At 41.9% G+C, this 144,179-nt stretch overlaps 6 protein-coding genes across 8 annotated transcripts; 3 read left to right on the top strand and 3 right to left on the bottom strand.

The window, feature by feature from the left end:
* The first annotated feature begins 60,969 nt into the window (after positions 1–60,969).
* Positions 60,970–88,049, top strand: jag1b (jagged canonical Notch ligand 1b). Its single transcript, XM_027278045.1, has 26 exons — positions 60,970–61,353; positions 61,515–61,820; positions 68,430–68,481; positions 71,002–71,259; positions 71,769–71,829; positions 74,040–74,170; positions 74,272–74,391; positions 75,992–76,105; positions 76,185–76,298; positions 76,391–76,504; positions 76,968–77,014; positions 77,520–77,693; positions 78,130–78,280; positions 79,209–79,373; positions 79,483–79,596; positions 79,732–79,845; positions 79,999–80,112; positions 80,542–80,658; positions 81,407–81,434; positions 81,866–81,951; positions 82,570–82,683; positions 82,775–82,884; positions 84,145–84,384; positions 84,990–85,121; positions 85,381–85,522; positions 86,116–88,049. The coding sequence occupies exons 1-26, from the start codon at positions 61,297–61,299 to the stop codon at positions 86,589–86,591; spliced, it is 3,651 nt and encodes a 1,216-aa protein (XP_027133846.1). The 5' UTR covers positions 60,970–61,296; the 3' UTR covers positions 86,592–88,049.
* Positions 88,050–88,799: 750 nt separating this feature from the next.
* slx4ip (SLX4 interacting protein) lies at positions 88,800–120,021 on the bottom strand. Its single transcript, XM_010729882.3, has 8 exons — positions 119,695–120,021; positions 118,413–118,470; positions 111,613–111,702; positions 111,158–111,284; positions 100,533–100,610; positions 98,560–98,648; positions 90,597–90,703; positions 88,800–90,501 (listed from the first exon to the last, which is right to left on the bottom strand). Exons 2-8 carry the CDS (start codon positions 118,437–118,439, stop codon positions 89,709–89,711), a joined length of 1,311 nt encoding a protein of 436 aa, XP_010728184.3. The 5' UTR covers positions 118,440–118,470; positions 119,695–120,021; the 3' UTR covers positions 88,800–89,708.
* A 189-nt stretch (positions 120,022–120,210) lies between these two features.
* Positions 120,211–123,736, top strand: mkks (MKKS centrosomal shuttling protein). 2 transcript variants are annotated; one of them, XM_027278046.1, is made up of 5 exons: positions 120,211–120,961; positions 121,082–121,372; positions 121,460–121,641; positions 121,886–121,996; positions 122,100–123,736. In XM_027278046.1, the coding sequence occupies exons 1-5, from the start codon at positions 120,388–120,390 to the stop codon at positions 122,526–122,528; spliced, it is 1,587 nt and encodes a 528-aa protein (XP_027133847.1). In that variant the 5' UTR covers positions 120,211–120,387; the 3' UTR covers positions 122,529–123,736. The 2 variants fall into 2 exon arrangements, with proteins under 2 accessions (XP_027133847.1, XP_010728182.3); XM_010729880.3 differs by having other exon boundaries at positions 120,211–121,372.
* Positions 123,737–123,757: 21 nt separating this feature from the next.
* srd5a2b (steroid-5-alpha-reductase, alpha polypeptide 2b) lies at positions 123,758–126,864 on the bottom strand. Its single transcript, XM_010729877.3, has 5 exons — positions 125,973–126,864; positions 124,511–124,674; positions 124,317–124,418; positions 124,084–124,234; positions 123,758–123,976 (listed from the first exon to the last, which is right to left on the bottom strand). Exons 1-5 carry the CDS (start codon positions 126,245–126,247, stop codon positions 123,910–123,912), a joined length of 759 nt encoding a protein of 252 aa, XP_010728179.3. The 5' UTR covers positions 126,248–126,864; the 3' UTR covers positions 123,758–123,909.
* A 1,098-nt stretch (positions 126,865–127,962) lies between these two features.
* On the bottom strand, positions 127,963–136,619 carry memo1 (mediator of cell motility 1). 2 transcript variants are annotated; one of them, XM_027278048.1, is made up of 10 exons: positions 136,308–136,619; positions 136,059–136,156; positions 134,600–134,681; positions 134,424–134,492; positions 134,143–134,255; positions 133,489–133,600; positions 131,773–131,915; positions 131,613–131,689; positions 131,125–131,229; positions 127,963–130,567 (listed from the first exon to the last, which is right to left on the bottom strand). In XM_027278048.1, exons 2-10 carry the CDS (start codon positions 136,117–136,119, stop codon positions 130,436–130,438), a joined length of 894 nt encoding a protein of 297 aa, XP_027133849.1. In that variant the 5' UTR covers positions 136,120–136,156; positions 136,308–136,619; the 3' UTR covers positions 127,963–130,435. The 2 variants fall into 2 exon arrangements, with proteins under 2 accessions (XP_027133849.1, XP_027133848.1); XM_027278047.1 differs by lacking the exon at positions 136,308–136,619 and having other exon boundaries at positions 136,059–136,212.
* Positions 136,620–138,012: 1,393 nt separating this feature from the next.
* On the top strand, positions 138,013–143,122 carry spast (spastin). The gene is made up of 16 exons (XM_010729876.3): positions 138,013–138,363; positions 138,447–138,530; positions 138,613–138,696; positions 138,779–138,948; positions 139,046–139,173; positions 139,264–139,357; positions 139,447–139,521; positions 140,489–140,560; positions 140,665–140,740; positions 140,826–140,917; positions 141,053–141,132; positions 141,226–141,268; positions 141,392–141,471; positions 141,560–141,630; positions 141,939–141,979; positions 142,301–143,122. Exons 1-16 carry the CDS (start codon positions 138,258–138,260, stop codon positions 142,424–142,426), a joined length of 1,422 nt encoding a protein of 473 aa, XP_010728178.1. The 5' UTR covers positions 138,013–138,257; the 3' UTR covers positions 142,427–143,122.
* Positions 143,123–144,179: the final 1,057 nt, after the last annotated feature.

The following is a 144,179-nucleotide window of genomic DNA, read 5'->3' as shown; positions in this document are numbered from 1 at the left end:
GGCTGGTAGGGTAGGGGGAAAGGAGAGGAAAGAGGTTCTGCAAATGGCTTTGATCAAATGCTGCCTCGATAAAAGCGTAATGCAACAGGACCCCCCTGGTTTAAATGACCCTTGAACAGTTTTATTTATCCACGAGAATGAAAGACGGTATCCTTTTGTATTTTGCCTCTCTGACTGTTGCACGTTAGCGGACAGCTGTAGATCCCGAACATTGTTTACACTCGCACATGCACAGTAGAAACCAGCCGAGACCAACAGGCTCAAAGACAACAACACAGAAACACCGCACATAAACACAAACCTTTTTTGTTGTTCAGTACTTTGAAGCAGGAGGGAAATAATTTACAGGCTCTTTTTCTATGAGAGTCTGTGCTGTTCCCACGCCCAGTGTGGCAGGAAAGCTCAACAAAATCATTTGTCTTAGATTGGCTGATTGGCTTTCTGGAATCTGAGTTTGTCTTTGACAGGGATTGAAGTTTAATTTGATGAGATGAACTCTCCCACCACACCCACCCACAGCTACCCTCCTCTCACTTTTATTCTTTTGCTCTCTCTTTTTTTCTGCATCTCCGATTCTTCCGTCTCTCTTCTTTAAGTTTATAGGTTTATCTTTTTTTTTTTATAGAGTGAGAGTGAGACTGACACAGCAAAGGGGCCCACACTCTTGCAGACGTCAGAAATGTTTGTGTCATCAATGATACCCTCTTGTTTTATGGTCAGGGGTAAGACAGCGAGAGACTGTTTATGTGTAAGGGGGGGGAGAGAGTAAAAGAGATAAACAGAGAGAAGATTAAATAAAGAAAGATAAAAGAGGAAGGAAGAATAAAAGACAGAAGATGTGAGCCAGAGAAGCAGGGATACACCAGCCCTGACTTCATACAGCACAGCAGACTACAGCAAGCTTACACAAACCTGCTTAACAAGATGTGGCTTCCTCCCGGGCTCTCCGTGGCTAGCCCTTTCTCCAACTCTCCCTGCATACAATTAATGCCATTATGAGCACCACTGGAAAGCTTTAACTAAACAGTTGTGTCTACAATTTTCCCATGGGAACACCATTTTGTGTTGATGCCAAGGTCTCTGAAGTGATACAGTTATCTCTTTTCACTGATGTTCTCCATCGGGACTTGCACAGTTGAGATAGCTTTGAGGAAATAAAGCAAAATCAAATTAAGTTTTATCTTAAATTCCAGAGCCAACAAGGATTATCATGATACATCACTGAGCAATGCAGACTGGACTCTGACTCGGGCAGTTTTGGAATCCAGTCTGTGGTATTGTTTAATGCTTTAGGTTTGTCTTTGTCATGAGATGTTTTTCACAGCCAGACAAGTAATGTCCACAGCTAGAGCATCTGAGCCTCATCAGGCAGGCATTTCAAAGCTGCTGTCATGGGTATTTAGAAAGGGGCAGACCAAGGACAAAGGCCGACTATTGGCAACTTGTCCATTTTGTAGCCCCTTTGAGGTTTCCTAACGATGCCTGTGCCCTCATAGAAATCACTGCAAATTAATTTTAACACTCAGTGAAAAGACAGATTAGTGCCGATAGGATGGCACAAAGGGTGTTAAATATGGCGAGCAGCATGCTGGACCACAGGCCAGGCCTGGGACACATTACCCACAGCTGCCAACCATGACCTATTTTCACCAAACCAGCTTAAAGAATTTTTAGCAACCTCTATTGTGCAAAGGCCCTGCAAAGCACACCACTGAAGTCTTATCTGCATGACCCCCTTTGGGTACGGTGCCCTTTGATGCTCTCATAAAGGCAGTGATGGGGTTTTAATTAAGTGTGGCAGGTGATTAGATGGTCCATATTGATCTGGAGGGTTAGGGGCAGATGCTGCAAGAGACAGCTAGGGGGGAAATAGCTCTATAAAGAATACAAACAAGAGCCCAAACCATTGTGGTGGAGACTTCAGTGACAGACACGACCCTCACTCTAAAACCACGAGAGAAAAGTGATTTCAGATTCAATTATCTTCTGTGCAGGAGGAAATAGTGAGCAGATGGCAACAATAGTCACGGGCCTCACCACGATCAGCACTCTTTATAGACATCTTTTCTTTGGGACAAATTTACCGTGGCCTCATGAGGTTTTCATTGAAGTGTTAGCACTCAGAGGTGAAGTTTGCCAACAGGTCAATGGCATTATAGACATGACAGAGGTCCAAAGCATCAGAATATTTTATGTAAACGTCTTCTGACACCGTATCCCTTTCATAAAAGATTTGCTTTGTCGGTTTGATTCTTGAGAAAGTGGATTTTTTTTTTTTTTTTTGCACAGGAAATGTGCTTAATGTCCTTTAACTTCCTTTACTGAAATTTCATGTCATTTCATGTTAAGCAAGTACTGACATGGTTGACCAGCATTTATATGTCAGCATGTAGGTCAATCATGAGAAATTATCCTGTCATGCTATGAATTATGATCTAAAAGAAATACCACTAACCAGTTATAAGTTGACTAATTTGTAGTTTATACAGTTCATGAGAGAATTTTTGGAGACAAAACTTGGAGGCAAGTCTGAGTTTGTCTGCTGGCTGCCACTATGGGAGCAGAATTAGAACCATATTTGACTGACAACCAAGTTTTTAACACAAATAAATTACCTCCATTTAAGGGTACATAAATCTGATCTTTTGGAAAAGCAGTGACCCCTTTTGAGAGAGAACAAGCTAAACTTCTAGTTAGATCCACGCCATGTCTGAATGAGAAGGGAATGTGTTTACTTTGTGCAAATAGCCATAAATAAAACAAAATGGAACCAGGGAGAAATCCTAAAAAGGTTATCGACAAAGAAGTAAAGTAAAGTAAATAAAGTGACCTACAATTGTTTTTAAAGCGGCTGTTATACTGTGTTTAGGCCAAAACGTTTTTTTCCCGGGGCTGACATGCAGTTTAAACAGTAGCCTGTATATATCTGTGCCCTTAATTGGAACAAAACAGTGGTGAAAATGATTAAAATAACACTATTAACATATGTGTGTGTGCAATAGTATGACAAAAAATGAAATGAAGAGTGAACTACAGGCAGAGTTTTCTCTGCCTCTGTTTTGTTCACATGAGAGAAATCAGACCACATCTAAAAATAAATGTGCAACGTCACAGAGGATGTTTGAGCCTGTTTATCCACTTCACTCCACCAACCTGTCCATGCTTCATGCTACAGTGTAAACATTGAAGCATGTTCTCATATGTCTGATGTGTTATTGTGCTTTTTCTCTCTGTGTGTGTTTGTTATATTACATCCAACATGTGCGCATTTTGCATGCTTATCTGAAAATACCTCAGGATGAGGCAAGCCCATTCAAGAGAGGGAAACAAAGACAAGGCCGGAAAAAATCTGTATTAGATAATACATGCACTCCTTTTCTCTGTCCTCCCTCCATTGCTCGCTGAACTCTATTTATGAAGGTCTGGTAGTGCTGACGCAGGATGGCACAAAGGCCACATTTGAGAGTATAATATCACACATAATATCACTCAGCACTGAGAATGGCTTTAACAAAAACCTGGGAACACAATGGGATCAAATGTACTGTGTACTGTACTTATTAGTCACCTGTGACAACCGTCAATGGTTATGCACATTGCCAACATTTGAGGAAGTAGGGCAGTGATCCTTTCATTTCACAGAATGAAGTGTGGACAGAAACCTGAACCTTCTTGGTAGCTAAATTAGAAAAAAGGCAACACAATAGTTGCTCATTTCCTGCTCTGAATAGACTTCTGAAATGCACCTCAAGCGTATTCATCCTCTTACCATTATCAGAATTTGCATGACACAAAGTGCGGTTCCTTATAATGCTCCTATTTATAGAAATTACATTCCTGTCATTTCGCACAGGAAATTACTATCTGTCTAAGTGCATTGTCTGATAGTTTATTCATTTAGAAATACCATTAACTCACCACATTCAGGTTTATCTTTTGTATCAACAACAATGTACAATATATCATGAGATACAGTAAACGTAATGCCCCATTGCCTTTAACTTATTGAAAATATTGTCTGCTAAAGTGTCTGACCCAGCAAACTACTGGGGATAACAGATATACGAAGGAGCTGACCAGTAGACCATTTCCATAAAACCTTTTTGTAATCCTTTAAACACGTGCTTCTATATTGCTGTCACAGATGTATAATCTCCTCTGTCCGCCATGCTGCTGGGGTGTGAGAAGGGAGTATTTGTGTTCCTTTCCTCCTGTGCCGACGATCCTCTCAGGAGGCCATTAATGCCGCATGTCTAGTCACACTAGACAGCAACAGGCTGTTTTAGTACTCAGGTTGCTGAAGGTTGCTCTCTCACCTTGACCCCATTGAAACAGGAGAGCTTGAATACTGTCTTCCCCCATTTCTTCAAATAGCAACATCTGGGTTTTTTTTTACACGAGGATGGTATGGGTCAAAGCAACTGGAAAGCAACTGTTTCTGTGTATCCAATAGAGCTCATAATCACAACATATCTGCCTACTGTATGTATAATTTTCCATTATTTGCTGTTCTTTCCTTTTTTCATCATTGCTTCTTCTCTCCGTTTTCTCTGGTTGTTATTGAGAGCAATATGGGGTTAAGCCTTAGTGCTGCCGTCCTATATTCCACTGTTTGTTGTATCAACGATATACATGTGGATGATAAGGAGCTACTAAAAGCTCATGTGCTCCCTTCCTGTCAGACATTTCTTGCATGGCACAAAAATACCCACGTAGTCACATAGTGTCCTAAAATACCATGATAACATACAGTAATAACATTTTTATATTTGATTTATCAATTAAAGTAACAAGAGTGTAATGCATTACCTATAAATTGAATGTTTAAAAAAAACAAAAAATCTAAAAATATATCACCATTTTTGTGATGCTATTGTGTCACACTAAATTCATAGATGTAATACAGAAATATTAATCCTAAAAATGTTTGTCGGTTGGGTGTTTATGCGCATAAAGAAATCATTTTTTAATTATTGTCAAATACATACATTTACATTACGTACATTACTTTTATTAATCTCTACCATAATGCTGTACTTCAGGATTATTAGTCATACAGTAAGTACCTGTCTTTTTAAAAAATATATGGTGCCATCACTGTGAAACAGCTCCAGGCACCTGTATAAGCACAGGAAAGCAAAACCGCACTACAGCTTCAGCAAATCATAGCTTCTTAGACAGCAGCTCACGCTGATGGTCAGCTTAGGGGTCAAAAGAAGGGAACAGGTCCATATTGTCAGTTTGATTAGGACTCATACCCTTTCACAAAACCCTGTCCTCAGCAGCCCCCTCGCCTCATCCCGGGCCTGGGTGGAATGCAGGGGAATCTGATGGCAGACAGGAAGTCCTTATTGTACTAGTACAGAGATCCCGGAGCCAGACAGCATACGGGAGCGATGTCATCCCTGGCCGGGCCAGGCATATCTTTGTGCTTGCTCATCGTGTAACAAAGACGTAAATAAACACTGTTACCCCCACCGGTCTTCAACTGTCATTTCAATTAGGCAGCGTAGTGATCGAAAGCCATGGTCTGTGTTTTTCCCAGCCATGCCGTTACCTCTGACCCCTGCGGCTCGTGCCTGAGGTGATTTTCTTTATTAGTCCATGGGGTCAGTATTTAGCCCCGTAGCCATCAGTAGCTGGCTTAAATCTGCAGAGTCAACACTCTGCCTTCCTGGCTGTTAGCTGCATTAGCACACTGAAGCCCCGCAGCCCTCCCACTCCCACTCCCCAAACATCCTCCCTAAGGCCAGATAACATCTCTGTCGTCTGCATTCATGAGCCGGCCAAAGGCCCGTGTTCTGAAGCCGGGGTTCTGCACATGTTGCTGCAGAGAGGCTTTCTAGGAAGTCTATTCACTTTAAATCTGTAACGCTGGACAAAGGTTTCACCAATAGTAACATATCTAGATTTGTAAGAGATTAGAAATCTTTCTTGACAGCTTCATTGGAAGCTTAAACTGGTCTGACTTTCTGTGGTTGCTGATTAATTTTCTTACCTTGAATTGTTTTTCGACATCCAAACACAGCCTAAGGATAAAAGCTATTAATAGAGAAAGGGCTAAAGCATACCTAGAGACTATAATCTATCATAGTTTTTGTTTAAATAAATATATAGCGGTCCCCTGACAGGCATATAATATTGGAGGTCTTGACTTTCTAAACCCTCGGTTACAACTAGAATTGAGGCGAAAAAGTTAACAGAGCTGTGACCAAATGATACATTTTCCAGGAAACCCAGCCTTTGGGATCGAAACAGTAAATGTTTTGTTACAGGCAATAAATCATGACATTGTTTAATTAGCATCCTCCAAATTCTCATTCATTGCGGTGTGCCTCTGAGATGTTTCCTTCTTTGGCTTTTACTCACATATTTCTCAAGATATTCCACCCATCAATTTTGCCACTGTGAGAGAGATAGAGGAAAATGGTAATTACACAGGAGGGAAATCTGGTGAGGAGTAAAATGGGCCATTGTGATAATCCTCTAGGCGGGATTTACAATCCCTATCAGGTGAAGAAGCAGTTATTTGCTTATATGGATTTTTTCTCATTACATTACATGTTTGTTTTTTTTTACCATCTAAGAAAACAATGTAAGTAATTGCAGATAAAACACAAAATCTATAATTTAAACAAGTGCAGTCTCACCAGTCTGTCTTCTGCTCTCACAAGAACAGCTTTAACATTGATGAAATACCATTCCTCCCACTCTCGTCTAACTCTGGGGTTCACCTGAACATAATCTCACAGGCCATCTCAGCTATACAAAACCCTGTCAACCTGAGTAAGACGATGCCTTGTTGGTGGTGGTCTCTAAAGACCAGCGAGGACAATGGATCAAATACAAACCGAGAGGCTTTGAACTATTGTTGTAACTCTCTTTCCCTCTATTGCTCATGCCCACCATGACCCTCTGCTCCTCCTCTACTCCTCCTCTGTCCCTGATATCTCACTTACTATCTGACTGAGTGAAAGTGTCTTATTCTAGAGGAAATTTCTGATTTGCCTATCTCATCTACCTGTGACCTAGATAACGGTGTCTACTCAATGAATGCATGTCAATTTAACTGCCTTCATGCTGGCTCGCTGGTGTTTTTAAGCTGATAAAAATCTACTTGGAATTCCCCTACATCCATCTGACCGCAGGGTCATAAAACAAATGCAGTTTGGAAACCCTGGGTGTGTAGGTAGATCACGTTCGCTTCAGAGAATGAAGAAGGATTTGGGAATACGAGACGACATGAAATAGGATTACGTGTAATCTAAATGATTATAAATTACAATGTAAAGAAAATCCTCTAATTTTCTCATTCTTTGCACATGTGCCTTTAGTATTTCTATTGTCTCTTTCCTCCTCGTCTTTACTGTACTCACCCATCATATATGAGCCATGAAACATTAGTCATCCACGAAGCGCTTTGATACAAGTGCACTCAGGAGAAAAAGCTTGGCAAAAACGATAACGATGCAATATTTAACAATAAAAGCCTCATAACTGCTTGGTCACAAAAGACATTATAAAAATTTCATTTTGCATTTTCAGAAAATAAGCCATGCACTGACAACTGTCGTAAAGGAAAAGCAACTTGGAAACGAGGGAGCTTATTTGTGTGCAGATCTTGCAGAGCGCTGCCAGCTTTCATGAATAACACAATAAAACAGTCAAACAGTGCTACAGAAATCTTCCAGGTTTCCAAATGTTTGAAAAATGGGACTTTCTTTCGCAAGAGGAATCCCGAGGAATCTGATCCTTGGATATCAATCTCTGTCTGCATGATAAAGACACTGATGACAGAGCCTAGGGTGGGGTCCATGCATATTTGTCTGCAGTTCTACAGTAAATGCTGCTGTCTCCACCCAAACTCAAACCACTCCACAGACTTGTCTCTATTCCCGAGCTGTCTGCAGACATCAAGTCTAACATATTGTACACACTGCATTTACCTTCATTCCATCAACCATTTCCACAGGACAGGACCATGAGGAGCCTCTGCTAATGAGAAAACAACATGTATGTAATCAGCTTGAGAGAACGGGGGTAATTCTCCAAACCTCAGTAAAGCTATCGCTGGCAGAGGCTGCTTATGATACAGGCTTGTCAGTTTCTGCCAGCTGGCACAGGCATCCTGGCAAAACCATGCCTGGTGGTTAATGGATCATAAAGGTTTGCTGGGAGCCGCTTCACAGCTCGAGTTGATTTAGCAATGTAACACAAACCCATTAGTGCAGCGTTTTTGTGTAAGCAAGCATGGCATTAAGACTCCATGCACCATGCAGGCTCCATGCAGCAACACACAGGCTTATAGTCCTCGTAAATCATCAGGTCTGGGCAACATGCGCAAAAACGCAGCTACTTATTTCATCAAAAGAAATGATACAGCTTATCACATAATCACTGTAAAATTATTGGCATGCCCAAGGCAATTATTCTCAACTACTTTATGTTAAACCGAGGAGCAATTTCCTAACCATTTTGTCCACAAGAGCAATCTAATAAATGCAAAATGATGCCAGTGTTTGTAACTTATTACAAGGAAATGTGCACTGGCTTCACCCCTTCTTTAGAAAACTGGCTGCATTGTTTTGCCTTTATTTTTATAACGTTGACAATTCTGCATGTCAAGACTGGATTTAATAAGAAGAATCACTTACCTTAATACACCTAGATCATCATTATTCCAGGAGTGCACAGTTTATAAAAGACATTATTCATCCCTCACTTTCTGTGTTTCAATATAAGTGGCACACTGTAGATAGTCCGTTGGCATGCGGACAAGACTGGCTGGCTGACAGAAAGGGATTAAACAGTATTAAGAGTGTCCAGATGTAGGGCCACATGCACACTGGCTCACACTAATACTTGGACATACTGACACACTGTGCTGGAAGATACACAATGATCAAAACCGTTATCATTATCTCATCACCCACCCCTCCACTGTCTCATAAAAGTATTTCATCACTGGATTGTCACAAATCAACACATAAAAAATAAATAAAAATAGTTAGATGTTAACTACTGTAGCTAACAGTTTAATCTTTTTACACATGCGCTTTAAATCATTTCGCTGTCTGTAGGTCTGTTGTTTAAAGCTGATTATAGTTGGCCAGATGGACCCCTGAGCCCATGCCCAGTCTGTGTCACCGGCCCACCCCTCAGTGAAGCATACACATCTGGGTCATGCATGTGTTTGAATAGATGAGATTTTGTGGGTATAGTGCTCCCTTTTTTTTAAGATTTTCACATTGATTTGTAATTATTAGAGTGCGATAACAAGTTAATCAACTCCAAACCTCACACAAGAACACCCACAAGATGATTTAATTTTCCTTTATGGACCATTTAAATATCATTTTTCTATATAATCTACTTTTCCTCTGAGGTCATTGTAGGAAGGTAGACTTTATGAACCTGTAGTGTTGTTACAAAGGCCAGAAATTCCCCAGCCACAGCTTTGAGGCCAACCCTGCTCCCTGGACGGCCTCCCCTGGAAGTCTCCTGTGACCCTTCAGATTTTCCATAAATCTGCTGAGTGATTGCGGTGGTCAATTAACACTCTGTGAATTGCTCCCGGTGGAGAGAACGGTCACATCCGTAACAGCAAGAAACCAAAGCCGTGGGTTCACTCCGAGTTCTGCAATAATAACACAGTGGACCTGGTACAATGAAAAATGGGTTGAGGGCCCAAAACTATAATAGCAGCTATTGTGCTGGTGGTCACACAGTCACTCAAGTGCAATATTCAGGAAGGCCATTTCATTACATCCAATAGAGCCTCAATCATGTGTAAAATTTGCAGTTTGAATGGGCTTGCTATCATATCAATCATCAGCGGTTACAGTGTAGGCTAATGGAGGTCCTTTCTTCCTGCTGACTCTTTTGGATTAATTTAGTCTTGTTTTTCTTTTTCTTTTTTAATCAAGGCTGGTCTTTCAGTGATTATTGTCGTGCTGAACCAGCATGCTCGCACCAATATGTTTCCTCAAGATTAGAAGAAAACAGATTGTAGGAAAGAAATCAGTCAAAGTGCAGAGTGTGTTTGATGTTGAGTACAGCAGTAGATCTGCAACGATTTAGTTTAATTTTCAGGTCCAGAGTTTGGACAATAAGTATGTTAAGCCTCGCTAAAGGCAGAAACAACAAAATCTAATAAACCTCAACAACCTTGTGAATTTACAATATGAAACAATTTTTAACCACATTAGCACCTACTTTCTATCTTGATGTATCCTGACTATTTTGTGATGCCCTGAATTTTTATCTAGAACCATCATGAGGTTCATATTTGTGGTTTTGAGTAAAATGTCTTGATGGATTGCCATGAACTTTGAACTGTAACAACCTTCACGACCCCTAAATCTTTAGGGCCATCAACAAGTCAAAATTTCAAACAAAACTTCTCATTACTCTCTGGTGTACTTTGTGTTTAGTGCCAATTAGCCTAAAGAGTCTAAACTGTGATGGTGACCATGGTAAACATTACCTGCTTAATATCAGCACGTTAGCAATGTCACAATGAGCAAGCATCATTGGCAGCATTGCCATGTAACTAAAAGCATCACCCAATGTCAGCTGTAATCAGCTCCAGTCCCCTGTGGCAGTTATGGAAAATGGATGGATCTTTTTTCTGCTAAGCAGTCCTCTTAAGCATGAGCATATCAAAATGTAAGCACTCAAAATGCTTAAAACAAAGTTGTTTTGATGCAAGGAATGGTACAAACTGCTCACACAGTTTATTTGAAGCATAATGAGTTCCTCCTCTATCATGGCCCACATCGGGCATGAATGGTGGCACTATGAATGCACATATAGGGAAGTGTACAGGAGATGAGAGGATGCTGACGTTTGAGATTGACTAAGCAGCTGCAGGAAGCAGAGGAAGCCCCAAAAGGGAAGTGATGCACAAAGGCTGCTGAATAAGACACCCAGACTATTTCATCATCACTGAGAGATTAGCTTTGATTAGTGTAAATCGTTTTTTTCCTGTAATAGAAAGAATCTCTCACAACTGGAGCTTGTTTGTGTATCATATCAAGCGTGAATTGTATTTATATCATATCATCATAAAGTACAATTTGAAGCTAAATTACTATAATTTAGTTATCTGTGGAAGTCCTTGCATATTTTTAGTTTATTGTGCCAATAATAAATTTGAAGCGGACAAAAGTTTTAAATGAAAATTATAGGCAACCCCATTTTTAATTAAGTGCACAGATTTTGTTCCAAATGTTCATTACCCAAGAATGACCTCATCTGCGGTCACACTCATGGGTGTGTGTTGATGGTTGAGCACATTTACTTTGTTTACAGATGTTGTGACTTGGAGTGTGGAAAATAGGTGGTCAGTACCCCCACAAACCTCTTAATTTGCACTTTGTCGGCCTTGTTTTTTATAGTGCTGCGAACAATTATGTATACAAGGAACATCCCATAAAAGACCCTAATATAAACATTTTATGACGGCAGACAATCTTATCCCCAGCATTAGCACAGACATTATAGGAAGTAAACACATGACTTCATCTATATTTTATCTCTGTAGTTAGAATATACACCCTGCAAGGTGCTTGGCAGGAAATCAACAGCAGACACTTGCTTTATCCCAGCATGTAGTTCAGTGTTTTCTGGCCGGTCCAAGTCTAGTCCAGCTTTGGAGAACCCAGCTGTGGCTTTTGGTCCCTAGTAAAATGTTTTTACGTCTAGACGTCCCACCAAAATAGAAACACTGAATGGATTTAGCTCAGCGTCCTACCCACAGGATCAGTGTACTTTCTCATGAGTAAAAAAGCACTCCTCTGTTCTGTTATTTGACTTCACAGTTCAATAGAGCTGTCAGCTGAAATATTAATGTTTATTCAGCAATAAGGACGGGTGAGATAACAACGATATCTGATTTAGATTTGAAGGCATGCATGGAACACTGAACTGAGATATTTATTGAGGGTAATAGAGTAATGTTGGTCGAAAATCAAATATTTAAGCAAAGAAAAGGCTCCTGGAAACGCAAAACTAAAGGCTTCATTTCATTGTCTAACAATAAAAATAACAGTTGTGAGGAAAGCCCTGCATTTATTATCAAAAAACTGGGGCAAGCATAATGTCGCCACCATATTTTTTTGTGTTGACATAGTCAAAAAATGAAAATTGATTTAGTCAGAGAACAATAGTTGGAAGAAAACTGATCTCAGAAACAAGAGAAAGGAGCAGACTTGGGTGAGCATTCTTCTTTGCTACTCCCAGTGATGAAAAGCAGGGAGTGTGAGCATTTGATAAATTGCCCAAAATCTATCACTTTATTGGTCCTAGAGTAGTCTATTTCTTTTAACTGCTGACACATTGTTTGCCCAAAATGCCTCTGGCTTTGTTTTTCACTCAAACCTCTGGAAAAAAAAATCAACATTCTAAATCGGTCTGCAATTTACATTTCCAGTCAACTGTTTGCTAAATTTCATTTGAAAGGTGCTTGCCCAGTGAGCTTATGAGTCAGGGTTCAGGAATCCCCTCATTCACTGCTAATGCACAGTGACAAACAGCGAGGATGGATCGGGATCTCCAAACATTCTCCACAGGCTTCATAGAGCAATCAATTTATCACAGGCCTGGCAGAGTGGTGCCAAGGCTTTTAACTGCAACACAAGAAGCGGTCCGCACTGCTAACAGGGGGAGAGCATGAAGATTGATGGCCAGATGAAGCTCTATTATGACTAACCCCACTTGGTGGTTTTCAGACGGTGCCGCCGGGCTGCTTTAACAGTGCCAGTGGTGCTGGTGAAGCAGCGGGACCCTGCCAGTAAGAGTGACAGGGAAGACTTGTGAGTGGCACAGCTACATACTGAGGATGTTTTGTGGAGCCTAAACGATCTGATCTGCATTGTGTTGATGTGCAGTCAACAGACAGTGGCCCAGCGCTGGCAGCGATCCACGCTAACAAATACCAGCTTTAACTGTGGAGAACAGATAGTCTCCACTTTTATTCTGAGTAATGTCTGCCTCTCATTCATTTGGGCGGCGCATGAAAAGTTTTCAGACACCGGGGCCATGCCAGAGGTGACATCACACCATATTTTCTCCTCCTATGAGGCAGACTGCTGCAGTATGTTAAGGAGGGTGACATGACAAAACCACCTCTGCTTACAAACGTATACGTGTCAACGCCCTTTTTATATGTGCAGTGTGAGAGTGTGTGTGTGCCAACGTGTGCGTGCCGTTACTTGTGCCAGATTGTACGCGTTTATGATCATGTGTGTTCAGCGTTTGATGATGGTGCAGGTCTGTAAAGCCATTTTCCTCTGTAGTGAAGTTAAATAGGGTAGGGGTGAACTGCTTGAATAAAACTGAGATTTACTGGACCACTGAGGCATTATTCTATTTTCTCTGAACTTTTTTAAAAGAGGTAGAATAACTCATATTTCTGAGATCTACATCCAAGAAACAGCCGTTGATGACTGGGGTTATGCCTGATGTGCTTGCAAACTAAATACATTGTACATTAAAGCATAAAATCTCCTTTATTTAGTGAAAATAACTTTGTGATTGCCTAACATTAATCCTCAAAGCCTTGATACGATTAAAAGATAAATGTGTACCTTTTTCAGCTTGTCACATCTTTCAGCAGCTTAGTTAAGCTCATTAGAAATGGAGAATGCATTGGTTTAGTTCTTTATAGGATAGTATTATATCGTTATCATTTTAAGGCCTTCGCAGACCACATGTTTTCTCAACTTTCTGTTGGCAGTGATTGTGATTATACACTTTTATGTTCCATCCATTGTAAGCGTACTTTTGCCTGAGCCACTCCGCGGTGTAATTTATATTTCAGCACTGACTGCAGATAAAGACAAGGGCCTTTGTGTCTGTGACAGATGGAATGTAACCAGGAATTAACCGAGCTTCAAATGGCCTAATACAGCAAAATAATTACCCACAATGATTGCAGTTTGTTTACGTACTAGATAGAAAGGGATGCAGAGGTCTCATGTTACAAAACAATGTTTTGCATCACGTGTTCTTGTTCAGATCATCACTTAGGCTAGACTTGTGGTAGTCTTTGTGGCTGATATATGGAAACATAAAACAGTCATCACACCTACAACTTCCCCCATGCAATCAGGGCTTGTCTCTGTGGTCGTTACGGTGGTTGACTTTCAAGTTCATTATTTTAAATTCCCCTCCTTACTGCACATCATTTAGTTATTAGACTGGGAGGGAGAGAGTGATGTAGGAAGAGAGAAGATGTGGAAGGAGGAGTGTAGGCAAGATTTTTTCCCCCTCAACTTAGCCTCTCTCTTCCTTGCCTTCCTGCTGCATTCCCTTGTCCTCAGTCTGCAGTCTCTAACAGAAGAGGGCTTCAAGGAGAGGCTGGTCGAAGTCAGACAGGGATGGGCCTGAAAGAGGCGTATTGTGAGGTCACATTCTTCCCAAATGCAGGCAGGAGCCAAGTCAGTAGCTGGCGGAATTACCCCCATGAATCATGCCCATTGTGATGCCTACCCAGGATGAGAACATGGAAAGGAATTAGGTATGGCAGGGCCTTATCAGCTTCCCATTCGGAACCGGTCGGCTGCTCGGTGCAAGTAACCGGACAGCCTTTCCCATCCTTGCTCATGTAGAGTGTCCACAAATGTGGAATTCCTCCACTGCCATGTGTTGTTACTTAAGGGTGTGCTGCAGCCAAGTTACTGCGCACTTTTCCATCCACGCCCGTCCTCCTGTCTGTGCACTTCCTTCCCTCCCATTTACCCAGAGATCTTTGTGGTAGGTCCTGGAGTTCAGGCAATATTAGGTTGCACCTCTTAAAACATGTCAGGCTTTGTGGTGAAAATTAAAGAATGGAAAAATGATGAAATGTAACATTTTGCTTAGGGCTTTTTCACATTTAAGCAAAAAGGAGAGAAGATGAGACAGATGGAAACACATTTGACAACTTTTATCATACTGGGCTTATTTTTCATGTACAGTCCCATTTCTTTCCTCTTGAACAGATCTCTGCAGAGTCCATGTTAATTGGTATGTCTTGGGTGGCATCTTTGGTTTTCGGATCGACCAGTCTCAACAGTAAAGTGAGGAAGACGGGAGATACAAAATATTTTTACAGCATATTTTGGGGGGATTAAATATATCATTATTTCACCTCAACTTTCCATTTAAAGACATTCATGAGTTGCTCTTTGCAAAGACCAGAAATCCCCCTTGACTCTGCTCTTTGTCTTGGGGTGAGAGATTCTTACATGATATGACAAATGAAGTGAATTTCATGCTGAACAAAGAAATGTGTTTGTCATTTTTGTCAAGGAGGATGAAAGAGACAGACATCGAGAGTGAAATGCTGTAATAGAAAACACTCCACAGCAAAGGCATGCGTTCTCACTCAAAAGCAACCCTCTGGTGATTTGAATGAAAAGAGCCAGCGAGAGGATAAATGAGTCTGCTACATGATAAACTGTGCTATGCAGCTATCAAGCCGTACATGACTTCAGCTAAAGGTTTTAGCCCTCCAGGACTTTGTGATGGATGGTAAACAATCCTGAACCATTCTGAATCTTGTATGAATGAGGTAATAGCAGTGAGACAGGAAAAAGGACTGTGCCAGGAAGTCTCATGTCAGCATTTTCAACTGTCTATAAGAACAAAAGACAGAAAAAAAAAAGGAATTATGCCGGGTGAATCTAGCTATCCTCTATCTGTTTGTGTGGTTGTGTGTGTGACGTTCTCATCAACGCCAGGCAGGAGAGAACAGGGTGTGGGTAGGAGTCACTCTCCTCCACCCACCTCCGGCCCCTCCTCCTCCCAGCCCTCTCTGCCTGGGAAGGGCAGTCCGGGTGGGGCTGGCAAAGCTATGAGGGCCCCCATACCTCATAAGGGCATGACACAAGCACTGACTGCATACATCCGGGGAGTGAAGTCTTTGTCATAACACAGCTCTCCGCAAAATAAAATAAACACTCGAGAGGGAGAAAGGAGAGGGTGGAGAGAGATAAGGACAGGGGAGGGAGCCGGTGGGAGCAGGTAGGAGGGAGTGGAGAAAAAAAAAAGTTGTGTAAGACAAAGAAAGAGAGTGCGGGAGAAAGGTGGCGCATGAAACAAAGCGACAAGCCCCCCCAAGTTGATTACTATTGAGTAAGCCCCGAGTCCATTAGCCCAAATAACATCCAGGTGCTGCTGTGGCTATGGTGGCTTTTTTCACTGGGGTGTAAACGACCTGCTCCTTTTCATGCTCCAACACGGGAGGCCGGGAAACAGGCCAGACAAGAGCCGTGTCTCCTTGGGCTATTCCTCTTTCTTTCTCTCCTCCATCACCTGAGTCCCATCAGGAGTCCTCGCAGCCTCTCCAGACATGTTCATCTGCTGCCTTTGACATCAAACGAAAACATTGTTACTCTCTCATCTGTGTGTTTGTGTGTGTGTTTGTGTGTGTGTATGTGTGTGTGTATTGAATGTGGGTGTCTTCTCTCCCTGGGTGAGACCTCCCTCCATTAACCGTTACAGTTCCCTTGCCACAACTGAGCCGGGGGGCCCCCGAGCTCGCACTAAACACGCTTTCTTTTTCACAAGTTTAATGAGGACTAGGAAAAAGAGAGAAGGAGAAAGAATGTTTGGCAGAAAAGAAAAGGTGGAGGGATTTTTCAAAACAGCCACAGAGGATTTATTTGACAGAAGGAGAAAGGAGCAAGAAGGGAGAGTTTAGAGACATTCTGGATGGGGAGACAAATATGTGCGCATGGAACCACATTACACCCATGTTACCTCTCATTACCTCCAGATAAGCAGCAATACACCACAGCTGGCTGCTGTCTCTCAGTAATGACCACTACAGTACAAATTAGAGGCTGTAGCCAAGCCCAGTCTCATTGGCTATTAGGCCTGGACTCTGCATCCTCTGGGTCTGTGTTTCACAACTGAGAAACAAGCTGTCATTACGTCCCATTTGAGTCTGCTAGTCGTTCAGGCCATAAAGTCCCCTTTATTCTTATTCTCAGTGTTGTGCGTAACTGGATTACAGTAATCTGGTTACAAAACATAATAAGTGCACTGCATTAGTAAGAGAATCAAAATGACTCTCATTTGCCAAGTACACGTTGACAAGCAATGTGACATTAGTGCTAAAACACACACTTACACACATATATATAATAGCAAATGCACATGGCAGAGGGCACAATTAGTGTCCCATCAGACAGTGCAGTATATGCAGGAATGTATATGTACAGTATGTATAGATATTTGGTTATACATAAACTGCATTTTGTGTTATCTACAGTGTAATGGTGTTGCAGTGATTGTTATGTCACATATTGTACAGCTTGTACAGTCCTGTTTTTGTGAGGTAGCACAAAAGGAACATCAAAACAACTAAATTACACTCTATTATACAGTATGTTACAGTAATGCATACATGCTGTAACCACAGCATTTATCAGGCAAATTAGGGGATAAACAGACACAAAATGCCTCAGGACATAATGTAAGTAAGGCAAATGTCAACTTAAATGCTCCTCTAAAGTCTCTGAGCCCTACTGGAGGGATGGGCACCATTCTTCCAAAAGGTATACCCTCATTGGTGCTTTCAATGTCGTTTAATGTGTTTCCCCAACGCTCCCATAGGTGTTCTGTTGGGTTTAGATCTGGTGACTGTTACAGTCATTATGTTTCTGTGCTCATTTATTCAGGTTGCATCATGAAGTCATCAACCTGCATGTATGTACATCTGTATGTACTGTAGCCGTTGAAAAAGCTACGACACTGTTGCATATTTAAGCAGCACTACATTATTTCTGTATGATTATGCATGACTGTTAAAGCAAACAGCAAAGAGAAAAAGGTGGATGGGTGGCGGCAAACAAACATGTTCATTATTCCATTTAATATATTATCTATTTTATCAGTCAATGTATAAATCATTTCTCAGTCTTGATAGAAATGTCAGTCTTTCCATTTCATGGAATGTCTTGATAATTTCATGCAAAATTATTTACTGTAGTTGGATTATTTTATACATTAGATAATCGGTGCAGTATTCTATACACATTGTTTTAATAGGTCACACTGATGATTTGTGTGTAATGTGGAACATGGATCACACATCTTGATATCATTTTAAGTAGTTTAGGAATAAAGTGTCCCACTCATCACTGCTCTTCCACTACACTATAAATTATTTTGACAAAACAGTTTCATCTCAAGGTCCATTTTGAAATTTCTCTGGAACTTTCACGTGATCTTCATCTGCACGGCCGTCGTGGAATTGCAGATGCTGTACTCACCTTTTTGTCTGATAATTTTAAGGACTAAAGTTAATTACTTATTAATTAGTTAACTTAAATGATCATTTTTGCTCCATGAAACAGCTGAAGAACCTATGTTCATTTGATAGCTGCTATTGAGCTTTGCATTGTACTGCATGATCATCATCAGCAGATGTTTTTTCATGGTTTGTGAACGTAGTCAGAAGAAATATATATGTCCCAATTTGTGCCATAGCACAGAACCTACATGAACTTGTTACCATAATAGACAGACAAAAGGCAGTAAATAGATGACTACTGCACACTCTCTAAAAGGATTTACATGTATACTCAGGTGACTGTACAAAGTATGAAGGTGCTCAATCACTCCAGGCTTCACCATTGCCCTCCTCAGTATTCCTTTCTGGGGTATTGTGCATGTCAAAACAAGAAGTTCAATCCTTGCAGGTAATGATCCTGTGAGCCTCCTCTCCTCACTGCAGTATTTACATTGCTAGCTGTTGCTTTGTGTTTCCTATTTACCCCTATTTCTCTCAGAAGCGCTTCACCTCTGGTTTTCCTGTAAAACAGTTTGGGTTGCAGTGCAAGCTCTGTGTCGTCCCATGTCAACTCCTTATGAGGATGTCTGTGAAACATTCACTCAGCAGGGATGCAAGCAGTTACAGGAGGCTGCATTGGGGACAAACCAGGCAGAAAATCCACTCATCCCTGTGGTGACCATTAGATGCGGTATGTTGATGTTGTTGTGATATGAGACATGGGTGATGTTTGAGGGAGCCTCCTCAGATAAGTACAACAGCTCAAAGTCTTTAGGATGTCAGCCTTAAAACACCATGACATGGGAACAAAGCCAAAGCTGTGATCCTTAAGCTCCATAATCACTGTGTGTATGTCATCCATAGGGACTGATCTCTTATGTATTTGCAGTATTTAGGTCTATGCTCTCCCCCGCACTCTATAGTAATGTTGAGTACAATATCAAGCATTGTCGAAGGAGTGTCTGGAATCTGTCCAACTTCATTATTGCCACAATACAGATATGTGAAATAGGGTGTATCTAGATTTGTGAGCAGAGTGAGTGAAATGTGTGAGCACAGTGCTGGGTGGAGATCACACAGCTGAAAGTAAAGGTTTGTGTGTACGTGTGTGCACATACCATGAGTGTTTGTTCGTATTTGTGTTTGTACATGCCGCTGCTCCAGAGTTTGTGTAAGGCATTTATCTCCTACTTGAGGCTTCCAGGAGAAAAAGCTGTTTCAGCACTGAATAAATGTTATTTATGACCACTTTGACAGATGCTCATACAGGAACTTTGCACACGGAAGCCAACTCCAAGCACTTGGCATAAACATACCAAGAGGATAAATCCTTGTTCAAAAAGCTGCTTAACATTACAGTGAGAGGATTTTTCTTTTGTAGAGAATGAGAAACATTGTTTGAAATGTGTCAAAGAGCTCTGAATGTTCACTTTAAACAGAAAGTTTGTGAATGAGCAGTTTGTTGAAAACATACAGTAATGGAAAGAGCAGACATAAGAATGTCACAGTGTAAAAAAAAAAATACAGTTGTCAGCACAGAAATAAATAATAGAGGTGGCAAGTTTTAGTCAACATAAATTCAGCAGTGCAAGTGTTCGCCACCTTGGTTTGAACCTAAACTCTCCCACCACCGATGCTTATTCTGCCATCCTGCTGCCTCTGAAGCAATGAGACAGTAAATCCACCGATTCAATGAAAAGCAAGCATGCAGTGACAAGTCAAAAATTATTACATATCAGCAAAACCAGTAGTCACTGTTGGCATGGCGAGATCACCCAAGGGATGGGACTGCATCACAGATGATCATCAAGTGACGTTATTAATTTCCTTTTAAGCTCTTTTGATTATAGTGTCTGTGTCATATTTTCAGCATTAGTTGGCAGGTTTTCTGGAAGGAGTGGGTGTTTTCACAACAGTCATAGAGGACACTGCATAGCAAGCTGGACATGGACAAAAAGTAGCACCTACACAAATGGATCTTTGCTGTATAGACACTTTTTCGCCACTTGACTGTGTCAATGCTAAGAGCGCACAGCTTGGGTGAATTTACAGTGTCTTTGTGCTGCAACCCAAACTCTTTTGGGTCTCCTTGCCCCTTCTCTGCCCTACTCTGATGCACTCTGGTCTACTGCAGTCCTGCTTGCTTGTATTAACCCACTTTATTATACTTTATTATGTTTGATTTGCCCACTAAAACACACAGTTCCCATGGCAATGGCGAGGCTCCACAGTGACAGCCTTATTTGTTTGCCGGATGGTTTCCTCACCCTCATTGGTTCACTGCCTTTGGTTGGACTCACATGTTTGGTGAATTTCATGAGCGAACAGCAAATGTTCACTGCGTTTTGGAAACGGTCCATTTCTGACCCAATTCTCTGCTCGACAGTATAAGCTAAAATACCATACTAAAAACAACATACGGTAGCTGATGTGGCAGGGTCATTGGGGACATCATGAAAAAAGCAGTATGTGACATTTTTGCGTTCATTGAGTGCACTGCATTTACTTTCCAAAATGCAAAATTCCCCAGTCTTGAGCACATGGCAGTGATAGGTACTGTAGTGTATTGATGCTTGCTCTAAGTACCACATAACCCATAATTAAAGCCATGTGTGCCATGATGCACTGTATTTTTCAAAGAAAATGTAAGACAACAAGGTATCGTTTCTGACACCCAAAATTACGTCGCATTCCATACCCCGCCATTAAAAATTTGAAATCCAACACAGGTGACCAGCAGATTCCCCGTGGGATTTTTTTTTTCCATTACACTGAAAGAAAATGCATCATCCTGTTTAACTGCTCTGGAGGAATACAACATCATTAGCTGGAGGTTCTCAAGCAAACTACATGGCATTTTTACAGTGGAACTGGCTGAATAAATCAGCTCTCTTGGAGTTCTCAAACTAAGTAGGTTTTACTTGGCCTCTTTGATCTCCGCAGAGCACCTGCATCCGATGTCTCAGAGAAAATCCTTTAAAAGTCAGAGGCATGTTTATGTGGCTGCAACAGAGACCTGCTTTCTCATCACTTTATTATCAAGTCTTTAACTTCGTCTGTAAGAAACCAGACTGAAGCTCCTGAGTGGCACCAAAGCATGAGCATGAGGAAATACCTAAAGACATAATAATCATTAAATGATTAAACCAGGAAAGCGGGCACTGAGTCATCTCATGTGTATTCAGTGTAAGTGCTGCAACTCTCAGGAGGCACCTGTGTTCCATCAGGATGCCATTAGAGTCTAAAAAGATCACATCCAGGATCCTGCTAACATCCTGTTTCTTCTGACCGTGTGTGTGCGTGTGTATGTGTGTTTTGTGTGTGTGTGTGTGTGTGTGGTGTGGTGTTGTGTGGTGGGTGGTGTGTGTCGGGGGGGGGGTTAAGTTGTTTTGTTTTAATCAGTTTCGCCTGTAATCACACTACTCGGAGTTGGCAGGCGATGAGACTGGAGATGGGCCCTATGCGAGTAAAATGACTTCCTGTCTCTCGCTCTCGCTCTCTCACTCTCCGCAGGCTGACTCATAGCTGGGGAGCGGCCGTGCATGTGAGTGTGAAGACGAGGGGAAGTGAGCTCACTGGTGGGCCGAACTGGCCCTCTTGGGGCCAAATCATTGCCCGCTAATTAACCACAGAGTGGCCCCTTCCCAACAGCACCCAGCAGGGAGCCCGCTCACCACAGCCACTGAGCTAAAAGAGTCAGTGCAACTGACTATGTACATTTGCAGTACTGTTGTTCATTCACTGTGAGTGTGTGCACAAGTGTTGATCCTCTCACTAATCTAAAACGTACCTGGCAAAGTGTGGCAGGCATCTCTGTTCGACACTCTCAGAGTGACATCAGTTGCTTTCTTTGAGCGTCGACCTTGATGATCTGGCTGTGGTCCTGGGACCATGTTGCCCATGTTGCCATGACAGTGTGTACCTTATGTGGTGTAATGTGTTCCAGATGGATAGGTAAAGCCAAACATACTACATTACACTAGCGTCTGGTAGAATAATCTCCTACCACCTCCAAAATGCTTTCCTTGGATGCAGAAAGGAAGTGATGATCACGATTTACAACAATCTGCTTTGATTTCTGGAAATCTAGACCACCACCTTGTCTTGGCTGGCTGTGACTTATAAACTGGCAAGATGGGAGTCTGTGGCTTGAAGCTAATAGGGTGAAGAACAGCCAAGCCCACCCACACCTGACAATCCAGGGTAATATCCAATAAAAAAAGGCAGGCATTAAGCGAACAGGGATTTGCTTTTTTGATTTTTACTCACTCTTGAAAAGTCAGGATAACTATTTAACAACTCACCCCAGAGTTTGAGGAATATTTTTGCTCTAACAATAGTAAACAACATATGGCAGTCTGGCTCAGGAGGATAGCAACATGCAGATTGACAGATAGTTTCCAGGAGAATAGATCCAAGAAGGGCGCAGGGATGATTAATGTGGTCAAGTAAATAGAATAATCTTCTTTTTGCATAGTTCATCTGGGGCGGAACAAGACCTCAAATAAACTCTCTTCAGATCGGATTCTGTTTACCAGAATTACAGCAGTGCAGTTACAGTACACAAAGAAAACACAGGCTTCTTCTGCTTAGGTTTTATCTAGCAAGGACTTTGTAGTGTTGTTACAGGGAGTAATCACAGTGCCTTAAGCATGAGCTTCTTGTGCTGGTGCCAGTTGTTTGTGTATCACTTGCATTCAAAATTGAGCAACACTTCACCTTATGATAAATCACAAATCAGAGCTATGAAAGAATTTTATTTGATCCTAAATTACATCTTAGTTCCTGGTGTGGACACTCTGAAGTGATCAAAACTCGGAAGCAAAAGCAAAATCTCCGTCTGCTTGGATAAATGTCTTTTGGGTATATCATTGCTGATGTTTTTTTTTTTCCTTTTGGACCACACATGAGGTAACTTGATGCAGACAGTGTCATAGGAGATTTATAAGGCTGACATATTAATATTGATACATGTTTTAATAAAGACAAATTAAATAGACATGGAATATATGATAATACCTCTATAATCCCTTTGGAGCTCCCTTTGTGCACTTTAAAATAGAATCATTGTGTAACTATCTGTTACAGCGCAGCTTGAGAAATAACTAATATTGAGAGCCGTATGACAACCATTGACGGGAAGCGCATTAAAGCTTTGCATCATGGGATGTGTCATCAGTTGAACAGTTGGCATGGCACTATGTTGATGTAATATGGCTGTCATTATCTTCCACAGTCCCAGCCAAAGGAGGAATACCCTCTCAAATGTCAAGTCAGATCATCTCTGTGGAAACCGCACAGACTACAAGAGCCAATTTGTCACATTTGCAACATGTGGCACCACACCAGCTCCACTAACATTCATTATTGCCCTGATTGGAGCCTCATTAGGAGAGCAATAAAATGAACTGACTCCCTACAATCTTACTAATCATACAGATATTGTGTTTTCTTTTCATTGTCAAATTCAATTATTGGCCAGAGGATTAATTCCATTTTTGGCCTGCGCTGCAAGTAACTACCACTTTCTGAATAAAGGAGCAAAGACATTTTAATTGCCAAGAAAAATAAATGTACAGAAATTTGTCTTGGCATTATTAGTGCAAAGGCAGATGGACAATATACAAAGTTTAATAGAACATACTGACAGACATACAGTAGAACAAGGACAGCAGGACCTCACATACTGTGTGCAGCGTTATGGAAGACATACTATAGGAACCGCACACTACACATACATTATATACAAAAAAAATATGTTTCAGTCCAAACTGCCTGTACTAAAGTGTGTTTTTAACTTGTAGGCTCCTTTGAATTTAGCTGGCATGACCTCCTTCCATGTGTGCACCTCCCCTCCCTGCAAAGCAAAATATTCTGTACATTGTTTTCTTTAACATAAAAAAAACTATTCCTCTGCCTTAAACTGTTTTATATTGCAATGATCTGTTTTGCCCATGTGTATAGGATATGTGTGTGTTCTAGCACGGGGTGCTGATGATTATGCTGTACTGCATTGTGCAATACTATTATTGCATAGGCATGTGAGAATATAACTAGTTCTCTTTATCCAGAGGGCAGGGATGGGATGGTTCTTAGAAGCATCCGGAAAATACCTTTCTGTTGTGATTGGGCTGAGATTAAACTACTGAGGCTACAAACACAAATGTGGACCACATATGAATTAATGCAAACTACAACCATATGAAGCTGATGGCAGACAAATGAAAGCAAGAGAAAATAGACAATGACTGCAAGGTCTATTGTAATTAGAAGCAGTGGGCTCGCTGGAAATACCCCACTGAATTGATGAGATTGATTTTGTCTCCGTCTGCACACACACATCATAAGTACACACTTATGCACGTGCAAATGTGCATGCACGCTTGTATGTGCATGCACAGAGCTCTGGAGGATTTACTTTTCCTGGCATGCCTACCTTACTAATACTTTTATACACTGAAGTGAAAAAAGAGCTTGTAGTCAGACTCTTTTGCCAATAGCTGTTGCAATACTTCTCTCATGCAGAGTGAAAATTTGGGGTTGGGAATATGATTCCACAGTGTTACAGATATACACTAAGTATGCAAGCCAGAAACTTTTCTGCAAAACCACCTCTGAATTTCTGGTCCTATTTAACTCAATGAACAGCTTTAAGTGTTAATACATGTTCTGTGGAAAAGTATAACACAGTTGGAACATTTATTAAAATAAGGGGCCAAACTGCTTGGATTAATTGAAATTTATTCAGTTATGTCTCTCCTGTGAATACTTTGAAAGCAGCCTGCGCTCAGTTTTGGGCAGTTAGACCAACTGTAATTCCTTTCGTAACATACATATCTACATCATCCTAATTGCGGAAAAATTTCCCTTCCTGAGATAAGGAAAAGTAGGAGTATAGAGTGCAGAGCAGGGGTTCTTCAGAAAATAATAAACCAAGCCATTTTTGTAAAGAACATGCTCTTCTCGCTCAGGTTTGTACATACAGCTTAGCTTTCAGTCTGCTTTCAATATTGTTCCACAGCAGCTGGCAAGCTACAACACACACCTGGGTAAACACACTATGCTCTAGCTCTTGTCCTGTTCGCTCTCTGTCTCTCTGTGTAACTGATGAAGATCATTGGCTGTTGCAGGGGCCTTCATTTGTCTTCATTCTTCATTCTGCTCACTGTCAGGCTCAGAGGGCTTGGCTCTGACCGCAGCTCAATCTCCCTTCACCAGCACTGTCCATCTAGACACCAGAGGAAACCGGAGGGACGCCACGGCAAACGAAAGGCCCACCCAAAATCCCTCCAAATCCTCCCCATGCCGAGCAAGCAGGACTCACAGCAGAGTGCATTAGCTCAGGAGGCTGACATAGCCCAGCCCCTCCGCTCTGAACTGGAGGGCTCATTTACAACCAGAACTTTGATTGTATCAGCTCTGGGTGATGTCAGCCTGCTCTGCTGCTAACAGCTTTCTGCCACTCTCTTCCAATTCCCCCTCTCGCTCTGTGTGTCAATCCTGCCAGCGGATTAATCCATGCCTCCCCACCACACACTCATCACTTTCCCAACAACAGGCACAAATTTATACTGCCAAGAGCAGGATATAGGCTATTAATGTCACACCTGACTGAAATTTACATTGTGTAGGCTGCCCTCACCCACTCCAACATTACTGTTCAGTTGAGCAATTTATTTCACTGTATTGAAAAAGCATGCTCCTGCGCTGACCTCCCCTCAATTTCAGCATGGGCCTCCAGATGCTGGTGACTTAACCCCTCGCCTGTAAAACAAGAGTAAGAAAAACACCCTGGTTATGATGACTATATTGGTGGCTTCGTTCTCCCAGGGAGCAGAGGCTTGGCTGAGACTCTGTGCGACTACACAGGGCCAGTGGGTATTAGTGGTTACTGTAAAGTTTTTTTGGGAGTCATTTAGTTTGGTATCAGACCAGTACGCCTGACCCTTCCCTCTTTGTCGTTCCCCTTGCGTCCCCCCTGCTGTTTCCTCTCAGAGTGGGGAACTCCATGTTAAGGGTTTGTAGATCTCACCGTTATTTATTTATGAGTGTTTAAATGCCACAGCACCCTGGCAAGGACTTTAATGGAGGTGAGACACTCCCATGTCGCACTACTCCCCTCAGTAAAGTTTTACAGCGTCCCACCACACTCTCCAGAGAGGCCAGGGGAAAGTGACGCCATAGCCTAGGAAAATACTCTGTACTCATGCCTGGCCTGACACTCTGGTGCAGCAGAGTCGGTGGGCTGTGAGGTATCTTGAAACTGTGAAAGTGTGGTTTTCTGATATTGCTTTTCTTTCAAACAAACTCAAATGTTACCGTCATCCAATATCACACCTTGAGGACTGCTCCACATTTGATAGCAATTATCACAACATAATGTCCCTCATGTAATGTTGCCCTCTCAGCTTGTGATAATCAGCCCACAAGGTAGTTGTATCTGTCAGGCTTCACCACCACTGTGGCTAATGGATCCGTACTTTATCACATTGATTCCCCCTGTAAAGCCAGCCCCCCTGTCAACCCACCCACCTTTCCCCCTTCCCTCATATGGCCTTGATGAGATCCAGACTCTGTGTGGAAGCATATTAAAGTGGCCCAACAGTGTCAGCAGGAGAGCTAAATGGAAGGTAGTGAAATCTTTTGAACCTCTGTTACATTATAACAGTTCTAAACACATCCAGCTGGGTCCAAAGTTCAGGGAAGACATAAAAGCACCATTGCATGTTACCTTGGAGGATGATAATAGCCGAGCACCACTAAAACTACTAAGACAGTCCACAATCAAAGGGCCCAGAGGAAGGACTCCCCGCACTTCTTACTGGCTGCTAATGGCCTGTGTGTGTCAGAGACAACCTATCTGACAGTCGTTATATCTCCTATAACATACACTCCATGCGTTGTAAAGACAGGGAACTTTTTCGGTGTTAGTGATTAAACTCCATTAACTTTGGGTTAATTAAAATACAAAAGACTTAGAAGAGCAGTAATTACTGTGTGCCAGCCAGGTAGGTCACCCTTTAAGCAAGTTACAGCACACTGATCCTGATGGGAGGCTGCTCATGTCGTGACTTCATGCCTGCCAGACTTGTTTTACAGGAGCTGGACTGCTGACATTGACAATACTGCTGATTCTGTCTATATTACAGAGGAGATGAGCTGGACAGACACAGCAGAGCAAGGCAGACAGTATACAGCGTGTGTGTGTGTGTGCGTGTTTGCATGCGTGCGTATGTGTGTGTGTTCCTTGAGCTATGTGTTGGCTGTGGGCTCCTCTGTGGCGTTTCAACCACACACGATAAATATGAGCTTGTGGCGAAGCCGTGGTGCCCCAGGAATGCTCACATGTGGTAGAGCGGCTCTCACCACCATTGACAAGAGAGTTAGATGGCTTTTGGTCATCAAGATTCCTGGTGGGGAGAGCTACATAGGAGGCCATTTGACTTCAAGACTTGAGGCCGTGGTTGCCAGTTTCCTTTCTGGCTCAAGTCTCTTACTAAAGCGTGTTATTTGTTTACTCCGAACTCTGACGAAGCAACCAATCACACTATTGTTTACTGCCTGACTGATCTCGGTCAGAGCCAAAAATGCACTTAATCACTAGTTACCAGCATCTGAAACAAACATGGAATGACATGGTGGACAGCAATATTTCCCAGATCAAGTGTAACTCTATGAATGTCTCTCCATATTTATTTATACAACTCAGAAATGCTCTCACAGCCTCCATGAGGCTGAAGTTAACTACAGGCTGCTAGCTTGTCCTGAAATGTAGAATTTGGCTGAAAAAGTGAACAAGTAAGAAGTTTAGGAATTTATGCATGATGCCAAACAAAACATAAGCCATGATAAGATCGGTCTTAGCTGTTAGGGTATTTATCAATAAGACATTTATACCCAGAACCAGCTAGACTAACCCCACCCTAAGACAAATATGCCCAGCTATCTGCACAAACTCGCCAGTAGTTTGCTGTCTTCTTGTACTTTGATGTAACTGGACAGGACATGACCTGACAGGACATGACCACGACTACGTGTAAATTGATGCACTGCAGAAACAGGACAAAGAAAAACATTCATCCTGATTGTTGTTGCAGCGATTGGGCTGTCTGTTATTTTAATATCAAAAGTCTATAGAGATAGAGCCAAAGTCATCTGTTGCTCTCAGCAGTTGTGCCAAAATATTTACATGGATCCATCATTCACTGTAACCCGACATTCTCGAAATGATGCTTGTTCCTTACAGAGCTCATTAAACGCTGACATAAATAATACACCAGCTGGAATTTGGAAACTGTTTCACAAGCAACAACAAGAAAACAATTACCAAAGCAATTTAATTGGGTCAATTATGCAGTGGACATGCTATTAAATCCCTATTCTATCATACATCAATGGTTTTAGGAAGAAGTCAGTGTAAATCATGGGACTATGAAATGCCCTCTCCTTCCACACATCCGTCATCGGAGACCAATCTGTTGTCTCCCATAACTTCATGGCTGACAAGGGTCATTCGCCTGAGGCCCTGGTGGAGACTATATCCCCTCTCTGGACAGATGCAGTGGCATAAGGGGGGCCCGGATGCCCCCCTCTTCTCCTGCTGACCTCTTCTTCTCTTCCAGACTCTGAGAAAGGGTCCTGAGGTTGAGAAGGTCCTGGGGACTGGACACATTGCGGCATTAATTACACACTCAGTTACCATTGAGCCTAATGTTTGGCCTCCCCCCCTGGGGTTAACTCCTTCCTGACAAGCAGGGAAAGTAATGGGGCCTCTGTGGCTCGTTTGCCAGCAGTCAGCCAAGACAGCTCCTCTACGTCCTCTTTCCGTTCTCGCTGACTGACAGCAGCTAAATGCTTCAGTCCCGCGTCGCTTTGCGCAAGGATCACACACAGGGAGGAGGAGACATAGATAATGGGAGGTGTGAGGCGGCGGGTGACAGGCGGGACACTTCATCTCTTCAAAGGCTTTTTTTACTGGTCGTCTTGCGCAAACAAAGAGGCTTTTTTGGGGCATTATCTGTCAGAGGCTTCTCCTGCCGACATCCTCACTGCACTCATGACTGTGATTGGCTGAGACGACAGAGAAAGAAGAAAGAGAGTGTGCATTGACAGGATATCCCCTCTGGTTCACAGCAAAGTAAACACAGCAGAAAGAGAGAGAGAGAGGGAGAGGGAGAAGGAAGTCTACCTCTGTCACACAGACTCGAGGTGAGATGCTTGCAGATGTCCTTCGTTGCATAAAAGATTAGCTCCTAAACTTTGGCAGGGCTGGCGTTCTTCTCCAAAGTGCTGCTGGCTACAACTGTAATCACAAGTGTCTCAGCCTATTGCTGAAGTAATCCGATTTCTGTTGACAGGGGCTGTAGTCGGTAATCTGATAGGAGAGTACTTACAATATCAAGGCTTGTGTTTCGTTTGATTAATTCATAGCCTACAGGGTCTGTGAGATAGAGGGTGAGCGCAGCATGAGATCATGACCCTGGAATTCTAAACAATAACCATCTGTGGTGAACCGTGTTCAGCTCGATCCGACTCTTGCTTTTCCTCTCTCACTTCCTTTTTCTCTTCCTCCCCTCTCTTCTATCTTTTTCTATTGCAAGATAACACGTTAAAACACAACCGCACTTAAAACACACCCGCACTTAAAACACTTGCACGCCAAGTACCAAAAAATATGTCGCTACATGCACAGTGTCAAAAATAGCATACCTCTGGGCCTGCAGCACATTTAACCATAACACCTGAGCTGAAACAGAGCCCCTGTGAAACTTCTGTGTACACAGCCCTCTGCTTGAATCATCTTACAAGCAAAGTTGAGGACACGCTCTCTTTTGGAGTATCATGTAATTTAACAATTACTTAAATATAATCAGTTTGGCAGCAGTGCTTTATCCTACAAGCTGTTAGTATTAACAGCAAAGAAAAATAATCCCTGTGCCAGGTTGAGTTAAATGAATTAGTCCACTTCACTGCTGGAAAAAAAAAGCTTTTACATTTCTACATGCATGATTCTGACATTTTAAAAGAGGGGATGGTCTGAATTAACAGTTTTTGTTGTTCTATAAAAAAAAAGAAAAAGAAAACAACATCTCTGTAAATGTCAGATCTCTTCCAGCATCTCCTTCATTGTTAAGAAAAAGTGACGTGGTTTGTTCTCTTTCAGCTGGTTGCCATGGATCTGAGAATGATAGATGAAGTGTTACTTTGTGGACTATTTTTAACTTTTCCAAACCGACGTTCAGACGTCCCATCTGGACAGGGTTAGGGGCAATGCAGCACAAGTTCTTTGCCATTAGTTACAGAAACAGTGTGAGCTCTCCTCAGAGGTCAGAAAACAAACATTATACTTGTTTATGTGGCATGATGAGTACAGTTCGTTTAACAGTTTGCAAGAGGTGATGTGTGACTGTTTAATACGCTTGGACAAAGTTGCGTTAAATGCTGAAGAGATGGTTAAAAAAGTTTCAAAAAGCCTTTTCTGTTCATAAAAATAGAGCTGAGCTCCCACAAAGCTAGACTGTCTATTAGATTATCAATGAGAACATACCATATCTTTGTTTATATTAGTATGTCAGGCTATGCGGCAGGTCTGTCAATAAGTTTCACACTTGCAGCATTGATGCTCATACCTAAGGGACTGTGTCCACATTTACATATTTAAATTAATTCATCATGATATTGTAATATACTGTACACACAGAAACTTAAGCAAGATACAAAAAAAAACCATTATAATAAACCAATAGAATTTACTGCAGAAGAAGGATTATGGTCAAAGTCACTATTTATGACATAAGGGACAAGAGTACACAAGTGATCACCCCACATGTTGCCAAAATAATTCTCTTTGCCAACATAGTAGGTGTGTTATCACAGGATAGATAACAAACAGCTGAGCTGAGCTTGACTTTATTTGAAAAGGCGGGTCTACATGGAGGAGGAATCTCCTGATGTTTTTCACACAGTTGGATAATGCAGATTTTGGATTATGCCACTCTGTTTGAAAGACCTTTTTTACATAGTGAGAATGATTTATTAGCATCAAAAAATGGTTTCCTTTCTCTTTAAATACTTCCTTTCTACTTTAAATACAAGTAGGGCCAGTTCCTTTTCCATGCTTCTTTATATCTCTGGATTTGGCTACAATAAATGCAATCCCAGTGAAATCATGGGGGTCTTGAAATGTGTGTTACAGCCTACAATTGAAAAACACATGTTTAGACAGTTTTTCAGGGGAGCGGGGGTAGCAACTATCAGCTATTGTGGTTTGTGGGTTTTACAAATACAGTCGGTCAGGATGTGAAATGTCGTTTTTGCTAACAATCCATGTATCAGGGAAATATTCTTTTGGCCTAAAACAATAAAATCTTTGGTGTAGTAACTCTTAACACATAAAATAGTATAGCTGTTGTACATCACTCTGGTGCAGTATAATTGACAAAAAACATTTAAATTAGTTGCTAAGTATGTTTTTTCTCTCCCAGCCACCTCATGTACAGATTTCTAAAATTACATGAGCTACAACAGGCCTCCAAAGGCTTTGCTTTGACCTTTGATTAAACAGGATGAATGACCTGTGAAGGATGGCCTTCCCAGAGAAGGACTGTCTAGCTATCAGCCTGGAATCTTGTAATGTTTATGCTTTAAGGGGTGCGTCAGGATGAGAGTGTTCGGCTGAGATTCTTTGAGAGAAAGGGAGGTACACCCTGCCTCACGGCTAGAGTTGAATGTCAAGTGTAGATACACTGCAGAACAATGCAGCAGCAACACGTCTCTAATGAAAAATGTCCTCCTGTCTGCAGCTGGAGGACGAGTGGCCCCACAGAGCTGCTATAATGCACAAAATTTCCATTCTGTTAGTTTTTTCCAGACTTACCACAAGGTCCACAAATAACACTATATTGCACATAATGCATGTTATCAGCAGAAGACACATTTCATACCACTATTTTTGACTTTATAGTGAGAAAGGGTGTTCCCTTGATTATGGTTATACAACGAACAATAACTGGAGTTAAGTTTCCTTGTGTGCCCTGTGAGCCTCAAATAGCGTGTCCACCACAGAGCGAGCTTTAGGTTTTCAATTACACTCTCAAAGTGGTCCCCGGTCGCTCCCCCTGTCACAGGTGGTGGTATGCATGTGGAGGGGCAAAACCTGGTGTTCCATTTAAGAAATATGTGGGAAAAAGTCACTCTGAGCCCTATTTGTTTGGAATGTTTTATGGTTACAGATGTAAGTCCTACTGCACTAATGTCACTCCAATCTAACAATGTCTCTCCTCTGCTTCTAACCACTAATTACAGCAGTTAAGCCCGTCATCAGAAGTGAGACTAATTAACACATAGCATAACCAAAGAATACAGTTGGTTGTCATTATATTGTACTACACATTATGCTCATCTCGTCATGTTTTAAAGCTGTAACTGAATCTTGAATGTTGACACAGCTATTTGTGAACAATCTCACCTAAACTGGAGCATAAACACTTTCCCTGACAGTTTCTTTCACCTTGTGGTTGGCATTTACCCGGGTGGCCCCATATTGCTTTGGGGGGGGTCTTGGGGAACACAGTTTTATGAAGTCCCACCCACCCTTGTCGCTCTCTCCCCACACTCATCTGTACTACATGTGTTATTTGGAAGGGGGGGCAGAGAGCCACCAAAGTAGAACATAAACTTCCCTCTCAAGGGGCTTTGAGTTCAATAGAACGAGAGACATAGAGTAAGAGACAAAGAGAGAGAGCATTGTGTCTGGACTCCTAAACCAGAGAACCACGGTGCTCCACCAGAGGACTCTGAAGGGGAAGCCCACACAGCAGGAACAACAGCCCAGTACAGCGTTATGGGAAAACATCCATGGATTGATTTTCATCCGTTATAACAGAAATCCAGAAAAAAGAAAAACACTCACACATGCATATCATGCTTAAATCTGGCCAGCTTCCTTTGTGATATGTCATGTGTAAAGCTATATCCTGTGGTTCTGCCTGGTGGTCAGGCAGAGTGTCTGCGGGGGCCCCAAATCCCTCACGAGTAGTTGGAAGCAGGCTGCAAGCTTTACCTTGAACAAGCAAAGGTCAGCGTAGAGAGAAGAGATCGTCCCTTATTCACTGATATATCATGTCCACACTGCAAAGCCTTGATCTCTTCTGAACAGCAAGGGGAAAATGTCTGAAGACTTGTGCCATGAAGGCTCATACAGGTCTTCTTGCAAGAAAACAAAAATTACGCAATACTGCGTATTGGATGGACCCATTTACAAAGGCTCAGTCCTGCTGCGGCGGCCCAGAGTTCGAATCCGACCTGTGGCTCTTTCCCGCATGTCATTCCCCGTCTCTCTCTCCCCACATTCCTGTCACTCTTCAAGCTGTCTCTGTCAAATAAAGCTCAAAAAGGCCAAAAAAAATATCTTAAAAAAAAAAAAGGTATTTTTGTGACTTAATGGTCCAAAGTTTAGAGTGCAATACCACTTTTAAAATGTGTGTAAATATGTACAACTGTACATGTATGTATACATTTGTTATATTACATATTATCAAAACCAGTCCAGCGGTTTTGTCTGGCAGTCTCTTGGTCAGTCACTCTCTTTTTCTTTCTTTCTCTGTCAGCGTCCTCTTCATTGTCTTTGCCTCTGCCTTTATGTCCATAGAGGCTGCTGAGTTACATTGCCTGTTTGCACAGGTCCTTTGACATGACACCGGCTCCGCTCCCCATCTGCATTCCTCCACGCACTAGGCCTGAAAACCTCCTTTTCCTGGTGGTCCAAAATGCCTGTGGTATAAACACTAACACTCCCACAGTGCTCTGGGCATTAGCTAACAGCAGCTACAGTTTGCAGCCATTTACTTTCTAACCATTTACTTACTATCAGGAAACTCTTTTTTTCCATAAAATCTGATCCAGTTGCATCAAAATAAATGAAATAGTTGGTGGTCTGTGACAGTGTTGTGACGCACTTACATAGTGCAAGGACAGACGTACAGGGCACAGAGTGGGAATGACAAAGACACCATTCACCTGATTACAAGTCAGTGTAGCATTATTTACTTTTTTCCAAGAGTTAGATCGATGTATGTATGATAAGTCAGTGTCAGCAGCTGGTTAGGCTGGCTTAGCATAAAGCCTGTAAAAAGGGGGAAACAGCTTGCTTGGCTCTGTCCAAAGGAGTAACAGCCTACCAGCACCGCTCATCGTAATAATTATCATATTATAACTCAATCTCAATGTGTCATCTTTATTTTTCTTCCTAATACAAACAAGATAAAACATGTTAATTAGTTAGTCTTAGAGGTGCTGGCAGGCTGTTTATCCCTGTTTGCAGCCTTTATGTTAAGCTAAGCTTACCATGCTCTTGGCACAAATTTTTTTTATCGAACTCAGAAAGCAAATACACTATATTTACCAAAATGTTAAATTATTCCTTTAAGTAAGTAGCTTAGTGTGCAAGGATTTAAAGCTCAGTACCAAAGTTCTTCTTGCCAAGTGCTTCTTTTTTACTCATCATTTAAATCAACTCCCCCACATGTAGTTATGATTTTAATCCAAAAACGTATGCGTCCAGGAATAACCCTACAAATCAAACCTCCTCTGCTTTTGTCCAGATGAGCAGCAGTCAGTATAGAATCTGAGAACAGTCTCTGAAACTGACCCCTTGAAAAACAGCAGTGCCCTGTGACCCCATGCATCCTTCCTCATAGGAACACATTTCAGGACACACACAGAAACACACACTCCCTACACTCATTAGCAATTAGGATTCATTAGAAATTGGAAATTTAATTAGTGGTTTCAGTTTGTCATCGGGTAGCATTTCCTCTGTCTGAAAGCCAACCACACAGACATTAGACACCACTAACGCCTGTTAGCAAAAAGGAGTTTGAAATGGAAATGCTGTTGTGGCCGACCTCCACACCCTTCTATCATTTGTCTTAAGCAAACCCGCCCAGAAATAAAATTGCTCAAATGCAAGGGGATTTTCAATTATTTTTTTCCTCCTTTCTCTCGTACACTCTTGTACTTCTTTTTTGCAAGTGGAAAAGCAGCACACTTTGCGGAATTCAGTCGCCCACGCACACTGTCAGGACACTTGATTCCAATTAGATATTTTTCTTTGCTTTCTTGTTCTAGCCTGTGTGTGCCTCCTGCTTTTATCCCTCCCTCTGCCCTCCCCACTGACTCCCTCACTGTTGAACTCTCCCCTCCTCCTTCCCATTTCCTCGCTTGTGTCCTCATTCTCTCAACCTCTATCACAATATGTAGTTTTGTGAACCACAGTACCCTGCTTTGCTTTCATGTACTCGCTCATACGCAGATTTCTCACAGCCCGACTTCCTGTGACCGATTTTAAACTTTGACACCGCCACATACAACACATTGGGGCTGTAAAACATCATGGCACAACTGTTACAGCAGGAAAAAAAACAAATAGTTTCCATAATGATAAAGCAAGGATTTAGACGTGGCTCTAGAAGTTTGCAAACCGCCTTTGTTTTGCTCCAAGGCAGTGAATATTTATTAACCTATAGATCCACTTGATTACAGTGTGAGGTCAGCTCCGTGCTGTGAAGGTCCTCCCACACATTCACTAATGACAGCCTAGCCATGGAGTGCATACAATACATTTCACCCAGAGTGCAGTAGCCACATATAATTCCTCATCCAAATTACTGTAATTAAAACATTCCACCATCCTTTATGTGTTATTTATTCCTTCATGTGCTGTTGTTTCTTGTCCCAGCTCTCTTTTAATTCAGCAAATCAAATGGAGGCTATTAGTCTCACAGTCAATGAGATCTGCATTCTGTATTTGGAAATCCTTGTACCGTCTAGTGACATTAATAGTTCTGCTGACTCATTGAGACATGGCACAGCCCAAATACAGGAAAGAAAATTCTCTCCGTGTTATTATTAGCTTCAGAAAGACAATCAGTCTCTGCAGAGACGAGATGGTCAGTACACCGCAAGGCTGAGTCCATTTCACTTTTGTCGCAGGCCACAGACAGATGATTTAGAGTGCATCTCTTCAGCTTTAATTGCTACCAAGCAGGGGGTTCCTCTGCAGCCTCCAGCCCATCGCTTCAACCAAGGCCTCAAGTTTCTGCTCCATGTTGCATGGTTTCCAAGAACCAAACTATTGTATGTGTCAGCTACATTTATCATGTAGTTGTACAACCATGGAACATTCTGTGTTACAATTTAAAATTTCATGGCTAACCACAAGAATAGAATAATAAGAATATCTCGTATATTTGATATCTTCAGAGTTATATCATTAGAGTTTGGCAATGGGAAGCTTGCAATTGAATTTGTTATTGAGCTGGCAAGATTGTGTTTCTTATTACACAATTTCTTGATGGTTGGTTAAATGAATTTCTATTGAAAAAGATGAGTTCCAGAGTCACTTCTGGTCACCCACCATCAATTAGATGATTAGTGATTTTGAATGGGATTATGTTCCTGATGGGCCAGCTGCGGTACAAAACTCTATTTGGGACTGATACTCAGGGGACAGATTAGTACTGAAAATGCATGAGGGGGGAGGTATATGCATGCTTGTTTATCCTTCACCTTCAGTTGACCATACAGACTGCTGAATAGCTGTTGTTGAGCAATAACACTGGGCTGTAGATACCGTGCACCTCCTTCGGCTATGAAAACCTCTTACTGCTCACTCGGGGCTGAACCCTTCATCGCACGGAAAAGAGGGATGGATGAAAACATACCCCCTGGTCAAGGGGAGAATACATTCAATAAGTCAAAAAATCATCAGATTGCCTCCAAACCCAAAACACATCCACCTCATCCGGAAGATCATATCTGATGTCGTGCATGGGCTGGATGTAGATAGCAGATGGACCTGCAGATGGACCTCTATTATGTACTTTCCAGATGACAAGCTTTACCCACAGATTCAAAACTCTCAAGCGACCTATGCTCAGTGAAATTATATTTGGAAGATGGCAGGCAAAATGATATCAAGCAAATTGATTTCAGCCAGGATGAATAGGAAAAAAAAGGACGTGGCCAGATTTTAGTTGAAAACCTAACATGCGTGACAAAAATAGATGTAATTATAGCAATCGGGGCGATATTCAAGGCATTTTGCTTTCCTTACAGCTTGGAAAAAGAAATGAAATTTATAAACTAAAAGTAGGAATGATGAAATAACTGTGTTTACTAATAAATATAAATATTCTCCTGCAGCTCTTTATGCAAATAACTGAAGCTTAAAAGGAAGTAAGAATGTTTCCAAGGGCCTCAAAGAAGTCTTTCAGGTTTTCGGAAGTGCCAGCAGGTGGGATTTTGACTATCACTGAATATCGCTCAATCTAAATGAGGAACACATGCTTTTAGAAGAGCATTAGTTTAAAACAGTTTTAAAATTTCTGCCCCAGGAATCTCATCTTGATGCACTTCAAGGAAGGAGAGGAAATGTTGCATTGACAGACATGTCATCAAGAAACTTTGGACCACACAGAATAATCCTTCATGGCTCTTCAAGGACAGAGCCAGGCAGGAATGAAAGATCTACAACTGAGGCAGGAGCCTAGCCTTCCACTCTGCCTTTCAAAATGAACTCGCTCTCCTTGGGTGTCTCCAGAGTGAGACAGATGCAACAAGGCAAGACGACCTCTTGGAGGGGTCAAGGATAAACACAGGGACACTAGGAAGGAGGGGGGAGGGTGCTGACCTTACTGGCGGTATCTATCATTCACTGTAGATGTTGGCACCTCAGCACTCACACATACACACACCCAAAACATGCACTAAAAAATCACACACTTGTCTATCCTCTTTTCATGACAGGAGGTCTCTAATGAATGTGGCACTCCGAAGACCCTTGAGAGGAAGCAAGGCCGCTCTCCCTCCTACTGCTGACTCTGGAGGGCACAGAGAGGCCCTCGCACGTCTGCATTTCACAAGATAACCAGATTGAAAAGCCGTCTTCAGACAAGTGTGCTCTGTCAAGGGCTGAGGGCCATTTTTATGTCTCCCTGTCGCTGTCTGACGAAGACATGGAAGGTCGGCTCTGAAGGAGGGCTTGTTCACGGCTATTACAGTCTCTGGTACAGTGATGGGCCCCTTCAACTTCACAATACCCGCATTATCCGTCTCTCTCTTTCTCTGCCTCTACTGATGTGCACCAGGCACTCTGTCTTGATACCCAACACACACTGTCAGTGTGTTATGGCCCCACTCAAGTGACTGTATAAATTCAGATTATGGAAGAATTATTCTGGTCTGTCTGGCAATTAAATACGCTCATGTGTGGCTTTCTGGGGCAGCCAGCCAACCTCTCATCGGCACCAGTCCCAGTCCGATCTAAGTCTACCGAGCGCCTCCCTTTGTCTGTGGTAGTACATTTTTATCAGAGGAGAATGTGTCTCATAGGATTGAAATATCTCTTTCTACTCATTCTTCCTGAAGCCTTCAGTACAACAGCAAAGGCATCAAGGATCTCTTTTGGTCTGTGATTGTAAATCCAAACAAGATGAGGGTGTCTTACAGTCATCTGGAGTTTGTGCGACAAAAAGGGATGTCCAATTCATTTCACTGTTATTTAATACTCATAGTGGCTTATTCCCCTGAGAGATAAAACATTCCCCATCTTGACTCCTCTGCTGCAGAACTGGAGAGTGTAATGAGCGGCTGGCGGTGGATAAAACACAGTAAAAATCTATTAAAGGGCCAAGTGGATATTCTGAGACATGGTGCAGGTTACCCGCGGTCTCTGGGTGTGTAGAAGATACATGTTTATTTTGGACACGAGTGATAGTGAACACTAGCGTAGAGGCTTAGACTTCAGAGACAGGAGACATCACGTCAGAGCTCTCCTCACCGCAGTGAGAGTCACTAACGAAGGCTTGCACCCACCAACATGCTCAGAACGCACACACATTCTCACACCATCACCTTCAGAAGGGACCCACCACTCTGCAGCAGAGCCTGGCCCCTCGCCAGTGGAGAGGGAAGAGGGGGTTTAAGTACGGAGCCTGGCCTCGCCTCATCCAAAACGCAGAGACCACTTAAAACACATTCCTGCAGCTATTTAACACAGCGGCTCAACACAGCTCAACAGCTGAGGTCTTCTAAACTCCGAGAGCAGTTGGACTAGTTGGGGTCGTGGTGCAGAAGGCTGATACTGCGTGGGGGGCTGTGGGATTAAGCTATTACCTTAACCACAGGAAGTAGATGAAATATGAAACCTTGTAGTTTCACCAAACCTCCTGTTGAGCTGTGCGTTCCTGCACCAGCCTTTTTGTAAAACAGTTAAATCCTACTAGACAACATTACTTGTTACTGTTATCTCATTACTAAGGCTTGCAAAGAATCATCACACAGGAGACAACTGTGCGACAGAGAGAGAGACTTATAATCAGTAGAAACTATGATCAAAAACCAAGAAGCCGTCCCTCTGGCTCACAATGTCTTTAAAGTTGCAGAGGTAAGCAATTTGAATGGTGACATAAAACTTTTATGTCTGCGGCAAGTAGAAGCTTGTCACATTTGGACCTTGAAGCCATATACATTGACATACCTATAGAAAAGCATCATAATACTGCACACTATATTTAGTTTTACTTTGTAATAATGTAAGGTTTACACATTATTCATTCCACAATGACCATGTAAAGGGTTATAAAAAACAAACAAAAAAACAGGTGCCTTGAGTAAAGTCTTATTTAATAAGAATTGTTTCCTATTCAAAAAGTAAAAAAATAAGAAATAAAGACACAATTATGAGTCTACAGCCATTTTATTCAAGTGTGAGTGTTAGCATGCTAATAAGGACTAAACAAAATTTTGAGCTGATTATGTTGCTAGAGGAAAATAAACAGAACACCCAAATATTACAATTAAATGTGAAGAGTGGAATCCATCCAAGAGCTGTCAAGACCAAAAAATGTAAAATGTCAACCTCATAATGCGGCTAAAAGAATATCACTAAAGTCATAAGTATTTATCCACTGGTGAGCATGAAAGTCTGAGATTTACAGAACAACACACATAAAATACTCTGAAGTTGGATGATTTGAGTTTTTAAATTCATCACCTTCTCTGTGAAGGTGATGATGATAATGCATGTCTGGAGACAGGACAATTTTAAGTTTAACATCTAAAGAGCTATTACTCTTGGCCAAATAGTTTCCTCAAAGAATAAATCATTCCTCTCAACTGTTTACGGTGCAATAAAGACGTAAAATACCAATCCTACAATTCTCTAAGGCACACTTTGAATAAAACTCTGAATTATTTGCGGCTTGATGGGCACAAGAAATGTTTTGATTCCCCCATGTAACTTCAGAGTCTAGTATTCCAATGTACGCACAGTAACAAGTTAAACTAAAAGCGAACACAACACCCGACACTCTGAAAACCCCCCTGTTAAGGCTTCATATAGAACATTCCAGTGAAACACCTCTATAAGCACTATTATTATTATTTCACTTCCTTATAAAACATCTGGTCTCAATTTGCAGTTGATTATTATAGAATCTTACTAGTAGTGTCATGTTGAACGAATAATCACGTGAGGTCAAGACACACAGAGAGGACAGTACATGAGCTCTATCTTGTTAGAGAACCAATCTACTGATCTGAGGTGAGTATTAATAGCCTCTGCGACTGCTCACATGAACTCAGTACATTAAGTGTACGAAGGAAAACATAAGAAGTATTTGACCTTGATGTTGGGGAAAAAAGGAGCAACTGAGGTCACTAGAAGAATAAGCAAAAGTCCCTCTGGTTAATCTGACAGAGGTGGTAGTTATTATGAGGACGGCAGATAACACATGGAGGCATGTGGAAAGAATCACAATCACAGACTCGAACACACGCAAGCACACGCACACAAACTTCCTGTCACAAACACTTCATCCAAACACTTAAACACTTGCAATATAAAATTCAACCCATCCAAACACGTCCAGATACACCAGCATTTTTATGCCCTGGTTTACCGCAAAACTAGCCTCTTACATAAACAATCTCTTAACTCGTTCTGTAAGATGACTTGTTACATACTGTATGGTCATTTGCACACACACACACACACACACACACGCACACACACATGCACTCACACATGCACACACACAAACAGAGGCTTTTTTTTTTTTTTTTTTACCTTTTCGTCCTGCACTGGAGCATGGACAGGCCAAAGCTCACTTTTCAAGAGGGGATGCTTTGAGTTCCAGAGGGGTGCACATGAAAGAGCAGCAGAATATAAAGGAGTGCCCAAGGATACACTGCAGCACTCAATGTGAGGACAATTTAGCCCTGATGGAAAACCTGGATCAAAGGCCTGGCCTCCATAATTGCACATTCCCCAACAAACACTGTGCCATTTGAAGAGTGGGCCAGACCTCCGGACTCCTGAGACCTGTTCCTGTGCAGAGACACAGGCAGCCCCATTCCTTTCACCTTGCTATGTTCTCTATCTCAATGTCTTGCTAAAAGATTAGAGAAATGCTTTCATTCCAAAAGTGCTCACGATTTCTCTTTGAATGTCAAGATACTGACCGAGGCTGAGCCAAACAGCCCTCAAAGTTTATTCTCCTTTTTGTTAAAGGTCGCCAAGTCATGGTTATCGCCATGGTGAGTCATGGTGCAAAATGACAAGACTCATATTCAGATCCACTTTACTTGTAGTATAATCTCTTTGCTCTTTTGTAAGGTGAACTTTAGGTTGCAATGTGCTAACATCACCAATAAGGACACCTAAGTGAGATTGCATAAGCAGCTCACAAATTGATGACTGCATCTCTCTGCTGAAACACCAAAATTCGTTTCTGCTTTCCTGACTAATTCTAATGATATTAGGATGATCTTTTTAAACTCATGGGTTTATCTTTATGAGAGAATCCCTTGTGTGGAGGATGCAGCTCTCCATGTACTTACCTGAAGGACATGGACAGGAAATAGTTATAAAAAGTTTCTTACTCCCTTGAGCCCTGCTCGTAGATTTGTTTTTTCTTGAACATGAAGGTTCAGTCACCAGAATACAGTTTCAGAGCTTGTAAATCTAGCTTGGATATCTTCACTGTGCTGCAGGTGGGAGACTTCTGGATATTGTGGAATGTCTTGGCTCAGCTGTGAAGGAAACCATCAATAAAAAAAATCTCTCAGAGCTGTAAATATTACAAGTCAACATGAGTAATCTTCAGGGGAAAAAAATGACTTATACTTTTGTGTTTGCATTCCTCAGATTTTCTTTAGCAGAATTTGTTTTGTGTCTTAAATCCCCACAAATCACATTATAAAATGGTGGATAAGAAAAAATGACCCATGTTTTGTCTGTGTTCTTGTTGTCGTGCAACTGTATGCCTTCCTTTTGCTCTGTCACACATACATTACAATCAACATACTGATGTTCGTACAAAACCTCTCTTAACACTGCACAGACAGCGGGAGAAAACCAGCATGGTTGAGCAGACACTGACAGTTCTGTCCATGAGAGCCTGTGAGTGCTTACTCTAGGACTTCTGATGGTTTTATGTTGCGTCTAGACTTTAATAAGTGGTTGTGTTTTCCTGAAAGCACACCCCAAATCCCCCCTGAAAGTCCTATGGCGATGCTTTAGTAATAAAATACTATATGCATGTGTTGTTGAGCTGGACTCAAATAAACATGCTCCTAATAGACCTAAATGTGGCAAACCAACAGAAAGTGCCCTGTCATCAGAAATATCACTCACTTTGTGTGTGTTTTTTCTGCATGTTCTTGCACATACTTTGAAGAGGTTTTTATGAAGTAGACATCACATATGGAAATACTACGATCTAGACAGCATCAAGGACTTGATTTCTTTCTTCAAAACTTTCTGTTTTTAACGTTTGAAGTGGGAGCATGGAGCTGTATAAACAAACCTGCAATTAATATTGAGCAACTGAAGTTTGACTGTAGTAGCTCGGATCTGTTGTTTCTGAGCTTTAAATCGAGACAATGTAACTTTTGAAAGAAAGAAGAAATAACACATTCTTCTTCTTCCTCTTACAGATGAAAAAGCTGACTTCATATGTAATAAAACACACCCTTGCTCAATATAATATACTCAGGGGTGCTGCTGCAGCCTTACATGGTTTAAAATGAAAGTGAATATCCTACCTCAGACAATCAGACAAAAAGTTTTGGTTCAAGTAAACCTTTTGTGTAGTATTTCAGTCAGATTATGTGTTTAACTTGCTCCTCCTGTACAATTTAGGACTATAAATAAAATTAGCTGCAACTCTGGGACAATTTTAAATAATGTATGATCCATGTGAAAATAAAGAAAAGCAAAATACTGTAAGCTTCCTGTTTCATTGAAATATTACCCTGCAGCTCTCCAACAGTAGTTTATGAATCACTGGGGCCATTAAGATCTAGACACACTGAGACACATACATCCACCATCTGTGGCTTACCTGTGACCCAGTCCTATTATACTTGCTAACCAGATGGACCATCAGATCGCTCCTCTCTCGGGACTCGGTAAATGTATATGCCTAAGTCCCTGTTCAGCGCTGACCTATCATTAACCTGGTAGGATTTTCTTCAGTTGTCAGTGAAAAGCATTTGAGTGGGTCAGATTGAATTTCTCCTTTTCTGACATTCAAGTTCAAAGCAATCACGTCGAGAAGGCAGAAAAGTCCAAGAAAAGAACCGAATTTAAGAGCTGGTTTGAACATTTTTCAAAAGAACTATGATGGGGTTATTATGAAGCATAACGATCATTTCCTTGCCGCTCTAAGCTTTGAATAGAAAAGAGAGAAGGAAAAAAAAAAAACGTCGACTGAGCATGTCCAAGTTTTATTCCTTCTTGGCTTCGGTAAAACCTGTTGAGGTGCTAATAACAAGACGCAGACTGTCCACAGACTGGCTTTTGACAAGTCCGCAGTCTCCATTTCATTCAGAGGGTAGATCACTGTAGAGATGAAAGCAGGGAGGGGAAAGGGGAGGCCTTTGGTGTTAATCAGGTGCTGATTGGCATCTTGGGAGCCTTTTAAAACCTGGAAAAGCTGTAGAGAAAAGGGTCATTATCCCTGAACACCAGTGCATTTCCTCCTTACTGTTGTCAGTGGCAGCACAGAGATCAGGTTATCCTATTTAGTTCAACAACATAAGTAGAGTCAAACTGAAATTAAAATTAATTTGAGTTTTGTTTATTATTGTTTACGATTTGTTAATGCCCCCTATATTCATGCATGGTTGCATAAATCTTAACTGTTAACCACTTGGTTGCTTAAATCCTAGCTAGCTTTGCTTAAAGCACTCAACACATTTTAGTGCTTTGATATACAGGGTGCTGAGGTTGCAAGGAACATTCTAGGCATTTCTTTATACTGTACTTTTGACAGTCTGGTCAGACCACATCTGGACCCATGAAAGAGAGAAATAACGCAGGTTAGATCAAATTCTTCTGTAATGTAGGGCAAAAAATGACTCAGCAGATGTCGAAATAACATGAATGAAAAGTAACATCAGAATCAATGTAAGCCAGGCTAATAGCTGTCATTTTTGCTGTTAGAACACAAATTAAACAAATCTTGGCTGTTGTAAAGGGACAGATGTCTTAAATCGTTGACAGTTGATAGCCAACTGTGTTTTACTTTTTACAGGGGAAAGCATGCCTGCTAGCAATCCTGGCCCCTAGATGTCAATCAACCACTGCCATGGGAAATAATAGCCGTACTACGATTATTTCTTACTATAGTCTTTTTTCTCTTCAGCAATATCCACAGCAAACCTAAGTCTGACTCTTCTTTACTAACCCAACCCAAGGATTAAAACCTGCTGAACAAAATCATGCACTAACTAAACACTGTGACTCAATCTTAGCAGGGACAGGAAGATCTCACTCTCTCATGCCCAAATAAAGCCCCTCTCCAATAAATATGTTCTCAAGATCTTTTAGGAAATGGGACACAAGTTGGCTAATTGGAGGGGTGGCTGGGGTTAAACACTTCCCTCAACGTTTCAATCTATCACTCTACACCGCTGCATGCTGGGCCTAAAGCCTGGAACCTGAATGTGGGAGTCCATCTGAGTCTTTCCAAGGACGCTAAACTGTAGACACCCCAGAGAGATTGCCACTGCCTCAGAGGGAGCACACAAACCAACTGTGTGCCACACACACCCAACCCATCACCTCAATCTTCACACTTCATTACAGCCATTACTAAAATCTCAAATCAAAAAAGGGATTTCTTAATCAAAAATGCCTCTCAAACCTAAATCTCCACAAAGTGTAACTAACATATTGCCTTAATAAACGCTGTTTCATTTCCATCTAGACAAATGTCAGCCATGATAGACTGCTGGCAGCACCGAATGTCCCCCTTTATGTTGTCGGGGCCTCACAGTGATTGAAGTCTCATTCATGTAGCTTAAATCTGCCTGTTTAACCCCAGACCTTCACAGGATACGGCATGAATTACACACACCACACTGCTTAGATTGTAATCTTTTGATAATATACAGCCAATTTCCAGCATGTTACATGCTGATTGGTGCAGAGTTAGCGGAGCAGTTCACGCCTCCTTCAGTATCACACTAAAATATGTGACAAGTCCCAGTGGTACAGTATAAACAATCAAGTAATGAAGAACGCTTTTCATCATGATGCTTGCATAGTTTTCTCCCCCTCTACTTTGTCTCACAGACTAATCATTGTTTCTTTTTTAATTAGGCAAACACAGTTCTTTGTATACACAATTATACTTTTGTAAATCACAGTTTGATTACTTTTCCATTGAGATGTTGCAAGATAGCAATGCAGATGGCTAAGGAGGGAGGGGGCTGTCACATATTTGCTGCTGTCTTTCAACACTAAATGAGGGGTGTTTTCTGTCTTTGGCAGTTTGTATAACCACTTATATGATTGGATTGCTCATTAATTCTCTTTCTGTCACATCCCAGCATTAATCATTTTTTAACTGCCACCCTCAACATCTGCTTAATGATTTAATGTTGACATATTACACAGTGAGTTGTTTTTTTGCCACTGATATATTCTGGTGCTTTGATGCAATGAAGCGTTGTAATTCATTTTAACCAAATTAGTGCTGTGCGTCATATTAGATTTGATATGGTGAGGCTCGGGCACATTTTTATGAGGAGCGAGTTTGAAAAGTCAGTCCACAAAAATGTGCATGGCACTTAACACAGTTAGAATAGAGGGGTAGCTGTTTTTTTTTATTACCAAAGCATGCCATTCATAGCAAAGCACTTTTTCTTGATAATACAATAATAAAAGGGACTGCTTGGGAAGACATGGGAATATTCAAGATCCTCATCATTATCATTAGCTCTTCCCCTCCCACCTCAACACACCACTTATCTTGATAAGCTGTCAACTCTGAATTCACACGGTGAAGAAACGTCGTTCTTTGCTCTTTTTTTTTATTTTATTCATACTGCTCTCTGCATGTGTTATTGTGCTATGATTTCCCAACTCTGCGGCCACTAGCCTCAATAGCCACAACCCAGCTGACTGCTGGTCACCACACCTATAGGAAACACACCCACAGGACATGGTTTGTGCCTCAAAATATTGAAAATATTATCCACATCCATGTGTTGGGTAAACAAATATTTCACTGGCCAAAAAAATCCATCAACTTATATTAAACATTCAGAGGCTTTTGCAACCAAATTGCCAAAGAGCATCACATGCTGTGCTGTAACTCTGGTAAAACAAAACAGGAGAGTGAAGCTCTTAGATCTTTTTTTGTTTTTGCAAGTTGATGACATGCACATTTTTTCTATCATGTAATATACAAACAGAAACAAATATAGCATATTCTGGACTTATCTATGCAAATCTTTGTTTGTGTACATTTATTTTTTTTAACCTTCGTCTTTTTCTCTGCAAATCTTTTTCAACTTTTTGTCCTCGTGACCTAATTTCCAGTCAGATTTTCTTGCACAGAATTTAAAATGCTCGTAAAACAGGTGGAAACCTGTTCCGTTTTATGACCGACAGGGGAGTTAGAAATGTACATACAAAGTCGCAGAGGCACAGCGTGTTAAATGTTAACTCTGTCCCCTAAAAATTATGTTCATGATCAACTAATTTGCATTGGCGCTTCTTGTGGAAAACATTACACCGTGATTACATGTTTTATTGTCAAGATTAATTCTCAATGGTATAGGAATGCTACACTTCTTAAATCAGAACAAAACATCGCCAATGAACATAAATTAAATGAAAAATATCTGTCTTCTCATATTCTCATATTTGGCCAGGGGTAATAATGTAATGTAGAAAAAAATACATACATGTTCTAGTATATGAGTATATGATTGGTTTGACACGGTGGAAGGATGTAGGCCAGCTGTGGTTCTGATCCAGCCGTTCACTTGTGTGGGTCCAGACAGATCAGTGTGAGGGAGGGTTTGCTGCTGTGAAGCTGCTCCACCTAATCCCAGGGCTACATTACACAACCAGTCCAGTCAAACAGCACACAGACACGGGGACTTCCCCTTCCCTCTAAAGACGTAGAGGAATACTGTATTGCCTCATGCACCACTGAGGTAATATCATTACTTCAACCAAATGCTGCAAAGTCTAACCTGAATGTAGTCTTAAGTGTCCAAAGCTCATTGTGTGACAGTATATGAAAGTCAATTTGTTTCCCAAGAAATTCTAGAACAATAGCATTTCCATAATTCTTGGATCACTATTGCATTAAAATACATCTCACGGTGCTATTTAACAAAGTTTTTTCTGGTTGTAACACTAGTCTGCTGAGAGTTTTCCAACAAAGAGCATTACCTTGACTCCTGCCAAGAGTATCCAACAATGCTCTTAGTCATTTTCATGTTTTCCTCCGATAGATACCAATCAAACCTTCTTTAGGGGAAATCCATCACATGGGTGTGCAGCAGCTCCACGATGTATTGTCTTTTGCACGCAACTCTAAAATTACTGCTATATCCACTGTTATTGGCATGCTTTCAACACCTTCAGGGTGTTAAGGGGTGTCATTTCTAACAGACACAGAACATGGTGGGTAATAATGTTAACAATATCTGTTGGAACATGGCTTACACCTCTCATCATATGCTGTTCACAGGGGCATAATTGTATGTTTGTAATTCTGGTTCTTTTACTCTTTTATTTTTGGGGTTAAATGATGTGAAGAGAGGGTCAGGGTAAGTTTAAAAAGAATCAGATATTCAATCATTCCCATTATGAAATGTGAAACTTTACTTAAACCATCAGATTAGATGTTACTGTATGTAATAAAGATGCGAGTAGGTTCATTCCTCTTCAGTAGCATAATGAGGAGAAGAGTGTGTAAAAAAGTACAAACTGGATCTGCACTGACATATTTCCCTTGATAGATAAATATGAACTTGAAGCCAAGCGTTGGGTCTATCTCTGAAAACAAACAGGGCCATATATTTCACTTGGAATAACAGAGATCAGCTGTATCAACACTGGTCCTCCTACTGCAGCCAGCCACCTCAAGTGAGAAACTATCGAGTCTGAGAACCGTCCTCTGAGTACTTTTGAGCAGACATGAGACAAAGTCATTGTCATTCAGCTGGTTAGGATATTGAACTAATCAGGATTTGATACCAAAGATATCTGGTTTAATGACCAATCCCAACTTAATACAACTTCCAAAAAAATACAGACAAAATAAAAACAGCAAATCTACAGACACAGCTGAACAGCACTTTACGACTGTTATGATTTGATGGCAGTATTATGTTAGCGAGGCCGGCCTAACTTTTCACTCACAAATAATCTGACTGCTGTTTGCACTGGCACAGCTGTTTGCGTTGCCTTTGTTCAGCTGTCTGTGCACGCCCTCCCTTTTCCAAGTTTGATAACATAATACTCTGAGTATGTTTCTAAAGGGTAATAAAATGAGAAGGAGCCGCTATCTGCTCTTTGATTGAGCAACTGCAGATTTAAACACATCCCACGAACCTGGAACATTCTGCCAGCCAATGTTTTTCCTCTCTCATACATCCTGAAGACGTGGAGCGTGCAGCAGAGTTGAAAGGCTCGGAGAATTATTTTCTTTTTAAGGCACAACCCACCCTCAAAGAGATTCAGATTTGTTGAGCCTTTGAACATTTGTCATTTAATAACACAGTGAATATAGACTGCAACCGTGTCAAAGAACTGCAATCTAGAAGGGTACAATTCTAATCTTTCAAGAAACACATTTAAAATGGTTCATTCAATTCATAATTCATAAAATGTGTTTTTCCTGTGACCATTCCTAACCTTAAAAAAGTAAATTAAAAAAAAGTCAAATATCACCAAACCTTAAACTTCTGTGCATCTGTGCATGGCTTCTTACTGCAGCTACACTAATAGGGCCGTTGATTTTTTGTCTCTTTCCTTGAATTGTCACAGAGTCTACAAAAAACATTGGTTCCAACTAGTAAAAATATTTTTCCTCTGTAGATAATTTTGTGAGACTGCTTAGTCTAAAGAATATCCAACTTTTCACCGTGAGTCAGCAAGATCCTTATCGTTATTATCATCACCCGTCCACCCTCCCAGCCCACCCCAATGCACCACTTATCTTGATAAGCTGTCAACTTGAATTTGCATTCAGTATGAGGCTGAAATATAAAGACATGCTAATCTTTGCTTCTTCTTTTTTTCTCAGTAGTGCTTTATGCATGTGTTAATGTCTTGTGATTTCCAAACTCCACGGCCACTAGCCTCAATAGCCACAACCCAGCTGAGTGTTGGTCACCACACCTATAGGAAACACACCCACAGGACATGGTTTGTGCCTCAAAGTATTGAAAATATTATCCACATCCATGTGTTGGGTAAACAAATATTTCACTGGCCAAAAAAATCCATCAACTATACAACAAAATTTCAGAGAAGCGTTAATAGTTTTTCTTTAACTCCGATACATGAACACAGTCTGTTGCTGATTGTCTGTGTGTTACTTTCACGAAAAAAGGGACACTAACTCATGATGTCATTTTCATTAAATCTGTAGGACTGAAACATTCACACCAAGCCTGCCACACTTCATTTGTTTCCCTTACAATATATAGTAGTCTTAACAACACATGGGACACAAGAGTCCCACCCCACTTACCAGTGTCATACTTTGTGCCACCTCCCTGTAAATTCTGTGTGGTACAAGAACATCATACTCCTTGAATTAGAAAGAACACTGCTAGCGTATGTAATCCCATTTCCTCGAAAATCTATTTAGCAGAGCAATTTGGATTATAAACATATCTTGTAGGAGATGTGGCTGCTTTTGGCTGTGTTTTACTGACAGTGAATGGGAGAGATGGAACTGATACACAAAAAATGTCTCTTTATTTCACAGAAGGTCAAATAATTTTGACCCGGTGCATCCACCTTTGACCTCACAAAATCATTGTCACGATTGTCTGGGGTTCTGCATGCCATCAGTGAAGCTGCTGCAACATGTTGATTGATGCCAGTTGACACTTTATTTGAGCATGTCTTGTTTGTTGCTATCCTAGTGAGTTATTAGCGTGCACACATATAGACTAAACATATACAGTAAGAAAAGAGGCTTGAGTACCCAAACTTTTGGAGCTGTAGCCCTTATACAAGCATGGCCGCGTGCTTAGTCACAGACCTGCAGGCTGTAGTCTGGGGGGACTCTGTGTTTTGTTTCAATCATCAAAGCTATTGGGTTTAGGGTCTCCTCTCTCTGCCTATCACTCAGCAACACTCAGGGCCACTCGGACCCTGAAATTTTACTCCGGGCTGCTGAGAGGAGCGGGCGGTGGGGCTGCAGAAACGTTTCCCTGGCCTTGCTTTGCACTGCCGGGGGTCACTCTGCCATTCTTCTGTTACACAAAAGACTTCTTCAAGTGCCTGTGTGACAATGGCCTTTAGATCACTGGAGCGTAATGATTGCTGGTTAACGTGAATGCAATCTGTATTAATTGAGCCAGAATTAATATGAGTTTTTTTGTGTTTTTTTATGAGTTGGCAAGGAAACTTGTTAGTAACGTCCAGTAACCATGACTAAATGTTCATGCTGTCCTTCATTAATTTATATTTTGCATAGCAGACATTATTGTGGTGGATCATAGTTAAAGACTGGATAGACTGGTCCCAGAACTGGGACTCACTCAAGAGTCTGTTAATGAGCACAACCTCTCACTTTCAACCCTCAGAGCTAACATAATGTCACTTCACAAGCTCCTCATAATGAACGTGCACAAACCACACATCCACAATAGCATTGAAACATGATTTCACAAGACAAGCCTTTAACTTAGCACAAAGGAATGTGAGATGTGCTGACACAAAAGATCTCCCCTTTTTTCCCCTCCTTGATTTACATAAAGCATAATGCACTGAGGGAGATGAGACGTTCAAGCATTTGCACACCACATTAAAATGCGTTCAGGGATTCTGATTAGGTCAGAATGAAAAACATTATCAAATAAAAATAATTAAAACAAGGTTTGGAATCTATGGTCTCCAGACTGTTTTTGTTTAGCCATCATCATAAACAGAGTTAGCTGTGTCTGTCAGTGAATTAAGAAAACACTGGGCCCCTTCTGCTGTGCCGACCTCGATTCATAGATCCTGTGAGACTTGCCAGCGGTTCGCTCTCTTTCAGCACAAGTTGACTCAGCCAGTGACAGACAGGCACCCTCATGTCAAAACACTGTCTGCTGCTGCCAACCTATAGCCAGACCCAGACAGCACGCATCAAGGCATGGTTACACTGTCATCTCCAACATCACTAACATATTTATGTATACAGTACATTCTTGTGTATGACAACATATGCAATAAATTAGGAGTAATATATCTCACCACTGTAAGCTAACAAAGCAGCCAAGCCTCGTCAACAGTCCTACATTTATTCTGATAAATGGTTTCTGAAGCTGCTCCATGCACTGTCCTCCATCTGATCTACAGCCCTCATCTTTTAGCTCCTCTTTCCAAAACCACTTTCACTTGAGAGTTACATGCATTTTTAAAATCTTTGTTATTCTTTTAACATGTGTGCCCATGTCATGTTTTGTCTTTGCTGGTCAGTATTTAATATGAATTTTTTTTTGGCGCCGTTTGTTACTAATTGGAACACTTTGCTTTTGGTGTTTTGGACCATTTAGTGTGGAGTATCCACAAGAGGACAGAACCAGGCAGAGATGCCAGTCTGTTGCAAATGGACACCTCTTCAAAGGGCTGCAAGTCTGCCAACCATGCAGAGGTATCATCTTTCTGACCTGAGTTCAAAAGGCAAGACTCGTTCTCACACTTTAAGCTGGATGGATGTTTAGCTTGACAGTGCTATAAATGAACAAATAGCAACATATTTCAGATTTTTAGACACGTAAGTGTCTGTACTTTGCTTTATTCAAGATAATATTCGAGACACTTTTCATGGTGTCTTGCACTGTTGTGCACATAATTTCCCCGCCTCCACGTGATGTAGAAAACATCAAGTTATGTAGCCAACATGTTCGACTGCAAAGATTCCTTGAGGATAAAGAAGTTGGACTTATCTTGATGAAACAAGAGTTGAACCACATTTCCAGGAATTATGTCTGAACTGGAAACAAGATAGTCGTGTTTTCTGTTAATCAAACTTATATATTTAAACAACTTAAACGTTTGACTCTGTTTAGGTTTGGCTCAGCTAATAGGATTAAGAAGAACAAGAAAGTAATTATAGCAAGAGCGTTGTAGTCTAACCAGATAGTTATTTGTTATTCTCTCCAACAAAACAAGCAGCCTTCAGACTACAACTCAATGAGCCAAACTGTAGTATTACACATTACAGTATGTTGTCTGTATGACACCCACGCATGCATAGCCTGCATTTGTCATCATGCAGTGTGGAAAATATTGCTCCTACTGACAGCTTTATGGCTACTTCACACAGCATTTTGAGAGTCATGGCCAAGAAAAAAAAAGAGATGGCAATAAAACCCTCCTGTTGCCTATTAAACCATAGTGAAATTTAACCATACTGAGGTTTACCATTGATCGTGTGTCATGGCTCCTATTGTACAGACTGACATTTTCTTTGTTTTCACAAACTGTCTGAAAAATATCTAATTTGTCTACAATATAACAACATATACAGTTTAAATCTGTCAGCTCAAGTCAAAGAAATTAACCGTCAGATGTTGATATTGCAGCTTTTTAAGCTGCAGGTTTGTTTAATAGCTCACTCCTGCCTGTAGACACAGTGTTTTCTTATTAATCATGTTTGTATAGTAATCATGTTTGTATATTAAACCAGATTATAAATGAATTAATATTTTTTTAATACATTGGGAATCTATGGTCACACACTTATACACACACTAATATGGAAATGCTCCAACAAAGCATTAGTTGATCCAGTTTAAAGCAGCTACAATCAATATTTTTATACTAATAATTTATCTTATTTATCCTTGCCTGGCAGTTTTTGGCAAGAGGTGAAAACTGAAAATGAAATGAATGCTAATATTTATCTACATGTGCTAGATGTGTAAATAAGCAACAGTTTTCCAGTTTACTGTTTAAAAAATATATTTTTTTTAATTATATTTTTAAATACTTTTATAACTGTGTGTTAAAGATTGAGGCTTGAGTTAGAAATCAGTTAACTGAAAAGAGATGAGAAACAAGGGAAGCAGTGTGGCTAGGTCCATCCAAAGGTAGCTCAAGGCCTGTTCTGGATAATTTGATCACAAGTGGACAGCTCAGTTCACACCTTGTGTCTCAAGTGACCACTTGATCTCACTTCCTCACTCCACAGTATATTCAAATAAACATGAATAAACATAAATAAATATGATCTCCTGTTTCTGCTTGCAATATGAATTCTCCAGTTCTTGATTCGTTATCCGAGATACAAACAGCGTGTTTTGTGTGCACTCCATCCACGAGAATCCATTTTGCCTGTTGTGGCTTCTTCTACACTTCTACACTATGAGTACATACTTCTGCTTCTGCAGAGGACGTGAGATAAGTAGGCAACCCTTCAGTGTGGAAGACGACACATTTGCATACAAACAAAGAACGACCACTTCCAAATGTGGTCTGAGAAATCAGATCTCAAATGTATCCTCAAAGCATCTTGGGTGCATTCACACCTGAGCTGTCCACATGTGATTGGATCATGATACTAATGTTAATACCAAGTGTATCACATTTGTTTAATCTAAACACAAAGAGAAATGTAAAAATTACAGTTTGACAGTCAGATTTTTTCATGTTTGGACAGAGCCAAGCGAGCTGTTTCCCCCCTGCTTTATGCTACCCTACGCTTATGGATCTATCTTCATATTTCACACGCATACATGAGATTGTTGATTGTGTCTCAGTAAAGTTGAGGATCTGACAGACGCTGTACAGCTACAGTCAACTCCGTCCTACAATAACACTTGTACATGGTGATTTACCTCATGTGTCAGACCTTTTAAACTAGCAGCACGTTCACAACAGGAATGAAAGTAGGCTCATTAGTTTAACATTAACAGATAGTTGACATGCTCCGGTGAAGTGGACCCGTCCAATATTCAGCTTTGCCATCTGTCTTGTAAGTGAGTTGTTCCCACATATTTCCATGTTCTCTGTGACTGCTCCACTTCTCCTGCAGTGCAGTCAGATACGTGTCTATAAACAAGCTGAATATTGTCCTTCCTTTGTTAGTTGACACTGTATAATCTAATTGTCAGTATATTGACTCACTAAATGTTGGCATTGGGTCTAAGCCCAGGCCTAAACATGACAAGGAATGAGTTTATTGTTGTATATGATTGACTTAGCACACTTGAACTATATTTTAATTAATTACTGTGAGGAAAAGTGTAAAGTAAACAGTCTGACAGGCGTCTTCTATTGAATTTAAATCTTCTATTGGTCATATTTTTTACTTCCTCATAGCACATACTACTTTTAATGCCATATCATAGACATCCTGGAATAACATTGTGGCTTTCAATCTGCAAACTTACAAAAACAACATCAATTCAAACCGGCTCAGTCAAGAGTGAGAAGATTGAACATGAAAACATATATCAGCTTTGAATGCCTGCTCTATCTCAAAACTAATTCCTGGTGTGTGATCATACATTCTCTAAGTGTGTGTGTATGTGTGTGTGGGAGAGCTGGTGGATTTTGTTTACTTTAGAGGAAAGTGAAATGCTGGGGTCGCCTATATTAAAACTGACAGGCCCATTTGGAAGCAATCATCAAATGTGTCATGGAAAAACCGCTATGTCATGGTGCAAGGGACGCAGAGACTCTGCCAGCATCAATATTTTCCTTCAAGGCTGGCAATGGATGTCGTTTTGACTGGGCTTATGTGCATCAAGCTCCTCTCAACAAGTCTACAGGTTGTTTTTCTGAAAGATTACAATAAGTTGAATTATTGTCTCTCCCTTCATGATCCAAAGTGTAACATGATCGACAGAGACAAAAGAGAGGAAGAGTTTTATCAGTGTCACCTCCTCCAGATAGGAAGTTCAGGTAATTAGCCACACTCACCTCAAGCGAAGGCCAATATCCTGTTTGAAGAGAGCACTGTTCTGACTCACTGATCCTGACGGCAACACACACATGCCCTCCTAACTTTGGGAGACCACCTTGGCTGGTGTGATGGGCTAAAGGATCTAATCTTGATGCCTGAATGGTTTGCAACCTCCCACCTGAGACATTGTCACATTGATCAATGATTTAAGCCGTAAACATTCCTCAGCTTTGCAGCTTATTCTCAAGCAGCCTTCTCCACCGCAGGGACAAATCTAATCAAACACAGGTTTGAGTTTCTGTAGTGAAGCAACTGTGCTATGACATATTTCGCTCTCACACACAAATCGTTTAATCACATGATCACAGGGGTCAACTCAAGCTGGTATTGTTAGCCAGGTGGAAATGCTACGCTGGTGAGTAGTAGGTTACTAGCCTAAGCAGGGCTAATCTGATTTGTTTCACTGACTGCAGCCCTCTGGCCTCCCCTCCCCTCAGAGGATCAAACGCCTTCCATTAAGGATGTGCGAGGACACACAGACTGATGATCCATTCACAGGTTCTTAACCTGACACACGTGTGCTCGTGTGAAGTGCTGATCCAGTCATCTCTTGTGACGCTGTTGATGTTGATGCACGCTCAAAGGTAAACTTGTGTAGTTTCCCTGTCCCGTTGACACACACAGCACCACTTAGGTTAGAAAAAAAAATCTGAGGGAAAGACATCTAGAATAAACATGACATAAATGAGTCACCCACAGCATCACCGCAGCAATTAAGTGCAGTTTAAACCAATGAAAATCAAAACCCATGCTCTCGACCTAACCTTGTATAATCCAATTTTAAGTTAACCTCCTCATAGCAGCTGGACTCCCTGTGCACTAACTGCACTGAGGTACTCAGCTCATACACAGTCAGACATCAAAACACCATCATCTCAGAGAACGGGCTCTCGAATAAATGTTGAAAATAACAAAGTGGCCACCTTTAACAGTGGAAAATAATATTTATCCGAGCGACGATTGGTGATACCATCTGTGACACGTTCTGTAAAAGCAGCTCCCATAAACACACTGTGTAAACACCGTGATACTTTTAAATGGGCCAAACACTGAACTACAGAGAGATCCTCCCTTCTTGCTCTGTAGTGGTCTGAACTCCTCTCCTCCTCAGATGTGCTTCTTCACCTCACACATTTTTCACTCACACGCATATATACTGACTTTACTATGGAAATTCACCACACTTCTCATGTCTTCAGCTTTCACACTGTGATACTTCAACTAGTTCATCATAGAATTCAGATGCTGGTCTTGAAAGCACCACAACCGCTTATAGATAAGTCAACTTATTATTTACTGGCTGACTATCATGTTGTGCATTCACTGTTAACCCAATGTGAATGTGTTTATATTCCTTTATTCATTTTGCTATAAAGTGGTAAATGTGGTGAGGGTGTAGTTTTCACTGGAAACAGCTTTAATATACCACAAAATATATGTCAGTATATCTTCTCAGCATCATTGCAGTGACGGAAGAGGTATTTTACGCAAGTATTATAAAAAAAGTTACATTTATTAAAAGTACTTGGTCTGCCCCTGGGTCTGGTATATTGTTATAAATTAATACTGATGCATGAATGCATAAGCAGCATTTTGCTGTTGGAGCTAGTTTTAACTGCTTCTATGAAAGTTCTGAGTCATACATGTCATCTTTCTTTGAGAAAGGTTAAATTTGGGGCAACTGGACTTGGTTGTACATCTGTGAGGACATTGCTACAACCAAGTTCAGTTGCCCCAGATTTAACCTCTCTCTCTCTCGAAAAAAAAATCCACCAGTGTATTACAGTAAAGTAGATGACTAAGCATTTTTTAAATATCCCCTGCAGACTTGTTTTATGATTCATAAAAAGACTTTGCTTTGAAGAATAATTTGTGTCTCATCTGTTCAAAACAATTCAGTCACCTTGTTAAAAATTCTATCCTCACCTTTTCCCACATTGAAAAGTTCATCTATAAATATGCATGTAATAATTTAACTTAAAGTTTAACTTCAGGACACAAGACTTTGCTTTTTCATCATGAAAACCGTTCAGTGCCGATCTTTGCTTTTTTAATTGAAGTATTTTCCAGTTCCGATGTGATGCTAACCTCTTTAGCAGCTGCCATTGTTGTTTTCAAGCAAAAAGTCACTTCTTACACTTGTCATACACACCTAGCATTCCTCATAGGATGCTGACTGATCTGTAACCTCTTTAAACCCAGGCACATAACTTGAAGCCTGGTAGCATGGATTATTGTGTGATCATGTGAATGTGTGATCTTGCGAGTCCGGCTGCTTCGCAAGGTTATACTGGACCACAGTTGGCATTCACACTAGTTATGTCACAAAATCATATCACACGTCCATGTAATAAACTCAGATTGAAAGTGAACACAGAGAAACTTTCTCCCTTCAGTAGATGAATGTGAAAACACCCTTATAATGTTTCTTTACAGTGAAGGACAAACATCCAGATCCACGTCCAGAAACACATTTTTGAGTGACAGGGACTTTAAACTGGCTCCACATTGTCTTCACTACTGGAAGCAGAAACATGTAGGAGAACACAAGAGTAGCCCCAGCTGACCCATCCCAGCTCTTGCCAAACAATAATGACATTAAAGTAAATGGGATAAAATTTAAAATGGACGGCTCGTAGTTGTAAATCTTTTTAGGAGAGAGTGCACCACAGATTTTAGTAAAGGTAGGGGGGGAAGGGAATGCCCACTAAGCACCTAATCCACCACATTCTTGTTAGCGGTCCGAGTCTGAATTCAGACAGGCTTCAATGCCATGCACTGTGATAGGAGGGGTTGCAAAAGGCTGAGGTAATTGGATTGGAATACGGCATTGAGTGTCAGACAACAAAAGATATCCATCTCTCTCATGGCCGTTCAGCTCTTTTGTTGTTGGCTGGAATTTATTTGGTCATTCACTCTACTCTCCCGAGCCCAGCGAGGACAGAAGAACAGGGGTAGGCCACCAGGACTGGTTCAGTCTGGTGGTCTCGTATGCGGGCCAGTGGAGTCACAGTGCCTGTGCAGCCGCTGTGTGAGGATGTGTGAACCACGGATCCCCCAAAGCCCAGGGGTCATTTGTGTGATCATTACCATAATCACATTAAGGCTGCAGGAGATTAGCACCATGGCCTCAGAGGAGAAACCCTGTCTGTGCTCCATGACAACTACAGACCATGCTTATAAGGAACAGTGAACACACTCCTTGGATACCTGTTAGCTGTATGAAGACAGGCAAACTGGCAGTCAAGTGGAAGAGCTGGATAAAGCAAGGACACATCCTTTTTTAGCTTTCAGTAAAATGTAGTTTTTCCAAAAGAAGACATAAGACATCTATGTTAAAAATGCCAGTTCTCTAATTTGCAAGCACTTTTGCTGACCAGTATTATTCCAACAAGACTATATTTTTAATTGGTGTTCAGTAACACTACCACTCTCCCCCACATCCCAACACAAGCATCACCTCAGGTCATGGGGGCACAGCAGACGGGATCCCGTCACATCCCCCCTCAAACCATCCACAATCTCTAGACTCAAATTTGGCTTTTGGCATAAAGGGAGAAAAAAAAATCTCCCTAGGGTTAAAAATTTCTCCAATTAACCCTAATTACCCAGAGAGAGCATTTCAATGAGGCCTGTAACCTGAGATGTCTATCAGCTCAGCAACTGAGGCAAGTGGGGAGGAAGCTGTACCTTTCATCTTGAAGTTCAACCACAGGAAATGTGACATCTGAATATTGACAGCAGTGATTTAAGATGCTGGGAATAACACATGGAAGCTTCACTCTTTGACTATAAGTACATTTTCCCCCTATTACTTCAAGACAAACACTTCAGGACATTTGGGGCTAGCCCTGCAGAAGCTACCGTACACATCTTTGTGTCAGTAAGGCAGCTTAAGATAAGATAAGCTTAAAATTTGCTTTGCTGCTTCAGTAAAAAACATTAAACTAGACCTTGGTTACTTGTACAGATTCTGTGGAAAATAGTGAGAAAATTCCATACCTGTCTGCTTATCAGGTACAAACATACAGGTGAGACGCGTGACATCGTCATAAACGGCTATAAAGTGTGATGGTGAAACATTGCATAGTTACTGATTGATACAGTCCTTTCTTTGCAATGCCGCGGTTCCAAACTGTGTTTCCTTCATTGTGACCCGTTGACTGACCTGTGTAATTGGTCCACACAAATCACTAACCACAGGGGCAGAGGGAGTTCCCATCCTCTCATATGAGTGTTTCTGTGTGCAGCTATATTCTGTGTGTGTGTGTGTAGTCAGCGATCCAGTTCACAGATTACCTTCTTGCAGAGGTACACCCGGGCACAATTGCCCTTCGACACCAAAAGGATACTGTGGAAATAATATCTTTCAGCACTCTGTGAACGTATTCCTCTAAATGTGGTGGGCAGAGTTATGTTCGCATTATGTTTGGCCATAAACTAGATGATGATTGTTTGAAACAGCCTTTAGATTAAGAGTCATTCGTAATGTGTGACATTCCTCTGGCAGGCAAAAAACCTGCAGGTCTGCCACTCTGGGGCACTGTTGTGTGCAATCCTGATTATTAGCGTTCGCATTAAAGAGTTTATTTAAATTCCAGTAATGAAAGTATTTCTAAATAGCTGACACTGTGCAGTTTTTTTTTTAGCTACTATGGAATCCAGTGCTCTTTATCCAAGGCTTGCATTACATGAGGAAAGATGTCTGACATACTGTGCATTTAACTAAATGCTACTGGCCTTGATGCTCATTCTGCAATCCACATGATTTAGTGTGTTATCTAATGGCACGAATGTGGAGGACAGTAAAACCAGCTAAACTCGGTATACCCAGCTTTTAGGCTGACATAAATCTTTATGAGGTAAAATAATAATATAAATTGTGGTGAGTGGAGTATGCAGCTAATGTAGGATGTAAGAAGATATGGAGAGGTACAACTCTGAAAATATATTTAAGTTATGTTTGTGGTTGTGATGATGACTTATGATTATCAATATGACTGCAGGTCATAGATTATTCCCACTCTTATTTTCCACCACGCCACTGCCAGAGAGTCTTTAATAAGAGTATTCTTTAGAGTATGATTATTCTCATAATGTGAGAGAGGGGCGGGCTCACTGCGTCCTGCTCATGAATATGGAGTCTCGGAGCTTTGCAGACACTCCCTCTGTGTTGAACTTGTGTATCCAGCTCCAGCTCTGGGCAAGCAGTCAGTCAGTCACTCAGTCAGTCAGCAAACAAGCAAGCAGTGGGCTCGATTGCCGCATGGCCACTGTGTGAAAACTTTATTCTACACAACAAAGTGGAAAGAGTCGGATAAACGAAGGAGAGCAGACGCTCGGAGAGGCTGAGGGACATACCAGGAAGAAGAGGTCTCCTATGAATGTAGAACCTGTGCTCCGGCTCATTAAAGTGTTGTTTCCCACTCGTGCATGTTTAAACCAGAGGAGAGCTCTGGTGCCGTGTGTCGGCCAGACGACTAGTACAAACGAGTGGCTACAGCAGGCATGATTTTGAGACGGGGCTCAGTCGTTGTTGCCTTTTTACTCTGCTTTCTCACGAAGGTATGTGGGTGAGGGTCACTCGGTTCAACTGTTTGATTGTGATCGCTTCACTTTTACATGCAGTTATTGCGATGGCGCTCAACTTTTTTTTTTTTGTTTTGTCCTTTATGTAATGTTGTTGTTTTTTTTCCCAATTGCATTCACTGTTCTGTCTTCAACAGGTGTCAGAGGGATCCGGACAATTCGAGTTGCAAATCTTATCGATGCACAATGTTAACGGAGAGCTGCTGAACGGCATGTGTTGTGATGGCACACGGAACACGGCGGATAGAAAATGCACACGGGACGAGTGCGATACGTTTTTTAAAGTTTGCCTGAAGGAATACCAGTCCAGAGTTTCTGCTGCAGGGCCCTGCAGCTTCGGAATGGGATCTACGCCTGTCCTCGGAGGGAATACCTTTTCTTTCAAGAGCTCTGTCAGGAATGACAAATCCAGGATAGTTTTGCCCTTCAGTTTTGCCTGGCCGGTGAGTTGGAGTCTTCCAAAAAAAAAAAAAAAAAAAAAAAAAGTTTCCTGAAGCAAAAACACAAAAAAGAGATAATAATGTGTGCAGGGTAATTCTGTGCAATTACTGTCCGTCACTCATTCTTATTTCACAAAAAGTGGTTTGAAAGGTTTTTTTTTTTTTTTTTAAAGTGTGAATTATCCGTTAGAGGTCTCCTCATTATCTGCGCCAATTAACCAGGTGCAGGTATTTTTCTCCCATCAGGCCTAGACCTGTTTATTCTGTCTAAATACTGTTTAAACGACTTTGAATAAAACCTCAGTGTCCAGTGGGAGATCTCTAAAGAAAACCGTTCAAACCACCACATAACCATCAGTATGAACAACAATAATACAAACAATAATAAACATTAAGAGAAAAAACATTTTGAAAGTGTGTTCTACTGTAAATCAGTGGGAAGCTTCTTTTTTACAATGCGTTCATGAAATGTTCCTCATAAACATTATGTCTGGCTTCATCCAACAAATAAAAAGTTGATATGTTAGGTTTGGTGAGCGGCTGCATTCCCCTCCTCTGCCCCCCCCCTGGCAGCTGCTCATGTTGTACAGTCCTGTAACTTCAGAGTGAAAACCAACTTTCTGGTTTCCTCAAGTGTCAGCTCTTCTTTGTAGAGTAAATAAATGGGGGCCTGGCAGGCCTGTGTGAGTGTTGAAGCTCTTGTGTGAGAGATATGATTTGCCATGCTGGAGCACATTTCGCCCGTGGTGAAAAAAGCAGGACTTGTGTGTGCACACAGACTGACTGGCCCCACAGCTTGGCCCGCAAACTCCTCCACTGTGCCTGATGGGTGAAAGGCACAGTCCACTGGTATGTGTGTGTCCAATTACATCAAGGCTATTTTTACCTCAATCCTGATGGAAGTTCTTGTTGTAATTTCAAGCATTATGTGCTGAGATGGCCTCAAAAAGCCCGAATAAGTGAAAGAACTGGAAGATTATGCCTTTTCATTTTTGTGTTACCTGTGGGGCAGACAGATCATTTAGATTTGTGTTTTCTCTATGATCCAATAGCCAGTAAAACAATGTTCTCAGCAGGGTAGCATGCAATTTGATATGTTCTGTAGTTTTTATTTGCTCTCCACTTAGACACTGGCGCCTCACACCTTTTTTTTTCTTTTCTTTTTTTTTTTTTAAGACAAAGGTTTCTGTTTGTTTTCACTCTATGGCAGCACTAAGTTGGCATGAACGCTCTGAGCTAGATTAGTTTCATCTTACCAGTTGAAAATCATTCCTACTTGAAAACAGCACTTGTTGACGTTGAAATGAAAACCTGGTGCCATTTCAAGTTTGAGGACTCGGATAGCTTTACTCCTTTTCTTTTCCTGACGTGTTGATAAAATGTACTCCACATGACCTACATGTGTTGAACTAACAGAGGCTGTTCTTGTCATGTTCTTGGAGGGACGTGGGGGGGTTATATTTCCAGTCAAACTTGCAGAAAAGTTGAAGCTTTTCTATTGTGCTGTGTGGATGTATCAATTAAGAAACCTCACATGTCAATGAAATCAACTGTATTTGTATTAAATTACTAGTTTTAAGGAACGCAGGCTGAGATTTGGGAAAGAACCACTCGTTAGATTCTCTCATCCTTCACTTCAAGTGTTTTACTTCAGTGCACATTCACAATCGTCAGGTTAGGTATGATATCACTCTTTGTCCTTTTCATCAGTTGATTGGCTGTTGTGGACAGATGGCAGTGTGGTGCAATTGGGTTGTTGGGTACTCTTGAGTTCATGGAGCCCCCCCCTCCTTCATCCTCTCTTGTGAGCTGCATGAAGTTGGCCTCTTGTCCAGGCCAAGGGCTTTGTTTAAGTCACGCTCGGTTGGACCCCAGGCATTTCATCACTTTAACCTTGCCACCCACAGTAACTGCTGCACTTAATGAGGCTACACACATGTGCTCAGATCAGGTAGGGCAAGAGCCAGGCGTCCAGCTGAATGCTGTCGGCTGGACATTAGCGCATCGCTGTTGTAGAGCCCTGTATGGATTCACCAATGTCTGCATCGTGCTTTTATCCCACAGAAGTGAGGGCCCTCACAGTGTATCAAGCAGGGACAATGGTGTGCCCTCGTTGACTACAGTGAGGATTACAGAGCATAATAGAGGCAGTGCAGCTGTAATGCCAGCACAGGGCAAGCAACAGGAAGCAGTTGTAGTAGACTCAGCAGTGATGAAGTTGGCTGTGACCTTGCCTCTGTGGCCACCTCAGCATATTTACTCATGGTACACCTATACAAGGAAAATGATTGGGTCGATTCTTTTTAGACTGAGCTTTTACAAGCACTTAATAGCTAATTTGTCAACTAGTTTCCGTCCTGACTAATCTTGTTGATCAGCACCCTAATAACCCTCAAATCTGATTTTATTTTTAATCCGTATTTATTATCATGACATTTTAATCTTACATGTCCTCTCAGATCTTGAACATATCTGATTTGTTGACAGCTCAGAGCTGTCAGAGAACCGGCATCAGGTGAGTACAATAAGCAGCTAAGCCTTGAAGGTAGTAATGACATGTTTGTTTTATATAGCCTGCTCTGATGTGGCAGTTACGTGCAAATTACTCAAGTGAAAGAGGAGAAAGAACTGTGTTCTGTTCCTATTTTTTTTTCTCTCTACCTCACCCTGTCCTCTTCTTTGAACAAGGACTTTTTTAACGTATTTGTGTCAGTTTGACGTTACATAATGGCCTCACTGCTTATCAGAGTTGTTTCAAGCTGTATGGAAGCATGCCATCAATAGAAAATAAATTTAATTTGGATCACCTGTGCCCTGTTATTGTTTCCCTTAATGGTTAGTGACCCTTGCAAAGGACAGATGATTGGCTGCTTATTTAGTTAAATGCTTGATGTGACTTTCATTCCTGGTCCCGGGTTCATGTTTTGATCTTGTTTGCTTTTCAAGAGAACCAAAATCTGTTTGCCATGTCTCTTGTTGTACTTGGCAAAAGGTGAAATTCTTTCGTCGGGGTGAGGTTCTGTCATACCCCCAGGCTGATGTACCTTTACAGCATATCTAATGAGCTGTTGATCATATAGCATTGTTTCTCTTGTTGTGATGAAAATCTCTTGGCAAACATCGCATTTCTTCCCTCAGTCCATCTGTGTAGTCTGGCTTTAGGCTGATTGTGGGAGTTTTCTGGGTTAGGACTGAGCCTGGGTTGTATGGCAAAACAGGGTGTGTTACTTAGCAATCCCAATCATTGGTTAGATCTCAGTTTGATACTACTGAAGTGATTGACTCAGGAAAACTGATACAGAAGGTCAACATCCTTTTGACTGGACTGTTGACATTTCCTCTGTGCTGAGTGTAAACCTAGGACAGCCTAATCTGTTTCTGCCTTGCCTTTATTTAGACCTTTGGCTCTTTTGCGTTATTCCGTGAGACATACCTTTTTATTTTATTTAGTTTGATTGCCTTGTAATGGTACAAATCCATTTTGAGTTAAGGTGTGTGTGTGTGTGTGTGTGTGTGTCTGTGTGTGTGTCTGTGTGTGTGTGTGTGTGTGTGTGTGTGTGTGTGTGTGTGTTGGGGAAAATTCCCCTACTGAGAGGATTCAGTAGTGTTCTTTGGCAAGTCATTGTGATTCGAACTGGAATGATTTTTATCGCTTATGTTGCTTGTCTGTCGGACAGTGTCTGCTTGGCCAGGAAAGATAAGAAGACATATGGCCATACTTATTGCACTTGGACGTGTGTGTGTGTGTGTGTGTGTGTGTCTGTGCGTGCGCACGCTGTAGTTCAAAGAAGTTGTGAGTCAGCTGGGAGCCTGGGAAAAGTGAACCTGGCAGTGGCAGACGGTTCCAAGCTGATAACCGCTGGGGAGTTATGGAGTGTTAGTGAATGAGGAGTCGGGGGTATCTCACTTTCTGGAAGCAGTTATTTGGTCTGGCACTAAACATCCAATAATGGCGAGGCTTCTTGTTAGATCAAGCCACTATGACATTGTAGTTTGTTAATATAAAGCCTGTGTATCTTCAGCTGTAGGTTACAAGATGTCAAATCACAGAAACTTTGAGACATGTAGGTGAGTAGTAAACATTCTTATCTAAGGCCGCTGTGTTTTTAAATGAACTTTTTATGGTGTGGCTCTTCAATCGTGTTTATGTAGTGTTAATACGTGATCAGTCTGTGGTGTTGATGATGATCACAGTGCTGCAACAGCTTCCATGTTGAGGCAAGTCCAAATCGTGCAAGATTTGGGCGTGTTGTCATGCTCTTATAGCCTTTAAAGAAATCAGCCAGAAACCCATTAAACTTTGTGCCTGTTGATGACAGCCCACAAAGCGGTTTAATGATTTTTTTTTTTTCCCCTTTCTTTTTTTATCCCATTAGTTCTGGACACAATGTGAAGTTTCGTTGTGTAGCAGGTAAAACGGGCTTGTTTATGTTTTCACTTGGCAGGGATCCATAAATCCTCCAGAAGTAACTGCCTGTAAAAAGATAATGTTCAAACGTGTTTGGATAGTTTGAGAGTAAAGTACAAATTCTGATAAGTTCTTTTTCTCCATTTGCGGCTTCTCATATTAGTCATTGTTAGTCATTGTTAAATTGACGTGGTTGTGACTAATAATATTTCTGAGTGATAATTTACTCAGTTCATGTGTGCAGTAATGCTGCATTTGAGTTCCTGTTTTTTTTAGGATGAGCTCACCAGGTTTACCGCACTGCGCAGACTATGTGGGATGTATTTTGGGTGGCGCCAACCCAAAACAGTGTAAGTGGAATTGACATTCAGCTGGGAGTGCACATACTGCAATGATGCATTCAAGAGCAGTTGTGCAGGCTGGAAAAATGACCTCCCCAATGGGAAATGAACGCTAAAGCTCTTTTGCAAAGGTGCTCTACACGCATGAGGTGAACATCAAAGCAATAACATGATACTGCTAAATGCCTGAAGAGAACCCAGTGGACTGTTGTTCTTAATGTTAATATAACTAGCTGTAGGTTGGGTCATAGGAGTGGATGATTAGGTATCACATTACCACTGACTCACTTACTCGAGTTCTATGTTAAGTGATTTCAGCCAATTGTGAGTCAGAATGTACTGTAAAGACCGTGTTTCTGATGAACCCTGCATTTCAAACAATAGCTGCCCTGATTGCTGTGACATACTGGCAAAGGATGAGACAAATGGCTCCTGGAAAGATGGAAAGTTGAAAGCCTGAAAAAACAAGGTGAAGCTATGAAAAAGAAAAACTGCTCAGGAGTGAGTCATGCTCTTATTCTTTGTATGGAAAGCGAACAGGGGGTTTCCTTCAAGCAGGTTTGTTTACCATGAAGTCATCGCGGCAAAGAGGGCCACAGCGGCGATGCAGAATTTCTGAAATGCCTCCTAGCAGCGCTGCAAGGGGCAAGCATGTGTGTCAATATAACAAGTAGGTGTTTCTAGTGGATGCTCGAGCACTGTAAGTGGATTACACTTTCCTCCCAATCGCATACTTTCTCCCTGAGTCTGTCATGTGCGCTCGCAGACACATTGTTCGTTCCCTCATGACTCCAGCACAGGCCAGTGTGAATGTGTAAGCTGATACTGGTGTGAGCGCTACCGACCCTGAATCGGACAAAGCGTTTTTCGGGAGTGCTGAAATCAAGACAGGCCCTCCGGAGTGTAGCACTCATTCAGTCTCTCTCGTTCTCTCCTTCCATGCCTCGCCATCCGTCACATACACTTCTTTTTTTTGTCTCCCTCTCTCTCTCGCTCTCTCTCTTTTTTTTTTTTCTGCCTGTGCTGCATTTTGCTTAAAAAGCAGTATCCTTACGTACTGCAGTTCGCATTCTGAGCCTATGGCACCAGAGGTTTCTAAATTATCATAAAGTTTAAAATCCGATATACATTGCAAAACAGAATAGACTTTGTGCTTTCCCAGAACACTGGAAATCATCCACCGACTTCTCGCCACATTTTATAAACATGTGGAAAAACAGTTTCTAACGAGAGCAAGGTTACTGTGGCTGAGATGAAGACATATTTTAGGCATTTCAGGGTGAGGTATCCTTTTCATTGTGGTATTTTTTTGTTTTGGCTTATACTAGCCAATATTCGACAGTGTGCCCTGGGCAGCCTGTATATCTGGCTGTTTTTTGGCGAATCAGACACCCTCCTGCTGGGTGGGTGTCCGGCTAGACCAGACCCATGTGTCTGTCATCCTAATGTTGCGACGCAGAGACCTCTGCACCGCCGCAAGCTTATCCTCTTTTAATCAGACCAACGGGGACCTTTGTTCTAAGTTAACAGCGAGCAGCTTCTGTACGAGGCCTTGTTGTGAGCCGTCTCAATGAGAGGGAGATGAAACTTCATTGGCATGGCTGGTGAGGTCATGGGAAACTGGAAAGTTGTTCTTTTGGGGGATTTTTTTTTATTTTTATTGAAAATTCTAAATTTAGGAAGGGAAAAAATGTGTTTGTTTAGAGGAAACTCTGGAACTAGTTAGTTTTCATGGTAACTAACAAACAAAAGGATGTGAACTGTTCTTTTTATGAAATACTGATGGTTGAATAGTTTTGTTTGATGATGCAGTGGTCCTGCTCTTGGCTAACACTGATTTTATCTCTGTCTTGTCTTCCTCAGAGGTCCTACACTTTGATAGTGGAGGCAGTGGACTTCAACAATGAAACCAGTGGTGAGTATTTGTCTTTGTCTGGCATCTCCATCTTGCTTCCTCCTCTCTTTTCTGTCTCTGCCCCCTCCCTCCATCTCTCCCTCACGGCAACGTCTGGGAGGAGTCGTGTTGAAGGTCAGAAAAGGAAGTTTATCCTCCCTGAACTCCCTGCCCTCTTCCACATGGTCCACTGGGTGTGTGTGTGTGTGTGTGTGTGTGTGTGTGTGTGTGTGTGTCTCTGTTAAGAAAGTGTGTTGACAGGTGCCTGTAAGGCGGGAGAGGAGGACAGGGAAGCGAGGGGGAAGAAGAAGGAAAAAGTGGGGACAGGGCAGTCGGTGGAAGGAGGGGGCAGTGCAGACAGAGAGCAGGAAGTGTGGTGAGGTAGAGGAGGGGAGGAGTACAGAGGGGGGGGGCACGTTGCCCCACTATGAAAATGTTTTCATTTGGCCGATGACTGATGGCAGGTGCTGCCAGCCAGGGTCGGGGTCACACTGTCTCACTGTCACTGAGGCGTGAAACACAGAGTTCATCCGGCCGCCCCAGCTCTGCACTACGACCTGCCCGCAGTCACAATGTGTGGGGGGGGGGGCGAGGCCTCTGAGCTACACTGCCCCGTAGGTTACCTCGGGCACAGGTGGGCTGCAGACTGAGCATGTGCAGTGGAAGTCTTTTTAATGTGCACTTCGAAGGCTGCAGGCGTTCTTCCCATGAACGTGGGAAGAACACTGCAGTAACGTGCTGAATCTAAATTCTGGTTGCCAGGTTCGGTTTGTGCCGTTAACTATGCTGGGATTCCTGCTGGTCGGCGGTCAGATTGGCGACAGCATGGTGATTCCAGCAGAGGGGAGGGCTTTATCCCATTCCTGTTTATGCAGGTCTGTTCGAGGTCAACAAGGTTTCGGTCTTTTCTGCTGTATTTGCCGCTCCCCAGAGAGCTATTAGGGCATTGGTGTGAAAAGCTGCCTGAATGTACACAGTCAATGCTGGTTAAGCCCCTCTGAGCTCCACCAGGCTAGCTCATAGCTCTAAGAGCTTCAGACTTTGTGACAATCCTGCCTGATATTAAATGCAAACTGATGCCTAATCCAAATTATAAAACTAAATCTAAAAAAATCAATATTTTATAGATTTTTATAGATCTCTTCTTTTTAGATGAGGGAAAAAAATGAATTTTCTATCAGCGTTTAAGAACAATATTCTCTTTTTTTACAGCTTAAAAGTTTAGATCTTCTCCCTTAACATGAATTTGATGCTCGAGCATGACCTTTTTTAAGCTTTATAAAGCGTGCTTGATTTATGTTTATCCCCGAGCCAGGCAGCAGGTAGTAAGGATGTGCTACTCCTGACACTGCAGGCCAGCAGTCGGTAGAGAAATGCCACACAGCTGAGCACTGGATTCCAGACCACTGCGAAATGTTACCGGGCACTGTGATTTCAGCGTGCCCCTACCCCTGACCCCCCTATACACACCACAGTAAATAAATGACCGCAAGCCCCCCTCCCTCCCCACCCACCCACTACATTGCATTGCATCATACTACACAGAGGAGCGATTCACCCAGCGGTCAGCCACCTCTGCTCATGTGAGTGCAGTAAATAACAACGGTGACACATTTTTCATTCTCTCCCAGGTGGAAGATTTAGATATCAAGTAGCGAGTGCTTCGTGTGCGAGTGAATGAGTGGTGTTAATGCGCAGGGCTTGTATGCATGTGTACAGTGTGGGTTCTGGAGATGGCGCTGAGCCTGTTTGCTGACTGTTAGTGTGTTTGCGTTGCGTTTCATCACAGCCCGTGTCTCCCAGGTCAGTCCTTGCCCGTTTGACAGAGCCGTGACCTCTTCATGTTTGACGTGAAAATAAATCTGGTGTATTCTTTTTTTTGAACTCTTAAAGCACAATCACAACATAGGCTGGACTGCTCATCCGAGGTTTAGATAGATGCTTGTAAGTGTGTGAAAACAAGTTGACTCAAGACCTCTTTTGACTGTTGCTGTTAGTACAAGAATGTATGTGAGAAAGGCAGCCTGGAAAAAGTGCTGATGGCACACTGGCAGGCTTCCCAGCAGTGACTGTGGCATCGGTGTCCTCAACACTGTAATTTATGGCGGCTGCGGTTCTGTCCTCGCCTGAGCAGATGCAGAGGGCAGCATCTGAGACCAGTAATATCCTCAAGCTGTAAACCTGAGAATCAGAAACCAACCAAGGAGAGTTGGAGAGGGAGCGTGAGAAAAAAAGCAGTTAAGAGTGCTCATTACAGGCAGCCTTTTCCTTTTTTCTGCATTTCCTCCTCGTACTTTCCTTCCTCTCCAGCACACATAGTTGCTTTAATTACATATAATCTGCTATCTAAGAGATCTTCTGCAATTTGTGTCAGAATTCTTGGGGCGTTTTTGGGTTCCCACTGTATGATCACGGAAAACATTGCAACCCCCAAAATGCATAATGTAGGCTGCTGCTTTCCACTTTTCTTTTCCTGCCTTCAACATTTGATTGAACACTAAATTCATATTGTTCTGTGTTGTGTCAAAATTGACATTTTAGGTGCAGATGGGAAGTTGATAGAGAAAGCCTCTCATTCCGGTATGATCAACCCCAGCCCGCATTGGCAGAAGCTGACTCACAATGGCCCCGTGGCCCAGTTCGAGTACCAGATCCGGGTCAGCTGTGACGAGCACTACTACGGCTTCGGCTGCAACAAGTTTTGTCGGCCAAGAGATGAGTTCTTCGGGCACTACACATGCGACTACAATGGAAACAAGACATGTCTTGAAGGCTGGTCTGGACCTGACTGCAACACAGGTAAGCCCTGCTTAAAGGCAGCGTGTAATGATGACATCACTTCGAAATGGAAATGCTGATCAAGATGGCAGGTTGAGACAGTGGCATTATTATTCATGACTATGAATGAGTCTTCTAAAGCCAGCAGCCAGACTGTAATTTGTGATTCATGCTGATATGCTGTCTGTTGCGTGGTTTGTACTGAATGGAGGACTTTGTTTCTGCACTCTCTCAGCCTTTTCCACCTCCTTTACCATTCAAATAAAGCATTTCATTGCCTGTATGACCAGGAATAAACTTTCACCTCCAGGAAATCAGCCTAGGCATTAAACCACTTAATATATGTGTTACTGTTTTATATGGTAGGGCCTGCTTGATTGTTTATGTTTGACAGCAGTGTTTATTCTCGCTGGCTAAAATGTCATAGAGTGCAGTTATTATATAATTTACTTCTATAATTAAATAAATAAATGAAACTAAGTTTGACTCTAGTTGGCAGGCAGTGATTCTTCTTCTTCCTCCTCTTCTAGCTATTTGTCGACAAGGCTGCAGCACTGAACATGGATCATGCAAGGAGCCAGGGGGATGCAAGTAAGTGACAGACGCTGCTCGGTATGATTTATTACTCTGTTATCAATGGTTTTACCGCATTTTACTATGTAAAATGTCAAACATGATTTTGTTTAAGTGCCTTTTACTTTTTTCTGGAGGCTGGTGCCAGAATCAGTCAGATATGTAGGGATTGTGTCCAAGCACCGCTTCTGTCATGGCATGGATCTTTCCCCGTACGTGCCTGGTGTTCTGGCCAAGAGACTATCAGTGCCCGGACTTTAGCGGAGACGCAGGCTGAGCTGCAAATCTCTCGTGGAGCTTTGGTCCAGAACTGCCAGTTATGAGGAAAAGGGAGAGGCTCACATGCCAAGACTGCACGTTGGAAATGTAGCGTATGTGTTTCGCTCTAATGAAGCAAGCGTTATCAGTCAAATCATGTGTAACATTCGGATGAGCCTTAAAGTGTATTGTTTGTGTAGCTAATGGCTTCCTAATGCTGTTTATGCACACAGCCAGAGGAAAAGCCAGGCGCAGATGGATATCAGAGCCGGGGCATTGTGTGCACTAACAGTTGTATCTCATCCTCATCCTGGAGGAGGCCCTGCACTGCCCGACTCTTCCCACAGCTCAGGCATTAGTTGCTTTCTTAGTTGTCTGATTTGGCTGTAAATCAAGCACAGGGACGATCAGGTTTGTTCATTTTGTGCCGCAGCTTTGTTGTTTTTCCCATGCTTTTGACATCATCAGGTTTCTTGTAAGTGCTTGTGTGGCCACTGGCAGAACAAGAGGTTGAATTGCTTTAGTCTCTGTACAGGTGTGGCTATATTTAAAGCGCTGTGCCAACAAACTCTCCAAGCAAGCTCTACTACTGTTTGAGTCACTTAAGTCCAAGTGAGTTTCCCATCGTTGGGCTGCAGTGTTAAACAACAGCAGTACATAGCAACATTGGCTGCAGGCAACAGCAGCCTCCCTGTCACAAACTTTATGTCAGCAAAGCCACGGCTAATGACGCTCCGTGGGATTTTGTTTAAGCGCTGCAGTTTTAATGACGCCCTCAGCTTTCATTGTTACCAATAGGGTAATAACAGTGCACCTGTGGACCAGGATTGCCACAGTAGAAAATTGGTTCGCAAAACATTAAGTGTGCAGCCATAACATACCAATTCTTTTCAGGGTTACAATCTTTATGTGCGTTACCAGTGCTCCTCAATGTAATGTCACGTTCCCCAGTAATTTGGCTGTGTAATAACTGTAAATGATTAGGGATCATGCTGGGGAATCCTGCCCCGCTTCTCATGGAGAAGGATTAGCACACTTTTAAGAATAGCCTCTTTAATCACAGACTGAGGTTTACTTAACCACCGCGTTTATTTTTACAGTCCGTCCGTTTCTTGGAGCTAATCAGCGCGCCGCTCCCCCAGAGGGGACACTGTGTTTCCTGTCACCGGGCTCCACAGCAGCAACTGTATCGCCACCTCGCCACCTTTTTTTTTTTTTTTCACAGAGCGGGCTTATCAGTCAGGCTGGATTGCCGTCTTAATTACGGAGCCCTGGAAGAAAAAAGGGGCAGCATTATCAGGGTAATTATGGACCTGGACATTTGAGTGGTCAGCAAGCTGTGTTCCACTCCTCTGCCTGGGGGCCCAAGCCATGACTCCTGATTCATGGGAACCAGGATGAGCAACAGTGTGTAACAGCCTAGAGGAGGGCTGAACACTCCGCTCTCTCGCTCTCTCTCTCTCTGCGAGGATGTCACTACTGCCAAGCCACAGGCACAGTGTTGTTAAAGGGAGCGTCTGGCCGCATGCTAATGTTAGCTGTGCTAAAGGTCCCAATGGAACTGTAATTTAGTGTTTTGTTTTGTTTTTTTTCTGTTTGGTAAAATGCTAAATACTCCTCTGTTTCCCTGCCCCCCAAGTATTGTTAAAAAGCTGTTGCATAAACACCCTGCTACTTAAGATTCATTTGTGGTCTTTTTAAGACGCAGCCCAGTTTGTGAGCAAGAATACTGCCTCTGTTGTTTGTTTCATTTATGCAGCTCCATGCTGTATATGCTAAAGTGTGGTTCATTAAGTTCAGATTATCGCTCCTATCGCTTGTGAAGGAATTTGGAATAAACAGAAGATTAAGATATTGGCATGTTCAGTGGCCACAGGGATTATCTGACCTCGCTGTGATTTTGTGAATATGCCTGAATGTTCTCTGTTTGTGTGCGAGGCTGACCGCATGGCTCTCTGTGTGTCTTACAGGTGTCTGTATGGCTGGCAGGGCCAGTACTGCGACAAGTGCATCCCCCACCCCGGCTGCGTACACGGCACCTGCGTCGAGCCGTGGCAGTGCCTGTGCGACACCAACTGGGGCGGCCACCTATGCGATAAAGGTTAATTCCCGTCTCCAATTTCAGTTGCAGTCGCTGTAGGAGCAGCCCATGTTGTGTGAAAACAAACTAAAACCAGCGTGAAACGCTCCTTTTTTCCCCAGATCTGAACTACTGTGGCACTCACCAGCCATGCCTGAATGGAGGGACATGCATTAACACAGGACCTGACAAGTACCAGTGTACCTGCGCTGAGGGCTACTCTGGTGCCAACTGTGAGCGAGGTAAGAGTTTGTGATGTTCTGCAAGATAACTTCTAGTCATGCCAACTTATTGCTAGCGCGCTTCAAAGGGCATTCCACCAATTTTTACAAAACCAAAGTTCAGTTTTACTTGTCATGGGTACTACTCCTGACATCCTAAGGGTATCGGATTGAGCTCGAAACTTTAAATTTTTACCAGAAAGGCTGCATTATGAACTGGGGTTGTGGTGTTTGAAAGATGTGGGTATTAACCAGATGTGGAAGATCTAATAAAAGGCTATCAAGTTGCATTATGGAAAATGCAGGAACCAGTTTTCTTAGAGGTCAGAATATCTTGTGCTCTGCTGCTTTATATTTTGACCATTCTTTGTTTAATCTGTCCCCCAACTTTATGGAAGTGCAATACTAAATCTGGCTGCCCCTTCAAGACTACTTAAATTGTTTTGGCAAACAAAATGGAGTTTTAGTCTCATGGGGTCTCAGACTCCAACTTGCAGTCATAATGAGTGGGAAGGTTCTGGGCTCGTTGAGCTTACAGACAAAGGGTCAGAGGTGCCTTGAGTTTGTAATCAGAGGAGGTGGTAACTTGGCAATAATCTGTTTCCACTCCAGCGTGAGTGGCCCCCAAGTCAGGTAATCCACCAGTTTGATCTTCGGGGGCCGGTCATCCCTCCGCTCTTCAAGCACTCGAGACAGATGGGTGTGGTGCTAAGGTTCAGCTGCTGCGAACACTTACCATGGAGATGATGGTTTTTCCTCATTAAATCTGAGCCTCGCGGGGTGCTGACAGCTTAACTGCAGAGATGTCAGGAAACCGTGCCCTTCGTAACAGGAGGTCCTCAGACCAGGGGATACGTCAGGCTATTGTAACACACAGTCCCCAGGGTGCATCGCCGCATCCTCTCCCCTCCCTCCTCCCCGAAGCATACCAAAAACCGTCCACTGATCACCACTAACAGCTTAGTTATTCCCAGAGTGAATCATTCATTTTTGATTCATTTGGGGCCCACTCGTCCATAAAAGAGAAACTTCATAGCAGAGGCTCCCCCTCTCCCGCTAGCCCTCCCGCCAGTCTCTCATCTTGTGCCGCCTCTCAGAAGAAGAATGGCGGGGAGTCAGAGGGAAGTCACGGCGCGTTGGTCAGGTCAACTTAGCATGAAAGATGATTTCCTGGTGCTGTGGTCTGCCGGGCGGGTAATGAGAGTGAGATGGGGGGGATTTTTGGGGCAGTTGAAAGGGGGGGGGGTCGGTCGGTCGGTGATGGGTGAGGGAAGGAGTCAACCCCCTGGGTGTTTCCTGCTGACAGGAGCGTGAGGCTTTCAAGGGAGAATCAGAAGCCGAAATGCATTTTTGCATCTGATTTGTTTTTTGAATAAGATGGCAAATGTAGACCACATAATGTCACAGTGAAATACTCTCACAACAGCTGCCAAAAAGCGCAAATCTAAATTAGATCACCAGGTGATCATCCAACATAAATTAAGTGTCATGAATTGACAGTAGCAGTATCCAAGGGTGGATAATTTTTTTTTCCCTTCTTTAAAATGACTCATAAGGGTGTGTGTGTGTGTGTGTGTGTGTGTGTGTGACCTGTTTTCAAAAACGTTCTTTCTCATTGCAGCGGAACATGCCTGCCTGTCAAATCCATGTTCTAATGGAGGGAGCTGTTCAGAAACCAGTCAAGGCTACGAATGTCAGTGTGCACCAGGCTGGAGCGGCCCCTCCTGCACCATCAGTAAGATTGCACTCAACCAGCACCCATTCATTGTTAAGACGTAGAAAAATAATAACCCAAATTGTTTTGCTCTGCTTAGACGTTGACGACTGCTCTCCGAACCCCTGCAATCACGGAGGAACGTGCCAAGATCTGGTTAACGGTTACAAGTGTCACTGTCCTTCACAGTGGACAGGCAAGACGTGTCTGATAGGTGAGCCAGCCGCTCTGTTTTCCTCTTTCCACCACTTCACGGCTGTCAACTGCACATGCAAATGCCACAAACCCTTCCTCTCCCTTCCCTAGATGCCAACGAATGCGAGAGCAAGCCTTGTGTCAATGCCAACTCATGCCGCAACCTGATTGGTGCATACTTCTGCGAGTGCGTCCCTGGTTGGAAGGGGCAGAACTGCGACATCAGTGAGTTGAAGGCTGTCAGCTGCAGCTGTGGATCAGGACACCTGTCCAGCTCCGGCCTGCTTGTTATTTCTTTCTGTGTTCATTCAGTAAAGGCTGAATTGAAGCTGTTATATGAAGGCATAAAGCAAACAGAGCAATGCAGCTTTTTCCTACAGCGTAAATGAATCTGCTGTATCATTATTAGGCCTGTGTGTGGCCAAAGCTGTGGTGATTAGAGGTGGCTCAAAACAATCCCAGGACTAGTTTCACTTGGCAGCAGTCGAGCAGGAGCAGGATTGCTCAATGCTCTGTGCTGCACTGATTTTGGAGCCACGTTATCCAACTCTTGCAGAGCGCCTTCGAACTCAGACAATGTTTTTAAAGGCCCCTAGCATGGGAAACATAAAGCACAGACTTGTTTTCAAAGACAGGCTATTTAGTCAAGCTGTTCAGAATTAATCTTCAGATTTGTTTCCCTGTGCAGATATAAACGACTGCAAGGACCAGTGCCAGAATGGAGGAACTTGCAAGGTACGTGTTAGGTCAAAAACTCTCCAGCTTTATCTGGTATGACTGTTTTGTTTGCCAGCTTGTTTGTTTGTTTTTATTATGTCTTTTTCTTGAAGCCCGAGACATTTACAGCGGTTATATAAATAGCTGCTGTAAAGCGTTCTCTCCAAATCGACTGGAATTGTTGTGGAATTCCTCTCTGAAATAAAATCTGAGGGGAGTGGGTTCAGAGGGGTTTCTAAGGGAGGGACACACAAGTTTCTTTACCACACTAGATCGAATTACCATAAACATTATTGTGTTGAGCCTGTGCCAGGAAAATGTGTTGAAATAATTGCGCAGCTCTGATAATGTTCCCCCAAACTTGTCGTACCCCCCCCTCTCCTCAGCCTTGCTCTTCGTCCTATGCTCTGGTTTGACAGTTATTGTTTGGACCCCACCCTGTCAAAGCAGTTAATCAAATTTGTGGTTTGCACGAGGTTAACCCTAGTTTCTCTCCCTCTCTCTCTCTCCCTCCCTCCCTCAGGACTTGGTAAACGGCTATCGCTGCATGTGCCCCCCTGGCTTTGCCGGCGAACACTGTGAGAGGGACATCGACGAGTGTGCGAGCTCGCCGTGCCTGAACGGCGGGCGCTGTCAGGACGAAGTGAACGGCTTCCAGTGCCTGTGTCTGGCTGGCTTTTCAGGAAATCTCTGCCAGGTGAGACACGACTCCCACCACTATCCACACACAATTAAGCACGCATCCTCCCTGCTATCATCTAGCATCTTAAACCCTAGGCCCCCCCCTTGCCCCTTTTCTGCCAGCATTGCTGTATCTTTGGGTTCGTTGTAAAGTTTTCCTGCCCCACCCTCCTAAATGGCTGTTGTTCCACAGTCCTCCTTTTTAAAAGGGAGTGCTTTGTTGAAGCTGCTCCTGGCTACAGCGGGATACATTCCTCAGCGCTGAAGCCCAGACTCAGAGGACGGCTCCTATGTCTCTGCCTTGTTTTTCCCCTTCCTCTAAGCGCTGTGCGTGTGTTGTTTCCTGGCACAGCCTGTAGGGAGGATGCTGTGGGTTTTGCTCTGTTTAGTGTAGCAGAAACTATGTCAGCTATCAGGTTCACCGCTCTCTATTCAATACCTTTCTGCCCCAGCTGGATATCGATTACTGCTCTCCCAACCCGTGTCAGAACGGTGCACCCTGCTTCAACCTGGCCACCGACTACTACTGCGCTTGCCCAGAAGACTACGAGGGCAAAAACTGCTCTCACCTTAAAGACCACTGTCGCACCACCACATGTAAAGGTACGTCTCCAGCCCGCAATAACGAGCATAATAATTTAGCTCATCGACTTTTATTTCCAGAACGTTTCTGTAAGGCGATCTGTGTAGCGTGCTCCAGTAAAATGCTGAATAAGGCAAGGTCTTCACCATTTGCCCACACTTCTCCCATGAGGGCAATACCTATATTTTAGTTTCATGCACTGAAGTTTCTTGGCCAAGGTGTGCAGTTTAGAGTGTAGCTCCCTTGATGAATGCCCCCCCACCCCTCTCCATCTCCTCAGCAAAGCTTTTCCAGTGATTCTCCCCTCCTCTGAGTTCCTTGAAAATCTGGCAAAAGGCTGATAGCACTGTGTGTGTTCTTGGTAATGACTTGGTGGGCTACCTCTTCTTTTTCCCCCTCAATGAATGTGCACATTTTTCTGTGTGTATATGTGTGTAATTGAGTGAGTGGACCAACCACGGAGTCAGATACCAGACGGTGAGATTCTTTCTGCTCTTGGCAAGAATTAAGTGATTACAGGGGAGCAAACTCTCCTAACCTGATCAGACAGGGGGAAAGGAAGGGATTTCAGCGCAGAGTGAAAAACATCACTTTGAATTGCTTGTGAAAGCATAACAGCTTATTGCTGTTTCTTTTATCATTCTGTTTCTTTTACCCGATACTGTTTTTCTCTGGGGATGAGAATTTTTAACCACCTTCTTGGTGTAATTATCTATAATTATCTTTGTTAACCCTCGGCTTAATCGCCCACCATTGCAAAAGCCATTGATAGGATCCCAGAGGGTTACTCACTTTGTCTCTTGGAACAGACAAGAAAGCAATAAAGTAAAACTCCCTCTTTATTGCTTGGAAGACACAAGCTGCATATTAGTGACGTGGAACAACTGTTTGTTCAAACAGGCCTCGTCAGCAGTTTCACCCTCTAAACTGTTTTGTTTTTCTCTGCAGTGATTGACAGCTGCACTGTCGCCGTGGCATCCAACAGCACACCGGGAGGAGAGCGCTACATTTCGTCGAATGTGTGTGGACCTCACGGCCGCTGCCGGAGCCAGGCCGGGGGCCAGTTCAGCTGCGAGTGCCAGGAGGGCTTCAGAGGCACCTACTGTCACGAGAGTAAGACCAGATTCCACACGCACAAGAAATCATGATATATCGTCCTGTGCCTCTGCGAAATAAAAGAACGCTCTTGATCTCACATTTTTCTGATCTGTACAAATTTCAGACATCAATGACTGCGAGAGTAACCCGTGCCGCAATGGAGGCACTTGCATCGACAAAGTCAGTGTGTACCAGTGCATCTGCGGCGACGGTTGGGAGGGCGATCACTGCGAGATCAGTGAGTAGTGTCCTGTGACCTTCAATAAACCCACATCTCCCTCATGGGTTCAGTCCACACTTCAACATGAAAACCGTTTGATGTTTTGTATGAACCACATGAATTACACTCCCGTCCTGTCAATGTCTCCACCAGACATTGATGACTGCAGCACCAACCCCTGTCATAATGGAGGGACATGTCGAGACCTGGTGACTGATTTCTTCTGCGAGTGCAAGAATGGCTGGAAGGGAAAGACATGCCACTCCCGTAAGAGCCTTATTTTTGTTTTTTCCACACCCATGTAGTTTGTCTGTGCAGGCTCATGGTATGTGCTTTATAATTACCCAATGTTCTATCCAGTATGAGTTTTATTAAGACGCATCTAAGGACACAACTTAAGGTCTCAAATGATTCCTGCAGGTGAAAGTCAGTGCGACGAAGCCACATGCAACAACGGAGGCACCTGCCACGACGAGGGCGACACGTTCCAGTGCAAGTGTTCCCCAGGGTGGGAGGGCACAACATGTAACATAGGTGAGTCACACAGTTGCAGTGGTTTGGTTTAATGTTTCATATTCATTTACACTCACACACACACACGCTCAGAGGATTGCTTTGTGGGAGAGCTCCATCTTGTCTCGGATATTAATCAGATCTGTCAGATCTGTGAGGTCCACAAACAGTTTTTATCCCTTCACTCTGTCAACGCTCCCTCCTTTCCCCATCTCCCTCCTTGCCCATTTCTCCCTCTCCCGTGAGTGCTGACAGATATCCGCTTAAAATCCCAGATTGCACTGACAATACACTTCAGAGTCATGGAATGCAGACTCCCTTCAGAGAAAACGGAAACCCGACCAAAAAAAGGCCAAACCAACAGCAGGTCCCCTGAGACTGTTTAAGGTTTATGAGTGCTGATTTTACCGATAATCTTCTAAAGTTACTTTTTCTGTTTGTCTTTCTCAGCCAAAAACTCAAGTTGCCTTCCAAACCCGTGTGAGAATGGAGGTACCTGCGTGGTGACTGGGGAGTCATTTACCTGCGTCTGCAAGGAAGGCTGGGAGGGTCCCACGTGCACCCAGAGTAAGTGTTCTTTAAAGGGGAATGCCGGATGGGATAATGCTGGACAGTTATTGCTCTTAAATGATGATAAACCTCCTGCTACCTAGTGCAGAGGTGAAGTCCTGCATCTGATTAAATCAGACTCTCCCATCCCCTCTTGATCTGTACTTTTTTTTTTTTCTTTTCTTTTTAATCTCTTTCGTCTCTCCCTGGCTGCTGCCGGCCATGAGAGGAGAAAGAGAAGGAGGAGGGAGAAAGGGGCTCAGGAAAGTGGAGACAGATGTTTCACCCTCTCCGCCCTCCTCCTTGTCCAACACACACACCCCTCTCTCCCCTCTCGTCGTTGCATTCCTGTCCAAACAGTGACATGTCGGCTTGTTCTACAGCCCTCCTCCATTTTCCTGGCTTCCCTGTACGCATGTACTCCAAAACATAAATTCCCAGACTTTTGTAAGGGAGGGATAAAACAGCTGGGGTGGGAATCTGGGTGTGGAGGTGTTGTCTGTGGTGCTGGTGGGGTGGGTGGAAGAGCCGGGAACATTTCTTTTGAGGGTGAGAGCCGACTCGATTGTTTGCTCTATGTTGTTAATAGGGCACAGTAATCAGGCAGTGCTGAGTCTGGGCCGACCGGCCCAACACGCCTCTGCATACACAAGTTCAGACGTGCTCTGTTGGCTGTCATGTGCACTAAACAGTCAAAAAAAAATAACACACTCACTACTTTCTGTCTGTCTCTCCCTCCCTTTCTTTATTTTTTTTTCTCTTTCAGATACCAACGACTGCAGTCCCCACCCATGGTAAGTGGAAGCCAAACATTTCCTATAGATTTGGACAGATGTAAACAGGCTGCTCCTCCTGTATCGTAGCTTCTCACCTGCGGGCTTTCTCTCTCTCGTCGTGTTTCGGCTGAGAACCAGGCAGCATACACCCATCCCTGTCATTCCTGGGATGCAATCAGCTAAACCTCTTTTGTGAACTCCCAGGCGCGACTCTTATTTAACCACACACCGCTGGAGCTCACTCCCAAACCCATACACACTTGTCCAATAAAAAGAACAAGTCTGATTGCCTTAATTGCTTTTTGAGAAACTGCTATTTTGTGTTGACTGGTGAGAAAATTCCAGCCTGAAATGGTTCGAAAGCAGAGTGGAGAGATGTCTGTCTGTGAAACAATCCTGGGGGTATCCTGATGTAGAAAACTGAACCCTTTTTTATTTTATTTCTGCAGCTACAACAGCGGAACCTGTGTCGACGGGGATAACTGGTACCGCTGCGAGTGCGCTGCAGGCTTTGCTGGTCCAGACTGTCGGATCAGTGAGTATTAACCCTCCCACTCCTCCCTGATCCCTGTTAGAGGAGGTCCAGGCCACAGGACCGTCACAGTCGCTCCAAGTGGAAGGTCTAGCCGGGCAATTATCTGTGCATTGGGCTGCAGGCCAGGCCGAGCCATTTCGGTGTCACTCCACCGGGCCTTACTGCTGTCCCAGGGGGAAACCGGCTTAGCAGGCCAACAGCTAATCAGCCATGCTCTCTGACACTGATTACACAGATTGTTTTCCCTCTTAAAGGCTTTCAGATGGCCACATTCTTTCCCATTGCAAACCCTTTGTTCTGCTAAGTCCAGCCTTTAGCTCCTGCATACCTGCTAATGATGCTGCCTTTAATAAAGCTACATGGGGCGAAAACGTCCAGGGCTGATTTAAAGCATGTTTGCTTGTTTTTGATTAACTGGCGTGTGTGTGTGTGCGTGTGTGTGTGTGTGTGTGTGTGTGTATATGTACTGTTCAAATGACATATGACCTCAGTGAATTTAGCCTAGGAATTAGATTTGTGTGCTGACTTCTTAACCCAATATTTGTGCGCTGTCTGGCTGTGCTCTTTATTCCAAAAGGGGGGCTGTTTCTTACCTCTCGCTCTTCTGCTTTGTGACAGATATTAATGAGTGCCAGTCCTCTCCATGTGCCTTTGGCTCCACCTGTGTGGATGAGATCAACGGATATCGCTGCCAGTGTCCACCAGACAGGACCGGTCCTCACTGTCAAGAAGGTATAAGTCTTCACAAGATGATGAAGGTCAAACGCACCTTGTGTGATCACATTTCTAATATTGTGGTTGTTGTTGGGTTTTTTTAACACAGTGACAAGAAAACCGTGTTCTGTTAACGGACACGTCACCCCTGATGGAGTCAAATGGGACGATGACTGCAACACCTGCCACTGTTCCAATGGGAAAGTTGTGTGCACAAAGGTATGTCTAAACAAATGTACTCTGCTTCAAAAGTGACGTCAAGGTGAAGTGTTTATGGTAGCTCTGTATACAACTGTGAAGCACATGATGTCATTGTTTATTAATGGTAGAAGGGCTGTGGAGAATAACCGTGCAGGAAGTGGTAATAAATCAAAGGTCGTGTCTGCGGCAAAACTTAACCAACTTCAGAGATCCCAGGTAGGGCCACCATCAACCACAACAACACTGACACACAGGGCAGAGTTGGTTTGGGAGTGTCAGATTCCATACAGAGATGAAGCAGTTTGTTTTGAAAAGAAACACAATGCAACTGTTAGAAAACTGGTGTCAGTTGCCAGTTCTGAATTTTCCCAAAGTTCCACTGGGCGAAGATATGGGGATATACAGCAGAGGCCTGAAGTAGTGCTATCATTCTCCTGCAACCACCAGATGAACAATGGGGCCTCACTGATACTGCTCCCCTCAGGAATAAAATGCATCATGAGGTGAAAATGATCCAGGGCTGTAAGGTACAGACTGCCATGTTAAACATAGTCTGATATGGGAACAAAATTATGTGGGCTTTACAGTACTTGGGCAAACAGGAGCTTGTGTGTTTCATGCAGATTACAGAAGCATATCCTTTGACATGCAGTGGGGCAAAATTAATAATACACACAGAGCCACTATTGTCCTTGACTGGGAAAACTGGTGCCATTGATCTTATTTTACTCTAATCTGTTTACAGTCCTGTTTAGGGCTGGGTTTAGAATCTCTGGTGCTACGGACACATTTCAGTCAGTACTGTGAAACTGAAGCAAAATTCTGATTTAAAATAAGAAACTGATTAGTTTTAGACTAATTTGTGTAGGCTAAGTTCTTGTGCAGCTGCTTGTAGACATTTGAGAAGGTTTTTTTCATGTTATACTAAAAATATCCAGTTTACAGCCACACTAGCAGGTCTGTGAGAAGGTAATTAGGCACTGCAGTGGTTTGAGCTCAGTGTTAACATTAGTGTGCATTAACATGCTCACAAGTTCTGCTGGGACTTTGTCATAAATCAAAGTATGGGATTAATTGAATTTGACCTGTTTGTACCCCTAGTCAGGAGAGCACTATAAGGTTATAATGGTTTATCTTGTGGGTAAACATCATCCTGTGCTATGAACACAATTCATGAATTTCTGAATAATCAGTCTGTCCACTTTATATATATTTAATTTAATGGAAAGTCATGGACACTATCTCAACACTGTTTCTCCTTTTATGTTTCCTCTCCAGATGTCATGTGGTCCTACGTCATGCCATCTGGGTGCCAAAGGTCGAGGCGGGTGTCCTTCAGGCCAGAGCTGCATCCCCATCAGGGAGGGCCACTGCTTTGTGAAGCCCTGCCTCGGCTTTGGCGAGTGCTGGCGCTCCAACCCTCCCCCGCCTTCCACCAAATGCCACCCCAGCTCCAGTTACCAGGACAACAGCTGCGCCAACATCACCTTCACCTTCAACAAGGAGACCATGCCTCGAGTGAGTTACCTAGGCATCAGTAGGGGAGAGATTGAATTAAAGGGTTTTGGGGTCATTTTTCATGGCTCTCCGCTACCACCACTCTTAAATGAATGGGAGCAGCTAACTGTGAAAGATCAGGTTACCAGAAGTGCTCAACCATCTATCCTTGGCAAAAGGATTTCTGGTCTAAGACTCTTGAACACTTTAGTAATGTATCTAAATGTGCTCTAGTAAGAAAAAAAATGTGGGACCGTTTCTCTATTTTCTCCCTGTTTTTTTGTTGACTGCATCCAAGCTTTCACGGCTTTGCCAATCCGCTCTTAACCCAACCACATTGCAAGATTAATTTTAGGATCATATGGATTTGAGCTGAACAGGACCACTGGCGACTCTGTCACCAAATAGGATCATCACTCGCCAGTTCCCTAACAAGCATGACAGCAGATAGTGACAAGCATATGAGCCTGTAGTCTTTAATCTAAATGAGGTGGATCCCGACCAGATAGCTTGTTGAACCAACTGCCAATACAGGCCTAGCTCTTCCTTTTTTTTATTTTTTGTCTTGATTGTCCTCTATTTTTCCATGTGCATTAACATTTGCTTCATTTCTTCTTCGTGTTCAGAGCTTGACTGTGGAGGATGTGTGTAAGCAGCTGAGGCGCTTGTACGTAGTGAAGAATTTCTCCTTGGAGCATTCTGTGTCCATAACCTGTGACCCCTCGTTCTCAGCCAGCAACGAGATCCACGTCTGCATCGTAAGTACCTCCTCCCAGTCCCAGACTGCCATATGTTTGTCTGCCTGTATTAATGCATACTCAAGAAAAATCCCCTTTGATTTATAGCCTGTGGGGTGCATTCTTAACAGCATTAAGATGTGTTTTAATGGGATATGTGGTGGATTTAGATTTGGTTGTTTTGTGTCGTCAGTTTACCGCAAGTAAACACAATCATTGGCAGACATGCTAGAATTTAAACCTAAACCAACAGATTTCTTCTTTCTTCTCATCATTGTAGTCGACCGAGGACCATCGCTTAGACCGGAGCCCCATTAAAGAGATCACAGACAGGATAATCGACTTAGTTAGCAAACGGAACGGGAACAGTACCATCATCACCTCCATTGCGGAGGTGCGCGTGCCAAGCCCCAGCAAAACTGGTATGAACCGAGTGTCTGATTGTTGCCTGTGAATTTCTCCAGACTTGCACACACTTGCATGTCATGTGTATAAATGGGTGGGAGGATTTTATTTTTTTGTGTGTGTGTGTGCTTTTTTTTGAAAAGACCTGATGAGATAGAGCCAAGCCCAGAATATGACAGCAATGCAGAACACCAAAGGAAAACATGCGTCTCTGAAAAATAATTCCTTACCTCCCACATAACTCAGGCCTCCCAGGTCTGCCATCTCATGGCAGTTGTAATGGAGCTTAAAAAGAATCTAGCCAAAATTTCAGTGGAAAAAATCAAGCTGCTTGGCTACGTGGCTTTAGATTGGCTCGCACTGTGACTAGTAAGACTCCCGCATGTGTCCACCATTCATCAACACAGTGACAGCAGACTGCCGCCACGGCCAAATAGAAACAGCCTCCTCCCTGTTCAGGGCTCAGAGGTCAGGTTGCACTGGGAAAAGCATGCTAATGATTTAGCAGCCTTGATGCAGTACTGTACTAAGATCTTTTGTGTATTGTTTAACTGGGTCTTTATTCTTACACATCTTTTTGACTTGCAATTGTCCTCATTTCTTCCATCAGACTACCTAGTGCCACTCCTCAGCTCCATGTTCATCGTCATCTGGGTCCTCGTGCTGGTCTCCATTTTGCTGTGGTGCATGCGCCGCCGGCGGAAACAGAGCAACCACAACGGGACATCGGCCGCCGGCTCAGAGGACAACACGACCAACAACGTGCGGGAGCAGCTTAACCAGATCAAGAACCCTATAGAGAAGCACGTGGGCCTCACGGTGGCCATCAAAGACTATGAAAACAAGAACTCCATCATTGCCAAAATAAGGACAAATCATCCTGAGGGGGATGAGGACGACAAGGAGAGGCACTTACAGAAGGGCCGCTTTGCCAAACAGCCAGCATACACACTGGTGGAGAGGGACGAGAAGACGCCCATCTCCAATCCCAACCCCACATCCAAAAATCCTAATTGGACTAATAAACAGGACAACAGAGACTTGGAGACAGCAAACAGCATAAACAGGATGGACTACATTGTATAGCAGACAGCTGTGTTGCTGCGCAACCAAGCCTTATGCCTTCACACCCCGGTGGTGGGTGAAACGGGGGAGCTTTGGCATGTCTAGTTAGTAAACTGTCATGTCAGTCGTGACCCCACAGTATTTTCAGATATTCCCCATGTTAATTTAAGTTTTGACAAGCTGGCTTACACTGGCAGTGACAGTTGCTTTGGTTGGCTGGAAACACAAGGCACTGGTATACATTTCACTGTAGAACTAGTTGCGAAAGTGTCCTCCTCTGCATTTCAGTCCCCCCCCCCTCCCCACACACACCTTTTTAAAAATGTATTTAGTGGACACATGGAAGGGGCTCCTTGGTGTAATTGTTGTACAATGACTAAAAAACTACCCGACGTGTTCAACACTAGAGCTAATGACTTTTAGTATGTGTTTGGATCTTTCTAGTTCCCTTTGGAGAAAGTGCCTTTTCAGCTTTAGACTTCAGCAACTGTCAAATGAGAAAAAAAAAAAAAAAGATCAACTTTATTATTTATTTTTATTTTTGGGGGGCGGGGCAGGGGTAATGGGAGGGAAGGGTTCAATGTCAGCAGTTGCTGCCAATATGAAGAATTTATGTGTCGATTTAGAACATGTAGATATGTACATTTTTTTTATTAATCATTGTGTATATTTGATTTATTAACTTAATAATCAAGAGCCTTAAGATATCATTCCTTTTTATTTATATGTTCTGTCTAGTTTGAAGGTTTTGATAGCTGTGGAAGCCTACCATTTCTTTCAATTACTTTAATTTTTTTTTTTTTTTTCAACGCATTCTATCAAAGCCAAATTTCAAATAAGACAAAGGATGGGCACTTTTCGCCTGAAAGAAATACTCTCTCTTTTGTTTTTTCCACACATTTGACATTTCATTATTTGTTGCCAGGACCTTGATTGAAGGCAAGTGAGGTTAGGACAACAAAAGATCATGGCTGCTGCAAGGGACGGACATGGTGGCAGACATATTGCTTGCCACTAATGGATTAATACTTAAGGGAACAAAAAAAAATAAATCCTTCAGCAGCTTCAGTTTAACCCATTGACACATTTCAAAAGGCTGTCACAATTCACCAACTTGTGAGGCAAGTCACTTCAATATGACACGCCAGAATTCCCATCTGCTTTAGTCAGCGTAATATCATAAGCTAGACCATGAGTACTTGAACAGTAGGGGGGCAATGGGAACACTGTAGAATCAGACGAAATACACTGCCTTGCTCGGCAAGTATCTGCTTTGTTTCTGTGCACATTTGTTTCTTTAAAAAAAAAAAAAAAATGAGGCTCTTAAAAGACAAACATGTTTTATCTCATTTGTTAACCCTTTGAGATCATGGCAACATTTTGTCCTATTTTTGACTTTGTGTTATGAACTTGAGAATTATGTGTTGATCTGGCAATATATTTTTGAAAGTCATATTTATTAAATATTTTGTATGAAAAGAGAATTAAAGTTGTCTTTGTTCTGGAAGTTGAGTCTGTCTGTGATGCATCAAGCCAAACATGTCAGAGCATATGAACGCTTTCTCATGCAGCTGGCGTGGGAGCTGCTGCTGGAGAGACATCATAGACTTGAGCAAGGTCTCTATCCAAATGTGTTTACAGCTAATTATGTTGTAGCAAGCCATCTTTGTATTAAGTCAATCCCGAAGACAAAAATACCCTCGCTCCTCATGATCCTCAGACAATGTTGTCCTTGTTGGTCTTGTTTAAGTAGCAGTCTTAACTAGAAGCTTTCAAACTAGGCCTGAGAAGCCCACTTTGTAGAGTTGGACTGATTTTTGAGACTCACCCGTCTGTGGGATCTGTTTAAAAGGATTAAAGCCAAGATAAGAGATTATCAACACCTCTTGAGAATTACTTTAAACATACTGGGACTTAAAAACAGGTCAGTTTCACTAATCCACCATATTGTCTCGCTCTCGATAAGGAGAGAGTTGGCTTCTGCTCGTACTCTCAGGTTGCAGCCCTGATACTTACAGAGAATGGGAACAGGGAAGCACCGGTTTATTAACATCACTTTTGCTGGACAGACTTTCCCTGTCAAATTGCCACATGCAGCAGCCAGCCTGGACTGTGTGTGAGCACAACAATGTGCAGAGACCTACATGTTATTTCATGCTGGCTGCTTATCAGTCAATTTGCACATTTCCACAAAGACGCAGAGATTTTTTTTCCCCTCTGGGAAAAATAAATTTATTTATATCATAAAAAAATCTTGACAGTAAAAAAAATAATGTATTCATGCAACATCATGTGGAATATCTTAGGCTGTACATGGAGGTATGAGTGACTGTTGGCCCTTGGTTGCCCCATGTTTTCTCTGGGCCAGTTGAGTGATATGACCAGCCCTGTTGAGTGACGAGGCGACGACAGCAGCTACATTTTAACCTGTACCAGACACTGTAGACATCCAACTATTCCCAAATAAAACCACTAATATTTCAATACTGCTTATACACCCACACAGATTTGGTTCAAGTTCAATACAAGAGCTGCATAATACCCTAAAATATAAAGATACATTTCAGGTGCTTAGCAACTAAGTATTGAGCAAATTGTATATGAATGAAATCTAACTACAACAGTACATTTTTGAGAATGGGGTGATGAAATAAATCTGGAAACAGCAATCAATCACACCAGAGCTTCAGCGGGGAAACTGGACAGTTTTCAGACACATAGGAGCCAGTATTTCAGACTGAAAGCCATGACGTACTGCATGGCTCCTGCCTGTCTGAAATCCTCAATCTTTAACACAAAACCAAATCTAAACTCCAATTAAAGGTTTTTGACTTTCATTTGCGAGCCTCTCTTGACCACCACTACTTATGGGTGGAGGCAAAGTCTGTTTCAAGTATTTGACAAAGCGTAACTCAAACGCTCATGTATCAATTGCCATAATATGTTCAGTATTTGATCTGTGTGTGTGTGCCCTGTATGTACAGCACATGTGAAAAGAATAGATATCGTAGTAAAATGTGACTCGCGTACAAAAGCATGTCATCTGAGGAGACTGCATGGGGTAAACATGTAGCCTGACACACTATCATCTCTATCTCTGTGGCGTCAAGCATCTTTACTGTAGCTTGTCTCTCCCCCTCAGGACCTCTTCAGTCGTCGTAATCTAGAGGTTCTGGGCACATTTTCACTCCCCTCCTCTCCGAGTGTGGATCTGGAACTAATAGAGGAGCCTGAGGATGCAGGCTTGACAGATAGGCCCCTCAGACTTGCGGCCAGCCTGTTTTGGTTTGTCTGTGCCGTGTTATTGCTTGTGAGGGGGAGCCTCTGGGCCCGTTTCCCTAGAGTAAGCAGCTCTACTTCCAGTGTGGTTTTCTTGCACTCGGAGACTGGGAAAGCCTTGGACTCTGCCTTGGCTTCAACTGGAGGAAGGGGCGGCAGAGGAAGAGGGTCATGCTTGGATGTTTGTGTGGTGCACTCGGTGGAGTGAGTTTGCATTGTGGCTGGAGGTCTTCCAAGGCACGTCCTCTTGGCCCTCTGTGGGAGAGGGTCTTCCCCTACATCGCTTGACTTGCACCTCTTGCTCTTGCTGGTCTCCTGACTGATTTCATATTGGCAGAAAACTACTGAGGCTCCATTTGGGTTGATACTGTCTGGAGGACTTTTCTCGGTCTGCTGCTCCAAGGTCAGGCCACGCTTTCGAGTAGCCACATTGTGAGCCATGGCTTCATTTAAGGCACTGGGGAAAGGCACCTTGTGGTCTGCCTCTGGGAGAGCCTCCTGTCCCGAGTTGGACACAGTCTCTTTTGGGCTTGATTCCAACTCTCCACCTCTAAGTTCCCCTCTTTGGTTTTTGGGACAGGCTCTCTGTTCAATCTGCTGCTCCCCTGTACTGGAATCGTAGCCTTCTCGCCGGACACTTGCTTGTTTGGCTCTGAAAAAGTTAAAAGGATAAGAGGATGTGAAGAGATACTTGAGTGTCCTTTCTGACTGGCGGGGTTGGAAAGTTATACATTAGATCATACTTACATCTTTTGAAGCACAGTCTTCTTTGTTTTTGTGGGGCTGTGTAAAGGCTCTTGGGTTTCTCCCACTCTGGAAAAATATTCCGATCTGCTTTGTTCGCTCAGCTCAGTCTAGAGAGGACAAACAGGATCGGTGTAAACAAAAAATATTATTCCTGGCATCCTCTGGAAAGGTTTGGCTTCACAGCAGACTGCTGTCATCATCTGGCATCGCCAGAAATTAAAAAAACATTTGCTAAACTGCTGTAACAATGATAATATAATAAATAAACATAACAATCCAAAGTGATAAACAAATAAAGATTCTATAAATGTATCATCTTCTGATTCTCTTGAATTCAAAATAGTGTTGTCGCCTGACTCTTTGATCTATGACACAGCACAAGAGGAATGATTTCTATAATGCCTGTAGAGACACTTAGTAACACCACAGCTGGCACAAAAAAAATTTGTCTCCCACTTAATACTGTCTAAAGCAACCACCTCAAAGGCTCCAAAACAATCACTGGCTTGTCATAGTGTGACGTGTGTTTCATAGTCTGAGGCTTAGAATGATGCTTGTAGCCTGAGGCAGAATTATTAAACGGTGAAACCATGTAGACAAGTTAAAACACTGATTAAAGAACGAGCTTAAATATAATAATTCGCTGGTTGGAAAGCACTCTGTCTTTACTATCAATCATTATCATTGTCTAAATGATAAGCTTCATGTATAAATACATATATTAGTACATTCATCAGACCTTTAGTCCACATGCCAACTCTACACCGGAGCTTCTCTAAAAAGCACATTCTTAGTTGGCTAAAATGGTGAACTATGGGTTGAAAGTTCAATATCCCCACATACTAAAAAGGATCCTCTGAGGCAGAACAAGGAACGGGCCAAAGATTGGATCTCACCAACATGTGCCCTCAACAGGCCACTAATGAAGGTTAATCACAGGTCTTTTCCTTGGCTGACCTCAAACAGACTCTGGATTTATGAGAGAACAGGAGACGCTGGTGGTAAATTGAGCAGAACTTTAGGGTTGAGAGCCTGTCAGTTTATTATAAATTAATTGCATCAAGAAAGTTGTTGGAGAATATCAGTCGTGGTTCAGAGATTGAGCTGAAATATACTTGCTTAACCAGAATAAGCAGCATAAAAGTGAAGAGCTTCATCATTTGAGTAACACGCTGTAAACTAACAAGACTGAGCGTCTATGGTGATGCTAACAGCTCTATGAGGCTGTACAAAGCAGCACTTTGAGGACAAATTAAAATTCTGGATGATGACACGCATTTTAAATTAAAAGTTAATGGATCACCAAAGTTATTACAATTCATCCTGAGGGGAGCATGAATGTGTGTCGGTTTCATGGCAATCCCATAGCTGTCTAGACATTTGATTCTAAAGGACAAATGTCGACCTCATGGTGGTGATAGAGAAAAAGTCGCATATAACAAAAATCACTAAGATCTATCCTCTGGGAGCCATGAATTTCTTTGATATTGAGATATTTCACTGATAAATGAACAATCTGACCTGCTGGTGACACTAGGTGAAAGGTCATGAGTTCACTAAAGTTATTAGGATATTTCCTCTGGCCATCATGAATGTCTGTATCAAATTAAATGGCAATCCATAAGCTATAAAGATATTTCAGTCTGGACCAAAGTGGTGGGTTGACTGCCTGGCAAACCAACATTACCATCCATAGAGCCATGCTGCTACCATGGCTTCGAACACTCTATAGACTATTCCAATGGGAAAATCTTTGAAAATTCGAGTTTGTGGCCACTATGTTTATTTAATATCAACCATTTTTCAGCTCATTACTATTCCATAAACTAGTTGGTAAAATGATCAATGTGCACTCTAGTATGGGAAAAGCCAATGTGGTAAGCTCTGGCATCCACCAGTTGCTGTGAACACAGACAAAGAAATCATTAATGTCCTCAACCACATGTCATGATACCAGTGACAACATATGACCCGAGACACAAGGGGAAAGAAGTAATTGTCCCAAGCTGTAAGGGCAAGCTGGGGCATTGTGGCTTTGCATTGGGTGTTGAGACCTAGCAACTGCACTCTGGTCTGTGGTGTGGTGGATGGAATAAAGAGGCCAGACAGAAGGAGGGGAGTGAACAAGGAGGCTGGGCAACAGGGAAGTAGGCGGAGATGACAAGAAACAAGGGACAAGATACTACAGAGTGAATATAGAAAAAGAGAGAAAGCGTTTAGAGGGGAGTATAACAAAAGAAGAGGCACCCCCCAGTGTAATATTGCCTGACCTCAACAGTCTCTCCAGCATGCCCACAAACGCAAGAATCCTCACACAGGAAGTTCTCCACAGGCTGCCCTTTGTGTAGAGATGGAGTCATGCTAGAGTGTGGGCAGTTGTTCGGTCTTTACACTCTCTCATAACCAGCACTACAGCTTGCCTTGGATTTGGATTTGGGACAGTGACACATACAAACTTGCATTTGCCTACGCACTCACACACCCACCCCAACAACAACAATACTGAGAAAGATGTGGGTGCCATCATTTGCATTGTAATGCCTTGATATGTATTCTCATCTGTTTAATATGAATAAATGCTGTTTGAAAATGATCTTGAAAGAAAAAACAACAAGAAGCCAATGGGAGGTTCTCTGGGAAAGTTTAGTGCCTTTCTGTTCCTGTCGGCACAACTTCAAAAGAGCAAGAGAGAGGGACAGTGAAAGGACAGATTGATGAAAAGGAAGAAGCATGAAGAGAGGAAGAGGTTGGATATAGATAGCAAGCAGAAGTAGAAAGATAGACAGTAAGTCGGACAGAGAGAGAGTTGGTGCATGAATTATTATCAGCAGGGGTCCAGGGGTTGGACATTCTGTATATAGCAACTGGAGAAGAAAGTAGAGGGATTAAAGATAGACCGGGGGAGAGGGAGAAAGAGGCAGACAGAGAGAAAGAAATGAGAATGAGTGCATGAACATTATCACAAGCTATGTGGATAAAAAAGCTATATAAAGACAGTCAGTATTTTGTGGGAACCGAGGTGGCATAATCTTGTACGGAATGATGCAAACTCTGAAGAGCTGGAGGGCGTCCCAAGAAACAGGAGGGAGAGATGGTGGTAAATAAGAACCTCTACCGCCGCCGCCGCCACCACCTCTCCCTCAGCAACAAGGTTTTAACCACCCCCTCGCCGCCAGACAGTCTGTTCGCCCCCACACAATGCTCCAAAACACTTCTCGTGATGCAACATGTAAAACAGACCAACAGTGCCCTCCCTGGCCCTGGAGCCTCCAGAACAATATGGCTCCACCACGGGAGCTGCAACACGACAGCACATCTGGATGTCAGATTATAGAGATAAGCCTGGCAAAAGGGCAAGGAGAGCAGAGAGAATGAATCATTTGGCTTTAAAGGATACCAGTACAGATTCTCATAGCCTGGAAACAACTTCAAAAGGATAACCAACTACAGGCTCCATAAAATACTGGGAATGAACAGTTTCTCCTCTGCCATCTGAGATAAGGTAGAAACACAGATACCGAGATTATGTTGGTTATCTTTTAATGCAGCTGCACTTGAAAGTAATGCACTGATAGAGTCAAATAGTTTGTGTGTAGTCTAAAATACTCCACTGCTGCATATGATGTCAAAACCTAAAAGACAAGTTCTTATTTAGTATCATACTATGTTGACATACAGCAGAGTTTCACTGGATATATAATCTACATAAATGCCCATGGTCATTCATGTGTACGATTCAATTCTTCTGGGTAAAAACTCAAATTTCAGGAACCAAGAATAACAGTTTTGCAGCTTGATGACCATGCATTTTTCAGTTTATCCAATGGGTTTTGCAAGGACTTTGCAAGGCCAAAGAGGTCATGGAGACATTGTAAACTTTAGTTGAAGTTGAAACATGAAAATTACCAAAGAAAAAAAAACCAAGATGACGAATCAGAAAACAGGCCAGCGTGGAAAGCTCTGATCAACCATCAACTCATATTTGCTTGTGATCTGCCACAGTGGCAGCCAGATTGTTTGTTCTTGGGTAACTCTGTCTTTGTACCTCACCTAACACACAAAAACAGTCAGATGTCATCCTTTAAAGCCAGTTATTCATTCATCTGTCTCAAAATAATGATTTATACCACTTGAAACGCTTGAATTCTAAAAATGGCATTATTCTTTCCACTGGAAAGCCTTTGTACAGCTTTGTGATGGCACAACTAAGTATACAAAATCCTAAAACTGGCACCAAGAAACAACAGCACTATTTAACTGTCAGGGCAGAAGTACCTCCTGCAGAGATGTTCGTGAAACTAGTCCACAAATTCCACCCCCTCCCCTCCGCCCACCCTACTCCCACAGAGGAAACATGCCCTGTTTGTCTAAGCTCACCACATCTTCCCTGCAACAAAGTCAACAAACATGCATGGGCACATACTTGTCTAAAATAGAGGACAGTTCTTATCCCTGAACAAAGGTTTTTGGATCCACCCATGTCTAAGGATTAAGACAAGCTGTTAACTGTTTGGACACTTTGTGCAAATCAATGAAAGCAGCTTTAGACATAATGGAATGAAGGGACACGATCATGTGGTGTTATAAGATCATAGTCATGTATTTGGCCTTGGTGGAGAGGAGATCAGCAGACACTGGACACTTGGGAAAGCACTGCTGCTAGCTGTTGCGAGCTGTGAAGAACAGAGGCGCGCTGAGGTCATGAGTAAACACACAGGCCCGTCCAGAGCTCAGAAGAGGGGGGGGGGGCTGGAAACACATCTGCTCTGCCTTTGATCCAAACTTCTGCGGCCCAGCACGCCACTCACCTCAGCTGCCCACTCTGTGCCTGACTAGAAAACAACAGCCACAATCCTAAACACTAGCTCTTCCTTCCCATGCTGCCCTCCTCACTGTTGGTGCTGACTCATAATAGGAGCAACTTTTTATGGAGGAACTTGAATTTTCTTCAAATGTCAAGGAAAAAAAATAACATTGTCTAAGAGATTCCTCTAGTTTTATTCCCACGGTTTCATGCTAATGTGCTTGGCCCTTCCCTTGCAGAGCAACAGTCGGTACTAGGTTTCTAGGTTGTAAAGAACAAGTTTGTCAGGTGTCAGGCGTATACATCATTTGTCTCTTAAAAGATCAAATACCAGACAGTTAAGGTGCCCCCCACATTTGTACTGGAAGTCAGGATTAATTATAAGCAACACCTCCAGACATGACAGTTATGACTTAAAGCAAAGCATTTATCTGATGGTTGAACAGGATCCGTAACCCTCTCTCCCATTAGTTTCCAATGGCGAAGGTAATGAGGTCTGTAACAAACAGGGTTTGAACTTTCTCTTATGCTCTGTTTTCTCTTTTTCATTGTTATCCATTTGTCATTAGAAATTGTAAACTATATCTTTCATTTTTCCTGTGTACAACTTGTGTAACTCTATGAATGCAGGTACTGGGGTCTTTTCACTCCAACATGGTTGGACAGCATATCATACAAACTGGTTTGTTTTGAACATAACCCCTATCTTAAAAATGCAACACCTACATTAACTGGTTCTTGTGAACATGTAAGCAAGTTAGCAAATTAGCAAGTACAATATTCCCTCGACTTTTAGCGCTGTTCTTATCTCCACCAACTCCTGCAGAAAACACCTGGTTTATTTGCTACTAGATGCTCCAATATGTCCACTGGCTAGTCACTAAATTTGTCTGTCTGCTGTTTGGTGCTGGGCAGGTAGTGTACAGTGGGTTTATCAGAGCTATGTGCTGAAACCAAATGCCCGCTGCAGCTGGAAACCAAAACTGTAAACTAAAGCTGTAAGACCAAATCATCGTGCTGAAAGAAACAGTGTAGACCAACACTTTGTAAACTTGATGAGAACTGAAGAGTTGGATGATAATTCTCAGTTGATGTGTCACTAAGAGCAACTCCTTGTGCTTTACTCACAGTCATTTGATCTATTGTGAAATGTATTAATGCAACAAATTTAACCACGTTGGTCTGTATTGCTGCACAAAACATCTAAAAACTGTAGCCTGAGTACTCAGTACTAAACTAATTGGTATTCTAGTCCCTTCTACACTACTGGAAATGACTAAATCTCACCATCTCCTTTTCGAACTGAACCACAGCTGAAAATATGACTAATAAGGGCACACAGTATGCTGGAGGCATACAGCATGTTCAAGTGTGAGAGAGAAACATTGGCTTTCACAGGACAAAAGGCCAACCATGATGTCACTCTCATTCCTTCACAACATAACCCCCTGACCCTGTGAGAAGTGCTAATTTGATGAGTCTACATTTCCACTGCGGTTAAGGATTTTTGTTCCGCAAGTCACACAAACTGAATCCTAACAACAAAACCGAAATCTCCCTAAATACAGAGAAACGTGGCATTTTTTGGGACTAAGAGGCTCGTGCTGTCAAGAGTTGTGGGATAAAAGACCCCTTATTAAACATATGAACAACTTTGACATCAAAATTATTTTTAGACAGCAACATTATTATACCTTACATCAGTTGTGACTCAAGGCATGAATGTTTAAATTTCGATTTTTGACTTTCTTGGAAAAACTTCCTTGAAGACACTCCCTTTCTGACAATTGAGAATGGAGCAAAGGACATAAACAAATAATTGTTTTTGTCATGTGAAAAACTTTAGCCTTGCTGTCTGGTATCTTTCCCTTACAAACCACGTTCGAGGTTGGGCTAGTGAGAGCTCCACCACAAGACTCCCACCCTCCAATTCCCTCTGCTTGTACTGTATGAGCCCAGAGAACCACATCCTGAGCAGAGGAACGCAATCGACAGCAATGCCTCCTTGAACTGGAAAATTGGTTACACAATCTGAACTTTTCACTGACGACTGTATTGCTCCACTAAAAATATTACAATCACTGCTTTCATTGGAAGCCAAACTGTGGAGAGTGCAGAGACGTTTCAAAGGGAAACAATAGCAAAAACCCCATAGAAAAACAGCAGGCCACTGATCACGGGATGTGATGGGAGAGATGTCTGTCCTTGATGTGAGTGCCAAGGTGAGAGGCTCCACCACCATTTCCCAGAATACTCTGGGGAGGTTAGGATCAAATGAGCACTGGCCAAAGGATAGTTGTCTGTAATATGAATGGACAAAAAAGAACTACAGTAGTAGGTATTATGACATGGGTAAGAGTACAACATAATATACTTAACATGGAGTCTCAGAGGGAAAATACCTACTGAACACAACTTTATTTGAGTCCAATAAATCAAGGCACATGTCATTTAATTTTCGCATTAACCAAATTCTCCCTTAAAAACCCCAAACGATGTACCTGGGACGCAATGATAAGAAGTGTTGTTGTAGTTCTCGTAAACCATGAATGATGTGCTGTATAATGGAGATTGTGTTATATTAAGTGTTTACTAGATGCTGGAAAAAATCAATATTGATTAATATTCTTCTGACAATGTCAACATTGACTACACAGCCACAATGAGCTTGGAAAATTTTTTTGAAACAATTTTGTTTTTTGCTGTTTTCTGCCACATTTTTCCAAAACAGATCTTGAGTGTGTGGAAATTCTGGACGTATCTAGACTTTCTCAAGAGCTAAAATATACAAAATTAGTTTTGGCTGTATTTTTGACTACCCATTAATGCTGAGGTTTACAACATTCCTATGTTTGAGTTTGACAAAAAAGAACTCACAGCTGGGGTGAATTGGCAGAAAGTGGTGACTCTGCAGCTTTTGGACCCCAGAGCACTCCACCCAACCCCCTGTCACCCTCTCTTTCCCCCTCACTTGGTCCCTGAAAAGCACTGGCAGGTTAAGAGCCTGCACCCACCCCCGATCTGTCATGTAAAGAAAATCAGCATATATAAAGTGAGAGCACAATTTGGCAACGCATCCCTATAATAACACACAGACCCATGAAGGACTTTTTGCCAGGCGACTGGAAGAGGAAATAGAGGAGTATAAACAGCACTCACCGCGGCCAGGCTCGGGTTTCCATGGTGTGCTGAGGCATCCCTTGGACAGCTCACACACACAACATAGCGTTCAGGAAATACACGCAAATCTGAAGGCAGGCAGAGAAACAACACAGACCATGCTAGTTAATAACGTGGGCTCACCTCTAATTACGAGTCAAAGTCAGACAGAGGGAATTGTGGTGGAGGTTTGAATTTACATCTACAAGCACCAAGTATTTACTATCCCTCAGACCTAGGAGAAAATGGCAGTTTGCAGATAATTGCTGAGCTTTATGAGCCGCATAAGCAGCATGAAATATTAGAAAATTTTATGTTAACAATGGCCCCTGGGAGCAATATGACTGTTTCATCAGCTTCAAAGGCAAAGACCATTTACAAAAACAATACTATTAAAACTATTACATCATGAAAATAAATCTAACCTCAACACATCATCTCTACTGGACAGCCAAGCTGGACAACATCTCGCCTTTTACATAGCTTCCTATATGTAAGAACATGCATAGCAATGAAGTACAAAATTTGTACTCTGTTGTTACTCTGTCTTCTGCATTGTCATGCATCTCATGACAACATATGTAAAGAAAAATACTGATATAGTAGAAAATACTGATGAAGAATGACTGAACAGGAGTAAATATTACAACGGTCTTCATCATGCATTTTCAATCCCGTTAGCCTACCACCCTCTGTTCAACGGTTTTACAGTGGTGTTGTATTTAGTCCGTTTAAAAGCTCATATTCCTCCTCCGTGGCCATTTTTAAAAACATTGGTTTTGCTTCACTTGTGTGGATTTGTGGTTTATAAAGACAGCCAATGCACACACTGTTGTTAAGCAGGCGCAGAATTTGCATATATCACACTAAGGATGACTACGTCTTTCGGTGGGTGGGTTTGGATGTTGACCGATTTCTCAACTACTACTTATTATATTACCATGAAACTTGTTCTTTGCCTTTGAAGATGAATTCCCAGGCCACTATCAGGCTAAAATGTTCATTTGTACACTTAAGGAGACATTAATATTTAACATAAAGATTGCAATGATATTTACGGATCAAATTCATGCTTTCTAGATGATTAACTCTTTTTATTTTGGATATTTTGCAAGCTTTTTTTTGCAAAAGTCAAAATCTGAAGTTTAAACAAATTCCATCAAATAATCTAACCGATAGATTACTATGAAAATTGCTGAATGACCCCATAGCTGTTCCTGGAATACTAACCTCAGGACACCGTAAATAAAGTCCAAAAAGAGGGTTAAAATAAAAGTAATCAAATCAGAAAATACCACTGTATTCTGATTCAACAAATTTTGCTGACAAAATCATTTTTTTTAGCCTCATAGTCCTAATAAAACTTTAAACTTGCCATTTTGCAATGTATAACTAGCTGTCTAGTTATAACTATCTGTTACATAGCTAATTGATTAAATTAATTTTTTACACAAACACTATGTACAGCTAACTCAGTGGACTGAATTACACAACCTTTGACCCAGGGAGACTGGGTCTAATTTGATGTGTAACGGACCTGCTGAGAGAAACAGTCATCTCAGTCTGCAGCAGGTCAGCGCTGCCTTAACATCCAGAGCCCTCGGGAGCAGATATTAACTTTACTGACAGGAAGAGAGCCATGTTGGTCCCATGAAAAGGTGGCCAAGGGTCACAGGCATTAGATGGGCCATGGAGATAGACTCTCACTGCCCTCCGCAGACAGCCCTACAATCTCTCTTTCTCCCACTCTCAGTAGCCTCTCAAGGGAACCACTCAATGGCTGCCTGGTCTCAACAACACCCCGAGCAGGTAGGGACAGGACATAAAACCAAGTGAGGGGGAGAAAAATCAACATGCAAACCACAGATGACTTGCTGCTTCTGTGGGAAATTTGGCCAAGGAATGTCAGTCATTGAGATGAGTAATTCTGATTAATTTAACTGGAAACTGATTAACTGAAAATGTACACGTACCCCCATAGTGCTGCTTGGCAATACATCTGAGGTTGATGTGCCGCTTCAGAAAATTGGCGACCAGGTTAAAGTTTTTCCCTAGAAAAAAAAACAAAAACAAAACAAAAAATACAGTTAACAGTAAAAAAAGAAAAAAAAGAAAAAAAAAAAGAAAGAGCAGAAAGACACCTCAGCAGAATCACTATACATGTGACACCATTTGCAGAGCTTGAAAGCAGCCATTACTGACACCTATGGGCAACTTTTGGATTGGACTTTCAAATCAAATCATTTTGTGGGTCATGCATGGATTCTTCAGTGAAAAGAAATGCATAATCAAAGGATAAACTATGAACATTTTTGATGCAATCTAAAGCCCTTTATATGATGAGTTCCATAACTGGGACTACTTTCATCGCACACTGTAGAAGCAGGTTAAATTAGGACTTGAAGTGAATAAATAATAAGAGATTAAATTTGTAGGAACACAGCGGCTCTACTTTGTTAACACAAAAAATACAATGCTCATTCCTGAACATTACTGTACTGTTGTCTCTATATCGCTCAAAATAAGAAGATACAGCCCATTAATTAAAGGCCTGCATACTACAAAACCAACTAACTCGTTCACAGAGAGAGAAACTATTCTTCCTGTTTTAATTTAACTGACCTCCCAGTTTGGCACAAGCAGAGAAACCATGGCTCGAGCCTCTGCTCTATTTGTCATGGAATGTTTGTCATGGTATGTAAGATGTGCTGGGCAGAAACAGTGGCCTGTTGCCTAATCTGGTAGGAATTTGTTGACTTAAAGCATGGGTCTGGCTAACACGCTATCCAGTTGTTCTTTGTAAACAGGACAACAGTGCTGGGAAGCTGACAGAGCCTGCTCACCCTCCTACTTGGTACCACTTTCCTTTTCTTGACTTTAAAATTATAACCTGCTTGACTTTACCCATCACCTTCTTATTCTTGTTTGGCATTCTCATATTACTGCTGACGTGTGAAAACCTTGTTAACTGCTAACTAAGGGGATTTTAGCATTCTAACTCCAATTTAAGGATTACATGTCCTCCATAGTTTGAGAAAAAACCTGACCTCTTGCACTCAAGACTTTTTCAGAACTCCCTGGATAATGTCAATATGCACTGTCATCAAGTTAAAATGTTTCTTTTTCTCTTTTGTTTGTTTCTAAAAAGCTGACATTATGGAAAAGGGGAGGTTTTCACCCGTCGGCACTATCAGTCACTCATCAATAAAACTTGGAAACGTTGCCTCTAAACGATGACCTACAAATATGTTCCATGCTGCGTTAGCACGAACAAACAACACGCAGAGAAGACAGCACGTTAACAGCACTGGCCCACACACGTGTGATCAGGCCTTTGTGAACATCATCCTTTCTCTGTTGGTTGATGTCATTGCAGCACTACTCAAAGTATATAATTATTGTCTTCAAAAAGAAGCGGCCTTGTGATTCTTTAGATAATGACATGCAATTAAAGTTTTCCACAAAACTGCCACAGGTATATGCTCAAGTCCACTGACCAGTGATTAATGGCACCACCTCTGCTGTCTTTTTTCTTTCTCTGTGCTTGCAGCTGAATTAGCAGCCAGGGTCACTACTTTAGTAAACACTATTAATACTTATACTAATACTAATATACAAAATACTTTCATAGTTTTGAGGTCTTCAGTGTTAATCTAAACAACGTAGAAAGTAATACAAATAGACAAAAACCACTGGATGAAAGGTGTGTCCAAACTTTTGGTGCTGTACTAAAATGAATAGAGGAATAAATGAATGAAACATTCGGTCAAATCTTTTTCAAACAAACTAAGCTCAGTCTGTCATCGAAGAATAAAATATAACAATCAAAAGTTAAGTGCAGCACAGTCTGTTACTATGATACCAGGCAATTACAATCAATATTTTTTCTGAAGCTAACAGTGTAAATGTTACCCGGGTGACAGGTTAAAACACTTGGCAGTTTAGCACCTATGGGAATGTTTTTGAACCACAAAAGCTATTAGGTAGATTTAGAAATTTAGCCTACAGCAGAATTCATGTTAGACAACCCAGTCAAGATTTGTGAAAATACATTAAAACCTCTCAGAGACGGAACAAAAACAAATCTCTAATCTGCACAAAAAAAGGATTAATGAGAGATAAGCATTAATTTGTGTGAGCAAGCATCAAATGACAATGCTTGAATCATAATGTGTCAGTAGAAACCATTATAGTCTACAGCCTTATTCACATTTTAGTTTCAGAACAGTTATTCATGTTCTCAAATTCCATGATAATATTACGAATGTGTAAATCTGTATTTATGATAGGATTTATTAAGGTGGTATTTTCCAAGATCCTTCAAGCTGTAAGCTCTCAGAAAAAAGCTCATCTTGCCAGCATTCCTTTTTTCCCTTCTTTCCTATTATTTGTAATCCTAGCCATCTAGTTATGACTGATTTATATATCACCAGTAGGGCTCCAGGAGCTTCAGACTGGGAATCTTTATTATGCATTAGAGGGGCCATGTGACAGCTTTAAGTGAATGATAAAAAGACATTCATAGGAAAATCAATTTATATTTTGTTTTGTCTGTAGGTATAATGATAATGACACATTTTTATTCCATAGATAGGGCCTTTTGAGTTTTTGTGTGTTTCGTGGCCACTGTGGTGAAGTCAAATCTTCAGCAACTGAAACACATGTTGGATTGGTCAGGTGTTGACTTGACATGACAGACAGACAGACAGACAGACAGACAGACAGACAGACAGACAGACAGACAGACAGACAGATAGATAGATAGATAGATAGATAGATAGATAGATAGATAGATAGATACCCAAAGGGAAATTGCATTAAAACACTGCATGGTATGTTGAGCATGTTTGCAGTTAGCAATAGCAGCATTCCTTTACTGTAAAAAAAAACAACAAAAAAAATATTCTGTTATTCTTTAAATAGCAAAGCAGTGATCACCCATTGCTCATTCTGGACTACTCTGGTCTACCCAGAGAAGAATGCAGATCTGTATCACTGTTTTGTTTTCTCTGCCCATTCTGGGTCAAGGAGGGCCAAGGAAGCAAGCATCTTTCATTGTACATTCATGGCTTTCAATGTTTTTAAAAGCTTTTGATTTAGTTCGTTACACTCTTTAGCCTCATGTCTAGCTCTACAACTATTCTCATTTCTTTCCCTTGTGGATTGAGCTTGCCAATTCCCAGGACAAGTTTGACAGGGACGTCTGGACACAGAGTTGGGAACCAGTGCAACGCCATGGCCCGAGACATCAGCTGTTGCTCCAACTTTATAACGTCCTGCACAGCACAGAGTTGCTCTTGGCCCTCTGCCCGGGTTCTCTCGTGCTAAGCTTACATTCATGTTTCTCTCTCACAAACAGTTTGCTAGTGCCTCCTCTGGGAATGAGTGGCCCCTTTCTGTGGCAACTGTGGCACACAGTGGTGCAATACCCAAATCTGTACAGAAGAGACTTTAAAGGCTTTCATTTGTACTTCCTACGAGAGAAGATGGTCTTGCTTAATTGTTTTGAAACCCGATGCACAACAATATTATGACAGGTCAAATCAAACAGTAAACAAGCCAGCATGCCATGTTTTCAGAAATGTGGTAGATAATATCGTAACCGCTTGTATGAGTCGTCTACCATCTTGTAACATACCGCAGAACAACTGCAGAAAAAAGACACACAGACTCAGGGCTGGTGCCAAGGCTAGAGTACTGTACTCTACACACACACACACACACACACACACACACACACACACACACACATATCCCTGCAGCTTTCACCGCTTCCTGGGAAAACAATGAGAGGAAAGAAAAGTCAACAAACCAAAAGACATCCAGAGTGACTAGGACTGTAAAATGGAACAGACAGGGGTTAAAAGCATTCAGACCAGGGTCAAAGGTAAGCCCCCATGGAACAGACTTCATTAACTTCAGTCATATCCTGAGGAGATCATTAAAACAGCCATAGCCTACTTTTTCTCACCATCCACATTCCTGACAGCCTATGCAGTTGTGACTCCTTCAGGAATCCATAGCAGGTCCCGGCCATACATTAGGCTGACCACAGTGGGTCCAGGGCCTTTAACCTCTCAGTGCATCTACATGCACCTGGTTTACTGCAGATTTCTTCAGCATAATGTCAGCAAGAAAACAGGTTTCTATAATCAGGGTAAATTAAACACAGCAAGACTTTTGCTAAAGGTAACCAATTTCTGGGCAATGTTCATGCTGAGCTGGGTTTCTAACAGATGTGCACAATGATACTTCCGACACATAAGGAAAGTATCATCGTGGCAACAGGGTCAACAGATGGAAGGAAAGATTAAAGCTGTTGTGATGTATACTTGTATGCAAAACAGTTCAATCTAAGCTCTTAAAACAGAATAGATCTACATAAGGTCGTTTCCATAGATGATTTTAAAATGTCTCATGTGCTTCTCAGTTAGTTAGTACAAAGACACTGCTTCAAAAACATGTCACTTAGAAGGACAGGAATGAAATTACCCACCAGCTGCATGTAAACGCAGATTTTACAGTAACCTGGTTATTGCAATGCATGTAAAGACCGATTTCCCGCCGTAACCTGATTTCTCCAATAAACCATGTTTCTAGTGTGCATGTAATGTAGTGACTGTATGTCAGGAGAACTGCAATTCCCACGCAACCCCTCTATGAACAGGAGTTGAATCAGCAGGACAGTCAGACATCAGTGCTTGAGAATCCTGTTCTTTTGACATCTCTGCTTTGATGTGGACCCCCTCCCTCTGTCCTCAAGTGTGGGTGGAGAGATGGGGCTCAGAGCGAGAGAGAGGGGTGGAGTGGTGAAGGATGAGAGAGCATGAGGAAGTTACCCATATGTAAGTGGGGGCTTTCCTGGAAGGACATCACTCTCTGTGTGTAACTGTAACTACGGCCGTAGCAGAGCACTGTGCCTTATCATCCTGCACAACGTCCACCTGAAACAATATTTGCACATGAGTGTTCAATTTAACATTTGGGTGACCCCTTCATCGCAGTTACAAAATACGCCGCAGCATGGTAGCTCAGGCCAACCCATAATGCAGCATGTGACTAAAGTGGTGGGGAGCATTTTGGAGCACAGAACAATTATCAAGGCAAAAAATCGAGTTCTCAGAAACATTATCTGATGAGGGAAATGCAGTCACAATACAAAATGTCATATTAAATCATCATTATATCTTAATTAGCCTAAGAGGCCACAAATCTCTCGAAGCGCTGCCACTGTTTGTCTTAAAAGAGCGAGGACGATGCAAACTGCTTATTTTGCATTAAGTTACTCTGGATTAATGTTATGCAGAGCAGTTTGTGGACTTGAGTTATGCACTGTGTTGGCCTTTTCAAACTCAGATTAAGGTCTCATTGGCTGCCTCTGCTTGCTGGGCCTTCTGCAAATATGCTAGCCTGTGTTTATAGATACAAAGAGATGAACCATGTCACACATGGCAAGTCGATCTAGGCTTTGTCACTAGTGAATGATAACATTCCATGTAACACACTAACTGTAGGGGAACAAAATGCCTGGAAAGCAGTACTGTCTACAATGAAACTGTGTTGTCGATACTGTCGTTGTAGGCTGGTCTTCCTGAGAACAAATTTGGCACGTAGCTTTAATGACATCTGTCCGCAGGAAAAACCACAGAGCTCATAAAAGCCACAGGAAGACTCTCAAGCACCGGGCTTTACCATATCAGAACTCTGCCTAACATGAAGTGTTTAAATTGACTTTGTTCTGAATTTTAAACATAAATGATGTAATACACTGACTGAAATGCAACATAAATACCTGGAAATCATTAATATCTACAATTAAACTGCGTTACAGTTGTTGAGGCTGTCTTAGGCTGGTCTTTCCTGACAACACAGGGCCAATTTGGCACACAGCTACAATGACATCTGTCCACAGGAAAAACTAAAGAGCTCATAAGAGCCATATGCCCACTTCTTTCAAAGCGAAGCACAGAGCAGAGAAAAACGACATCCTCTGAGACGTTTCAGAAATTCCTAAAACAAGGCATTCTGGCCAGGCTGAACACTTAGCATGAGTTCAAGAGAGTATGTGCCATCTCCCAGACCAGATTGTGGTAAAGGGGAACAGTCACATGAATGTGATCCGTGCTCAGGCTCAGGCTCAGGCTCTAATTATATGGGAAAAGAGTGTGGTGTGACAGCTATGGCGGGGATTGTGGTTGTGTCCTAAGAGACTGCAGCTGACCCTGCGGAGAAGGAGAAGAAGAGAAAGTGAGAAAACATAAAGAGACGACATGAGGAGAGCAGAGATGAGCAGACTCGGAGGGCACAGGAGAGGAGAGCAAAGAGGGCATAAATGTAAAAGAAAGGATGAAAGTGTGGATATGTGAGCAATAATAGGGAGGGGTGGGGGGTTGCTGGTGGAGTCAGACTGTCCTATACGTTGCTGCTGAGTAAGGCCAGGGGCTTTCACGAAGGATTTAAAGAGCCACAGCAACACCACAAAGCACCAGGGGGAAGGGGGTTGCCCAGCAGGGGCCAGGGGAGGGAGGGCGAGTGGGGAGAGGGGCAGGCTGGAGTGGCTACTCTGATCAGGATCCATTTCCAGCCTGGGCCTTGGAATTCCTTTGTTCCTGTCACAGGTCTCCGTTTCCCCCTTGCCTTAATCCCAGACTGCCTCACGCCCAGTAACACAGAGAAGTGCAGGTAACTCTGCCACAGGCATGCCTCTCTATTTACAGACCAGTCCCCACATAGCAGCCACTCACATAAATAGTCATAGCTGTGGTACAGATTGTCTCGGGAAAAATGCTTCTGTCTTCAGAAAAGTGTCACAGTTAGAGGCTGAAAGGTAGGCATGTATTTATTCTCCCAACACACACACATATATTTATGTACATGTCACACAGAAAGTCTGACTAAACCGTTTTTTCCAACGGTTTAAGCCTGAGGCTATAGGCCTTCAAAGAGAAGCCAAACAAAACTAGATCTATGACAGGGCAGTGTCCTGCCATCTCCCTTTCAGTCTCTACACATCCTCTGCATTCTTCATTGGGAGGGAGATGGTCATTCGTAAACACATTCTCCAACCGTAAAGCTATCCAGCAACACTTGTGCCTTTCCCGCAATGGCCATGGCCAGGCTGCCTTAAGCCCCCTTCATAGGGCTGCCAAGAGGAGTCAGTGGTACACTGTGCAGCACTCGCAAAGCCCTCTCCCACGGCTATTAGTGACCATTCATCTGGGGAGCCTGGGAAAATGCCTCTCCAGCCTGCCGTGGCCATGGGGAAACAGGCTGGCAGGTGTTCACTCCCCCTAAGCCCTGGCACCTGTGCAAGGAGAGGAAGAAGGAACCAGCTCTGCCATGGGCTAAAACAGACTCTAGGTACCACTTTGCCACGGCTCCTCTAACTCTTCTGACTGCTAGGAAGACTCTCAAACACTGAGCTAAACCATACCCGAACTGTGCCTCATGTGGAGAGATCAATGTGGCTGTATCAATACTAATAGTAGGCGTATGACATCTGGTAATGTGCTTTGGCAGTTTGAAATGGCATGTTAACTAAATCCGTGTAAAATGGGCCTTCTCAGTTTACACTCGACACATACACACAAATATACACCATTACGGAGTACAGCATCAATATCCCCTTGAGTTAAACAATGCTAGACCAAGAGCAAATGTAAATCAAGATAGCACGCAATCAGCACTTTAAGTAAACAAAATCTAATCTATGAAAAAAGTTAAGTGTATTAGCAACGTCTGGCAAACAAACCTGAGGCCAGTCTTGGATGTTATGCTGCCAAACAGGGCCGTGTTTGAAATGAACAGGTTTTTCTGCAAAACAGTGGCATCTTTGCGAAGACAACTGTGACACTCTCGCTGTCACAGAGCACAACCACAAGTTCCCTTACTCAAATATCATATCAAATGACAAAAATGTAGTCCTCAAAGCACAGAGAACCCATTATCCACTCATTTTCAATCTGTAATTACTCTGAGAAATGTGGGTGTGTTCAACACGGTCTACCAGGGAGAATGCAAGAGGCCTCTCCCCTTCCCTGGGCTTCTAAAGTCTAGCATGTCCATTTTGCTTGTCCAGAGCCAAAATGTTTGGTGGGAAAAGTTCCCCCTGTTCATCTCTCTAAAAACATAAATAAATCACATCACTATGAGCTAATCATAAAGTCTCAAGTAGCCATGATAAAAAAAAAATTGAAAGGGGGAGGGGTGACAGTTGGAAATTGGCCTGTGCAGCTGAGATTGAAAGGAATGGCTTGGATTTATGTTGGCAGAAGACACGGGATAAGCCCCTCTCTGACATGTTCACTGGGTGCTATACACACACATATGCACCCAACACAGCGTATGTACATAAATACAATAGCCCATAGAGATAACTCCGATACAAACACTTTCACTGAAGGACCTTGGAATGTTAAAAGCTGTTGATGGCTCATTTGAAGTGCCAACAGCTGAGGCTGTTAGGCTGTTCTTACTGCTGTCTGTTGGCGGAAGCCCCTGTGATTTCACGCTGGCACCAGCTCAAACACCACCTCATACAAGACCCGCAATCCCCCTCCCATACCATCCCACACATAGCACCGCACTCCATCCGCCTATTCTTGGCCCCGACATCAGTTCTACCCCCGCCTGACACCTTTCTCTATATGCAACAACATGCACGTGTTCCAGCACATACACGTCTCACTCCAGGATATCCAGCTTAATTCTGCTCTGAAATAAAACAGTGCTGCACACAGACAGACAGAGGTCTTCTGCTGAAACAGATACGCGCCGAAAAACCAGCTTCCACTCCCTGCTCCGGACAGTCTGAAAGTCCTGTGAGGATTAGCAGGTTAGCGTTTGACCTGCTTGCAGAATAGACGACCCCTATACTTAATACCCACCCTGAGGTTTACTGGGCTTCCCTCCCTAAGCCTATAGTCTGTCCTCCCCTTTTTATGGCTCCTGCCCGCCTGCTTACTTCTCACAGTCATAGTCTCCACCTTTATGGCTCTGCCACCTCCCTCACATGGGACAACGAAAAGACCAAGAATGTCATTACACTCACTTAAGACCTTTAATAGGACTAAAGCACATGAACTATGCAGGCCTGTTTTAGGCGCTATACCTTTTCATGTTCTGAGGAGGGGAAAATTCTCCGATATGGTATGGAGTCATGTTTCACTGGTTACGTTCTTTCTGGCAAGGCTACAGGGAGCTTAATCATTTCTACATGCATATTTCACTGCTGAAATACTGATAGTCCCCTTGTTCAAGCAGTCACAAAAGTGTGTGTGTGTGTGTGTGTGTGTGTATGTGTGTGTGTGTGTGTGTGTGTGTGGAGCTCTGCGATCTCCATCATTAGAGATGCCTGTCTCTCCTCAGTCTGTCATGGGCAATATGAGCTTTTCAGTAACTTTACACTGTCAGCCTGTTCACACCTAGCCCAGAGGGAGGATACATCTCTCCAACACACTGTCGCTCCTTCTGATTCTCACTGGTCCTGACTTATATGAGCACCTGTGTGCATGCACACATACATGCACCCGTATGCCTGCGTATGAAGGCTATGTTTATTAAGAGAAAAATTGAATAACGTGCGTATACGAAAACAAATCCACACATGAAACATGACGTTGTAGTGGATGTGAAGACTTAAGTGGAGGGGAGTCGCGTGAGAGGCAGAGCTGCAGCCATAAGAGAAACTTTATGAGGCCGACTGCCCTCTAATCCTACTCTCACAGTCAGGCCTGCCCTGCTGAGTGAGCCCTTAACTGCCCTTAACTGCTACCTGTGACAAACCTGTTTGCCTCACAACACACAACTGGGGGTTCCTCTGAAGCTGAGCTTACAGTGCTTCAAAGGCATGTGTGTGGGTGGCTGGAGGAATGTACTCACATTAGATAAATAGGGGTGAACTGAGCTGGCTTATTCACATTGGCCAATGATTTATTAACTTGTGTATATGGTTGTATATGTCAGGGTGTCATCCAGTGCCAACAGCACTTTAAACAGAATGGTAACCAACATACAGCTATTTTAATGAACTTACAATTCAAGCCAAGATAAACACTGCAACACAATATGAAAGCTCGTATCAGCTCTTGCCTTTAGGTCACACCCTGGGCGTAGAGAGCCACCATGCCCCAACTAGTTCTGTTGTCTTTCCTCCCACATTCGCCTCGAAAAGGTAGTATGTAAAACTCTTTAGACTGTTTTGTAACTCGTTTTCCATCCTCCTCAGAGCTCAGTGGCCCACTTCCATGCACACTGACATATCTCTACAGAGAGGTTTAAGTGGATACATAATGGTTTTGAGTTCATGGCATAGAGTTGACAATAGACACACCTAAGACAGGCAAAGGGAAGGGAAGACACAGATGATTGCATACCAGAGGAATGCAGTCATCTATAACTTGTACTACTAAATATATAATTATATTTAGTAGTTATTATATATACACACACACACATATATACATATACATATACATATGCATATATGTATATATAGTGATGCTCCAAGTAAAAAGATAAGGAAGCAATGTTATGCACAATAATAGATCAAAACTCAATAAAACAATACATTGTATCATAATAAATACTGGACTGTTACCGTTCACAGAAAAGGCTGGAGCAGGTGCCAGCTCCTTTCTCTGTTTGGGCTGTCTTCTATTGTGTAAGACCTCTGTATACTGCTTAACTCTCTGGTCCACAGCATCTCGAACCAGGTCTGTAACATCCTACAAACAATGTGCAGATATTTCAGTACAGTAAAATGTTATTGAGCTGCAGAGAGGACAAAGGATATGATGATGAGCACAGGCAACTAAGGGGACTGTAGCAATCTCAAGTAAAAGGCTAGTAAGGCAACTCCACAAGTGGCTAGGTGGAGAGATGAGAATAGTTTTACAACAATGAAACCTCTAAGATGAATAGACAGAAGGCTCAAAGTCATTTCAGATTCCACGCTGCTTCTCTTTTGAAAAGGTCCCCAGCAGAACAGAAGCCATATAAGCACTCACACACACACACTTATTCACACCCACGCCCTTCTCCCTGTGTCTGTACCTCGATGTGGTCTGTAGTAAACCAGCTGGCGTCCTCTTGGCCGCCCAGGGGCAGAACGTGGAGATCCACCAGCACAGCAAAGTTCCCACACTGTAACACAAAGAGGAAGGACAGCCACAGGTTGCTGAGGGGCATTGAGCTTACAGACAACAAAGGAAATCAGAGTTTGGGTGATTGACAGCGAGACAAACCACAACGACCCCCTGTGTCCTCAAACATCACCCCAGGCCCCTCACAGCAGTCCCTTCCCTCCCGTTTCTCTGTCTAGCCATCTCTTTACCGATCTCTTCACAAAAAGGTATGGCCCTGTCTGTCTCCTCACATTTCCCCTATCTCAGCATAAAAACTATTTTCTTGTTCTATAATCTTTGCAATGCAGTCACTGCCTGAGGTCACAGGCTGCACAGAAAAAGTCTAAAGCTGTACCACATAAATTAGGATTATCCTACTTTGCATCAAAGTGGTGATAAAACTTTGCAGATCAACCCTAAAGCACTGTATGTTTCTCTACTACAACTTTTGAGTGCTGAGGAGAGGGCTGCAGAGTAGATTCCTGAAGCACTACGTCATTGTGTCAATGACAATAAGCTACAAGGGACATGGAGGCCAGAAATGCCATGGCTGGTTAAGTTGCTGTTACATCTTTCTCGGGCTAGCCTGATTATAGTTTACACATGAGTGCAAAAGCTGCCCGCTGCAGAGAGCGAATGGATGTGGGTCTCGTGTGAACTTCGCTTCTCCCTGGACAAGGAAGTAATGGATGGACTGAGACCACCCACAACACGACACAGAGGAGCAACAAGTACTGCCCTGAAGCCTGGAGTGATAATGCAGCGAAAAGCATTGAACTGAACGAGGGCTGCAAAAACACATCAAGACAAAACCAGGCACAGATTTCAGGCTCACTGTTTAGACCTGGAGAAGAGAGAGTGTGCAAGCATAAGAGGTTACTCGTTCATTTAGTAACAGGGAATACTTATGCACACTAAAAGCTTTGTTTTGAGCCAGGCTCGTCCCCTGAGCTGAAGTATCGCAGACAGAATGACTAAAATCTACAACCCAGACTTGAGGGGTGTTCCTACGGACTTGTTCTCAGGATGACACGAGAGAATGTATTAATGGGGTGTGTGGGGGAAGGCCCCCGCTGCTTAGGTCCTAATTCAAGAGGCAAGTCTACACTTCCCAACTCCAAACTCTCTCCATTGGTCTCCTCCTCTTGTTTAAAAAAGGAGTTAGGTCAGGTCGTTCGTTAAAAAAGGAGATTGAGGAACTTTTATTTGCTGTTATAAAACTATAAAAAGATGGGCTGGGAACCTTTTTGTCAAGTGAAAGAAGGCTAAATACAGGCTCTGAGCACAACAAGCTGTGAAAGTTCTTATTTCTCCCCACATGAGAGCATTTTCCTTTCCCATTGTGTTACTGCAAATAATAACTTAAGTAAAGCTGCTTCCTTACTTCTTCTTGCAGGTCAACTGGAGGAGAGAGCGCCCCCATATGCCCAATCAGTGAATGTTTTAATTAGTTTGAGTCATAGCTTGCTCAAGTCCTAAAACCTTCTTGCGTGCCAACTTGTACTTATGTATGTATCAAGATTAATGGGAAATGAATGTCCTTCTAAGTCTCTTACAAAGGCAGTGCATTAATCTGTGATCCTCTGACTCATCACTATCTGCCACATCCTGAAATATGTGAGAACAGAGGGAAATAAAAAGTTCTCCATCATCATGTGATAACCACAAATAGGATGTTCTCGGTACAAACTTTGCAAATAATGAACAAAAGCTGTTATACAAAAACATACTTTCACAAACACCAGAGTGCCATGGACCAGAACAGAGCCCCCCTCAATATGCAAGCCCTCATGTATAAAATGTGTGCACGCTGCCTGTCAGTATCAACTCATCCCTACAGATCAGTATTCTCTCCATCCTCTGCCCTTTGTCTCACAGCGGTCCACGGATGACTGGTGGCCTCAGATGACTGCCTCCAACAATTACCAATGTCTGGGAAAGCCTAGCAACAGAGGGTCAGACCTTGTCAATCAAAACACAGGGAAAGAGTAGTGGATGAGCACCATAGTGGTTTCTTGGGGTTGGACTTGACACATCCTGGATGGGTTTTTGCATCCTGATTTTAGTGTCCTGATTTTGAAACCCACAGATGGCTTTACAGATGGGTATAGAAATTTTTGTTGACAATGTGTCAGTGAAATGTCATTTCACCTCCATCTTTTTGACCATTTTTGAGCTCATAGCTAATGCTGGCGTAGCACTGGACTGCTTTATAATGAGATTTTTCTAATATTCTATCCCATGCATGCGTGTAAATCCTGACCACAAGATCAATGTTCTAGGGTACATGGCTCAAAATAACACAAGCTAATGGTCTAAAGAGCAACAATTTAATTTGATCAATAACCTGGAATGAAGAGAGCAGTACAGAGAGTTGCTCGGTCCTGGGAAGACACAACACAGTGAATCCCCTGAAGCGGTTTCAGAGCTTCTGATTGAGTCAGAGTTTTGGGCTGAAAGCCAGACATCTAGCAAGCCTTAGACTAACTTCCTTTTATCACATTAGAGAAGCAGACAAGAGTTAACTGTGAACTGGACATTAATGATAAACATTAGTCTGCCTCTTACGCTAAGACAGCATGTGATTCCCTGGGCTTCTCAAAATGGGGAATTTTGTCCGGAATGCAAACTAATCCAATCACACTAATAAGAATACAATTCATTTGGCCTGCAAAAGTAGCAGTTTGGACCGAGGCGTAAATTTCCTGCCTAAGTGTCAGTCTTTGAGTCGAGGCTGCGCTGATTTTGTGAAGCTATCAAAGCTTTTACAAAGAGCGTTTGTGTTGAGCGTGGCAGATAAGACAAAAAAGCAGAAGAATCTAATTGTACACAAAGGATCTGACTACAATCACATCATGTGGTCTAAATTTGCCAACTCCCAGCACAAAGTGTGACCTGTGGATCTCTAAGCTGAACTCTGTCATGAACTATGACCTCTATATATCCCCCCTTAAAGTCCAGCTATGGCCCCTCTTTAGTGAGATCTCTGCAAACAGCCTAATACTTTGTAGATGCCGTAATACAGACCACAAGAAGCGTGTCTTCCTTTAACAAAGTATAACCAGTATACCTAAAACAAAAAAACAAACAAACAGATAAACAACTTCAAAAGTCCTCTCAGCAAGTACTACAACATTTACCTTTCTCCGTAAGACCATGTCTCTACAGTATCATAAACAGGACGCTAAAGGATTTTATTAACCTGACATATTCATTCATTGTGTACTTTGCTTTGACACATTTAAGGCAATACTCTGAGCAACTGTCGCTGTTGTTGGAAAGAAAGGTTTGATAAGGGGCCAAGTTCTAGAGGAAGTTACTCTTTTCATACATACTAAAGTGGGCCAGCACTGCTTTGTTCTCTGTCTTGCACAGGCTTTCAGAGTTACGAACAGAGGCTGAATGCTGAAAGAGAAGCGGCAAGGAGCGCTACTTAATACCAAATCCTTTATTGTGCCATCTTTTGTGTGCTGTCACACAGTGAATGAATAGGACTGAGTCTTCCTGCAGGCTAAGCTCAACTTCTCTATCCTGATTCTCCCCACTGCCAATCTGATATCCATGACCTGCAGGAGAAAAAGGGGTTAACAAAGACAAAAACATTTCAGCATTTCAGTCCGAGGTTGCCTGCATAGTCCGCAGTACAACATGAGAAAATTCCTTCATATTTTCTGTCTATAAATAAACAAATCCCGATTCAAACCCTGTGACGGCTCCTTTCCCTTTCTAGTCTTCAGGGCTCTGGTCTATATCACTCTCAGTTCCCAAAACACTCTCTACCTTCCCTTATCTCTCTCCCAGACCCGGCTCTCCATCCTCCCGCCTGTGCTGCTCCAAGTTGGGCACAGGGCCCAAACTCTTCAAGCAGCTTCACCCGCCTCCCCACCTCGCTGCCCTTTGCCATTGCTATCGCGCCGTATAAGAACCAGACCTTCTCGGACTGCACTTAGCTCAGAGGCTAACACTAACCAGCCGCAGATGTTTACATTGGGAGAGAAAGGGCAGCAGATGCGGTCTCACTCAATAAAACTTGCATCTCTCCCACTCTCCATTTGTCTTTTACTTTTTCTGACTTTCTCTCTCTTTCTGCAAGTCTGCAAAGAACCCAGGGGAGCTCTTTAGATCTGTGGGTGTGACAACCTTGCTCTCAGGCTTTATTTGACTCAGTCCCAGCTCTTTCTGTGCTGTGAGTCACCTGGGTTTCCCCTTCAACATCTCTTTTCCAATTTCTCAAATTGTCATATACTGAGCGGTGAAGCGTGAAACCTGATTATCATTGAAGTGAATGTTATTTACAGATAGTGCGCGGAAGAGTTTTGTGTGCAAAGCTCCCTTCATTCAGGTGAATGTTAGCACACCTGAGTCCTTTTTATTTGATGATAAAAAGAGACACAACCCAAGAGTGGAATTCCAGCAGCAAGAACAGACAGGAATATCTCCAGGTAACACTCAGCAAACAAAACTCGGGCAGCCACATCCTTGAGAAATTGGTAGCAGGCTGAGATGTGTTTGGCCTTTTCATTAGGAAATGTGATTTCTGTATGATAACACTGAGATGAGAGGGTTTATTTTTTTTCAAACCCATGTCACCTTCCCCAAGTTGGAAAGTGTCAAAATGTTTTGAATCAGAGTACAATGATTTTGTACAGGGGCACTATGTGTGGTCCGATATGAGCTCATCTACACAGTGACAACAACACTAAACAGCACAAAAACCTCTGACATTAAACTGCTCTGTGATACCTCAATATTTTATTCTCAAAAACCTCTGTCTCAACCTACTACATTAGATGGTTAGAAAGTCAGCAGTGCATATTGCTAATAGAAGGCAGATTGCAGGGCTCTGCAGCAGTAATGTCCTGGCAGAGAGCAAAGCGCTTCAGTGGATCAGTGCTTTAGCCTGCAGGCCCTTTTCAGGAGGTCTGAGAAGTGGCAGGTCACTATATAGTCTAAGCCTGTTTAAGAAGGAGCATACCAGCACCTCCTGCAGTTCCACAGACTAGGGAGGGGAGCTGCTTTGAAAACATCTTAGGAGAAAGAATCATAAAACACACTGCTGAACAGCCTACTAAACATGGCAGGGAGAATCCGGGAACATTACTCATAATTGCTTCAATAATCCTCACAGTCTGTGCAGATTTTTGTTAATTCATTATTAAAAAACATGGCGGCGGTGGTGTTTGTTTTGCGAAAGAGGAGACCAGGGTAGCGCCTCGAATGCTATTGTTTGGATTGATCCCTTCTAACATACTTGTCTGTGGTTATCTGGTTAAGCATGGTATAAGGCTGTGTGCATTTTCTCAGGCAGAGTAACACAACAGTATCATTATGTGCCCAGTGGGAAGGAACCTTCCGTGAACCTCCAGGGTTTTACTCTCCCACAACCGACTGAGGGGGGTGGTGGAGTAGCCTGTATGCAGGCATGCATATGAAACAAATAAAGGGAGTGAATGCAATATCTGGTCAACTAGGCACACGTGGCATTATGGAGGATGTGAGAGATCAGCACAAATGTCTGCAGCCCTCGTCCAAAACTCTCAATAAATGAAACATCAACAAAAGAGAGACCAGTGGCTTTTCCTGCACTTAACAAAAACATCTGATGTGCATTATTCCTGACAGAGCATCAGTCTATGGATGAACAGCTTTGATTTTTAATAGAATGAGTTTCCTCTGCTCTGTATGGCCATTAACAAAAGGCTCTGAGGGAGGCAGTCAGTTGAGATTTACAAAAGGTGACCAGAAACTCTGAATAACGTGTTCTAGGGGATGAATAACAACATCAGAATGTGGGGGCAAGACAGTTCAACCATGTATCTGTACTTCCCCCTAGTGGCCAAAGAATTTGTTACTGAGAGGGTTTAAACAACATTAAAGATGGCGCAACAGAGTATTAATACTGTAAAGACAAAGACGAGAGAAGCAAGCATACTCCTGTATTGCATATTTTCCACTACTGCACAACAGCTTTTCAGTGGTTTAGCATAGACCATAATAACTCTAGCCACTTGCTGGAAGTAGTGTCTGTTTGGCAATAACACAAACACAGCAGTTTATCATGAACACTGACAAAAGCTTAATTAAATGCAGATTCTTTTTTTTTTTTTTGTATCTAATGTGTGTGTTTTGCGTGAGAAACATCTAAAAGCTCCTTTGCTTAGAAACAACAGTCACGAGTCACGACACTCACAAGAGACTAAAGAATATGTTTAGATAATAACATTTTACTTGGGGTCACCAGTTTTTTTGTGATTAGATTATCTTAGTACCCACTTTTACAATGTAACATGGGTATAGCATTGATTCAAGTCTGCTGAGAAGATTCTGAGTCAGTGATATAAATATGATATAATATAACAAAGTTTTTCTATCTCTCGATCCTTTTCAGTTCATAAAAAAACCCCGTAAAGCCTCATGTTTTAATAGCTGAAGCACATAAATATTTAACATTAATATAACTCAACGCTATTAGATATGACACTATAATACGACTAGGCAGTAGCTGAGTCTGTAGGGACTTCAAGTGGCTACCCATCATTCCACCATCTCTGCACCTTTGCATGTCTATGAGCTCTTTCTGTGTGTGTGTGTGTGTCTGTTTCAGGCCTATGCATGTATGTAAAAACTTGAGTGGAATTTCCCCACCGAGGGGTCAATAAAGTGTCTATTCTATTCTGATCAACACTGCACAACAAGGGTCTGCATGCTGTATATTTCATTTTCACTTACCTTAATAACAAATTTGAGAGGAGCCATTGCAGTCAACACACCAGTCTGATAGTTTCACCTGAAACAAGTGTATAGTCATGAATTACACATGGTGGCAGCCTTAAAAAAAATGCACACTGTCCAATGTGCAGATTTAGTTTAGCACCTGCTTTATAAAATAAAAATAACACTAGCTGTACTGTCATAAACTATTATGGACTGTCTATGGTTACTGTAGCTGCACAGTTTTTCATTTCTTATAGACATTTACAGTGGTCCCTCGTTTATCGCGGGGGATACGTTCTAAAAATAATCCGCAATAGACGAAATCCGCGAAGTAATCAGCTTTATTTTTTACATTTATTATACATGTTTTAAGGCCGTAAAACCCTTAACCACACACTTTTATACACTTTTCTCAGACAGGCATTAACATTTTCTCCCATTTCTCTCTTATTTAAACACTCTCAAAGTTCAAACTTTCGCAGATTTAACAAAAATAAGTACGATAGTGTATTAGTAAATGAAACCAAAGACCAAAACCTGTTTTCAAGCCCAAACATTTTTAACAAATTTAATTTTAATGATCAATCTACGAGGTTTGACACATAAGGAATTATTACCAGTAACTCACGCGTATTTCACAGTTTCTCTGACTGCAAACATACAGCACTTCAGAGTCACGCTTGCTAGCGATTGAACATTTATGTAAATCTGTTCTCCCTTAGCCAATCAGGACGCAGAACACAATGCGCGTTCATACTGTACAGTACACTGTAAAAAAAACAAAACAAAAACATGCAAAATTACACTAAAAAAAAACGGGAAACAGCAAGGCCGCGAAAGGTGAACCGCGTTATAGTGAGGGACAACTGTATTATGGTATTATGGTTCTCCTAAACACAGTCATTTGAATCCTAATGTTAACGTAACGAGTTTTGATAGTAAAGCTAAAGTTAACACCGGTTAGTTAACTTGATATCATTTCATTTGAGCTTCGTTCTTCAACCTAGACTGTGATAGATTAAAGCTGCAGCACTGTAAAGCCCTAAAGCACTTTGTTCTGTTGTTGTGCCGTGGTGGATAAACCTGGATAAAGGTCTATCCGGTGTTATCGGTTCAATTCATATGAACAGCTCACAAGACGAAACGGTTACTAAGAAACAACACGGCGGCTCCAGCGTTGAGCCGTCAGTCGCAGACGACACGTTAATGACGCTACAAACGCGTAGTAACAAATGTAATGAATATAACATATTATAATATAATATAAGTACACATGGACTAACAACAGACTTCATACCGCCAACACTTTTGAATCTGTCAAACGACGAGGCCGCGGGAGGTGACGTCACGCCCAGTTTGTAGTCCAATAAGATGTAGTCCAATGACGGCAAAAAACGGTTCGAGCTTTTTAGCGGGTTACTTTCGCCAAAGGATGCCTTGGAGACACCGAGTAAGACAGCAGAGTGACAGCTAATGTCTGCTATGAAGCGCGGTAGCGGAGTTTTAAAGTTTTATGTTGATTTTATGTCGCGACAGAAACTATTTCTAACGACAGGCGAGAGAAAGTGACAGCAGGACCCCACTAGGACCCAACGCTGCGACCGTGACCATGGAAACTAGTTGCGCATTGATAAAGCCTGTATTAATCTCTACCTTATACGAATATAAATATGTACGAATCGTATCTAAACATTATCAAAATCACACAATGGCCACTATAAGATAAAATCAAACTGTTTGATTTGTTGTAGTGTAGTTATAATAAAGATGTGTTTATTTTTCTGTCAGGCAACTTATAAGTCGCACTATTCGAGTCATAGGTAAATAAAGGCGCTTAACATGGAAGAAGCAAGGTAGCGTTTTCTTTCAAATTAAACAGGCGGCGTGAAGGGCTCATTAGTCGCTACTCAAAAAGCAAATTCACAATTTAATTTGCATGTCGTACAGTGCACCTGCCGTGCCAGTGCTTTCGGAAATCGCTGCTTGAGTGATGTCTCGACTCGTCAAGAAAGCTCCATCTCTTTGCACAGATCTACCACTGGACAACACCGACATTTGTAACAAGCTTCGTTTACTTTGGCAGCTATTGAGATCTTGCTTTGGTCCCACAGGCAGACTAAAACAAGTTCACAACAACATCGGAGGTCATGTTGTAACAACCTCCACCTCCTCAGTCCTCCTGCCAGCCATCACCTCCTCACAGCCTTTCATCAACCTGATAAAAACCTCCATTCTGAACCACGTTTCTCGTTTCAGTGACTGCGGCTTGTTTGCTGCCATCCTCTGTTTGTCGCTCATTGAGCAAGCAAAGCAGTCTGGCCTCAGAGGAAATGTGACTATTGGAGTGAACAAACACCTGCTGGGTCTGTGCACCAGTTACCTACAACAAGAAGACTGTGGTTGTAAAGTGAAGCTTGACTTCTGCAGCAGCCACAACTTGATCAGATTGGCTCACAGTATTATCTCCAGCAAACCAGCATGTGTGCTAACAGAGCCGGAGGCACTTCACATCAGCAGGTTGGCTGTGCAAGCTTTTTTGCTGACTGTCCCCTGTAACAGCCCAGGTATAGTCAAACTTGGCAATATAGTGACTGTGTGTGTTGAAGGCCACCCTGTGCTAAACTCTGCAGTGTTTCCAGGTTTACTGGTGGACATGCCTGATATCTTTTGTCTTAATAAGATAGAGAACCTGCATTCAAATCCCCTGCGCACAGTGCTGTTCAGTGCATCTCTTGCTGGAGACCTTCCTGAACTTGGAGACGGGATAATTGAGGTGCACCCAGGTGTAGACACAGACGCACAGATCCTGGATCAACTCCTCGAGCTCGGCAAACAGGTGGTTAAAGATGAGGTGAAGCTCTTTGTATGCCAGAAGGTCATACATCCAGTCCTTCAGCAGTACCTGAGGAGTCATGGTATTATAGTGATAGAGAGACTGGGGATCACTCTTATGGAGCCACTTACTCAGTTGACAGGTAGGTCTTAAATCCTTGGTGGATCTATTATTTCAAATTAATATAATCTAGAAGTCCTCTTCCATTTCTGTCCACTTTAACAAATAGGTGCTCAGCCTGTGGCCACATTACAGAGCACAATCCCAGCCAAGGCCTATGGGAAGGTGATGGATCTCAGTATTAGGCAGTTTGGATCCAAGACAATGCTGCATTTACATCCTCCTGGAGAGTCAGCGATCTGCACGATGATCCTCTGTCACAGGAACGAGACAATGTTAAGTGAGCTGAAGGTAAGATGAAATGAGGCGTGTTGGAACTTAACTGTTGTCCTCTGGGGCTTTACTTTATTCAATAAAGCAGAAAAATGATTAATAATATATGACCCTGTGAAGCTGAGTTGGTGGAGCGTTTAACGAGCACAGCCAGGGGGAGAGTTTCAGTCCTCCTGCAGCACTTTTGATAAAAGCATCCATCAACTGGCATCAGATATTTTTCAAACGCAACTGATGTGTGCATATGCACGTCTTTTTAAAGGTTGTGTGCCAGAAGATAGAGCATGTGTTGAGGCTCACCCTGAGAGAACCAGCTGCCTTACTTGGGGGCGGGTGTACAGAGACCCACTTGGCTGCTTACATCAGACACAAGGTGAGATCCAACATTTAGTCTTAAAGCAGTCCACTATTATTGATTCCAAATATCTCCACACCAACCTCATTAAAACATGTCTTGATTATGCCAAATCTTTTAGAGCGTGAATGAAGTCACAGAGACTGTACAGGCATTAAGGTGCTCACAGACGGAATACCTTCTTGCAGTGGAAGGATTCTGCCGCTCTCTGGAGTCTGTGGTAACAGCGCTGGAGCATGACGGTGGGAATTCTTTAATCGACCTGACTCATGCTCACCACTGGACTCGTCCTGCAGATGTCATGGAAGAACACATGGAGGAAAGCTTGGGTTTATGTGGCTGTGGACTGGTGCAAGCTAGCCCAGATAAGAAGTGGACTTACCTAAACACTAAATATCCACAGTTCTCACCTGCACCACTGACTAGAGACACTACTGTGGAGCCAAGTGTGCTTGACTCCTTCACAGCTAAAGTTAATGGATTGCAAGTGGCTGTAGAAACTGCTAATCTAGCACTGGATGTGCGGTATGTTATTCAGGATATGAACTAGCAGAATAGACATTTTATCTAGTGTGGAACTCTGATGATAAAACATGGAATGAATGCTGTTTTTGTTACTCAGATGTAATATTCAATTCAGACACTAGATGTTAGCGTTGCCCTGAGTGAGTCTGTGGGAACGTCTTGTGATTTACCTTTTTGGTAGTCATTGATATACTGTGCTACACATGAATAATATTACAAACAAATACTGATCACTACAGTGATTGCTATTATTAATCTGTTCTGTTTTGTGAACTTTCCAGCCAATCATGCAGAATTTAAAAGCTTAATTTAAAAGCCTTTTTTAAATTATCACAACAAGTGAATCAAAAGAATTCAGCTCGTGGGGAACAAGTTATCATGCGCTGCTGAGATAAATTGATTAGTTGTCAAATACTGAATTAATTTTAATCTATTTTTATAATCAAATAATTGTTTTGAGTCTAAAATGTGTATATTTTCTGGTTCCTCCAGACTGAATATCTTTGGGTTGTTGACAAAACATGACATTCATTTTTAGGCATTTCATACACCAAGAAACTGATCAGTTTTGAGAAAGCGATTAACAAATTGATTAACAGATTAATCGATAATCTTTAGTTGCAGACCTAATGTTATTAGACAATCCTACATTATTCTGCTGTATTTGCCGTTGGTGAGGACTACAGTAGTAGGTGCTGTAAGACAAGGTAGGCGGCATCAAAAATTGTCAGGGATTCATTTCCCACTGCTTATTTTTCACTACATTACCATACATCCAAAATGATACCAGTCTGAACCTGCTGGCTGGTATGAAAAACACTTGCCACCTACCATGTGGGTAGATACAAAGATTACCCCCAGGCAGTTAAATGCTCCACTACAATGCCTTACTGTATTTTGTTTGATGACATGTTGGAGACAATCTGAATTAAATTCCAGTCCATGTAATTAGATGTGTCACTTGTTAGAATTTATTGTGCAGATTGTACATTTAGTTTTTGCATTAAAAAAAAAACAAAAACAACACAAAATGTCTTGTCTTGTCACAAAATGTGCCTTTTTTTCCCCCCAGAATTTCTCACATAGCAGTTTGTATAAAAGAGTTCAATTCATGTTGAGTAAAATGAGTGTAGTTTCTGTTTAAAAATACAATAATCAGGGGTGTCGATCAGTTGGTAGAGCATCCGCCCCATGTACGAAGGCTGAGCAGTGGCCTAGGGTTCGAATCCGACCTGCGGCCCTTTGCTGCATGTCGTTCTCCATCTCTCTCTCCACATTCCTGTCACTCTTCAGCTGTCTCTGTCAAAAAAAATAAAAAATACAGTAATGGGAGTACACTGTCTTCTTCAGGCGGTTCAATCATCAACTGCTCTCACGAGACAGCAGCCCAGTTTTTTTTTTTTCTCTCAGAGGATGAATGGAATCAAAGCCTTTCGAAACTTGGGATAGTCATTGAATTTCTCTTTGTAGAACCTGTAACAGAGGAGCAGAAGAACCATAACCATTGCATAACCCAAAAATGGCATAATATGGCTAAATTCATGTTCCTGTGTCAGAACAGCTTTTTTCATTATTGTCACCTGTGATGGTAATAGGCTCTCGGTCCAATAAAACACAGGCTAAACACAGCAAACGAGAGTGCTGGAAGGGACCAGGTGGCTAGAGCATAGCCGAACCACTCCACTATCTCTCCTAGGTAGTTGGCACCAGACACATATTCAAACAGACCTCCTACAGGAGATTAAGAAGACCACAAGTCACTACAAGCACAGAGTGAATGAGATGTTACTCAATTGTGACCTTTATAACTTACCTTTGGGAATCTTGTAAACGACTTCTCCTGGTTTCCTCAGGTTGCGTAGAATATAGTCACTGTGTATATTGATGGCCATTCCAATGTAAAACAGGAGCAAACCTAAAATAAACGTTCATTTTATATGTTTACCCTGGCCTTTTATAGTTTGAAAATGAAAGACTTAAAAGCAAAAAAATCCGTATTTCTCCTACCAGTTTTAAAGCGATAGTCAGCGGACCATTCATCATCAAAGTGGACACAGTGCAGCAGGTAGTGTCCCTGCAGGAAACCATTCACAGTGCAGAATAAACCTGCTGATACCATCACACTCAACGGGAAAGGCTTTCCTCTGGTCAGTAGTGAATAGATAAATGTCCTGTGATTTAGTAGATAAAGCAGGGGGTAATATTACATTTTATCCATGCTGGTACATGCAAAGAATTTGTTTTCCAACTAGGCAAAGAGATTTTGTACAAATGATTTAGCATTTAAGTTCCGGGGGAAAAAAGGCGCCACTCTTCATGGGAGGTTACCAATGCATTCCTCAGAGTGTTTTAGCCTTCAGATTATAGCAGCGGGATATTTCCTTCACAAATATTTTTGTGATCTGGCACGTATAGTGTGGCTGAATACATACTCTGCATCTAGGAGTTTGTAATTACCAAAATAATTATGTAACCCAATGAAAATTGCAGTTGGGTTTATTACGTGTATTTGATAACTTTATATTCTGCTATGCAGATTGTTTTTTTGTTTTTTTTGCTGGATTCACATCGATTCGGACGGTGTTGATATTGATCAGGGGTTCCCATCTGATGCGAGACGGAGTCGAAGAGGATGCACAATCCTCCATCTTCCTCATCTTTGTGAAGAATCACACCTGGATCAGATAAGATCTGAACAACGTACTGCACACATACACACTACCCGGGTAGTACGTTTACTAAATAGACTTTGACAGACATAGATTATAATGGACTGTGGACTGAACTTTATTGAACATTGAACTTTGCTATCAGAACAGCTATAAACTGGAAAGGACACTTTATTTTTGGTTGTTTTTTTTTGTTGGTTATTCAGGGGATTTTAAATCCGAATGGATTTCACTTGTTCACTTTGTTGTTGTGTAAATACATATTTGTGTTTATCTTGCACATTAGTCTTCCCTCGCTTCTTGAGTCGGACCAGGGTACAGTAATTATCTAACTTACTGTTAGTAAGTTATAAGTTAACCTTATAAGTTAAGGTTATACACTCCAGGTTACAATTAATAATAATATATGATACTGATAATACAAAAATGTTTATTGGTGTCTATCATTAAGTACAAAATGTACAAAAGGTTGTAATCATTATTATTGTACATTAATGAAAGACGTTTGAACTAAACAAATTATTCATTTTGTTTAGGATCAGTCTCATAATCAAATCAAAAATCCTAAATATAAATATAAGCAACCAGATCCATACATAATTCAGTGTACACATATACTGTACACAAAGTAATATAAGGTAAATATGACAAAATAAGGTGTGAGGCAATGTAAAACAAAGTAAATATAATAAAAACTAAATTATCATAGAAACCAGTGTGACAACTAACAGAAATTTAACTGAAATGGCCAAAACCAGACCTGTCTGGTTTGTCTCTGCTGTCTCTGTCTCTGCTCTTACCTTTGAAAGTAGTGAATGCAGAAGGTCCCAAGCAGCAGGTACTTCCCCATACTGGACGGTTTGTGTGAGGTGAGTGTCAAAAGTAGGGGGACCAGGAGAGCTGGCATCTCCTGGATGAACCAGGCCAGTCTGGCTGGGATCATCCGAGCTGCAAGAGAGAGTTCCATGTGGCGTCCATAGGAGGGCTGTGTCTTCCTGTGATGGACAATGTGCCCCAGTCCTGCCAGGATCATCCCACAGCAGAGATAGTTGACCAAATCCCCATAGCAGTGCATCTTGCAGATCGGCGCCTCAGGGTCAGAGAGTGTTGCATCAATGTTTTCTCTCTTACAAACTAACGTTAAGCGTCTGTGTGAAGTCAAATGAATGTAAACTAAACAGCCCCTCTGACTCCTCCCAAAGAGCGAGAGAGAGGTGTGCCAAACTGCTGAAATGTCCCTTTTTCAGTGTGGGTACAAACATTGCTGGTGGTGATGAGGTTATGATTAGCCTTTTTTCTTAGAATGTACTTGCTGGTGTTTAATTGCTGAAGTTACATAAGTAGTGAACAGAATGGATGGATAGCATGAAGTCATCTATTAGACATCTGTGTTGGTCCTGTGCCTTCCCTTTGAAAACGCAGCAACATCCACGCCAATCTCAAATCATGTCACTGTTTATATTTTTATGTGTGAGCAAATTTGCAAAGTGATTTAAGTTTTTCCAGTCCTTGGTATTACCAAGTGGGAGAAATGTGTGAAATGTAAATATAGACTGAGGCACTTAACTAAACATACCACAACTTCACAATCACAAAGTCACAATTTCTGTTTACATTATTATCAGAACTTCATAATTTTGCATTACAGCATTGAAACCTTTTTATCTTCCCTTGTTTGAGGTTTGAAATGTATCATCCCGTGTGCTTTTGAGGAATAATTTTAGCACAATAGTGAAATTACTGGATATTCTCAAGTCTTGATAGGAAAAGGGAAGATGTTAACAACTGTAACCTGTTCTTCTTGTGCCGACTTGTCTTAATGACTCATTCACTCACATGAAACAGCAACTGAATATAATCCTGCTGCAGGATAAATAGTGTGTCAGTTATAATCTGATAATTATTACTTAGAGACTGTTTATATTGGGAGTTGTGATTCCGCATAATATGAACTGAAATAGTACAGTGTCAAGTCACCAACGTGTTCTGCCAACTGGGATTTTTCTTTTTTTGTTTTGAGGCAGCAGCATTTGGTTTGCCTTAGTGTATAGCCTGAAACATGTTTATCCAAGTTAATTTATGAAGTGGGAGCTGCAATAGATAGATCTTCTTAAGAAAGTCAGAGTAACATCTGTAGTAGCTTTGTGTTCACTCAGTTGCCAGGTAGATTTTGCAAGAACTAATACAGCCTAATGCAAAAAGTCCTGCACAACATCCTGCTTTCATTAAGGTTATGTTCAGATTTTTTGTGTTGGTGTGTGCTGTTGAATTGTGTTACAGGTGACAAATGTTTCTCTTTTTTTTTTTGTCCACACCACATGTATAAATAGAGGTAGGTTAAACAACAGAAACACCTGTGTGGTTAATGTGGTTATGAAGGTAGAATTGACAGCAGGACTGTTGTATTAGACTGCATCTGAATATGTATGCATAGAATAAAAAAAATACAATCCAGACCCTGAGTTTTTAGTTCCTGAAATGAAGGAACAGTGTGTTCATTTTACTATATTCCTCCAACCATCTGGCTCCCTCTGCTGGCAACATTTCTTAATGTCTGCACTGTACATTGACAATGAATAATCATAGTAAATATTTATTTTAGTACTCAAGATGTCTACATTAGTAGTTTGCAGTACTGCACTGTAACACATAACACCAAACACAATGCTACATCTGCAAAATTAATCGCAACTATGGAGGAATAAACATCTTAAAGCTAGTGAGGAAACATGAAAAGTCAATTTTCTGTGTGATTGTAAATACATGAAGAACAAGACACCAGAGCAGACATGCTTTTCAGTACACTTTACTTGTTTTGTAACATGAATCCACGGCTTTTTCTGAAGAGCCTTTAGGGATGCTTTTTCAGTGGAACCTGAGATAAAAATAACTCCATTTAGGGAGTAGTTAAGTAGTATATTTTAGGTTTGTGACGTTTAAGTTCCTATTCTCTAAGCAAGAAAAGAAAATAATACAAAAACAATTTCCTAAAAAGACAAACAAAGATCCATAAACAGAAAATGAACAGTGTTGAGGTTCAGCCTTTGTCTCTCTACAGGAATGAGGTGAGGGTGGAGAAAACAGAACACCACTCCCTGCTGGAGAAAGGAGATAACAGTTGGTGCCATTTTAGAACAACAGATGAGGGGGACACTCCTGAGAGTGCTGGGTGAGCTGGAGACACTGTTGGGCACTGGGCATGGGGGGAGGAGGGTACGTGTGGAAAAACAAAAACTGAAAGAACACATTCTAAAATAAGACTAAAAGTGAGAATACACTTTATATGTATATGTGCAACAGTGATAAAAGGCACAATAGCACAGTGTGTCATGCTTTACTAGTTTCCCTTAAATTAACGTCAGTCTGTGCCCACTTGGTTCAACCAGACATTGTAGCGTAATGCTGAGTGTGATGCCTCTTATGGTGCTGAGAGGGATGTTAGAGGACTGCATCATTTAAGTGGGAACACTTGACTTCAGCAGCAAAAGCCAGTCAGTGATATTCAAATATCAAACGACAGGACAGCAGACATTGTGTGCTGCCTATATCATACTATCATTGAAAGCCTATACTGCCACTATGAATCATCAGGTTTTTTGCATTCAGCTTTTGTGCGCATTTTCTTAATCTATTTCAGGCAGCAGGACTACATTACACTACAAACACACAACTTTTTTTTTTGTTAATAATTGTGATCCTCATGCTTGACATTTCATAATACAAATATTCATGTTTTCATTTCATATTCATGTCAGATCCAATAAAATACAGCAGGGAGCAAAATCTGTCACTTTTTTCTTGGTAGATTCTTAAACCTTTTAGCAAAGCATTATGACTTTGTGCTGATATTAAAACTATTACTAAGCTAACCTCGCCTAATTGATACTCCTCCTTCCTCAAGAGTAATTTTGAGGTGAATTCTCATAGACTGAGAAGCAACAAAACTGGAAAGCAAAATTCTAAATAAGGATGAAGATTTAAATCTTCCCGATAACTTTTGGCATTCTTAAATCTAAAATGTAAATTACTACCTAGTGAACAGATGTATAAACAGCCTCCTACAATTTAACCAAACCATCTAGGCCTTCACCAAAAGCTCTGCTGCTCTCACAGAACTGAATGTGTAACAAAAGACATTTTCTACAAGTCTAGCAAAAAAAGAAATCTTTGCTCAAGTCTCCTATGCTGACAATTCAATAGCTACAGATTCAAGGTGGCAGTGTAAACAAAGACTAGAGGTGTCAGTGTTGGAGTAATTTGCACAATATCCAGCTTTGATTACATTTCTGAAATTGTAATCTGGCCCACACAAAAACATATCGATAATGCTACAAGAACAGAATTGGAATCTGGGAGCAGTGTTGCACGCACTAATTTATTGGGCAAACCATGTTGATGGCTTTAACTTAACCTGACAACACTGCTTTTGTTCAACTCTACACACTACTTGAGTAAATACCATCACATCTAATAGAACTACTGAAAACTGGAGAAATAAAAGGAATAAAATGTGAATAAAAGATAATATTTAATAAACTCAGAGTAATAAAGTTTTTGGTTTGTACAGTAGGGGGTTAGTGAACTTTGTTGAGTGCAGCCCTTTGTTAGCAACTACAACATATGTTGAGCAATGGTAGTAATTACCTATGACACTATTTTCAAAGTTTCAGAGTTGAATGCAGCTTGAAGCAGTCAGTCAAAACACTCATTTCATTTTCATCTGGCAACATTTCAATATTCTCCGTGAAGATCTGCAGTTTTATTTCGATTCCTTTTCTGAGGCAAAGTACATGAGCACAGATCGAGTCCAAATGTAAGGATTGCATTATTACAAGTCAAATCCATCCGTTTGTCAGCATAACAAAAAGGAACTAAAAGGACAACTACAGTCCTTGCAAAAAAACGAAATTAGATTCCCCCCCTAACGCTTACTCCAAACTAATATGCATTCTTCCCATCTATCTCCTCTAACCGTTCGCCCTTACATAATCTCAAAACTGCACTTCAAATGAAATGTTTCAACCAAAAGCTCTGAGACACACTTCAAACAGAGAGGAGGGTGGAGAAAGGCGAAGGAGAGCTGAGAGAGAAAAAGAGAGAGAGAGAGAAAGAAGACTGTATTGGCTTTGAGTGTCTAGGTCCTTCCTGCAAATAGTGGGCATAACTGAGGGTGGGGTGAGAGGGAGGGTGTCTGGGTCAGATTATGGCGATAGATAGTAAGGGCAGGGTGATGGCGCTGCAGTGGCCCCTGCGAAAGTTGACCTCAATGAACGATGAGTGCCCCGGCAGCGTAACTCACGGAGCTGTCCTGCCAGGTCCTGCACTCACTTGACTGGGCGTAGTTCAGGAAAGAGAAGTTCATTTCTAAACCAGACTTCCTCAGTTCAGCCACAGCCTGCAACACAGCAATATCAGTAACATCCACTTAGTCTTTGATTCACCACGCAGCATGCCAGGAGTGTTTACACACACACACACGCACAGTGTGTCACATTCTCATGACTTACTCTACAACTAACAAATTAACTTTTACTGTTTTTCATTGCCAATTGACCATTCACTAAATCAAATAAAGCATTTTCCTTGTCGTACCTGAAATACTAAAACTTAGCAGTACAAGAACAATCCTGTCTCCTGTTGTGTATCCTATATGTATCATCAATTGTTAAGGATGCTGACTTTTTGTTTCAAACATGTAGCTTTAGCCTCAAGTGGGGTTTGAGTTGGGTTAGAATCTTCAATAAAAAGGGTTCTTGTTTAAAATCAGTCAGCTGGAAACACGAAATTCAGCTAAATCAAAAGTTATTGGCTAATAACGAGATTTTTTTTTTATGTAGAGGCATGCCAAAGTAACTAAGTTGGAGGAGTTAGTGAACAGTCAACTGAACCAACATCTACTACAAATGTTAAATACCGATACACCTGGTAAGGCTCTTCTTCTGTGCTACTTACATTTAGCAGCACTCCAATCGGGTGACGCCCACAGATGGTGTTGCGGTACTTCTTTAAGTAGTTAGTGAAAGACATGGGATCCAGCTGTTCTATAATGCCCATCCCCTTCACACACAGAGAAACAGGGTCAGGTTATTTCATGTTTGTCAATATAATTATGTTCAGCTGGATTTATACTCTATTATTACATTATACACTATTATTTTATGATCTCTAGAAATGTTTTCTTTTCTCATGATCTTCCTGTACTGCATTCTGTGTTCAAGAAAACAAGCTCCAGTGTTGTGAGAAAAAAAAAAATCTATCTATATTCCTATCCTTGTCCTAAGCATGAGGTATTCAACATTCACTATTCATTCATGGGTCATGTTTATTGTGATGTGAATGTGTCTACTTCATCCCCATAACAGCTGTGAATGTGGCTGATGATAACACATTTTATCCCAGAAGTGATTTCACATTTAGATCAAATATCTCTCAGTGGTTACCATTTTATCAAGGTGCTCGATAGACCTGTAGATCTCCCCTTGGGATTCATCGTAGTACGTGTAGCGGAAGCGCTGACCTTCAAACGAGAAACCGACATCAGTACGAAGCTGGATACAGTATGCATATATGCATGCATCTTCAGTATTTGTCTGTACCTACCCCAGTGGCAGAAGTCAGACGAGATAATGAAAAGGTTGGATGGGTCGGCCAGGTACTTGCTGAGCAGCTTCCCATATTCCTGCTCCTTCGACTCACTCAGGGCACCCACGAGCACAGGGACGATGCTAAACTCGTCTTTGTGGCTGGAACATCAAATGACTCAATTTACTTGAGTGCAATAACTGCACCTCATTGTCATAATTCTGCAAAATGGGAATGGATGAAAATAAAATCTGCATTAATTCATTTATATGCACATCCATCAGTGAAAACTAATGGGAAACCACCAGCCTACAACCTATAAGCTGACTATATTAAACACCTATGTAACTAATGTGTTATGATGCTGTGGTCGATTCATACTACCTGATCCCTGCTTTCCTCAACCAAGAAAATGTCTTTGACTCCTGCCCGCCTAACAGAAGGCTATATCAATTATGCATACCACACTTTTCATTTTTTTCCTGGGCCCATGAGATGCTGGTTTACAGTATGTATAGAATGGCAATGAAGCAAATAAGCAGATTCAAAAGACCTCTTGCACTGTATTTAAGTTGTTCAGTTGCGAATAGTAAATCGGAAAAAAGCAGCTCACCAATCTTCCAGTGTTTGAATAAAGGTTCCAAAATGCCAAAATCCTTCATTCAAGTCTGGACAGTTAGATGGGGTGTTTACATTCTGGAGAGAGAAGGGTATCTGAACTTTTTTAGATCTGTATGTTTTCTTGATAATTATTACTCCCTCCAGATACAAAGCAGCTTTACTACTTTGGTTTCTTCAGATATTATTAGAGACATCTGGGCCCGTGAGATGAATTCAGGTATATCAGCAGAGTACTGGGAACAGGAAATGTCATTGCTGTTCTATTATCTCACGGAACAGGTTAATCTAGTGTAAGTTGATAGACAGCATCACTCAGAAACAAAAGTGAACCACATCTTCCCATCAGTGTCTCCTGAAAAGTGTTACCCCTGCAGAAGTATCACTAGCGCATCTATTCTGGTTTTGCCCAACATTACACCAATTTTGGACTTCAATTTTTAAGTGATGATTGAAAGCCTATTCCAGATGCATCCAGCCCAACCACAACGTGAGACTTCTGAGCTGCTGTACAACATACTAGTTGCTTTGCAAATAGGAATGGTGGTTGCTAAGAGACTTATTCTCCTGACCTGAAGTCTACCGCTCCACCTTCCTTTGCATGTTGGCCCAAGGGAATGTTACAGATGCATACAGATGCATCTGCACAAACCCAAAACATGGAGTAGATTTGAGAGAATATGGGGATCTTCCTTGGCACAGAGGTTATTTGAGTAGATGTATTTGATACTTGCCTTATTTATTCATGTAATTCTATCTTGCTCATGAGATGTTAATATTGTAACAACTTTTTTGAAGGACAACCTATGTGACTTTGTGAATTATGTGGCTGCCTTTTGTTCATTTCCGTTGTTTTCCATTTGGTGGTCCTAGGCCTTGCACCGTGTCACACTATTCCATTGATCTACAGGTGATGGTAAAATGTCATGACATTACTGCAATGTGTCAGCAAAGTTACGGAAGAAGACGACTGCTATAGAGAATCATTACTTTAGTTTGTTTAGACAAAAACTCTTTCGTCTTTAAGAAAAACCATCATTCTGTGTGGATGTTTCCTCTCAAAGAGTCTTGTGTCAACACCTAAATTCAATGAATGACACTCTTTATGTGCGTTACCTCTCCATGGCTTTAGCAGTGTAAGGCAAGTGCATTTCAATACTGTGCTCATCTTCATCTGTCTGCATGCTCATCCGCTCAAACAACCCAGTTTTCCAGAGGTCAGCGTAAACTGTAAAACAGAGGTGAGTTTCACTTTAATTTCTGCATGCGATTGTGATCATGTCTACTTATTTTTGGAGGTGCACACACATTTCAATTAGAAATCCCGTTAAGTGTCTAGCCAAGCAAAACCTCATCACTGAGAAAGCTTTTATCTTAACAATCAGGGAACTGTCTGGTCCCTGGAGGACGATTAAAACTGTATTAAGACTGCTTGAGGTCTGCATGATGGTGATCTGGTCAGTCTAGACAATAACAATCATAATGAAGAAAGGTTAAACATAGCTCTGTGATTTCTTCACACCTTTTTTTAAGTGTGATGATCCAGAATGACTGAAAAAAAGGTGTTTGTCTTATTTGGTTTTTAGCATGAAACATGCAAAACATTCTACACCTCACAAACCTAAACAGCAATCCAAGCAGTGGTTATGATAATCACTCACATGAAATACCTTCCTAAATAATTAACCAGTCAGTGTAGCATGTGAGATTGAACGACACTAAAAAAAAAAAAAAAAAAAAAGTAGATTGCAATGTGAAAACAGTGAATACCCTTCTGGTCGATTCTCAGGTCATAGAGAGGTGTTTTATAGATTTCTGCAGTTGACAGGGCACAGCGGGAGAGGGGCACATGGTGTGAAGGTCCCAGGATGAACACCCTACGACTGAAGGGCAACAGAACATCAGTTCACTCGCTCTGTTTACGGCCAGCACTAGGTTCTACTATCTACTAACTAACATCTGTTAACTCTGTAGGAGGGAAACTGATGATTAGAAACAGTCAGACAAAGCATTTCCTTGAACAGAGACAAAAAAAAAAAGGAATGACTCACGTAACAGAGGGATCAACCTGCTTGTAGGCATGTGCTGCACAAGCACCACAGTAGGCATAGCCAGCATGCCTGCAAACAAAAAAAATGTCACATTAGAATGAGACAGTATCACAGATAGGTTGTGATATAATCTCATTGTTTTTTTTTTCCCCTTCTGTTTGTCACTGTGTTCTTACGGCGCTATGATGGCTCTAGCAGGTCTGATTGTGGACTGTGCTTTGGACAGCCAGTCTTCTAGTTGTGCGTTCAGCTGGGAGCCTGAAAAGGTAGAATTGAAATACACAAAACCGTTTTAAAAATCATTTTTATTTCAGATCACTGCAGGAGCTGCCAACTCATACCACTCTGTCTATACTTCCTTACAAGAATGAGACGGTGTGCAAGTGCTAACAGCAACGCTACAGGTATGGATCACTGAGGGTGACATCCAAATCTGGTTCAGGGATTAATTTAGTCTACAAAAGTAGTGTTATTTTGCATGACAAATGGAAATAAACTAGAATGAGCTTTAACATATTTACCACATATTGTACACAACATGTTATAAGATTGATCTTTTAGTTTTAAAAACTCTCACTGTCAATCTAGATCTGACCATAGATCTGATCCAAGTTAAAAATAAGATCAGTTTTAAACCTGCTAACTGTGGCTGACTCTACTATCACAAACCAACATGATGCTTACATTAGGTCAACATCATTCAGACATAGTCTGCTGACCTATATATTTAAATATGCAGGAAAAACAAACAGTTTTGTGAAAACAAGGAAAATCAGGTTCAAGGCAGCTCAGCCTTCATATGTAGCTTGTGGACATGTTGTTGGTATGTAACAGATATCTTTAGTGTTTAACTTCTGTACATGTTCTGCCGAAAATGGCTATTACTAACAATGCAGAGAAGCCATCTCAAAAAGGGATAAACAGGCAGGCTTGCGGTGTTTAATAACAAGAAACTGGCAGCTAGCTGGTGAAATGGGGGAAGGGGAGCAACATGAACCTACAATTTTGTGCCCTGCCCAACCCAGTCCTTTGTTTCATGGCAGGAGTATTTCTGCACTTAACTCAAACCAGCCAGGGTCGGAGACCAAAACAAAAGTGGCAGGTTATGGTTAAAATAGTTAGTGGCAAGCTGTTTTTGGGGGGAGATGATAACTGTAGCAAGATAGCGGCTAGGCCAGGAAGTTCTGCAATATGAGCAAACTTAACGATCGCTAAATCGATAGCTCTGATTGCTGGTCAAAAATGGCTCAGAAGCAGATGTCAGTTTGTTTTGAGACATTTCCATCGACCACCCGAGAAAGAAGTGCTGAGTAAGCTTCAACCAACCATGCACCAAATGGGATAACAGAGACGGAGAGAGAGAGAGAGAGAGGGGGAAGGGGTCGATAAATGCTAAATGTTAGCAACCCGACTTTTCATCAACTGGATTAGCGTTACAAACCTAGCGTTAGCTATCGCCTTGTGCTGTGGCAAGCCATTCATCCGGCAGCGTCTGACCTCAGGATAACGAGCGTTATGCTAAATAAACAGCTAATAAACCCAATGAAATACACTGCCATGAAAACAACAACAACAACAGCAGCAGCCTGCTAGCACGCAGCATGCTAACGCAGATGGTGCTCTGTTGACAGTTACCCGAAGCAGAGTACCAGCTCCCGGCGTGACTTGCTTCTCTGCACACCACTCGGTTCGACATCTTGGTTCCCAAGCCGCCTATCTTGGTTTGCTTAGCTCTTGTCAGGCAAAAAAAAAAAAAAAAAAAAAAAAGAAAAATTGCAAAGGCCGGTGTCAGCTAACCTGGGAAAAAAAAAAAAAAAAAGTGAAATCGCAAAGGCCGATGTCAGCTAACCTGGAGAAGAAACAACTGGCTGCTAGCTGACTTAATCGTAAAGACAAAGGGCAGAGAGAGACAGCTGGGCTAGCTGGCTAACGAGCTCAGGGTTCCGTCAGCTGTGTTGTTACCGGTTAGCCGGAGAGAGCAGCTAACGTCAGTTTGTTTGACAGCCCGGCGATGTTATCAGTACAGCTAGGAAAGGCACAAAATGCTAAATCTTTATAACGTGCCGAGAGCTAACAACCAGAGGAGCAACAACAAAACCAAGAGCTGTCACAGTCCGGATCGGAGGATTACTGGTTTGTCTATCGGACCAGGTAAGGGGTGGCTCGGAAACGGTTGTCGGGGTGACGTCAGAGCGTTGTGATTGGTTGCTTTATTAACCAACATAAAGTGATTGGTGGAAAAAATTCAGGAGGCGTGGCCATCACTGCGATGATCGTTTGATTATAAAGTTCCTCTGGCCGTCAGGTGAGCGGATAGACTGTGACAATAAGAAGAGACGGTCAACCAAAAAACATCTGCCTGAGAGAATAGTGTTTACTATTACCTTTAAAGGAAAAGCAAAATCAATACGCGTTAAATAACACTGCTTGTGTTGTATTCACACATTACATATGAAGTGATATAAAAGAAAAATGACTTCAGTGTAGTTTGAATGAGAACGTGAGCTCTTGAAATGAAATGTACATTTAAAGATTTTGATAATACACATCTACTTGGAGAAACTAGTGTCAGCAGCATATCACGCCATATCCTAAAGCGTTCATTTCGTCACGCCCTAAGAGACAACGACACATGACAGCTGTTGTTGGTCTCTGAAGCTCACACAATCTGTGACAACAATTATTAGAGCTGTTAATTGTTTCTGATTCTGAACATTCATTATTATAAAAGGTAATTCTACAGTAGACACACACACACACAGAGAGAGAGATTGAGAGAGAGAGAGATTAGATTGCTTTAGCCACAGTTCAGTCCTGAAACAATCTTTCAAATGCACACATGCAAACACATGCACACACATAAATCATGTGTTCAATGCTATTTTCTTGTTTCTTTATTTATTTATTTCATTAATCACATGACATTCACAGCAATAAAGCATTTTGAACTGAATTGAATGGAACTGAATGAAAACTAAAACAACTTTAAATTGACATTGTGGACATTTATCTCAGCACTTTAAGGCTGCATAAACAATGACAAAGTCTCTTCTCAGGGTTTATTTTCTTTCAGGCATAATGTTTATCCTATACCTTGATGTCTATACATGATCTTTCAGCAGTAAAAAAGATCTAGGATGGGAACTGCCCTATGTGAGAAGATAAAAATACAACACATCAAGACAAAGGCCTGTTGTATGAGGTGTCAGACAGAGAGAAAAATATGTCATTATGTCTTGTAAAAAGTCTTTTCCACATTGAACAGATAACTAACTGTGTGCACTTTGTTGTTAAAATGTACTGCTGAAACATATGGATGATATTATTGTTTTATAACAACAATGAGATCTCACATAAGAGATTATTATTTATTTCGTTTTTATTTAATAATTTTCGTGTAGAGAAAAAAGACAGTACGGCATGTAAAGTTGGTCTCAGTTGGTTTGTGAATGCTGAGAATTTGCAGAAATGTATTTGCTTTTATTCGGAATATTCAACCTGGAAATCGATTTGTTTTTTTTAAAGCAGAACAGAAATTACGCCTTTATTCTGAAAATCCAACCGGAAATCATATTTATTTGCCAGTATAGCGGAACCTGCAGGGCGGGGACTGTTATCCAGAGTGCACACACGGGGAAGCGGAAGCTTGCTGGGAATATGTTTATGAAATGTTAAGGTTAATGTTTATGTTGTTTCAGATAGAGCACAGACTTCGGAATGAGCCGAGCATAAATGCGTTTTAAAGGCCAACTTTCATCGTGTCCTCTTCAATAAGTGGCTCCGAGTTACAGCTGAGAATAAGGAGACAGTAACGTGAGAGTAACGCCGGACAAAATGAACGCAAGTAAAAGCAAAGACAACGGCGAAGTTATTAAAAACTACCACACGCAGGCGTTTGAGTACATCTCGAAGGCACTGAGGATTGACGAAGATGACACAGGTTTGTTTGTTTGTTGTGTTCAGGAGTTGTTAGTTGGCGTGTGGCCGCTTGTAATAAACACCCCCTCCTCCCTGTTATGACAGGAGACAAGGAGCAGGCAATGCAGTGGTACAAGAAAGGGATTGCTGTGCTTGAGAGGGGGATTGCAGTAAAGCTCACCGGACAAGGTGATGTGCAAACAAACGTCGATATGTACATAGTGTGCAGTGTTGACATGCTTTAGCCTCAAGCTTGATGTTTTGTTAACAGGAGATCAATATGACCGAGCAAAGAGACTTCAAGATAAAATGAATGAAAACCTCACCATGGCAAAAGACAGACTTGTTCATTTAGGTAAGTGGCACCTTGGTGTCTACTTTGAACACTATTGTTACATACAGCGATGCTGAGGATCAATACTGCTCTTATTTCACAGATGCAACCTTGGCGTCATCTAGAAGAAATAGTGATCCCCCAAAGACCTCAAACCACGTCCATCCGCAACCAAAGTCTGTACCTAAGAGTCAGCCTGCAGTGCGAGGTGTGTCCACCAACATCAGGCCCTCCACTGCTGTCAGACCCCCATCTAGACCCACTGAACCAAAGGTGATTTAATATTTAAAATGGCATTTAGTGGTCCAGTTGTACACTATTTCAACATGTCTGACTCTGCTGCTTTCTGGGTATTTTTCTTCCCGTTCAGGTGACTCCACGGGTTGGAAGAGCTCAAAATGGCAAACCAGCAGCTGTGAAACAGCCCACAAAGATGAAAAACTTCAAGAATGTCGACAGCAAACTGGCCAACTTGATTCTAAATGAAATCGTCGACAGGTATTTAGAAGCCAAACTATCATTCTGCTGTCAGTGAATGTGTGAAATCCTGAGCTGTGGTTAAAGTAGTTTCTCCTGTGTCTGCTGCAGTGGAGCATCTGTGTCCTTTGAAGACATCGCAGGACAGAAACTGGCCAAGCAAGCACTTCAAGAGATTGTCATCCTCCCTGCTTTGAGACCAGAGGTGATCACTTAAAAACTGTTTCTGTCTGCTCATTATTTTTCTACTCTTTCAGATTTACATTGAATACTTTTATACATTTTGTCATTCAGCTCTTCACTGGCCTGAGAGCTCCGGCACGTGGCTTGCTTTTATTTGGCCCGCCTGGAAATGGGAAAACCATGCTGGTAAGTGAAGTGCATCGGGCATCTTTGTGACCTCACCCCTTTTCATATGTTGTTTTTCTTGCATATTAACCTATACAAGATTGTTAGAATAAGGCCCAAATAACCAACTACTCATGATTGATCTGATTGCCAGATAACTTACAAAGAAAGTTATCCACAATTTCAACACTATTAGTCCAAAATATTTTTTAAAAATATGTTATACAGTAGGTCATATTTCTTTACATCTCCTGAAATTTTCATGCTGTGGTCTCCATCAGCTGCGTAGCAGCAACTTCTCAGTTTTTGGTGTGTAGACACGAATCCTACAGAAGGCTCAGTGTGTCAGATTTAGGGGTCTCTATTTACAAAATATAGCAGAAATTGAATATGTAATGCAAAACTAGGTTTTCTTTCGGGTATAATCACATGAAAATAGGAATCGTGAATGTTTTTGTTATCTTAGAATGATCCTTTTATATCTACGGACACTGTGTGATGCCTCATCACATGACCGAAAAGACATGTGATGATGCAAATGACAGAAAATTCAATGAAATTACATAATAAGAGAGATGAAGTCACTAAAAATTGTTCACGCAGATTGATGTGACAGTATGAAGATGTTCTTTTGTTTATTTTTTTAGTAGTTCCTCGTGCCTGGTAAAATTCTGAAACACAACTTCAGAAACTAATTTTCAGCAAGCCGTTGGGATATTGTGTATTGTGTTTGTAAGTTTTCCACTTCAGCAGTGGAAACACTGTCCCTATCAAAGAGGTACAGTTGTTCACACTCTCTCATGTAACTTAACATGCAGGAAAACATTTGTTCAAATCAAAAGGGATGAGGTCAGAAAGTGATTTCTGGCAGGATGTCTTCTTTCCACAGCAAACCAATTCATTCAGATCAAACAGGGCTTTGTAATTTGCATATAGCTGTGTTGTGTTTATTATCAGTTGAATCACTGCCATCACTTCCTCTCACAAGGCCAAAGCAGTCGCAGCTGAATCAAAAGCCACATTCTTCAACATCAGTGCTGCCAGTTTGACCTCTAAATATGTAAGAAAACACTTTTTGTACTTTATTATGGAGTAGCTCTCCACAGTGCACTAAATTTAGTGTAGGTTTTATTTACTTAACCTTTCCTGTCATCATGATCACAGGTGGGAGAAGGCGAGAAGCTTGTACGAGCTCTGTTTGCGGTTGCCAGAGAATTACAGCCCTCCGTCATCTTTATCGGTTTGTACTACTCGATTTATGGAATGAATGTTCCCCAAACTTTTATCCCCCAAACGTCCTCATTTTGTTTTTATTTCACATTCAGATGAAGTCGACAGCTTGCTCTGTGAAAGGAGGGAGGGAGAACACGACGCCTCTCGTCGATTAAAAACTGAGTTCCTCATTGAATTTGACGGGGTAAGAGCAGCAGCAGCAGCAGCTGTCACTCTGTCGCCTCTGAAATTGGATCCTGAACCAGCTTCAGACTGTTTAGGTCACTGTTATCTCAGAGAGCTCTGGTGTTAGTTTCACAACAGTGCCTCTTTGTTTCAGGTGCAGTCAGGAGGGGACGACAGGGTGCTTGTAATGGGAGCGACCAACAGACCCCAGGAGCTCGATGAAGCAGTACTAAGGTGCATGGTGAAACACTATATGCTAAACGGTTATCTTTATTTTTGTTTTCGTACCGGCTCACTACAGTTTTTAATTTCTCCTTTGTGTTACAGACGCTTTGCAAAAAGAATTTACGTGGCGTTGCCGGATGCAGAGGTATTTACTGTGGAACCGTCATCACAGTTCATTAGTGTGATCACTGATCCTTTAGCTTTGAAATGTGAATCATGCAACATTTAAAGTTCACTGACTTATAGCCTCTAACTCTCATTCCTGCAGACGAGATTCACACTGTTGAAAAATCTTTTGGAAAAACAAGGGTGTCCACTGAGCAAAAATGAGCTGTCCACTCTTGCAAAGTAAGTCTCAGGATTTACATGGCATACCATCTTTCTAACATTATTTCTGTGTTTATTTGCATTAATTCCTGGATGTGTAACTTTATAGAAAGACTGAAGGATATTCAGGAAGTGATCTCACGTCGTTAGCCAAAGATGCTGCACTGGGGCCGATTAGAGGTATGACATCTTTCTCACAGTCATCATGTGGTTCATGTCAGAGTTATTAGGTTTAGTTTCAGTTGGTTTCGTGTTTTTCGTGCTCGCTGTGTTGACAAATTTGACCAAAGCTAGATCAGACATTTTATTTATACATAGTTTTTTAGTTTTTGTTTTTTTCTAAAGTCTAGCTTTTGTTTCAGTTATCTAAAAAATGTTTACACACCTAGTTGTATTATAGTTTTAGTTCATTACAATTACATTTTAGCCTATATGATGAAGATTTGCCAACAGTTGGCTTGTTTTTCATGTAAAAATTCTCTTGACAGAGTTGGGCCCAGACCAAGTTCGAAGTGTGGCTGCTAGTGAGGTAAAGTAATAGTTCATATACTTCCTTGATGCCTATTTAATTACAATAGACAGAGCAGCATGGAATAGCAGGGTAAACACAGGTGTTACCGATGGTACTACTTACGGTTCGGTTCCATTCAGGGCAGACAGAGTCAGGGTATGTTAAGTCTCACTGTTACTGTAAGTCTCTGCTGCAAAAAAAATGGAACAGAACCTTAATTAGTATCATTGAACACCTGCGCTGACCCTACTATTTCACGTGAAAATAGCCACTGTGAAAAAGGTCTGTTATGCAACAGTATGTATATCTATAGTTATGCTCTTCTGTCTGCGTTCACAGATGCGTAACATCAAGATGAAAGACTTTGAGGAATCCCTGAAGCGCATTAAGCCCAGTGTTAGCCCAGCGACTCTTGACATGTATAGCAAATGGAACAAAGATTTTGGAGACACAACAGCTTTTTGAACTCAATAGATGATTTTCACTTGTTAAAAAAAAAAAAAAAACACACACACACAAAATAACATAAAAAAATAAATTGTTGATCTGTTTTAATCTACGGGTACAAGATGTCATTAACACAAATTAACTTACAAATCTGGGACGAAGTCTTTGTTAAAGCTATAATGTATAAATATGAGTAATGATTGGCTTATATTTCCTGTTTTATGGGAAGGCTTTGCTAGTACAATTTGGAGGAGTTCCTTTACTGTATTATTACACTCCTTAAAACACTGTCTTACTACCTAATATTTCATTTATTTATTCTTAAGAATGTCACAATTACATGTGAACATTCTCTTGCCTCAAGGGGGCAGCACGTTTCTGTAAATTCTCACTGATTTTGGTTATTTTTCACATCTATTAGATGTATTGACAAGTTGATGGTACTGATCACTAAGTGCCGTACTTGTACACATGCAAGAGTGATAAGAATTGGGAGATTTGCCAAATTGGATGCTTTTGTATTATAAGAATGTTTCTTAGAGTTTGTTTACAGATACTTATATTGTTTTTTCAAAGCTGGAAACATAATGGATTGTTGTGTTGGCTGACTCTTTTCCTATTTTTTGTCAAGAGATTTAGTTGAAAAATATTTTATTGAGCAGAACTGTAACAGCTTCCCACTATTCTCATGCATCAATAAATACATTAAAGTTTCTCCAGCTGTATTTTTCCTTGTCTTTTAAATTATGTACCAACTGCAGCATCTTGCTCAGATCTTTCCTGCCTCACAAGAGCAAGCATGTCACATCATTCCCCTATATGAAAGATGAATATTGATTAAAAACAGAGAGAAAAATTTTCTTAGCAACAGTGGACCCAACAATTGAAACTAATTTTGTAACACACAGTTCTGTAAAATATTTACAATTAATTAATTATATGCTAAGGTTATAGGAAGATAATGTAGTTAGATTTTTACTACATTTCCAGGATTTACAACTTACGTCTGGCACTGACATGGTTCAGCTTCACTTAGTGACACTTCTCTATGTGCGCCACGTTTGTAGGTAGATGGTGCTGCTGTCCTTTTTTTTCTTTTTTCTTTTTTTACCTGTTGCACAACTATTCTGTGGCTTAAACTGCATCTAAAACGAGTGGAGACTTTGCCTGCAAGCACAGATTTGTGGAATGCAGTAAATTGCTATTAATGGGTGAAAAAAAAGACCGTGTTCTGCTGTGTTGACTGTCAGGTTGAGTGATGGATTTGATTAAGTTTGCTGTTTTGGGAGTGTCTGATACACTTGTTATAGTCTAGGTGTGTTCATGTACACACAGAAATGATCACAGTGATGATAAGTGACGTTATGCAGCTCCGTGGTCAAGACCCCATAACCAGCCACTGTCTAATAACAAGGCTGGAGACTCAGCTTGGACAGGAGACACCAGCTGTCGGGACATGGCTGGTTTAAGCTTGGTAAATGCTTGTGGTCCGTCTTTATTTCAGTGCACTCCAAACTCTTCCACTGAAAAATCCGATTTAAATCCCACCTCACTCCCAAAGGCCCTTTCCTATGGTCAGCTGGTGGTGTTGCCTGTGGTTTATGTGGTCCGGCAGCTGCATCGTCCATTCCTGCAGATGTTTACAGATTCTGCAATTGCAAACATTTTCTGCAATTAATTATGGTTATCCTCTCAGTTTGAAGTTATTACGAGAAGGAATAATAAAAAATAAAAAAAGACATCATGCAAACACATGCAAAACACTCGGTCC

This window comes from Larimichthys crocea, chromosome III (genome assembly GCF_000972845.2).
Source record: "Larimichthys crocea isolate SSNF chromosome III, L_crocea_2.0, whole genome shotgun sequence".
In the NCBI taxonomy this organism is placed as follows: Eukaryota; Metazoa; Chordata; class Actinopteri; family Sciaenidae; genus Larimichthys; species Larimichthys crocea.
The sequence above is the reverse complement of the archived record's forward strand: the minus strand, read 5'-3'. Positions and strand labels throughout refer to the sequence as shown.

Excerpts from the sequence above, each read along its gene's own strand:
- jag1b (XM_027278045.1), top strand. The coding sequence starts at position 61,297 with ATGATTTTGAGACGGGGCTCAGTCGTTGTTGCCTTTTTACTCTGCTTT. Across the intron at positions 79,846-79,998 it reads GGGAAAGACATGCCACTCCC|GTGAAAGTCAGTGCGACGAA; the intron begins GTAAGAGCCTTA and ends TGATTCCTGCAG. Across the intron at positions 82,885-84,144 it reads GGAAAGTTGTGTGCACAAAG|ATGTCATGTGGTCCTACGTC; the intron begins GTATGTCTAAAC and ends TTTCCTCTCCAG.
- slx4ip (XM_010729882.3), bottom strand. The coding sequence starts at position 118,439 with ATGGCTCCTCTCAAATTTGTTATTAAG. Across the intron at positions 90,704-98,559 it reads GAAACCCGAGCCTGGCCGCG|ACTGAGCTGAGCGAACAAAG; the intron begins GTGAGTGCTGTT and ends TGTCCTCTCTAG. Across the intron at positions 90,502-90,596 it reads AAGACTGTGCTTCAAAAGAT|AGCCAAACAAGCAAGTGTCC; the intron begins GTAAGTATGATC and ends TAACTTTTTCAG.
- mkks (XM_010729880.3), top strand. The coding sequence starts at position 120,388 with ATGTCTCGACTCGTCAAGAAAGCTCCATCTCTTTGCACAGATCTACCA. Across the intron at positions 121,373-121,459 it reads GCCACTTACTCAGTTGACAG|GTGCTCAGCCTGTGGCCACA; the intron begins GTAGGTCTTAAA and ends TTTAACAAATAG. Across the intron at positions 121,997-122,099 it reads CTGCTTACATCAGACACAAG|AGCGTGAATGAAGTCACAGA; the intron begins GTGAGATCCAAC and ends CAAATCTTTTAG.
- srd5a2b (XM_010729877.3), bottom strand. The coding sequence starts at position 126,247 with ATGCACTGCTATGGGGATTTGGTCAACTATCTCTGCTGTGGGATGATC. Across the intron at positions 124,419-124,510 it reads TGACTATCGCTTTAAAACTG|GTTTGCTCCTGTTTTACATT; the intron begins GTAGGAGAAATA and ends CGTTTATTTTAG. Across the intron at positions 124,235-124,316 it reads CGTTTACAAGATTCCCAAAG|GAGGTCTGTTTGAATATGTG; the intron begins GTAAGTTATAAA and ends AATCTCCTGTAG.
- memo1 (XM_027278048.1), bottom strand. The coding sequence starts at position 136,119 with ATGTCGAACCGAGTGGTGTGCAGAGAAGCAAGTCACGCCGGGAGCTGG. Across the intron at positions 134,493-134,599 it reads GCTAGAGCCATCATAGCGCC|GCATGCTGGCTATGCCTACT; the intron begins GTAAGAACACAG and ends TTTTGTTTGCAG. Across the intron at positions 131,690-131,772 it reads GTCTGACTTCTGCCACTGGG|GTCAGCGCTTCCGCTACACG; the intron begins GTAGGTACAGAC and ends TCTCGTTTGAAG.
- spast (XM_010729876.3), top strand. The coding sequence starts at position 138,258 with ATGAACGCAAGTAAAAGCAAAGACAACGGCGAAGTTATTAAAAACTAC. Across the intron at positions 138,949-139,045 it reads CTAGACCCACTGAACCAAAG|GTGACTCCACGGGTTGGAAG; the intron begins GTGATTTAATAT and ends CTTCCCGTTCAG. Across the intron at positions 139,358-139,446 it reads TCCCTGCTTTGAGACCAGAG|CTCTTCACTGGCCTGAGAGC; the intron begins GTGATCACTTAA and ends TTTGTCATTCAG.